The following is a 144179-nucleotide window of genomic DNA, read 5'->3' on the forward strand; positions in this document are numbered from 1 at the left end:
TTTCAATGTGTTCGTTTTCATTTCCTCTTTCTACAAAGCATGTTCTAGTTTTGTGAACAAATGGAACTCATTAGGGTAAATTTCCGATTAAATCGGGGTGTGATTGTGTCCCGTGTGCAAAAAAAAACATGCCTTGGGAGCGCAAAATGTAGAGTAAATATATGCTGATACGCGTAGAGATGAGCGAACGTACTCGGCCACGCCCCTTTTTCACCCGAATACTGCGATTTTCGAGTACTTCCGTACTCGGGCGAAAAGATTCGGGGGGCGCCGTGGGTGAGTGGGGGGTTGCAGCGGGGAGTGGGGGGGAGAGGGAGAGAGAGAGGGCTCCCCCCTGTTCCCCACTGCTACCCCCCGCGCCGCCACGCCTCCCTCCCCCCCCCCCCGGCGCCCCCCAAATCTTTTCACCCGAGTACTGAAGTACTCGAAAATCGCGGTGCTCGATCGAGTAATTACTCGAAACAAGTACGTTCGCTCATCTCTATTAACGCGTGTAAAAACTTATTAGCACAAATACGTTGCACCAAGTTGCGTGCAAAAACACCTGCGCCCGTGTAAAGCCGCCTTAAGATCTAATTGTTGGTCTGCACAGCAGGTGTAACCCAGCTTCTCTGGGCTGACTTCCATTGCAATGACACAATACCATGGAAATTTAGGTTTACTGCAGCCACATTACCCAGAAACAGAGGCGAAAAATGGCTGAGAACTTGAAGAGGACAAATCAAGAATTGAGGGGGATACACTCGGATGGGGGGCTCCTCCTCTGTATGTGAATGGAGCTGAGCCCCCCCTATGTATAATAATAGCTGCAGACGTCTGTACTGTATGGAGCAGGGAGCTTTACACTCCATATATATAATACAAACCGAGACACCAAACATTGTCCCGCGGAAATAACTCTTCGGTGCGCCGGGCTTTATCTTCATTACAGGCATATCATGTATACAGAGCCGTAGAGGCGCCAGCTGTATACATCTCAGCATCTTATATAAAGGGCTTATTACACGGCCCAATTATCAGGACGGAACATGCATCTGTACATACATTTGTCAAGCTACGTTAAAGGACAATCGAATAGCCGCAAAAGAGCAAATGGTTGTTCATTGGCTAATCATATCCTTTAACCCCTTAAAGACGCGGCCCTTTTATTTTTCAGTTTTTTTTCTCTTCGCTTTCAAAAAATCATAACGCTTTACTTTTTTCGTCCACATAAATGTTTAAGGGCTTGTCTTTTGTGGGGTGAGTTGTAATTTTCATTAATGTACCATATAATTTACTGAAAAACTTTAAAAAAATTCTAAGTGGAGTGAAATGGAAAAAAATGCAGTTTTGCCATCTTTTTGGAGTCTCGTTTTTAGGGCCTATTCACAGGAGCGAATATCGTTTTCACAGCCACCCGATCTATGCTATCATCTGAGCTGTCTTCCCCTTTCCCTCCCCCTTCCCGACTCTTTGCCTCTCTCCTCCCCTCCGGCTGTTTGCAATGGGAGGGGGCAGGATGGGGGCAGAGCTAAGCTCTGGCCTGCCCCACCCCTCCCTTTGCTGGCTGCGGAAAAGAGGCGGGGAGGGGGCGTGAGCTTAGCTCCGCCCCTGTCCCATCCCCTCACATTGAAAACAGCGGGAGGGTAGGAGAGAGGCAGAGAGCCGATGATGGGGAGGGAAGGGGGAAGACAGCTCAGATGGTAGCATACATCGGCCGGCTGTGAAACCTGTGGCCTATATACGCTCCTGTGGATAAGCCCTTACAGCGTACACACTGACCCAAAAAATAGCATGATAACTTTATTATACAGGTCAGTCCGATCACAATGATACCAAATGTATTTAGCTTTTTTAAGTACTAATTTTAAAAAATAAAATATCTTTAGAAAAATATATATATATTCTGTCGCCATCTTCCAACCGCCAAAACATATTTATCTTTTTGTCAATGCGGTTGTGTGGGGGCTCATTTTTTTCTGGACATCATATACCATATCACTTTTTATAAAATTTTCTCTTGGAGATGGGGGTGACCAATCCTGGCATTATGTATTTATTTTTTCTGATGCCATTCACCGTGCAGGATATATGTTAATTTGATATGTTAATTTCACTAACTTTAACGCCCTCTAAAGAGACTTGAACCTGCGATTGTTTGATCCCTTATTATACAGTCTAATGCAATACCATAGTCTTGGATAATACTGTGTTCTGACAGGCCCTTCACAGATATAGATTAAAATTAAATGCCTTTTATTAGTATATCTTAAAATTGTGGGCTCACATATAACACTTCTTAACGATACAAAAGAAAAGGACAAGTAACATATAAACAAAAAATAGGCCCTAGTAGAAATATGTAGGGTAACGTATCTCTCAGATAGATTTTTGGAGATCGATACCGCACATGAATATGGAAGAGGATAAAGGTCCAAATTTTTGGAAATCGATACCGCTCATGAATATGGAAAAGGATAAAGGTCCAGATGAAAGGTCCAGTATTATCCAAATCCAGAAAATATGCGTACCTGGATATAAATGCGGTACGAGGAGTAATACCTCTTTAGGGCACAATGTTGTAATGTATATTCATGTTGCTAAGACAATTTTTCATAACCTCTCATTAATAGCACAGTTGCCGCATATACGGGTGCTAATTATATGGGCTCATTACAGGTCAGTGGTACTGACCAGCACGTAAAACGGCTCGCTCGACGCGTTTCCCTGCCCTTGTAGGGGGCAGTTCCTCAGGAGCACGGGTAATGGTTGCCCGTAGATACGTGTTTCTAAAGTTGTCGCATAGAAATGATAGAGCAACAGGATTGATGCGTCAGGACATAGTCCTGCTATAATTTAGTCCTGCTAAGATGAACCTACTCGATATTTCCCGTTACCGCTCCTTACTAGTCACTTCCGGCGCGGCACTTGTATTAGTACCGCTGTCGGACTCTCTGAATATTTAAGAAAGAGGGCCTTTCACTTGATCTGGCGTACACTGTGATATATGTCAGTATATGACTATCTCAAACAGCGCCTCCAGATAACAAATGGCGACCGCTATTAGGCTTAGTTATCAGCCACTAGAGCGATGCCCGGGGGTGCCCTCTTGGAGGGTTCCTGCAATATCTATTAGGGTGTTCGCATTGGTCAGCGCATTGCAATGAATGATGTGGATTGATGCGACACCCAAATAGAGATAGCTCTGTCACTCGATATTAACAAAAGCGAGTGTTCTTCTATGGTCTCTGGCCGGCCCTTTTAACCCAGCTGGTAGACATCCCAGCTGTGTTATATCCAGGTCAGGTGCCTTCACAGGTGAAGCTCGATTAAATAGCAGTATGTGCCTCAGGTAGGTTAGCTTCAGAGGAAAGGCAGTAAACTCGGCTAGATTTGGGGGATAATACCCCATTCAGAGTTCTATCATGAAGACCAAGAAAGACAGAGCCCCTCTAATATCAATCCTAGCTGGATTGAACAGGGGTAAGAAGCAGGGACAGAGTAGGAGAGGTGGCGCCTGCGGCTCTGATGGTGAGCGGCCGGCTATGGGGTGTCAGAGCTACTGACAGCGTTTAAAAAGGAGTATAGCTCCTCCTCTTAGGGAGGAGTTATGTCATCCAGCCTATTGGGACTCCAAGGGGCGGTAGTAGTTATCCCTAGGAACACCCATCTTCACATTCTGCCTGGCCTATATACTTCCACACAGTAAGGCAATAGTATAGTGGGGCAGTGCTGTAAGGCCTTTCTTGATGATTCTGTCTACCCCATCCGATCATCAGAGGCCTCAATACGATGTCCTGTAACGGGCATCCGTTCCTGAGCTTCCGCGTTCCACCGTGGAACGCATGACGCGCTGCGCGATGACGTCATCGCGCAGCGTGCCTCCCTATTGGTCAGAATATCGGGACGGGTGGAGCATCATTCAGATGTACCTCCTATGTCAAATCTTGGTTGTTTCACCTCATCATCCGTCCCTAGCAGGTAAAAATGTGTCTTTACTTATATGATAGTGTCCAGCTGCCCGCAAGGTAAGCCGTGCAGCACATCGTTTAGTGAATAGATGTCTCAGACATAACTTCCCTATGTAGTCTGACAAGGTATCGCTCAGGAATGACAGTGAGGCGGGGAGGGGGCGTGGTTTACATTCAGAACTACCCTCACTAGATGCTGGCAGAACATTTAAGTGTAGTAAAGCTCCAGCAAAGAGAAGCATCCTGCCGCTATGTAGATTAACATATCAACCAGGCAAAACACCACATTAGTGTTTGATAGAAACTAGCAAAAATTGTTGTGGTTAAAAGTGCTGGATGGAGCAGATCTTTGGATAAAGTCTGCAGTTTATTCCTTTTTCTGTCATTATGCGCTCCATCGGAGTGTCATACGTAGATCATATGATGTCCCAGATATTAAATAGTGTTCACGGATAGATCAGATTATGCTAATTAGGTGCCGAGGAGATTGCATGATGTCTAGATTTATATCTATAGGGTAATGCCTAGAAAGGATTTAATACAATCATTCTGAAGAATCCTCATTCACATCAGAGGATAATCGTCTTTATATAGTTGTTGGAGAAGCCTCTCAGAAATTATAGAAAGCAATTGAAGCTTAGTGTCGCGTTGAGGCCTTCTGGTTTTACAGTATTTAACCTGAATATCCAGTTGGCCTCTTTTTGTAACAGCTTTTTGTCAATGTCACCTCGTCTTGCACTTGTCCGTAGGGTCTCTATACCCTGGAATTTGAGGTCATTCGGTTCACTCTGGTGACAATCTCGGAAGTGATCTGCTAATGGAGTGGACTCACCACGTCGGATATTGCCCACGTGCCCCAGGATACGACGCCGAAATTCCTGTATGGTCTTTCCGACGTAGTTCCTGGGGCACGGGCAGGAGGCCATATACACGACATTTCGAGTGCGACAGTTGATGAATCCGCGGTTGGAATATATTTTATTTGTGCTTGCACTCTTGAATGTGTTGCTTTTTAAGATGAACCCACAAGCTTCGCAGCCGTGGCAAGGGAATGTTCCTGATGGCTTACGGCTGTTTAGCCAGTTCTCATTGGTGTCGGGGTTCAGGTGACTTTTCACGAGATGGTCTCTAATATTGTGTCCTCTGCGGAAGGTTATCATTGGGGTGGATGGCAGAATTCCTGTAAGGTCTGGGTCGTTTGCAATTATACCCCAATAATGTTTTAATATGTTCCTTACTTCGCATGTGCCCGTATCAAAAGTTCCTATGATTCTAGAGATCTGGGTGTTCTCTCTATGTCGTGGAGTTAGGAGATCTCTTCTTTGTTGCTGTTCCGCGTGTTTAAATGCTTCTTCAATAATGTCACACGGGTAGTCCCTTTCTCGGAATCTCTGTTTAAGACCCACACTCTTTAGTTTGAAGTCCTGATTGTCGGAGCAGTTTCTTCTAACGCGAAGAAACTGTCCCTTCGGAATACCCATTTTTTTCTGGACATCATATACCATATCACTTTTTATAAAATTTTCTCTTGGAGATGGGGGTGACCAATCCTGGCATTATGTATTTATTTTTTCTGATGCCATTCACCGTGCAGGATATATGTTAATTTGATATGTTAATTTCACTAACTTTAACGCCCTCTAAAGAGACTTGAACCTGCGATTGTTTGATCCCTTATTATACAGTCTAATGCAATACCATAGTCTTGGATAATACTGTGTTCTGACAGGCCGTCTATCAAACCATGCCACAGTCACGCCTTGATAGGCAATCATGGCAGCCCAGGGAGCCTTCAGAAGGCTTCCTGCTGCCATGACAACTGAACAGCACACCGTGATCGAATCGCAAGGGGACGTTCGGGACCCCCAAACCCTGTTCAGTGCTTTAAATGCTGCTGCCAGAATTAATAGCAGTATTTAAGGGGTTAACAACTGCTATCAGCGTTAATGCTGATCACGGCTGTTGTGGGAGGGTGTCAACTATGAAAGACAGCCGACACCCGCTATATGGAGTGAGATAGGCTCCATACAAACCTGCACCCAAAGGGCACATATATATATATATATATATATATATATATATATAATTTTTTCTTTTTTTATGTCCCTTAGGGCTTATTAACACGAGCGAATATAAGCTGGTCGTGAAAATAGCCAGCCTATATACGGTACCGTGTGATGCATGGGGTGGCGTATACGCATCGGGCGGGGGAGACCGCCCTTCCCTCCCTCTTGCCGACTCTCTACAAGGTGAGGAGGCGGGACAGGGCGTGAGTTAATGTGCTGAGCTCCCGTCCCTCTCTGCTGTTTGCAATGGGAGGGGCGGGACGGGGTCAGTGATTACCTCTGCCCCCATCGCACTCCCCCATTGCAAACAGCAGCGAGAAGCGGAGAGGAGAAGAGAAGGGGGACGGACTTTAGTAACTGTCATTGGCTCCCATAAGAGTCAATATGGCTGCCAACGTAAAAGCGCCCAACCAAGTGCTTCTACGCTGCAAAGATACGCCCCTGTTCGCTGATGCATTGTAAACCAATGCGTCAGAGGGGCAGTGTATATATCGGCCGGGGCGTGAAAACACAGCCGATATACGCCCGTGTGAATAAGCCCTTAGAGTTAAGGGGTAGAACGAGGATAAAAATGTTTGCAGGCCAGCCGTATAACTCCTTGTGTAAACCGCCCAGTGTCAGCGCTGTGGGGACGAACGACCCTATGAGCGATTTTTCTCCCTCCTGACAGAGTCTGAATTGGCTTGTGTTGATCAGAGCTCGTCTAACGGAAACAAATCACTTGTGTGCAGCAAACAAAGATGCACCAAAATTAATTAGTTCCAGATGTGTTCCTTTTCCAGTGCAATTACACAGTGTTTTACGTATCTCCTTGCGTATTGCACGAGCATTTGCGCACCTCCCATTGGTGCACAAATATGCAGAAAAATTGAAGGGCACGGTCTTGTTTTTTTGCACGTACAAAATACGGTAATGTGAATGAACCCATTGGAAGCAGTGGCTTCTATTCTCTGTGTATCGCCTGAGGTCGGATTCACACGGACATATTTGCGTTCACATTTGAGCATGAATAATTTGCATTAAGGATGCACAGAGAATGAAAGCCATTGATTATATGCGTGTATTTGGCGTGTGCAATTTTGTCACGCAAAAAGGAAAGCAGCATGCTGTATACGCTGCAATACGGACAGCACCATCTGCCTCCAGCGCTGTCCACACTGACAGTGGGCTCGGGCATCAGCTGATCAGTAGGGGTCCAGAGCAGCAGATCCCGGCCAATCATCTATTGATGGCCTATCCTGAGGATACGTCACCAATAACTAAAGTCCTTGAGAACCTCTTTAACTCTATAGCTGGAGACAAGGGCCCCTCGTTCTCAGTAATGGTGGGGGCCATAGAGTTAGGCCCCCAATTTCTTATTTTTATGTTATGTCCAACTGAGAGACTAATATTTAAAGACTCAGCGATGGCATTTTCATACGTGTTTTGGGCTATATTCACACTGCCGTTTGGATATCATGATGCTTTGTCAGATGCTTCATTCAACGGATCCAAACGGCACTGATGGTCGTCATTGACCTATAATGGGGACCTTTGGGGCTCCCTCCGGCAGGGGCTCAGAATCAAAAAATCCATCAGAAAATCCATCATCTGGATTGACGCAGCATTCTCTCGTGAAATGAACATCCTTCCACATTTACAATTCCCTACAGTGAATCATCCGATCGCCCCGTGTACCGCACACATTTGCTGCTTTCTGTCCCACGTACAGTACGGCACATAATTACAGCATCATATTTAGTCCAAGCGCACATTTCTTCAGCCGCTGCTCCGGCACCAGCAGTATTCCAGGCCAGGGCATGTTGTAAGCCACTGTGGGGAATGTGCTATGTAACTGGAAATGATTCCTGCTGCTTTGTGCTTTTGCGCAGCTTGGGAGTGCCGTGATTGGCTGATTGCCCTGTTCTTTCGCAGAGAAACACTGATTTTACTTCTGAGAAACAGAAACAAGCTGTCAAGTGTCCTCCGCACCGAGACACAGAGCTTACTGTCCCAGCTGCCAGATGTAATCATATACATAACTGAGTCTAAAGGATATGCTGTTCCTCAGCTGTGAGCTGAACGTTGGGTGCTACACATTATGTATCTCATTGTTTGCAATACAGTACATTGTATATCTCATTATTGTCAGGATCAGCTGATGTAGATCTGCTATGCAACACAATGGTTTGGCTTTGGACCAAATTCAGAGGCGTACCTGAGGAACCTCAGTCTGCACCTTTTAACCCCACCAATTGGGATGCAGACTTCGCTTTGGGCGCCCAGGCCATTATATCGGAAGTAGTCCATGTAATGTAGCAGCCAGCGCTGCTTTAGCCCAAAGTGCGATGCTTAAGGGTGTGCAGTGTCCGAGCAGTGGGCCCACAGCTGAGGAGATGGGGGGATAGATAAGGATTTCTGTCACAGGGGCTCTAATATCTCCTCCCCTGAGGATAGCTCGGGACCCATTTAAGTTACTACTGGGGAAGGTCACAGGGAAAGGGTAACTAGCAGTTACCTTAAAGTCCGTTGTCACTCGTGACGTCACCATTACATTCTCTGCGGTGAATCCTGAGGTTGTAATTAAGTAGTCCACACAAGGAGAACTTTCTGAGCAAACCGGGAATGGTCGGTAATGCGTGTTTACCTAATTCCAATAAAGTTCCAACAAATAACAGCAACTGTTCGGAAACACTTTACACTCTCAGAAGGTGGTGCAACAGGGAGGACTTCTCGGTGTAATCCGGGCAATCCACAGTCCCAGTTATCTGTGGGATCCTGATCCCGGCAAACTCTCTCCTCCTTTCTTACTCTCTAATGGTCATCACTCACTCTTCTGGTCTTTCTCCGTCTCTCTCACTCTCATTGCGGATAGAGGCACTGGCACATCCTGGGTAGTGTAGGCCCAGGACAGGCTTCAGACCATCGCTCGGCCTCTTCCATTCTGAACCACACACACCAGACAGTGTCTGTGTGGCTCACTCACTCGCTAACTAGAAAAACCCTAAACCCTTTTTTTAACATCCTCACCAACATATATATCAAAAATAGTCACATGATATACAACAAGATACATTTCCCAGACATAACCCAGATGTTAACCCATTCAGTGCTGCAGAGGTGCAATGCACATCAAATGCATACAACATAGAAGACACTGACAATACCATTGCACAATACACACATTTAGCATTATGGAGGGGCCCTGTTAACTCTGGGTCACTACAGGTGTTTTTGCGACCAGTGTAGTAGGGAACAGGGCGGCTGTGCTGAAAGAGCAGCCGTTTAAGGATAATTTCACACAGGCAAGTGCAATATTGGGCTGTAAAACTCGGCTCGATATTGTGTTCGCCAACATCCGACTTCCCTGTGTTTTGTTGACAAAAAAAACTTGCAACACTTGAGAAAAATAGCGATCCCGTCAGCTGCGCCGGAGGATTGGCAAGTGTTTTCCACTGCTTTCAATGGAAAACCTCACATCGCATCGCACTCGCGTGGACCTCGTGTGTGGTGCGATGCTTTGGGGTTCATATTCGTGCGAGATTTGTGCATCTTGCAATGCACAAATCTTGTGCAATTTTCTTGTGCGTGAAAGTGGCCTAATGGTTGAGTATTGCTTTATTTTTTTCTACGGATTCCCTGTTTTTTTTAGCTCTCTGATAAACCCATTAGGCCTCATGTCCACATCAGGCAAATTCTTCATGCAGAATCCCGCAGCGGGTCCCTCCCTTCCCGCGGACATGAGGCCTAAAAAGAAGATTAACTTACCTGTCCTGACGCTGCAGATCTGCCCTCCGTCGCGGCCGGATCCTCTTTCTTCGGCCCGGCGGATGTGCTTTTTTTTTAAACTCCTGCTCTCCTGCGCTGGAGAGCAGAAATTCAGGTGCGGGTGTGCTGCGGATCTGGACGGCTTCCATAGGCTTCAATAGGAGCCTGCGGGAGGTGTCACCGCGGGAGACCCGCACTAAAAATGGAGCATGCCGCGGGTGTTTTCCCGCACACGCAATCCGCGTCTCAGGGGAAAATGACATCCGCAGGTATTTAACTACCTGCAGGTGTCCAATGCATCCCTATGGGGCGCGGATCACGCTGGGGGAGAAACGCTGTGGATTTTAAATTACATTTTAGCCTTGGACATGAGGCCTAAAGGTGTGATTGGGTGTCATTTTCATGGCCCCCACTTTTCAGTAGAGTAGGGGGGAGGCATGATAGCCCATTAAAGCGACCCTCCGGGTTTCAGTACAGAATTCTGTCCAGGGACAGTAGAGTGAGGGGGTACATTCCATGTTGTCAACTACCTAATGCACATTGTCCACTGCTGTCTGATTGGTGCTGATCACATGAGCAGCTCTGGCCAATCAGACAGCAGGTGAATTGCACTGTGGTGAAAAGATAGTCTCAAGATTGTGTCGGCCATCTTGGATGGATAGAAACGGGACTTTGAACCGGTGGATCGGAGGGGAAGATCCAGAGAAGAACTGCAAGTAATAACTTCCCACTAGAGATGAGCGAGCGTACTCGTTAAGGACAAATACTCGAGCGAGTATCGTCCTTACCGAGTACCTGCCTGCTCACCCGCAAAGATTCGGGTGCTGGCGGGGGTGAGCACTGTGTTGCGGGAGTGAGCAGGAGGGAGCGGGAGGGGGAGAGAGTGGTTTCACAAGAGGCCAAAACCTGAGGGGGCGAGTTAGGAGAAAAGCAGTGTGTATGCGTACCATCTTTTGGAGCATGCTGAGTGGTTAGGATAAGGGAGCCAAGGTTAGAGCTCTTACCTGTGTAATAGGAAGAGAGTTGGGCAGAAGGAAGAGCCAACTTCGATTATTGCCCTGATACTGCCAAGGACTCCTAAGAGAGCTCTACTGCCCGTTCGTCTCCATCACACTACTGGAAGCGATGATCCGCTACCATCCGGACGGCATCTCTTTATTTTACGGTAAGAGAGTAAACAGCTGAACTGTTTGTTCAAGAAAGCGAAAAAAACAATGTAGCTCCATAGCCCTCATCTACCGATCGGATGTTCGTGCCCCCAGAGCACCTGCAACAGGCGGGCGTCCCATGTATATCTGACCCTGCCTAAAGCAATGTGGTACACAGATGATACATAGGTACTATGAGCATTGCCGACTGGCCCATCCAAAGACATGAAGCAGTCTCTTTCCAATGCTGCACTTTACTATCCCGACACTTATGGGGGCGCTAATCCCTACACTGATCAGAATCTTTTTGGGAGCGTTAAATGTTAATCTGGTGCTAGCGTCCTGTGAACCGCTCTTCCCCGTTGAATCGGATTGTAGCTTTGACTTTATGAAGCCGACAGAGTATTATACTTTATCAGCGTGTGTTATAAATATCCTGTTCCCACACAACATAGCTGGGAACTATTAGTAAAGATTGGTAACCGGTAATAAGATCCAATAGACGTTGTGTAATAGTTCGCCGGCTCCCGGATCAGCTGTTACTATGGGCTGCGCCCCGCGTGGCGCTACACGTTACTAGCGAGTATTCCTGGACTTTCTAGCATGTGTATCTGCTCCTAGGCTATAATAAGAGCAGTGAGAGCGGCTTCCAACACATGTGCTGCTTGTATTATGTCCTGGGAGTAAAGATATTAAGCGTGAGACTCTTTGGTACTTGAGGGACTACAACACCCAGCATGTCATAATGGAGTTATCCGAAGATATAAACTTATCCTGTATAAGTGTCCGATTGACAGGGGTACAACTGCTAGGACCCCCACCAATCATATGAATATCCCTCATATGATTGGAATGCTGGTCGAGCATGCATGTTGTCACTCCAATCATCTCTATAAGATAGCTGAACGTCATACTTGGCTTGTCTTGGCAGTCCATGCAGATGAATGGATCAATGGTACAATGGTTTGCTCTTATAATTATATTCAAGGCCTCTTGAAAGGTTGAACATTGACTTTTAAGGAAGTCACCTTCCAATAGGTGGTGCTGTGGAGGTACTTTTCCATGCCTTATTTACATATTTTTTCCCAAAGAGCATTGCATGGCCTATATAAGACTCCCTAAACCAACTTGGCACTCTCCGTACTGAGAAATTAATCCCCCTCAAACTCTTATAAACTCCCAAAAATATTATTTAAAGGCGGTTGCTAAAAAGTGTGGAATCCCTTTAAGTGAGAATGGCATAATTCTGGCTCTCAATCTGGAGAGCCATGCACAACCCGATAATACATGGCCGCCATGTAATTCTGTTATTTGTTTAAAGAGATTAAAACATTGATGACCTATCCACAGGATAGGTTATCAGTATCAGATGGGTGGGGGAAAACTGACTTCTGGCACCTTCACCAATGAGCTGTTTCAGGAAGCTGCGGTGTTTAGTCTAGTGCCCCCACATCTTCTCCGGCCTGTGATGTCATGTCCATCGGTCATCTGGTCTATGTGCTGATTGGCTTTTCAAGAGCAGGCTTCACTGTGACAAAATGTACAGCACCGTGCCTGGTATACAATGAAGAGGCTGCGGCACTCATCTGCATGATGCAGACACTTCAGACAGCTGATCAGTGTCAGTGGGAGTTCTGGGAGTGGGACCCCTGATCTGATATTGATGGCCTATCATAAGGACAGTGTTACGTGTGCTGCTGGGATCTGTAGTTCTAAGCTTCCTAGCAACACAGACCCAGCCAGCTCAATCAATTAACCCTGTGAGGTCTGTGCTGCTAGGAAGCTTAGAGCTACAGATCCCAGCAGCACACGTAACAGACAGGTCTTCTATATTCTAGTCCTGGAAAATCCCTTTAAATGTTGACATGCTGATGGCTTTCCTTACCAACCCTCTCACAGTCAGATAGAACTGCCTCAAGAATGAGGCTTTATTTAGGTGGACAGTCCCTTTAGATCTCCCTTTATACAAGAAAATGGGTGAAATATATAATTTCAGTGTATTATAATCTTGGAGTATGTAACATTCGAACAGATATTCTGAATGATAAATCCCGGACTCCCTGTATTTATACACACTAGCAGTCATGAACCCAGGCTGACTTCCATGGGTTTTGCAACTTGTGTACAAAGTTTCATTTCTCAGCGCTTAAGCCAAAACCTCCTGGCTTCATAACGTCTAATGACACATCCTATTTTTACTTATTTTATCCTGATCCCACATCTTGAGGAGGAGGATGTTCTGCTAAATGTCTCAGGTTCTTCTATAGTTTGGGGTTTCCTTAAGGGAAAGAGAAGTGTGTTGATGACAGATGTCTAAATAAAGGCATCAGATACTGGAAGTCACTTTATATTACATGATCCTACCAAAAGTAATTGGACACCTGAAAAAGTGTCAAAAGTATTAATTTCCATATGTTAATACTTAGTGGGGCTCCTTTGGCCCTAATGACATCAGATATTCACATGACACACTTCAGGTGGTGTTTCCCTCCATTCACCCTGCAAACAGTTCTGAAACAAGATGGACGCTGTTCACATTTCCTGACCTGACTTGCCAGTTTGTCCCGGATATGATAAGTAGGGTTCAGGTTGTGCAGCCCAGTCCAATCGTGGAACATCCATATCCTCAAACAGTGTTGGATGTGTGACAAGGCGCGTTGTCTTGTTAGAAGTATGGCTGACCATTTCCAGAGTATTACCACATAGTCGGCAGCACATTATTGTCTCGAATGTCAGGGTACACCTCCGTGTTCATGTGTCAAGAATTATCCCAAAAAATGAAGAGGGTGTAGGGGTGTGTTTTGTGCACTAGGTACCAATGGCAGCTTAACAAAGCCTTCAAAATGCCTAACAATGTTTGGTAAACTTCCTGTCTGCAGTCACCACATGAAGAGCAGCTCTGAAGCACAAGCTGCTGCTCAGACAAGTAAAATACTATGCAGACAATAGAAGAGGAACCTTCCTAAGCCCATGGAGGCTTCATCATGTTGGTGGAGAGGCCCTGGAAGGGTTTGACTATATGGATTCTTGTATTGTTGCTGATAGTTTATGAACAACAGAACAAGTAAGTCCAGTTTCTCGTCTTCCACGTGGTGATCTCTGGCGCTGCTGACGGCGTTTATTTATTAGTAGTGAGAATGTCTCTGTGGACATGAAATAACCAGCAATGAGCGAGCGATTGTCCTCTGGCCAGGACTCCAGAACTCGCTGTTCTCTGCTTTTTGTTTGGGGAGATATTTCCACATCCCGAGTTGATCAATCTCCAGCCCAGTTCATTCTCTGTTTTCGTAGAAACCTCTGGACAAGGACTGATAACTTTTTGTGTTTTGTTTTTTTTTTTCTAATAGACATACATTTGCAAGAGAAAGTAAATGAACCCTGGTAATTTCCTGGATTTCTGCATTGGTCACTACTAATAAAATGCAGTCTGATTGTTGTATAAGAACCAATTCTAGGCAAACACAATGTAACTAATACCACAGAGAGTGCTTTACCTTTCATGTCTTTTATTGAGCACATTAAATAATCATTCACATTGCAGGAAGTAAAAGTAAGTGAATCCCTGAATGTAATAAACATAAGGTTCTCCTTTAGCAGCAATTGCCTCCACCAAACACTTCCTGTGGCTGCAAATAAGATTTGTAGAATGTTGAGGGAAATTTTGGGCCCCTCCTCTCTGCAAATGTGTTCTAGTTCATCAATATTTCTGGGATGCCTTGTGTACACAACCTTCTTCAGATCTCACCACAGCATCTCGATAGGGTTAAGGTCCGGACTATGACTTGACTATTCCAGCACACAAATCTTCTTTCTTTGATTGCTTGATTCATTGTCTTATTGTATCACCCTGAAGAGAACACATCCCTACATCCTCCTTTAAGAATGTTCTGATCTACCCTAAAGGGGTTGTTATTTTATGTTGAAACCCTTTCCTCGTGCAGTGATATAACTATTTGGCATATACCTATCTCTCCCCACTGTGTCCTCCACTCCCATTGTTTGTTTACAGGCTGCAGTTCTGCCTGTTTACAGGATGCCACAGGCTGCTGCAGCCAATGACAGAGCTCAGCAATCGATCACTGAGCTCTGTCATTGGCTGATGTTGAGTAAAGAGGCGGGACTGCAGCCTGTAAATGTGACATCATAGGGCAGCATAGGCCACAGCGGGGAACCGGGAGAGGTGAGTAAATGATCATTAGTTATGCTACTGCAGGGGGAACCAGGTTTTAACATCTAAAAACAACTCAGGGAACCCCTTAAAAATTCATTGTTCCTGCAATGATTATAAGATATCCAGGCTCTGAGGCAGCAAAGCAGCTGCAGACCAATTATATACTCCCACTGCCTATGCAGGGGTGTAGCTATAGGTGGTGCAGAGGTAATAGTGACACCTGGGCCTAAAGTGTCCCAAAATCCCTTCTATGATAGCATTATTCTAAATAGTACTTGGTATGTGGGGGCTGTGGCAGATTTTGCATTAGGGCTTAAATGCTTCCAGTTTTTCCTCTGGCTGTATGGATACATGCAGAGACATAATTTAAAGGGAAACTGTCAGCAGGTTTTCCCTATGTCATCTAAGCTATGCCTGTGATACTGTTGGTAATAATATTGGCATATGGCTATATACTGTTGTTATATGAGCCCCATTACCTTTACAATCTTTTTTTAAAATTTGGTCGGAATGAATTAAAATTAGGTGAAAAGAGTCAGATTTTCATAAAAGAGTCAGATTTTTTTCTGCACAGCCGCGCCAGTCATGCCCCCCCTTCCCCCATCTTGATGGACAGACATATTCATTTTCTATCCTCTGATGAAATCCGCTCAGCTTCCGCACAGCGTCTGATGTCAGGTGACACTGCAAGTAGTGGCCGAGAAAGTGCATTGAGCCCATGAAGTGAGAACAAGTAAAGGTGGACGTTCGTACGTAAGCATGGATATCCTTGGACACAGCGCCTGCGCAGGATTTTACCAGAGGATAGAAAATTAATAGGGCTGTCCATCAAAACCGGCAGACGTGCCTAATGTAGCTATGCAGGGAGAATCTGGCTTTTTTTACAAATGTAAAGGTACCGGGGTCCGTATAGCAACAGTATATAGCGATACCGCAATCTCATCAACACTATTACATGCATAGCTTGGATTGCATAGGAAAAACTGATGACAGGTTCCCTTCAAAACTCCTGAGTCCCGGTGCAAAATCCGTAAAGGGTTTCCATCTATGATGTATCATTTATAAGCGAGAATCTGATATGACGAATCAGTATCCAGCGAGAATCTAAACAATCATTCGGTGTAAATACATGCACGACTCAACGACGAATGAGAATTCATTCACCTCTTGTTCGTTATGCAGAAAACCAAACAGATCGGCCGTGTAAACAGGCAGTTATCACTTATGAACGACTGCCTGTTTACTGTGAATGGAAACGGATGGGCCTGAACGATCCCCGGGCCGCTCTGCCTTCATTCTTTAATGATCATTTCTGTGTAAAAGCACAGGAACGATTATTGCTGGGACGACCTGTCGGGTATCTGTGCCCAACAGATAGTCCCATGTAAAAGGAGCCTAATACTGATGTGTTTGAATATGGAGCAGAAGGACTTTTTGGTTCCGTACGCAGCTGCAAGCCCTGCACCCCCTATAGTTACCTCTTGATCACAATGTACCTGTAATGCAATCATCATACTATATACCCCCATGCAGGTCCAAATGTAACTACTGGGGCTATAGGCCTACTTGCAGCCCCCATAGTTACACCCTTGGTAGCTGCCTGTTTAGGGAGAACTTGCTTCCCCAACTATATTTAGAATACCCGGGAATACGTCCATAAATCCGCCTCTTCTAAGAATTCTTTTAATATATGATTGGGTCACTTCTAAGTTATCCCGACTCTTACATAAGCAACATTGAATGGCAGCCATTAGAGTTCCCAAAAAAGTTGTATCCAAGCTATCAACAGACCACATAAGACACACAAATTAGTATTTTTTACTTCTTCTTAATATGGGGCCTTTCGAACATGTCAGTCTGAAGTTCTTGAATGTTATTCCTGGACCAGGAGGCTCAGGATGAACACGTGTCTCATCCAGGTCCTACATGCAACTGTGGGAAGATTAAAGTTTTTGAGTGCACTTAAATGTTACTGTAATGTATGTGATGTCTATGAATACAAAGGGATATTAAGCTGTAAAAGGGGTTAAATGGTTAATTCAATACTTGTGTTACAATGTGCGATGCGCTGCATCGCCGCAGATTATCAGCTCAGCTTTATGAGGGACTATTTTGCGTTGTTAAAAATCGTTTCTGATTTGTAGTCAGAGGAATAATTAACAGGAGTCATGTTTTCCAAATAATCTACTTGTTCCTCAACACTGTCACAGATTAAGTCGCAGAGTTTAACCCTCTCCTCCCCACAGCAACAACGCAGCCTCTATGCAATACATAAAACGCGGCAACCCAGAATTCAAGCAAAATGTCTCCACCTAGTGGTCAAGAATATAGTAGCAAGGATGTGACTGGAAGTGAGGAGGATCACGAAACAACATGGCGGACTTAACAGCAGATGGTCTCTGTGCATAGCATTATTTGGGCCTGTTTCCAGTCATACAGCACCTCCTTATCATAGAGCTCCCTCTCAATATAGAGCATCCTATTATCATATAGCTCCCCATTATTATAGAGCTTCATTCTTATCATAAAACTCCCCCTTATCATAGAGCAACCATTATCATAGAACACTTCCCTAACATAGAGCACCCATTATCATAGAGCTCCCCCTTATCATAGAGCTTCATCCTTTTCACAGAGTACCTCCTTGTTATAGAGCTCCATATTATTATAGAGCTTCATCCTTATCATAAAACTCCCCCTCATCATAGAGCACCCAGTATCATAGAGCTCTCCATTATTATACAGCAAGCCTTAACTTAGAGCTCCGCCTTATCATAGAGCACCTTCTTATCATAGAGCTTCCGATTACCGTAGAGCTCCCCATTATCATAGAGCACCAATTATCATACAGCACCCCATTATTGTAGAGCACATCCTTATCATAGAGCTCTCCCTTATCATACAGCACCTCCTTATCATAGAACGTTTCCTTAATATAGAACACCCATTATGATAGAGCTCTCCATTATCATAGAACTCCCCTTATCATATAACTTCTCATTACCATAGAGCACCTCCTTATCATAGAGCTCCCCATTATCATAAAACACCCCATTATTGTAGAGCGCTTTCTTATTATAGAGCACTCCATTATCATAGAGCTTCCCCTTATCATAGAGAACCTCCTTCTCTTAGAGCTCCTTCTTATCATAGAGCTCTACCTTATTATGCAGCATTCTAATATCATACATCACCTCCTAATAATAGAGCAACCCATTATTGTAGAGTACCTCCTTATAATAGAACTCCCCCTTATCATAGATTACCCCATTATAATAGAGCACCCCATTATCATAGAGCACCTCCTTCTCTTCGAGAACCTTCTTAACATACAGGACCCCCTTATAATAGAGCAGCCCATTATTATAGAACACCTCCTTATCATAGAGCTCTACCTTATTATACAGCACCCTAATATCATACATCGCCTCTTTATAATATAGCACCCCATTATTATAGAACACCTACTTATCACAGAGCACCTCCTTATCATGCAGCATTCTAATATCATACAGCACCCCCATTATCATTTAGCTCCTCCTTATCATAGAGTTTTCCCTATCACAGAGGTCCCCAAGACGTCTGCACAAGTCATGTGATGGGGATTAAAAAAAAAGCGGATCGCCTACATATTGGTAAGTAAAGTACATAAATAAAAGTTATAATGTAGTAGAGAATGTAAAGTGAAAGCAGTCCTGAACTACCCCTTTAAAGTGGCCCTTTACGGCAAGATGTAAATACTCTCACTCAGGGGTGTAGTTATTTGGGGGTGCAAAGATTGCAGATGCACCTGGGTCCTAGTGCCTGGTGGGTGCAAGGGGCACCCTGCCACATAAGTAGACATCAGTATTACAACTGTCAGATGGTAAGTGGGGGTCCTTTTACCGAATTTGTTTTGGAGTCAAGAAGCTCCAAGTTCCACTTCTGCTTTAGGCCTCTGACACACTAGCATATTTGGATCCGTGCACTGTCCATGTTAATTTGCAGACAACACATGCACCCATTATAGCCTATGGGCTATACACATTGAGTTTTTTTTAATGTAGACTCTCGCCGCTCACCCCTGCCCCCTGATGCCCCCCGAGCATGCTCGGACCAGTAAGCAGTTGCTCGCTCGAGTAACTGCTGTATCCGAGCGTGCTCGCTCATCTCTAGTGTTTATTTGGTGCAAATACACACTGCAGGTGTGCACTCGGCCTTAATAGGGTTTTCAGAGGTTTTTTCAGTAAAACTAAGACCAAATTTTCCCAGGGTCAAAGTGGGAAGAAGGGGTGTGGTCAGCGGCGGGCTTTATAAGGCATATGATTTTACCTCCGTCATTATAAAAAGTACAGGGTCGTTTCAAAAAAGCAAGGAGCAAATTCTGCAGCATTTCCATATCCACAAAACAGCCAAAATCTGTACCATTGCTGCAGATTTAACTGGAAATCAGTCGTGTATCCGCAGCTGATTTTGTACTATGTGGAGCTTCCCGCAGTCAGCGCTCCCCAGCTTCCATTTCCCAGCGGCCTGTAGTGGCCTCACCTGACCAGAGGTGCCGCACCTGACCCGGCCACTGAAAATCGGACTGGGGAGCCCTGACAGCAGGAAGCCATCAGAGGAGTTGAGGGGCAGCGTCACATAGTATGAAGTCAGCTGCGGATACACGGCTGATTTCCAGTCAAAATACGCGGCAACAGTACCGAATTTGCTTGTTTTTTGGATGTGGAAATGCTGCGGAAGTTGCAGTGGAAAGCATTGCTGTGGACAATCCGCAGCATTTCCACCACATGTAAACATACCATAAGTAAGCTTGAGGTATGCTGCCACATGCAGAGCGGCCTCAGTAGTAATAGTGTCCCCCACAGTGGTTCCAGTAGTAATAGTGTCCCCTATATCGGCATCAGTAGTAATAGTGACCACCCCCCATCCCCCCCCCCCAAGGTGGCCTCAGTAGTAATAGTGTCCCCTATATTAGCCCCAGTAGTAATAGTGACCCCCACAGTAGCCTCAGTAGTAATACTATTAATACTGGGGCTGATATAGGGGACACTATTACTAATAGTGTCCCCTATATCGAACCCATCAGTTACAGTGACCCCCACAGTATCCCCAGTAGTAATAGAGCCCCCTCCCCTTCCCGAGACAGCTATACTTACCTCCTTCCTGTCTTCAGAAAGTCGCTGCTCCTTTGCTCGGCGCTACTGCAGGACACACACTGACGTCAGTGCACCTGGACTCTTCCTCCCTTCTCCTCTACTCCTGCAGAACCAAAGAGGAGAGGTCAGTGGAGGAAGATCCCGGGTGCACACACTAACATCAGTGTGTGCGCCCTGCAGCAGTACCAGTGAGTGATTACCTACCGGGGAGCTGCGAAAGCGGGACAATAGTGAGACAAACGTCACAAATGTGGGACAAACAGCTTGGGACCCTGGGGAAAGTGGGCACGATTTAGGTGGGACTCTCCCACCTAAATCGGGACGTCTGGTCACATTAGTAAAACACTAACAACCATTTATTAAATTCTCCTGACCCCACTGTGTTCTGCACCGCTGCTCAGGGTCTCACCACTGATGTCACGTTTATAGGAAATCACAGGTACTGCAACCAATGACAGAGATCAGCACTCAATTCCTGAGCTCTGTCATTGGCGGCAGTGCCTCTGATGTCCCGTAAACAGGAGGAATTGCAGCGTGTAAACGAACAATAGGAGCGGAGGACCGAGCAGCGCCACAGGACAGAGCCGGAGCGGGGAGTATATGGCTGTTAGGATGCTTTCAAATGGGACAGAATTAGTCCAAGCGCAAATTTCTGTGTTGAAATCAGGCTGGAATTCCGCACCTGTTAAAATCTGCGTCTTTACTTCAAAACTACAAGATTACATTCTGTAGCGGAAAAGCTTTCTACTGCGGAATTAAGGACGTCTTGTGGAATTGTTGTTGCGGATTTCTAACATACAGGAGATACTCTGCAGAAAAAGATGCATTAAATTCCACCAGACGTTCCGCAGAACGAATTCTGCAGCTAAAAACATAACAAAATCCATACTAATTGACAAAATCTGCATCTGTGCTGCGTCTTGTGGACCATACCATCCTTGGTGAAAGCACCCTTAGCTATTTTACTGCATGTAGTGTGTGACTAAAAAACGACTTGGAAAACTAGATAATTAAATGGGTTGTAATTTAAGTCCCCCCAAATGCAAATGAGCTGATGATAACAGGCATCTAGGGCAAAAATCAGCAGGTCTTCCCACTCGACTCTACGGGATTGCCACAACCTGACACTATATCATAGCTCAAGGACTTTCAAGTTGTCGCTCCCTTAAGACTCTGTGTGTACAAGACCAAGGACACCCGCTGCATCTATCCAATAAGGACGTCTACAAACAGCGACTGCACAACGAGGTATAGGGTTCTAGGTACAGATGTAGCAGTGCTGAGTTCATTAATAGTTGCATCATTGATAAGGGTAGAACAAGGACACAGTTTTTTCCAAATCCAACCTAGAAGGAAGGCATCATAGTAGGATGCTACTTCACACCGTGTTAGGATACAGAAGGTTAAAGGGGCATGCGCAGAAGACCTGTGCGGCGCAAGCACGCCGGAGCGGCCCCATTCAACAGAACAGAAGAGCAGACTGCGCAAGCGCGTCTAATCAAGGGAGAAGAAGGCTTCAGTCGGCGCCATGGAGACGGGGACGCCAAAACCGGAGGGGGTAAGTGTATAACTTCTGTATGGCCAATATTTAATGCACGATGTATATTACAAAGTGCATTAATATGGCCATACAGAAGTGCTTAACCCCACCTGCTTTCGCGGGTCAATCCCTTTAACAACCAATGGAAACTTTGTAATATAATAATAATCTTTATTTGTATAGCGTCAACTTATTCTGCAGCGCTTTCGAGGCACATGAAGAACACAAACAATATGGAAATTACAAAAGTTACATGTGGTATTCAATTATTTGGAAATAAAGGGGGTGGAGGTGGTATAGAAGGTACAGGGGCAGGTGGCAGAGCAAGGGGGAACACAGCAATGCAACAATATGTGATATACAGTTCATAGGGAGGGGTATGGGGCATATTTTTTGGGTGGAGGACTAGTTGAGGAGGTTTGGTATGCTTCTATGAAGAGGTGCGTCTTTAAGGCGCGTCTAAAGTTCCATGCATCGGGGATTGTCCGGATGTTTTGGGGGTCGAGCGTTCCAGTGGATTGATACTCCTCTAGAAAAATCCTGAAGGTGAGCATGTGGTTTGTATTAGAGGGGCGTTTAGTCTGAATGTGTTAGTGGATCGGAGTGAGCGGGCTGGGTGGCGTATGGACAGGAGGGAAGCAATCTACGGTGGCGTGGTGCCATGGAGAGCATTGTCTGGGAGGGTGAGGCGTTTGAATTAAGTTCTGTAGTGTATGGCAAGTGCAGCGACTGAGAGGTTAAGTTTGAGAAAAAGGGAGGACATGGTGTTAGAGACAGCAGACAGACAGTCGATGATGTTTTGGAGGAATGGTTCAGAGATGTCACGGGAAGAGGTGTATAACTGGGTGTCATCAGCATAGAGCTGGTACTGGAGGCTAAATCTGTGGATGTTTTTTCTAATTGTGGCTGTATAGATAGAGAAGAGAAGGGGGCCAAGGACCGATCCCTGGCGGACCCCAACAGCGAGGAAGAGCAGAGAGGAGGTAGAGCCAGCGAAGGAGACGCTGAAAGAGTGGTCAGAGAGGTAGGAGAACCAGGAGAGAGCAATGTTCTTTAGACCAATAGAGGGAAGCATAGTAAGGAGGAGGTCATGGTCGACAGTGTCAAACGCAGTGGAGAGATCAAGGAGGATCAGTAGGGAGTAGTCACCCCTCGATTTGGCCGTCATCAAATTTGATACTTTTGTGAGGGTGGTTTTGGTCGAATGTAGGGTGGCGGAAGCCAGACTGGAGGGGGTCAAGGAGAGAGTTAGCTGAGAGAAAGCGTGTGAGGTGGGTGTAGACTAGGCGTTTAAGTAGTTTGAAGACGAAGGGGAGGTTAGAGATGGGTCAGTAGTTGGCGGCATCAGTCAGGTCAAGGGTTGGTTTCTTTAACAAAGGGGATAAGATGGAGTGTTTGAATGAGGAGGGAAAGATGCCAGAGAGAGATTGAAAATGGTGGTGAGGTGGGTAATGACTGCTGTGGCAAGGGGTCAGAGGAGATGAGAGGTTTGCTAGCGCAGGTGGTGGGGCGAGCAGAGGACAGCAATCTGGAGACTTCTTCCTCTGTCATTGGTTCTAGTATAGATAGTGAGTAGAGATGAGCGAGCACCAAAATGCTCGGGTGCTCGTTACTCGGGACGAAAATTTTGCGATGCTCGAGGGTTCATTTCGAATAACGAACCCCATTGAAGTCAATGGGCGACCCGAGCAGTTTTGTATATCACCGATGCTCGCTAAGGTTTCCATTTGTGAAAATCTGGGCAATTCAAGAAAGTGATGGGAACGACACAGCAACGGATAGGGCAGGCGAGGGGCTACATGTTGGGCTGCATCTCAAGTTCCCAGGTCCCACTATTAAGCCACAATCCCAACAATTTTTACTTCTGAAAAGCCATAATTAGCAATGCATACCTTAGCTAAGCACCACACTACCTCCAACAAAGCACAATCACTTCCTGCATGACACTCCGCTGCCACTTCTCCTGGGTTACATGCTGCCCAACCCCCCCCCCCCCTCACGACCCAGTGTCCACAGCGCACACCAAATTGTCCCTGCGCAGCCTTCAGCTGCCCTCATGCCACGCCACCCTCATGTCTATTTATAAGTGCGTCTGCCATGAGGAGGAACCGCAGGCACACACTGCAGAGGGTTGGCACGGCTAGGCAGCGACCCTCTTTAAAAGGGGCAGGACGATAGCCCACAATGCTGTACAGAAGCAATGAGAAATATAATCCTGTGCCACCACCATCATGAGCTGCACACGTGGGCATAGCAACGGGGAACCTATGTGCCACACACTATTCATTCTGTCAAGGTGTCTGCATGCCCCAGTCAGACCGGGGTTTTTTATAAATAGTCACAGGCAGGTACAACTCCGCAATGGGAATTCCGTGTGCACCCACAGCATGGGTGGCTCCCTGGAACCCACTGGCTGTACATAAATGTATCCCATTGCAGTGCCCTGGACAGCAGAGCTAACGTCAGATTAAATGCAGGTGGGCTTCGGCCCACACTGCATGCCCCAGTCAGACTGGGTTTTTTTATAAGTAGACACAGGCAGGTACAACTCCCTATTGTGAAGTCCGTGTGGACGAACAGCATGGGAGGCTCCCTGGAACCCACCGGCGGTACATAAATATATCCCATTGCATTGCCCATCACAGCTGAGGTAATGTCATGTTTAATGCAGGTGGGCTTGGGCCCACACTGCATGCCCCAGTCAGACTGGTGTTCTTTAGAAGTGGACACATTCAGTTACAACTCCGTGTGGACCGACAGCATGGGTGGGTGCCAGGAAGCCACCAGCGGTACATAAATATATCCCATTGCAGTGCCCAGCACAGCTGAGGTAATGTCGTGCTTAATGCAGGTGGGCTTCGGCCCACACTGCATACCCCAGTCAGACTGGGGTTCTTTAGAAGTGGACACATGCAGTTACAACTCCGTGTGGACCGACAGCATGGGTGGGTCCCAGGAAGCCACCGGCGGTACATAAATATATCCCATTGCATTGCCCATCACAGCTGAGGTAATGTCATGTTTAATGCAGGTGGGCTTGGGCCCACACTGCATGCCCCAGTCAGACTGGGGTTCTTTAGAAGTGGACACATGCAGTTACAACTCCGTGTGGACTGACAGCATGGGTGGCTCCCTGGAACCCACCGGCGGTACATAAATATATCCCATTGCAGTGCCCAGCACAGCTGATGTAACGTCAGCTTTAATGCAGGTGGGCAAAAAATTAATTGGATTACACTGTAGGCGAGGGCCCAAAAAAATTGATGTACCAACAGTACTAATGTACCTCAGAAAAATTGCCCATGCCCAACCAAGAGGGCAGGTGAAACCCATTAATCGCTTTGGTTAATGTGGCTTAATTTGTAACTAGGCCTGGAGGCAGCCCAGTTAAAATAAAAATTGGTTCAGGTGCAAGTTTCAACGCTTTAATGAGCATTGAAACGTATAAAAATTGGTTACAAAAATTATATGACTGAGCCTTGTGGGCCTAAGAAAAATTGCCCGTTTGGCGTGATTACGTCAGGTTTCAGGAGGAGGAGCAGGAGGAGGAGGATGAATAGAATACACAGATTGATGAAGCTAAAAGGTCCCCGTTTTTGATGATGATAGAGAACGATGCTTCCATCCGCGGGTGCAGCCTACGTATTGCTTAGGTATCGCTGCTGTCCGCTGGTGGAGAAGAGAAGTCTGGGGAAATCCAGGCTTTGTTCATCTTGATGAGTGTAAGCCTGTCGGCACTGTCGGTTGACAGGCGGGTACGCTTATCCATGATGATTCCCCCAGCCGCACTAAACACCCTCTCTGACAAGACGCTAGCCGCAGGACAAGCAAGCACCTCCAGGGCATACAGCACAAGTTCAGGCCACGTGTCCAGCTTTGACACCCAGTAGTTGTAAGGGGCAGAGGCGTCACGGAGGACGGTCGTGCGATCAGCTACGTACTCCCTCACCATCCTTTTACAGTGCTCCCGCCAACTCAGCCTTGACTGGGGAGCGGTGACACAGTCTTGCTGGGGAGCCAGAAAGCTGTCAAAGGCCTTAGAGAGTGTTCCCCTGCCTGTGCTGTACATGCTGCCTGATCTCCGCGCCTCCCCTGCTACCTGGCCCTCGGAACTGCACCTTCTGCCACTAGCACTGTCGGATGGGAATTTTACCATCAGCTTGTCCGCCAGGGTCCTGTGGTATAGCATCACTCTCGAACCCCTTTCCTCTTTGGGTATGAGAGTGCAAAGGTTCTCCTTATACTGTGGGTCGAGCAGTGTGTACACCCAGTAATCCGTAGTTGCCAGAATGCGAGGGTCATGAGAAAGGCATCCTAACATGAAGTCAGCCATGTGTGCCAGGGTACCTGTACGCAACACATGGCTGTCCTCACTAGGAAGATCACTTTCAGGATCCTCTTCCTCCTCCTCCTCAGGCCATACACGCTGAAAGGATGACAGGCAAGCAGCATGGGTACCCTCAGCAGTGGGCCAAGCTGTCTCTTCCCCCTCCTCCTCATGCTCCTCCTCCTCCTCAACGCGCTGAGATATATACAGGAGGGTGCTCTGACTATCCAGTGACATACTGTCTTCCCCCGCCTCCGTTTCCGAGCGCAAAGCGTCTGCCTTTATGCTTTGCAGGGAACTTCTCAAGAGGCATAGCAGAGGAATGGTGACGCTAAGGATTGCAGCATCCCCGCTCACCATCTGGGTAGACTCCTCAAAGTTTCCAAGGACCTGGCAGATGTCTGCCAACCAGGCCTACTCTTCTGTAAAGAATTGAGGAGGCTGACTCCCACTGCGCCGCCCATGTTGGAGTTGGTATTCCACTATAGCTCTACGCTGCTCATAGAGCCTGGCCAACATGTGGAGCGTAGAGTTCCACCGTGTGGGCACGTCGCACAGCAGTCGGTGCACTGGCAGATTAAACCGATGTTGCAGGGTGCGCAGGGTGGCAGCGTCCGTGTGGGACTTGCGGAAATGTGCGCAGAGCCGGCGCACCTTTCCGAGCAGGTCTGACAAGCGTGGGTAGCTTTTCAGAAAGCGCTGAACCACCAAATTAAAGACGTGGGCCAGGCATGGCACGTGCGTGAGGCTGCCGAGCTGCAGAGCCGCCACCAGGTTACGGCCGTTGTCACACACGACCATGCCCGGTTGGAGGCTCAGTGGCGCAAGCCAGCGGTCGGTCTGCTCTGTCAGACCCTGCAGCAGTTCGTGGGCCGTGTGCCTCTTCTCTCCTAAGCTGAGTAGTTTCAGCACGGCCTGCTGACGCTTGCCCACCGCTGTGCTGCCACGCCGCGCGACACCGACTGCTGGCGACGTGCTGCTGCTGACACATCTTGATTGCGAGACAGAGGTTGCGTAGGAGGAGGAGGAGGGTGGTTTAGTGGAGGAAGCATACACCGCCGCAGATACCACCACCGTGCTGGGGCCCGCAATTCTGGGGGTGGGTAGGACGTGAGCGGTCCCAGGCTCTGACTCTGTCCCAGCCTCCACTAAATTCACCCAATGTGCCGTCAGGGAGATATAGTGGCCATGCCCGCCTGTGCTTGTCCACGTGTCCGTTGTTAAGTGGACCTTGGCAGTAACCGCGTTGGTAAGGGCGCGTACAATGTTGCGGGAGACGTGGTCGTGCAGGGCTGGGACGGCACATCGGGAAAAGTAGTGGTGACTGGGAACTGAGTAGCGCGGGGCCGCCGCCGCCATCATACCTTTGAAAGCCGCCGTTTCCACAACCCTATACGGCAGCATCTCCAGGCTGATAAATTTGGCTATGTGCACGTTTAACGCTTGAGCATGCGGGTGCGTGGCGGCGTACTTGCGCTTGCGCTCCAACACTTGCGCTAGCGACGGCTGGAGGGTGCGCTGAGAGACATTGGTGGATGGGGCCGAGGACAGCGGAGGTGAGGGTGTGGGTGCAGGCCAGGAGACGGTAGTGCCTGTGTCCTGAGAGGGGGGTTGGATCTCAGTGGCAGGTTGGGGCACAGGGGGAGAGGCAGCGGTGCAAACCGGAGGCGGTGAACGGCCTTCGTCCCACCTTGTGGGGTGCTTGGCCCTCATATGTCTGCGCATGCTGGTGGTGGTGAGGCTGGTGGTGGTGGCTCCCCGGCTGATCTTGGCGCGACAAAGATTGCACACCACTGTTCGTCGGTCGTCTGCACTCTCAGTGAAAAACTGCCAGACCTTTGAGCACCTCTGCCTCTGCAGGGTGGCATGGCGCGAGGGGGCGCTTTGGGAAACAGTTGGTGGATTATTCGGTCTGGCCCTGCCTCTACCCCTGGCCACCGCACTGCCTCTTCCAACCTGCCCTGCTGCTGCACTTGCCTCCCCCTCTGAAGACCTGTCCTCAGTAGGCGTTGCACACCAGGTGGGGTCAGTCACCTCATCGTCCTGCTGCTCTTCCTCCGAATCCTCTGTGCGCTCCTCCCTCGGACTTACTCCAATTACTACTACCTGAGTGATAGACAACTGTGTCTCATCGTCATCGTCCTCCTCACCCACTGAAAGCTCTTGAGACAGTTGCCAGAAGTCCCCAGCCTCATCCCCTGGACCCCGGGAACTTTCCAAAGGTTGGGCATCGGTCGCGACAAACTCCTCCAGTGGGAGAGGATTCGGAACCATTGCTGCCCATTCTGGGCAGGGGCCCGAGAACAGTTCCTGGGAGTCTGCCTGCTCCTCAGAATGTGTCATTGTAATGGAGTGAGGAGGCTGGGAGGAAGGAGGAGCAGCAGCCAGAGGATTCAGAGTTGCAGCAGTGGACGGCGCAGAATTCTGGGTGGTCGATAGATTGCTGGATGCACTTTCTGCCATCCACGACAGGACCTGCTCACACTGCTCATTTTCTAATAAAGGTCTACCGCGTGGACCCATTAATTGTGAGATGAATGTGGGGACGCCAGAAACATGCCTCTCTCCTAATCCCGCAGCAGTCGGCTGCGATACACCTGGATCAGGAGCTCGGCCAGTGCCCACACCCTGACTTGGGCCTCCGTGCCCTCACCCGCGTCCACGTCCACGTCCTCTAGGCCTACCCCTACCCCTCAGCATGGTGTATTACCAGTAGTGCAGAAACAGAATGCTGTAATTAAATGTGTCGCTTATTGGCCTGTGGTTGGAGGCTGACTTTGCTTACGGAACGCACAGCAGAGCCAGGAAAGAATTTTGCGCAAGCCTGCTGTAACACTTAGCTGGCTGCGTATTAATTAGGACTACTCCCCCCAGCAGAGACGCAGTACACTCAGGACGGTCACAGGCAGCCCAAATAGAATGTTTTTTCCCAAATTTTTTTGGAAAAGCCCACTGCCTATATACACAGTATATCTCTTTCACTGTCCCTGCCTCACCACTACTGGTCCTGGACTATGTAAAATTACTGCAGACTGTTTCCCTCTGGACAGGATGACAGCGGTGATGTGTAACGCACAGCAGAGCCAGGAAAGAATTTTGCGCAAGCCTGCTGTAACACTTAGCTGGCTGCGTATTAATTAGGACTACTACCCCCAGCAGAGACACAGTACACTCAGGACGGTCACAGGCAGCCTTAATAGAATGTTTTTTCCCGAATTTTTTTGGAAAAGCCCACTGCCTATATACACAGTATATCTCTTTCACTGTCCCTGGCTCACCACTACTGGCCCTGGACTATGTAAAATTACTGCAGACTGTTTCCCTCTGGACAGGATGACAGCGGTGATGTGCAAACGCACAGCAGAGCCAGGAAAGAATTTTGCGCAAGCCTGCTGTAACACTTAGCTCGCTGCGTATTAATTAGGACTACTACCCCCAGCAGAGACGCAGTACACTCAGGACGGTCACAGGCAGCCCAAATAGAATGTTTTTTCACAAATTTTTTTGGAAAAGCCCACTGCCTATATACACAGTATATCTCTTTCATTGTCCCTGCCTCACCACTACTGGCCCTGGACTATGTAAAATTACTGCAGACTCAGGACGCAATGCTCTGCACGGCCGATATACAAAAAAAAAAAGTGCAACACTGCAAAAAGCAGCCTCAACAGTACTGCACACAGTCAGATGTGGCCCTAAGAAGGACCTTTGGGGTTCTTGAAGCCTAAAATCACTCCTAACACTCTCCCTATAGCAGCACTTTCCCTGAGCTATGTCAGAATGCATCTGTGGCGAGCCGCGGGAGGGGCTGATCTATATACTCGGGTGACATCTGATCTCGACAGCCACTCACTGCAGGGGGGTGGTATAGGGCTTGAACATCGCAGGGGGAAGTTGTAATGCCTTCCCTGTCTTTCTATTGGCCAGAAAAGCGCGCTAACGTCTCAGAGATGAAAGTGAAAGTAACTCGAACATCGCGTGGTGCTCGCCTTTAGTAACGAGCATCTCGAACACGCTAATACTCGAACGAGTATCAAGCTCGGACGAGTACGTTCGCTCATCTCTAATAGTGAGTGAGTGAGTGAGTGATGGAGGTAGTGCTGAAGAGACCGGAATCAGGGCTAGTCATGTAATGTTTGGAGATTTCTGTGTGAATGCTTTCGATTTTTGTGGTATCATCATGAGTTTGCCATAGTAGAAATTCAACTCTGCTACATACGTCTATATAACTCCTCGATGACCACACACACTGCTGTTCATGTAAGCGCAGTCCTGGAAGTCTGCTCCCCTAATATAGCGCATGTGCTTAAGATTACTATACACTGTACATGTGTGTCAATATATGACCCTGGAGGCGCTGTCTCGTTGGCCCACGTGGATTTTAGCCCTGGAACACGTCTGTTTTCTCCGGTCACTGGGTTTGCAACTCTGCATGGAAGGCATGTTCCTATCTGTAACTTATCACTGTCAAGGCAAACAGTCTGATACTTGTGTTTGATCAGGCTGATTGATCTGAAAGTTTCAGCAACGTCAGTTATTTTCACACAAATCCTACATCTGGCTATGCAGTTCTAATCAATATTATTCACTGCAAATTCAGTTTATTTGCCCAATTTACAAGCTTTCAGCTATTTGCAAAAAAAAAACACAGAACAATTGAAAGAGCTCAATACAACTAACATAACAAGTGGTTTCTCCAAATTCACCACAAAATGTCACTTTATGGCTGCTATTACACAAGCACTAGCAGTTGCCACTACGTTTGCTGTTTCCTGACAACTGTTGGGCTGAACATGCAAGTGCAGATACAGCCAAGCAATTAACACTTTTGCACGGGCGTTAACCGTGCACGGGTAATAGCAGTCTTAATGACTACTGCGGTCTCAAAATTATTCCACCCCATGAATAGAATCCCATCATAAAAGCACAAATTTGCAAATCAGGTGTTGTCTCAAGTGCACCTGATGCTACGAATCAAGGGCTTCATTAGTTGCATCAGATGTGCTTGAGATAAAACACATCTAATACCTGTACTGGTGAGGGCTTTGTGATTGTGATGTTTGATTGCATATTATAAATATGACTAAGGCTGCCTGCAGACGGGCGGGTCGGATCCGGCGGTGAGGATTCTCGCCGCGGGACCCGACCAGAGCGCCTGCAGGGACCAGCGCGTACTCGCACGCGGCCCCGGCTGTTTGATGTGCCAGCATGCCCCGCACAGAAATAGAACATGCCACGGTTTGTTTGCCACACGAGATTTTGCACGGCCCAACCGCGGCTGTCTGCATAGGATTGCGTTTGTTAATGCAATCCTATGCAGGCTTCCAGCGGCGGAAATCCCGCCGCGGAATTTCCACTCGTGTGCAGGCGCCCTAAGTCAAGAGAGCGGTCCAAAAATGTATGTGAAGAGACCATTGCTTTGTATAGACAAGGATAAAGATACAAAAGAAAGCAAAGGCACTGACTGTTCCTAGAGGTACAGCTGGAACTAGTTCACAAGTTCAAAGTTAAAGGAACACTGGCTGCACCGCCTGGATGTGGCAGAAAAATGAAGTCATCACCGGCTGCCACTAGATTTCTGAGGAGGCAGCGGGTCAGAAACCCTCTAGTGACTGCAAAAGACCTGCAGAAAGATCTGGTGACAGCGGGTGAGTGAGGTTTCCATTTGCACAGTAAGGTGCCAAAAACACAGCCATGTGTTTTAGTCCTAACAGATATAACTAAAGGGGCTGTCTAGTTTAAAGGGTTTTTCTGGAACTCCAATATTGATCATCAATGAGGGTTCAGCATTTGGGTCTCCCACGATCAGCTTATTGAAGAGACTGAAATGCTTAGCCGGTTCTGACGTTGGCAGTCTTAGAATTCTTCCTCCACTTCATGACAAGTGTCTTTAGTACTTAGTAGAACTCCAAGACATACAACCGCTATTGACCCAAAAACAAAGGAAAAGTTGCCTTCAATACACTGAAAACCATATAAATAGCTGCAGGAGTTTTGGGATTGTGTTCTGTGGAGAAATGAAACAAAACTGGAACTTTTCAGCCCTATGGATCAGCGGTATGTCTGGTGGAGGAGGAATGAACCGTACGCTGAAAATAACCCCCTGCCTACATGAAGCATGGCGGTGGCTCGGTGATGCTCTGGGGCTGCTAGGCTACCTCTGGATATCTGCAGTGTGAGGACCACAAGATGCGTTCAATCACATATCAGGAAATCCTAGGAGAAAACATCATGTCTTCTGTGAGGAAGCTGAAGCTTGGGTATCATTGGACCTTCAAGCAGGACAATGATCTCAAGCAGACCTCAAAGTCCACCAAGGCTTGGTGACATAAGAAGTCCTGGAAGACTCTGGAGTGACCGTCGCAGTCGTCTCATCTGAACCCCATAGAGAATCTTTGGTGGGATGTGAAGAAGGCGGCTGCAGCACAGAAACCCCAGAATATTCATGACCTGGAGGCCATTGTCCATGAGGAACGAGGTAAGATTCCTCAGGAACGCTGCCAGAAACTGCTGCCTGGTGATGCATCACGTCTGCAGGAGGTCACAACAGCAAAAGGGGCTCCACTAAGTACTCAAGACACTTGTCATGAAGTGGAGGAAGAATTCTGAGACTGTTGCCATCAGGACCGGCTGAGCATTGCAGTCTCTTCAATAAGCTGATTGTGGGGGACCCAAATGGTGAACCCTCATTGATGAGATATTGATAATTTGTCCTCATCAATACTGGAGTCCTGGAAAAATCCTTTAAACTAGACAGCCCCTTTAGTTATATCTGTTAAGGCTAAAACACATGGTCTTGTTTTTGTCATGTTTTGTGACAAAAATGAAACAAAACTTTTGGTTCTGTCTTTCGGCTTTTCTTAAAATTGCGAATAACAGCGCGAAAGTGAAACTAAAAAAAAAAGCACATGCGCCCATGTCTTTAAGCCCTCAATTGGGAAAACTGTGAAAAAACCAACATGGTAGCCATTACAGCTTCTATAAGAATTGTCACCCAACTCACCTCAAATCACAAATAGAGAATTTGGCTGTACAGGAGCCGTCAATACATCACTGTAGGACTAGACAGAGTGTGGGAAGCGGGGTGATAAGCACTACCGGAAGTGAAAGGACACTACAAGTGGGCTGTTAACATTTAAAAGGGTTAAAAATCTGAGGTCCTGACATTATAATTAGAGGAGTCACCGTAATGCGGCTAAAGCTGAAACCAGAAATATCCGTTCTAAAAACACACAAAGCAGAATATTGTGCCGGGATTACAGCGGCGATTCCGAGCTAATCCTTGTTATATGACAGGGTGTATACAGAGACTGCCGCAGGTTGGGCGCGCAAAGAGCCGTTAATGTCCTGCTACAAAACACCTTGTTTGGAGGCCGCCAAATTCACTTCCTGTGGGAAGTCAATCATCTTGGGAAGGGAAACTGGTATGATGGGAACTAATAAGGAATATGCTAGAGGATAGACTACGCCCACGGGTACCCGTTCAGTCTAAAGGGAAATCCCAACTGTGACCAAAATGGGCATTGGCTATCGGCAGCCATATTTGACTCTCAGTGTTTAAGTCCTCCACCTAGAGGTATACACACCCAATGTATAGATTTGAGACAGACTCATGAAGGAAGCCATAGACTCCCATGTTAAAGCAACGTATATCGCGCATTATATGTTTTGTAATAGACTCCTGTGTAGGAGGGTGCATTAGCTGTGTCCCCCTATATAGTTGATAAAAAAAGTATCATGATGCATATCGGCCTGGCGGAGGCCAAAAGAACACTCTTTTTGCCTCCATCAGGGTGAATCATGGCCTATGGGTGCCTCTAACTTATACAGCAGGAGCCTTTTGCCAGCATATATATTAAGGGTGCGTTCACGTGTCGCGGAAACGCTACAGAGAGAACGCAGCAGAAACTTTTACTATTAAAGTGCGTAGGACTAAAGCAAATCCTGCTCACATATAGAGGAAAAAAGACGCGGCGGATTTCTGCTGTAACCACTGAAACTAATTTGCGGTCGTGTTGTGGATCTACTGCGGACATTCGACAACAAATCCACAGCATTTCCACACCCTGATTTTGCAGTGAGAAAATTGTGATAAAATCGCATCTTCTTTCCTGCGATTTTTGAGCGTCAGCATTATTTTTTCTCGCAAAATCATTGCTGATGCTCGCAATTTTCTCATGCGATTTTCCTACGATTTTTTTGTGAAAGTCAATAGGACTTTCGAATGTTAAAATCACATCACAATGAAAGTTTGTTGCATTGTGATGTGATTAAAAGGAGGCTCCTCAGGGAAATATGGGAGATTAAGAAAAAAAAAAACCTTGCCCATCTCAGAAAGATAGAGCATGCCGCGATTTTTTTATTCCCTCAACATCGCATCAGTGAAAACATCGCAGATGGAAATGAAACCATTGAAAATCATTGGTTTCATAATCTGCTTTTTTACTGACTCTCGCATCTCACAAAAATCACGCAATTTTCTCGGCCGTGTGAAGCTACCCGTAGGCTAACCTCACACAGGCGAGTGTGATATGGGGCCCATGAATCCCACCTCCATATTGCGCTTAACATCCCTGTGAAATTCCCATGGATGCGAGGCATTTTCATAGCAAAAAATCCTTGCATCACTTTGGGGATAGGAGGTACATGATGTGATGCTGCAGCCGCTCCCATAGAAAGCAAAGGTAGGACACGCCATGATTGGTTTCCCACATAACATCACGTGCCATGCGGGAAAACATCACTCATGTGTATGACCCCATTCAGAACGTGGTTCATATTTGTGCGTCTCACAGCGCACAAATCTCATGTTTTTGGCGCCCCTGTGAAGGCAGCCCTAAGGTTTGTTGTTTTTTTCAATTAATCTAATATACTATATCCCTTATATGCAGGATAGAGGATACATTTCTGATCGCTGCTGGTCTGACCACTGGGACCCCTAGCTATGCTGAGACCAGTGCACCTGAATGCCCTATGTAAATGGGCTGGGGGTGCGCATGTGTCCTCACCATTGCATTCACCTCTATAGGACGGGTGGAGATTGATGCTCTTGGAAATCTCTTTTCATCTCATAGAAGTGAATGGGACAGCGGTCAGGCATGTGCACTGCCGGTCCATTTACATAGGGCATTTGGATGCACCGGTCTCAGGATCTCTTGGGGTCCAAGAAATCAGACGCTCAGTAATCAGACATTTCTCTAGTGTTCAAACATTGTTTGTACTGAGCAGCCCCTCTGCCGTAAACTGAGGAGCATAGCTGGTTCCCCACAGGAGCGATGTCGTCCTTTCGTGGTGGCACCCATAGATGTCCTCCAGATACACCTGTATGAGCATTGTGTAGCACAGAACCTGCTACTCAGTTCTGTTACTGAATGTTATGACCTTGGTTCTAGTTTTGTATCTATGTACTATGCTTGGTCCTGGTGCTGTATTTATCTATTGAGCTCAGCTCTAGTGTTGTATTTATGTACTAGCTTGCTTCTGGTGCTGTATTTATGTACTGTGCTTGGTTCTGGGCTGTATTTATGTACTGAGCTCAGCTCTAGTGTTGTATTTATGTACTAGCTCGCTTCTGCTGCTGTATTTATGTATTGTTCTTGTTTCTGGGCTGTATTTATCTACTGAGCTCAGCTTTAGTGTTGTATTTATGTACTAGCTTGCTTCTGGTGCTGTATATATGTACCGTGCTTGGTTCTGGGCTGTATTTATGTACTAAGCTCAGCTCTAGTGTTGTATTTACGAACTATCTTCCTTCTGCTGCTGTATTTATGTATTGTGCTTGGTTTTGGACTGTATTTATGTATTGAGCTCAGCTCTAGTGCTGTATTTATGTTCTAGCTTGCTTCTGGTGCTGTATTTATGTACTGTGCTTGGTTTTGGGCTGTATTTATGTACTGTGCTTGGTTCTGGGCTGTATTTATGTACTGAGCTCAGCTCTAGTGTTGTATTTATGTGCTAGCTTGCTTCTGGTGCTGTATTTATGTTACAAGCTTGGTTCTGATACAGTATTTATTCACTATTTTGGTGTGGGTATGCTGCTATCTTACTGCTTTTTGCACAGTCAGATTACCTATCAGTGCAATATATGTATAGTTTTTTTTTTCTCCTTATGACAGGGAAAGGAGGGACCCTCAAAAAAACCCACACAGGGTGCCATCTAACCTCCAGCCGCAACGGGGTGGAGCCTGGTGAATTCCTAGAATAGAGAATATTTTCCTGGTGAATGTACAGTATACGCGCTGCTACACGGTGCCCCTGCCCGCACAGTAGGCGGTGAGCTCAGGACAGCTCTTTGTTTACAGAGACAACTGCTGTGGGATTGGCCCCACCCATTACCTAATGCTGCAGACCTCTCTCCAGGTGTCAGAGGTCACAATGGTCACCTGAAACTGACTTTTTAGTAAATCAGTAAATTAATTTAGTCTGGCGTCCAATAGTCTAGAAATCCTGATTGTTCAGCATTTGTTTTAAATAACAAAACTGCAAAATTACCAGACTAATGTAAACCAGTGTAAGAGAAGTAAGAGCAGCATGTGGGTTGTTTTCCTGGCGTTCTCCGCCACTACAGGTCATTTCATCTACTATGAAATGTGTGATATGGAGCACTACTCCCAATGGTTGCCAGATGTCCCTCGGTTCCCCTCTCTTAATTCTCTGAAAGAGGGTTTAAGAATATTAGTATTAAATGTAACACATGGATGATTATCTGAGATGTTGCAGCCAACAGAAGGATTTTTGTTCTCCTTCGTCCCACGTTAATAAATTCCTCCTTTTCTCCACATGGAGCCCATACCTAATAACCAATGCAGCAAGGAACACGCTACCAGTTCTTCTGTCCCCGCACCTGTCACTATGGGCTCCTACCCGTCAGGACAGAGGTTAAAGGGTGAAAGCAAATAAAACCTTCAGATGTTTGCACGGTCATGTGATAAGAGTGCGGGGTTAATGAATGTCGTCTGCAAATTTGCTTTAGGTTTCAAGCTATGTGAAGTGGTAATCGTTTTACACTGGTGCGTCCAAATGAGAAATTAGATCTTAAAGGAGCATAGATAAGATAAAAGAAAGATGCCCCCATCCCCCTCCCACCGGTGCTGGTCTATGGCACCACAACATGTAATCTACGCCAGGATAACAGGACCCAATACTTGTTCTCCCTTGTGGGAGAGAAGAGCTTACCGGCTCTCTAGGATGGTGAATAGGGCCCACATGAGCAGGGTCTCCTCTTCAAGGGCCCCAGAACTGCTGCATTTGCTGAAACATACACTCCTGGTTACATAAAATGCGATATACTGTTATTATACGACCCCCTTGTTATAATGTTCTAGTCACACTGACTTTCTATTATGTGGATTCTGCAACCTTATAGAATCACATTGCGTTCAATGGCCTCCACGCTACGGTTCATACGCCATGGATTTGAAATCCAAATTTTGGAGAAACGGATTAGCCCATTGCATGGATAAATTGTAGAGATCCACAGCAAAATCCGCAATTCAGCCACGGAGTTTTTGCTGTGGATTATATGGCGAATCTGCGTCTGATTTTTCCAACGTGGATTTTAAATCATGTGATCGAGACCTGAATGTAACTTCCGGATTATATAGAATGTGATATATGGATAATCAGCGGAATCATCACTGTTTTGAACTTCTTGTTCCATCTATGTGGTGTACGTGCCGGGCAGGAGAAGCTCCGCAGGGCGCTCTACTCTTCGGCCTTACTGGGTTCAGCCGCTGCTGTGATCAGTCATCACATACTATCCATGGGAAAGCCTAAACAACAAGCCGGGGGCCGCGGGAAGTGGCATTTGGATACTGATGAAAGTGAAAAAGTCATTCAATGGACTTTGAGCGGGTTTCACACCTAGCCCCCGAGTAACAGGAACCTTGTCAGAGCAGTTCTCCAAAACCAAAAAAAAAAGCAGACTTATTACTAAACTTTTCTAGGATCCTGAATGGCGATTGCTCCAAGTGATGCAGAGGGTCGTTTGCGGATCTATGGTGCTCTAAAGGGGGGTCCAGGTTTTACTTGTGGGATAGTTACATAGTGAGGCCCAGGAGGTGCAGCACAGGGTGCATTTCAGTGCTGCTGGAATCAGGGGTCTTCTTCCTGCGGCAGCGAAGCTGTTAGATGGTTCACATTGTGCAGGATGATCTAAGGGTCCTTTACATGGGACAACCTGTCATATGCAGATGCCCGACAGGTCGTTCCATAATCATTCCTGTACTTTTACCCAGGAGGGTCATCGCTAGTGAATGGAGGTGGAGCCTCCAGAGATCGTTCCAGACCGCCTGCCTCCATTCACAACCGTTCACCGATGAGTGACTGCCTGTTCACACGGCCGATCTGTCGGTACGTTTTTAGGCATGCAGTAACTGAGCGGTGTACCAGTTCTCTGTGCATGCTATTACACTGAAAGACAAATGTTCAGATTTCCATTGATCACAGGAATCTGAACAATTTGGCGGCCGTGTAAAAGGGCCTTTACAAGTGCGATGACGCACGGCATCAGTCAGCGAACACTACAGAGCTGGCAGATGACCCTTCTCAGCCAGGTGCGTCCTCAGAGACGGCAGGGAAAGTATCGCCCAGTCGTTGAGTGCATTCCACACCAGTGAATGAATGGAGAACAGAGCTACCCTATAGAGGAGATAAAAGGTCAGATCAACACAAGAACCCAACAACAGGCACCACTATAGGAATTGTGGATAAGGTATCAGTGAGGTCACCTGTAGGGGAGCTCATCCATCATTAACCCATTAGGATCACAGCCTATATTGGCCATAAGGAAGAGACCATTTTTAGGGGGATTTCATCTGCCCTTTTCAAAAGCCACAACTTTTTTAATCTTTCCATTCATATGGCCAGATGAGGGTTTGTTTTTTGCGTGGTGAGCTGTAGTTTTTATTGGTACGATTTTGGGGTACATAAACTACATTGTAAAACAATAATTCTGCCTTTTTTTTTTTGCAGCGTTAATCATCCAGCATAAATGGCATGCAGGTTGGTGCAATTGTGACAAAACGAAAATTATTCATTAGGCTTTTCTACTTTTGCACAATAAAAACCCTTTTTTGGAAGTTTTTTTAAATTGTTGCATTCAAAGTCCCATAACTTTTTTCATATTTCCATGGACGGAGCTTTGTGATGGCTTGTTTCTTGCGTGTCTAGCTATAGTTTTCATTAGTACCATTTTGGCGTACGTGTGACTTTAAATCGTTTTTATTGCGTTTTTTCATTTAGGCAAAATGAACAAAATAAGCTTTTTGCCTATTTTTTGGGGGGGTTTTTTCAAATGTTTTTTGCCATGCAGGATAAATAGTGTGTTCAGTTTATTGTACATTTTGTTACAGATATGATGATACTACATATGTGGCATTTTGTTGATTTTTTTACTTTTTTTTTATATAAACATGCAAAAATGTACAAAAATGTTTTTTTTTGTTTTTTTAAACATTCCTGCAGGGAACTTGAACTATAAAAGTTGTGATCACTAGAAGAATGCATATCAGGACTTCCGTACTACAATGGCTTATCGCGCACAATAGAGATCATACGCCATGGCAGGCAGGGACACCAGTGTCTGATGACCGATTGCTATGGCAACCCATTGGCCCTCTGTGATTACATCATGGAGTGCCGAGGACTTCACCGAGTGCGTACGCTCCTTCTGTGAATCTTTTACATGCAGTGATATACTTAGATCACGGGATATAGGTGGTTAACCGGGGTGATCGCTGTTTTTTTTTTTTAATTGATTTACGCTGTTGCAGTGGGAGGCCAGTCGTCAGTCACAGCTAGCTCCCGTTGCGTTATGGTTCGGGCTCACTTCTTAGTTTATGTTCTGTTGCGTTACCTACTACCCCAGCAGTAGGTCCTGCGGTTTTTAAGGAGTTACTGGTCCTTTTACATGGGACGATTGTCCAGCGCCCCTCAGATCCCAATAGTTGTCGCTCAGTGAATGGAGACGGAGCACGCTGGAGATCTCTTCCAACCTGCCTCCATCTACATTGAACAACCAGTCGGTAATAGATGAATGACTGCCTGTTTACACGGGGCGATCATTAGATTTTTATGCCTGCAATAAACTGAATGACATCATTCATCGGCTGTGTTTTCACGGAAAATCATCATTCAGATTCTCACAATCCAGCAATAAGCTGAACATTCATCGTCTCTTGTAAAATAGCCCTAAGCTGCAGCCAACCGTGGCAGATAAAAAACAGTGGGTCCGGAGGGGTATCGTTTCTCCTTAGTGACAGCATCTTGAAGATGTGAGGAGACTTATAAGGCCATGCAGGCTCCTCGGGGTAATATGCAAATTGGAAAATGGAACAATACCTCTACAGCGCCACCAATTGGAAGGCAGCATTCCTGCAAGTCAATGTCAGACCTTTTAAAAAGCCTTGTAACAACGACTGGGAATTATGAGACAAAGCCATCCTCCCATTTACAGATAAATACAAACGTGTAGGAATACTTGCCATGAAACTTCACGGCCAGAACTCCGGACTAAACCAAAAGAGCAGACTGATAAATGTGTGGCATGATATATTATACAGGGCTGTATCACAACTTGTGAACTGGCACTCTCTGGCAGGAAAGGATCAGGATGTGTGCATACTGCCCTCTAGTGTTCATAGATTGGTACTGTCAGTTGCAGAATAAGTGCTAACATCCTGATCTTTTACATTTGCCATTATCTCATAAACTCAGGGTAGACAATATTCACACGGCGCAGATCTTCGGGAAATATTCTGCCAGACACAATTTTCCCATTCAGTATAAGGGCTCATCCACACAAGCGTATTTGCCAAAAGTATTATGCACACAATGTGTGTGTGCGCAATACGTAGCGCATAAATACGATCTGTATTTATGTGAGCAAAAAGAGTGCCGATAGGCAACACTGTATTTCAGCTTGTGAATACGCTGCATATTCACAGACCGAAATATGCATACGCCGTGTGAATGCACCCTAAAGGAGTGTAAATATCTGCAGAATTCACCATAGATGGAGCAACCGTGACCGGAAGACCTGATGTGGTAGAAAGAGATGAAGTGAGAACAGATTATATGCAGCAGCTTTATGAGGTTGTCTATTAAAGTTTCACATAGCCAATGAGGTCCCAATATTCAAAAAGGGGTTTTAAAAAAAAAAAAAAGTGAAGCTGGAAACTACAGACCGGTAAGTCTAACTTCTATTGTGGGTAAAATGTTTGAAGAGTTTCTAAGAAATTCCGTCCTGCATGGGTGTATGAGATATCACTCCTGTTAAACCAAACTGATCAGCTTCTATGAGAAGGTAAGTCCCAGACTGCAGCGGGGAGAGTCATCGGATCTTGTGTATCTGGCCTTTTCCAAGGTGTTTGATACGGTGCTACATAAACGCTTGGTATATAAAATGAGAATGTTTGGTCTGGGATAGAATATGTGTAAGTGAGTAAGTAACTGGTCAGTGATAGAAAGCAGAGGGTGGTTACAAATGGTACATACTCTGATTGGGTCACCGTTACTAGTGGGGTACTACAGGGGGCAGTATTGGAGAGGTCAACGTTACTAGTGGGGTACCACAGGAGTCGGTTTTGGGCCCTATTTAATATAATTTATTAATAGCAGGATTGTGCAGTAAAATATCAATATTTGCAGAAGACACAAAGCTAAGTAAAGATATTAACACAAGAGGCGATGCAAGGAGATTGCAAGAGAATCTGGATACGTTGGGGTCTTGAGTTGAAAAGTGGCAAATGAGGTTTAACACTGATAAATGTGAAGTTGTGCACGTGGGAACAGGAAATACATGTGACCATTACACACTAAATGGGAAACCACTGGGTAACACTGACCTGGAAAAGGACTTGGGGATTTTAGTTAACTAATTTAGCTGGAACAACCAGTATCAGGCAGCTGCTGCCAAGGAAAATAGGATCATGGGGTGCGTCAAAAGAGGTCTAGGGGCACATGATGGGAACATTGTTCTTCCTCTTTACAAGTCACTGGTCAGACCACACATGGAATATTGTGGACAGTTTTGGGCACCGGTACTCAAGAAAGACATATCAGAGCTTGAGTGGGTACAAAGGCGGGCAACTAAAGTAATAAATGCATTGGGCGAACTACAATACCTAGAGAGGTTATCAAAGTTGGGGTTAGTTTAGAAAAAAAAACCATCTGAGGGGTGACCTAATAACCATGTATAAATATATCAGGGGACAATACAGAGATCTCTCCCATCATCAAAATACTAACAACTATTTGTCTGTGAGAGTTACATGTGATGTTAGTCATGTGATCAGTCATCAGGGCTTGGAGCTCCGCCCATGATCACATGACAGTGACATCATCAGTTTCTAGAAATGTACAGAGCCTGACAGCAGCCATGTGCTTACAGGACCTGTGATGTCACAGTCATGTGATTAGGGGCGGAGTTCAGAGCCCAAGTGACTAATCACAGGTCCTGTAAGCACACTACTACTATCCAACTCTGCTGGTTTAGGATATTATAGTATTAGGTCTCCACCACAAGTCTGGGTGGAGATATACTGAAGGCAGTATCCACCCATGTAACGCCCACAAAGTGTTGATTGGCTGCCTGCAGGAAGGTCCTGACAGCATGTAGATTCAGTGTTAGGCTGACATCATTAGCTAGTGATGTCAGCCTAACACTTAAAGGGGTTGTCTCGCGGCAGCAAGTGGGGTTATACACTTCTGTATGGCCATATTAATGCACTTTGTAATATACATCGTGCATTAAATATGAGCCATACAGAAGTTATTCACTTACCCACTCCGTTGCTGGCGTCCCCGTCTCCATGGCTCCGTCTAATTTCGGTGTCTTCTGGCTTTTTTAGACGCACTTGCGCAGTCCGTGCTTCTGCCTGGTGAATGGGGCCGCTCGCGCCGGAGAGCTGGTCTGCGCGTCGTCATCGTAGCTCCGCCTCCGTCACATGGTGCCGATCAGCCAATTAGGTGGCTGTATCGGCAGTGGAACGCAAGGAAGGAGAAGAAAATCCACGGTGCACCATGGGAGAAGACCCGCGGTGCACCGTTGGAGAAGACCAGCGGCGCCATCTTTAAAAGAAGAAAAGAAGAAGCTGCAGAACGCTGATGCAGGTAAGAGAAATGTTATTTTTAAAAACTAACCAATGCTTTCTTTTTAACAGCGCAGAATGCGGGGGTAAGTGGAAAAAAAAAATTTGATTTCGCCGCGGGACAACCCCTTTAAACTAACCCTAATGCTAACCCTCCATCCCATGCATAAGTACATCCCCACTTTACTAGGCTCCTCTCACTCACCCCCGTTATGGCTCCTGTTATTGTCCCTGCTCGCAACGCGGACCCGCTTGCTCCCAGGTCTGGCCTGCAGCCTACTGTCATTGTCATTGCCCCTGCCAGTGCTGTGGCTCCTCTCACTCACCCCCGTGGCGCCTCCTGTGACTGGCCCTGCCGGCAATGGCGAACCGCTTGCTCCCAGCTCTGCCCTGCCATCTTTGCTCCGTCCCGCAGTGTTATCTGCTGTGCAGGTCACTGCTCCATGCCGCCCGCCGTGTCAGTTCAGCTCCTCCCTGCTCCGTGCCAGACGCCGACTTGCCGCTCCGTCCACCACTGTGCTCTGTCACGCCAGGCGCCGCCTCACCCTGATAGTCGCTGTGTGCCTTCAACCAGAGTGTAAAGTGACAGCCCGACCACCAGAGGAGCCAGAAGGGACACCACATTAGTGAGTGCCAGGACCTGAGATTCCACCTCCATTCACAGTAAAAAGGCAGTTGTTCATAGAGGAGTACCTGCTTGTTCACACAAGCAGATTGTCAATTGTTCACTTATCTGCCATTCATTCAGTGGAAGCATTGACATTCATTCAGATTCCTGCAATCCAGCAAGAAACTGAAGAATTTAAAATTATATAAAAATATATAATTATATTAATTGTAATATAAAAAGACTAGAGATGAGCGAGCGTACTCGATAAGGCAAACTACTCGAGCGAGTAGCGCCTTATTCGAATACCTGCCCACTCGTCTCTAAAGATTCGGGTGCGGGGAGGAACAGAGGGGAGATCCCTCACTCTCTCCCCCCCTGCTCACCGCCGCAACGCACCTGTCACCCGCGCCAGCAGCCGAACCTTTAGAGACGAGCGGGCAGGTACTCAAATAAGGCACTACTCGCTTGAGTAGTTTGCCTTATCAAGTATGCTCGCTCATCTCTAAAAAAAGACCCTTGCACAGGAGGAGGAAGCAAAGTGCAGTTTAAAGGGACACTAACATGCCCCCTCACCCCCATCCAATTTAAGGTCATCTCCATTTCAGGTTGCCAGTGACAAGCGGGGCAGACTGTCCTTTACAGTTGAGGCCCCAAAGTCTTTATTTCAGGCCCCTCACAGTGATTCAGGTTACTTTTGGAGCCTGATACTAGTCCAATATCCAGTTGGTAGTATTTACATGTGTGAATCAAACCTCACATCAGCCACTGGCATGTGGCAGCAGAGACCACCCCAGACTCTGAAAGTCATAGGAGTCACTGCAAGGAGATGGGGTAGAAACAAAAATAAAAGTGGAGGAGGAAACATCAGGCACACAACTAGAAATGTCCACGCTTCTGTCAAGACGTGACGGCTCTCTTTTATGTGGCTCACAAAATACAAGATATTCAGGACCTGTTGGCACACAGAAGGTTCTCCCAGCAGGGGCTTTAAATGGATGCTTCTTTTCCTATTGAGCCCATGTACCTCCACAATTAGGGTTTAAAGTTATCCAGCATCATAACACAAATCAGCAGAGAAGCGTTACGCTGATTCATGGGCTGCTGAGCCAACACTTTCTATGGACAGCCAGCTTGTCACATCCCTGCTACACAGAAGGCAATATTTAGAGAAATGGGGTGCAGTTACCTGAGCAGTTCAATCAGCTGGACTCTTCTTGGCCAGATGACTCTTCTCTGCTCATTTGCATATGAAGCAGGATAACTCTGGAACCTAATTACAGAGGTACTCATTAGGACAAGAGAGGGCATTAGAAGTGATTGGCTTTTCATTCCCTGCCAGCTAGTAAGACCAAGTGTTCTCACATCAGTCATTCTACAGGAAGCGATCCCAGCACAGGGCAGAGGCGCCTCATGTATACAGCCATATTACAGTCCATGCAAACTCAGCATTGTATGGGACTCATTATTGGACATCCATAGACTTCTATGGGACTCTACTGCATCTCTGCATGCCTTAAATATACAAAGCCATGCAGTTCCTGGGCTCTGTAGTATGGAGCCACACTGGACCCCTATAGGCCAACATACTGCCTTCAGCTCTCCCTTGTGCCAATATACATCCCAAAATAGTGTACATGCAGCTTTGAAGAGGACCTGTCATAGGATTAAGTCAGCAGGCATAGCTCTGCAGCTACATACACACCGACTACCCTTGTTCTACCCCCCACCTACACAATCTTTCCACATGGATGGTCTCTTTATTAGGTCCCGCTCTCAAGGCTGTTGACCCTGTTAAGTGGGCAGTCCCCGCCAATGGGCGATGTTGGACCTGCCAGTGAGCCACCCAGTTGACACACTAGCAGATCATTTGAGTAAGGGGGAGTATGAAGGGACAAGGCTGGCCTCTTTAAGGGCAAACCTGTAAGATAAAGGTGGAACAGACACCCACAACAACTAATCACGACCTCAATAAGCAATAGGTTGTTCGCTGCACATTGTGTTGGTTTGGAGACGTCGCCACGATGTCCGGAGCTGTGAGTGAAAAGGGTTAAGAGGCGGAGGGATGAAGCACAAAACTCAATTGTCATCTTGCTTTATTTTAAATAATCAAACATTGCATACTCAAATGTGTCATAAAATGGCGGACAGCTATACACGGAGCCGAGCAATCTCACCGTATTCCCCCAAAATCCCCCAAAAGACAGAATATGTCGGACAGTGCAGTGTATCCAGATTGGAGCTGTGAATAGAAAAAGGATTAGAAGGAGCCGAATAAGACTATGTACAAGACGACTCAATAAGAATTTTGCCATTAGTAAAACGTAAAATCGCAGAAATCTCATGAAAAGGAGCGGGTCATGTGACGGCACAGGAAGTTCAATACTGATGGTTCTCGATAACTTCTCTCCTCTCTTGTAAATACTGCTGGAGTGCAAAAAAGGGCCAAAAAAAATCCAGGAACAGAAACGCTTTGTTTTTTTCAGGTGGATCTGTCAGACGTGAGAGGGGACAAGGTCAGCCAATTTGCTAAGACTCTGCAACAAATCACCAAGACAGACCCCATTTAAATTAGGACTGATGCCTTAAAGGGGTTGTCCAAGATTATAAAACTGTTCCCCATAAGAACCCTGCAATACACTGCCCGGGCCTTCCTCGGTCCTCTGTTCCGTGTTGGTGATGTGACAGCATGGAACAGCGGTGCTGAAATGTTATGCCCATGTGATCTACACACCACATTAAAGGGTTGTCCAACGAGATTTTATTTTAATTATAGGTATACATTAAAAAAAAACAAAAAACCCAAATCTTACCCGTCCTCTCACCCAGTGATCCAGCATTGCAGCCCTGTGTTCCTCCCAGTCTTTGTTTAGGAATGGCTACCACCCAACTGCTGCAGCCAATCAGAGGCCATAGCAGTCAAGCGCTGTTCTCCTGGCATCATAGCTCCCAGCATTTGAGTGGTGATGGCAAAAGAACAGCATGTGACTACTGCAGCGGTTATGTGTCAGCTGTTAATAAAAGACAGGCAGGATCAAAAGGGCTGCCGTGCCGGATCGCCGGGACTAAGGATGGGTAAGTATTACTGGTTATTCTTCTAAACATGTGCACCTATTAAAAAATAGGTCAGGCAACCAAACAACCCCTTTTAACATAAAGCAGAGACCTTTGGAGGAGAATTTCAAGTGGAAGCATACTAAAAAGTTTGTTAAAAAAAAACCTTTCCCATTAAACAGCCTGATGTAACGAGAGGCAGAGAGCAGTCACATCACCATACAGTCCTGTCTCTTTAAGGCTTCTTGCACACGGACCATATTATATGTCCAATTTTTGGGTGCAACTTTAAAGACATCCATGTGCAAGAAGCCTAAAAGACAGTTTCTTCTGCCTTCTTCATAGGCTGTTCAAGAGCGGTCTCCCACTTGCACCTCTCCAGAGGCCACAAAAGGACAATTCGACATGCCCCGACAGTCACGCTAGGAGTTGTCATTTTGTAATCACTGGACAGCAATCATTCAGGTTAGAGGAAGCCGCTTAGAAGAGGTTATACAGGATTAGGAAAACATGGCTGCCTTCTTCCAGAAAGACCGCTGCAAATATTAACATGTAGGCAGATGAGGCGCAGTTTGTCTAATCTTGTACAGCCCTGTTAAGTACAACACTTGCACCAACTCAGCTTACACAGAGCACTACACAGGGAGCCCACCTAGGAGACAAGACCCTCTAACGACCAAATACTGGTTCATTAAACAAAATGGCGGCCTCCATTACGATGTAATGACAGGTACGTTTCAACACAAAGATGACCAGTAGTGATGCGTGTGGGGTGCATTCACAGGTGAAAGAAATTTGCAAAGCACTTAACACCTTGAGGTAGCTTCTTTTAGGCAAAAAGTCAGTTGTGTGTTGGTTATAAGCAAAAAAGGGGTAAAAATAGAATAGTGCATTTTTTTCACCTTTTTCCTTAACGCACACTAGATTACGGAATGCGCGAGACTCCGGGAAGGGGACGGCCCATTCCAGGCATTCCTCAATATAGCCCTGTAGCGTGAGCTAAGAATGATCGCTAGAAGCCAAAAGGAAGGCCTCAAGGAAAAAAACATGTAGGTGACGACAACTAAAGAACATCCTGCAGCATAAAAATAGCGAAAACTGCGCTGCAAGACCCTGCGGGGCCAAATGGAATTTTAGCAAACTAAAGTTTAAAAATTTTTTTGGCAAAACCAGTTACATAAACGTCAATAAGGTAGAAACCAAAAAAAAAAAAAAATCAAAAAAAAAAAAAAAAATCACAAAGTTCATCTGGAAAAAGGAGAAGAAAGAAGGTGACATTCAGAGTTGTATTTTTTTTCTTTTTTCATAATTTTTTACTGTGCAGAACAGTTTTGTGTTTCAACAAGAGCAAACGGTATATAGTAAATTGTTAAAATGTGAAATCTGTGCTGTGATATAAAAACAGAACTACGGTCGGCCAGGACACTTGTGACCCTTTAGAAGGGCGAAGGGGATAAAAAAAGAACAAAAAAGCTCCTTTCACTGACAGCATAACTACAAGCAAGAACAGAATGGCCGATGCTTCCCCAGAGACACTTTGCTGCTGAGTTCTCCACTATAGACCTCTGGTGTTTCTGTAGCTGTCATGTCCCCTAATTACATCACACGTCTGCAAAGAAACAAGAAAAGCCGAGCGGAAAGTGACGCAAAACGTGAGCGCATTTATCACAGAGAAGGGCTGGCACAAGCGTTGAGGGGCACGAGGATAGTTCTAGGGATACTCTGTATTTGCATCATATACTTAGAGGGAACGTTAGTCATAAGGAGAGTTGTACTTGCCGGGTGCAGGACCGAGGAGACGTTAGAATAACTGCACTTTAAAAATGTTTGATATATCAGAGTGACGTGTCAAAAGTATTGATCAGTGGGGTTCCAGGTGCCGAGACCCTGTTGATTATTAAAATGAAGCGTCTGCAGCTCTCACCCAAGTGCTGTGCCTTTTTTGCTGTCTGACCTCTTTCTCGGGCAGGGGAAGGGTGTGTGTTCAGCTGCCGAGGAGAGCACACTGGCAACAAAAACAGATGGGGAAGGGCACAGCACTCAAGTGGGCGCTGCAGGCCCTTCCTTTCAGCATGTGTCAGCAGAGCCCTCACTAACCAAAACTTTTGACACCTCACTCTGATATGTCAAAAGCTTTCCAAGTGTGGTTACCCTTTAAACCAAAACCCTACAAACACACTCCACCCCTCAAGGTCCCACACCAGACAAAACACAGGGTATGAGTTTTACCTGGCCAGCTGCTTTAAAATAAATCCAAGTAGTGAGAAGGCTATAGACAGAAATGTTTTATCTTCAGCGTCAGGCTGCATTACAAAGCGGCGCTGCTCCTTATTAGGTTGTCTGTAAGTCCCAGTCTAATTAATATCTGTGGACCGATTTTATCTACAACTGTTGAACCTTTTATATGAGAAACATGGCCAGGCCAGGCCGGATTTAAAGTGCACGATTCCATTGTTTCCCCCTTAGACTGTGCAGCACAGCTCATTTTTGCTACGTTATCACAAAGTACAAAAGGGCGCTAAGCTCCCAGACTGTATTTTCAGTACTACATGCACTAGTCGGCTGGCTCTTAGTTGCCGTCCATGTTACATCCTGAAGAAGCTTTAACACAGGAATGGAAAAGGCTCCTAAGAGTCTGCATAAGGCACTAGGGGGAACTTCTAGAATGCAGTCCGGCAGCTTAGAAACACGAGGAGGGAGGAATCCCATCAGAGAAAAGATGAAAGACGTTGGAAAAGTTCTCCCTGTATTTTCCCATTATTGGATTGGCTCCAGTTTAGAAATATTAAAAAATATATAGACCCACACCACATTGATGAATCTAATGCACTGCCAACGTCTCGTCATAGCCATACGGCAAAAATCATCCATAGGAACCTTTTCACCTGGTTTTCAGTGGTCTGTAAAGTAGGGACTACTTGATATCAGTAGCTATAGTCTTACCAATGACTGTCCAACATAATCCACAGCTAACTACTACTAGTAAACTGGTGTTGATCAGCAGCTGAGAGGAGGAGGCGAATTTGCTACCTACACATAGTGCACAGCGGGAAGGCAAAGAACAGATGCCAGTTTGTATGAAAGAAAGTGTAATCATTAACCCAAAAGGGAGCAAAAAGAAGAAGAAAAAAAAAAGAATGCAGTGGAGACCCAATAAAGCCTGCCACATAAAATGCGTACCGTATATGAAGACAAGGAAAACTCTAAGGGGCGGAGGAGGGGAGTCATCATATAGGACTTTAATAAATATGTTAAATTTAAAAGTGTTCTAAAACTAGTACGCCAACTCCTGACGGACAAAGACAGTTGCCATTGTGCTCCGCTGGAATGCAGGATCCTCACCATGTATCAAAATCAAACAGCCACTCAAAGTCACATCAGTTGTGGCCGAAGAACAACATCCAGGCAGTGCTGGACAATTATATAAAAGCACCAGGTTGGTTTCTCTTACGTGAACATTTCTGGCCCCAGGGACGGGAATTTTGCTAAAATGCTGATTTGAAAAAGAATTTCAACACAAAGTGATAAGAGAAAACAAAAAGTGCGAACGTACAACGTGATTATTTCAGCATTTACCATTAAGGGACAGGCAGAAAGTCACATGGATTACTTCCATGGGCACTAGACAAATCAGAATCAAGGAGGCCAGGAGGGGGTGGAGGGACTGTGGAGGTCTTAGCTTTGTGGTTTTTCTAAGTTTCATGGGTTAAGTAAACCTTACTGCCACAGAGGGACACTGGAAAAGTGGAGAGCTGGGGACTCTCGGGGCAGTACTGTATGTAAAAGGCACATTTATAGACGGTCTAATAAAGGGATCTCAGCAGCAAAATGATCGCACAGATTGGATTTCTACCCCGGCCTCTGGTGCTGAATTCTTCCACTTGTAAATGGTTTCCTAAAAATAAAAAAAAAAAAGGAAAAAAAAAATGCCCAAGACGACAACAGCAGTGACTGCTCCATCAGGTGGCGCTCTTTGTCCTTTGTGTGTTGTATAGCTGACAGCAGGAGGCTTGTGTCTGTCTTGAACAGAGAAGGCACTGAGGTAACAAGGTGCCTACTTTCCTGGATCTCGAAGGTCCATGCTAGAACCAAATAATGCCACCAGCTGCTCCTCGTAATGTGTGATGTTTCTCTTCATAATGTCCATGCATGGGCCCAGCAATCGCTCAAAGGCTTGTACATCCATAACTGAAAAAAGGGGGAGTTTATAATCAGCAGATGCAAACATCCATGTATGCCATTCATTAAAAGGGGTTGTCCTACTTTGTCCCGTTTTGTAGCAGGAAACAGATGGCTCCATCCATTGTGCAGTGGCCAGGGATGGTACTTCAGGCTGAGTTCTACTGAAGTGAATGGGACCAATCCAGACTACTGCACAATGTACGGAGCAGTCTGCTGTAAGAAAATAGCTAGAAGCAGAACCACCCCTTTAACTACACAGCAAGCAAAGATGACAATATATTTGTTCCCTGGTTGCAGCCTGGATAGAGTCTGACTGTATATGCTGCGGAATAAGTTGGCGCTATACAAATAAGGTTATTAGTAGTGCTCTTCAAATGTCAGTAAGCACAGAAAGGCAAGAAACCTCTGTGGCTCCAGGATCAGTGCCGAGAGCCTTCAAAGAATTTATGATCCTGTATGTGACCAAAATCTGCTGCTTGTCAGATAAAACAGCTTTGATCCTTTTGCCCCGCTGCTCTCCATCAACTACCAGACTTGGACACTTAGAGTAAATGTTGCATTCCTTGGATTTTTAGTGTATATTAGGAAATGTGAAAATTGTTTTTATGTTGAGTTATGTGCAGACAATGAAGGGATCTGAATCTATTAAAGCACAATTCCAGTCCTGGACAAATCAAGATGAACGCACCACTTTGACCACTTGATGTACACTGTGCATTAGTATATAAATCGGTAGTCAGAGACACCCCCTCGACTCTGACTGGGCAGTACTGCTCACATGTACTGCAGTGGCCAATCAAAGTAGCCTATAGAGTCTTAGAATAAGTATATATATTAAAGGGGTTGTCCCGCGCCGAAACAGGTTTTTTTTTTTTTTTTAACCCCCCCCCCCCCCCCCCCCGTTCGGCGCGAGACAACCCCGATGCAGGGGTTAAAAAAACAACCCGCACAGCGCTTACCTGAATCCCGGCGGTCCGGCGTCTTCATACTTACCTGCTGAAGATGGCCGCCGGGATCCTCTGTCTCCGTGGACCGCAGGGCTTCTGTGCGGTCCATTGCCGATTCCAGCCTCCTGATTGGCTGGAATCGGCACGTGACGGGGCGGAGCTACACGGAGCCGGCATTCTACACGAGCGGCCCCATAGAAGACTGCAGAAGACCCGGACTGCGCAAGTGCGGCTAATTTGGCCATCGGAGGGCGAAAATTAGTCGGCACCATGGAGACGAGGACGCCAGCAACGGAGCAGGTAAGTATAACACTTTTTATAACTTCTGTATGGCTCATAATTAATGCACAATGTACATTACAAAGTGCATTATTATGGCCATACAGAAGTGTATAGACCCACTTGCTGCCGCGGGACAACCCCTTTAATGCACATCAGGTAGTCAGAGAAGTGGTAAGGCCATCTTTGTTTGACCAGGCCCAGAGGGTTGCTTTAATTCCCATGTGACAAGGCTGAAGACGGACAGGAGAAACTTTTATGTATAAGTTATCAGTCTGGAAGATACTGTAATGAAGACTTGCACATTTTATGTACAAAGGACTTTGGCTGTCGTGCAGGGAACAGATGATCACTAAGTACAGACATGGCATTGGGGAGAGTGAATGAACATGTGTGTCCTCCAGGACCTGGATGTGCATATCGTTATAGAACACTGGGGGGGGGGGGGGGGGGGGGGGGGGGGGGGTCATACTATTTGAGGGCTTGTGTTTTGCGCAACAAAGTTTTCATGGGTACCATTTTGGGGTACATACGGCTTTCTTGATCCCTTTTATGGCTTTTTTTGGGAGACAAAATAAAAAAACTAAAGCATTTTGCGAGTGTGTGAGGTCACGCTTTTTGCAGTGCAGGATAAAAAGTGTGTTCAATTTGTTGTGCGAGTCGTCACGGATATGGCAATACCAAATATGTAGGATTTTAATTTTTTTATACCAAAAAAGGTGGGTTTTTTTGTTTTTGTTTTTTTTACACACTATTTGTGTCCCTGTGGGGGACTTGCACTATATCTGTTATGATCACTATGATAAAGCATTATAGGACTGCTGTCCTTAAATGCTTTATTGCTCGTTATAGTGATCATAGGCACTGGCAATGCAGGATGCCTGTATCTGGCGTCTTGTTGCCATGGTAACCCGATTGCCCTTTGCGATTACATAGTGGCAGGTCCGATGAGGTCAGAGGGAGCGTGCTCCCTCTGAATCCTTTACATGCCACGCTCTACATAGATCATGGCAGGGAAGGGGTTAACAGCGGGGGCCGCTGTCCCAATGCACACCTGCTGTTGACCACCGGGTCCCGCTACCGGATAGCGCAGGATCTCTTCTGATCTCATGCTATCCTCAGGGTGTAACTGTGCATCCTGTGGCATTAAGGGGCTAAAGGACGCTTTCCCAGTGCTAAATTATTGATTACATCCTTAAGGATAGGTCATCAGTAGTTGATCGGTAGGGACCACTGCTCTGAATCCCCTCCAATCCACTGATTGAAGGGACCTACGGTATTCAGGAGAGCGCTGCAGCCTCCTCTCAGTCATGTGACGTCACATTCATCAGTCACATTGCTTGACAGCAGCTCAGTCCCATTCACGTGAATGAGACCGAGCTTCAGTACCAGGCACAACTGCTTTATGATGTACAGTGCTGTGCCTTGTATGGACTGAATTGGCTTCAATCAGATGAGTGGAGGACCCCCGCCAACCAGCTATAGATGGCCTATCCTGAGGATAGGTCATCAATAGTTTAGTGCTGGAAAGCCTATTTAACTGCTTATGTATGTATATACATATGGAAACTGCACCCTGGTGCAACAAAAAGAAAAAAAAAGTTTTGCTGAAGTGGCTCCAAATGTCGCCTTTTCTGATCACATAAATGAGACAATGTTAATTTTTGCGAACTATGCAATGAGTGATATTTATTGATGGAGGAGTCATTTAAGAATATGCAGATTGAACTTACTCCTCGGTTCTTACCTAAACACTTGACGTCGTTTACGGCATATGCAGAGGCCGCTCTAGGCTTGTTGGTAACAAGGGCGAGTTCACCAAAATACTGTCCTTTCTTACACCGAGTGATCTCCACCTCCTGGTTGCTTTCTTGGCCGGTCTTTGTCTACAAGAGAAGGACAGAACATTACAATCTGTTACAGCTCAGTTCTGGGAAAGAAATGAAGCATCTAATTGGGCATCAGCATCTGGCACAAAGTAGTCGGACATTCAGAGATTTGGCAAAACAAAACAAGGGGGGGGGGGGGGGGGGGATAAAAGACCTCAAATTACTACCACGTCCATCGAGTTAGATAATCTGCATCTGTCAAAACACATTGGTAGCAGATTAGAGTAGAGATTGGCTACAAGTCACGCAACAAAAAAGTGCACGACTGGTCTGACTCGCTGTCATGTGTGATTCGATTGAAAGTTGTTTGGAAAACTAAAAAAAAAGGGAAAAAAAATTACTGGCAGCAGGTTTGTATTTTTTGCACATGTCGCGCTGCAGTCACATAACTACACACAGGTTCTCATTAATTGTGAAGCTGCAACGTAGCCTGTGTGTGAACCTAGACTAATTCTACACTACTCAAGATGATCTAACCCCCCCCCCCAAGTTATAAAGAAATACAATGAGAAGAAACCTTACAAGGGGATGCCCAAATAGTGAAAGCAGGTGAAGGATGGCAGGGCAATGCCTGGAAGTGGCCCCCCAAGTCAAAAGGGCTTCCTACATAAGGTGATTACAGGAACTCCTGGAGATCAGCTGTAATCTGTGGAAAAACCTGGCAGCAATTCGCCTGCAGCGCCATCATAAGGGAAATGCTTTAATTGAATGAGTTGTTCATGCAATGCACAGACATGCCGTGTTCTCCACAGAGAGGAGTCTGCAGCCATGATAGTTTATTGAGTTCCTTAAGGCCCTTTTACACGCCAAGATAATCTTTCAAAGACTGAAAGATTTAGCGATGTATTTGCATAGAGTGTTAATGGCCATTAACACTATCACCTTCATTTGCATGTAAAAGGACATCCAGGAGTTATTTGCAGAGTTGAGCTTGTTTAAACAAATGCCCAGCTGTGTAAACAGCTTCTGCACATTCCATTGTTCTCCCTGCGGCTAGTGTAAACATGCCACAGGGAGAAGATAGTGCAGTCTTTTGAAAGATGAGTGAAATACATTCAAATGGAATGTATTTGCTTGGATTTTCAGTGAACTAAAATCCATCGTTCAGCCACTAAAAGACTAACGTCCCAACGAGAAGGCATGATGCCCGCGTTTACATGTAACGAATATAGCTCATTTTCAGCGATAATCGTTGCATGTAAAAGGGCCATTAGTGAGTACTTCTCAGACTCCTGGATGGAACAATGTCATTTTAAACCAGACAATGCCTTGAAAAGCCAAGATGAGAATACACCTTTTAAAACAGATGGGGAAACCCTGTCTGCTCCGTTCCAATCACGTGGCAGAAACAGCCGAGCACTTAGCACAGCACTGTTTCTCTAACTCTCATTAAAGTGAATGGGAGTTAGGGAAATTGTTTTCTAGAGGCTACAGGTGCCCAGTAGCCTTGGCACCAGTTTATGTATTTACGGTATGCATAAGAAAGCTGAAAGCATGGAAAAGCCCTCACATTTTTGGTCTAAAAGTTTTCAGAACATAACACTAAACAGAAAGAAAAAAAAAAACAAAGGCAAGAATTTTTTATTTTTGTTATCCCTTCTCCCAAATGGCTGTGATTGGTGCATTGAGTGCCAACTCCGATTGGCAGAGCCTGCTGACACTCAGCAACCTCAGCCAATCAGTGCAATCTCTTGTTGCAGACGGGGGGGGGGGGGGGGGATTTCAATTCCTGTCACTAGCAGCAGATGCTTTGTCGGCCATGACAAGTGTCCGGCAGCCTGCACGGAGGTCCGGAGAACAACGGCGGGAACCCAGACAGCACCAGCTTATAGAATATCAATTTTTTTTTTTGGTAGTGCAGCTAGTACTTGCGTTTAGCGCGGCCAAAACCGTGGTACCACAGCTACCCATTCCTTTCAATGAGCGACGCATGGCTAAAAACGGGCAAGGATAGAACATGTATCGCTGTCGAAGACGCTGCGTTTTGATGCTTGCGTGAACAGCCCCATTGAAATGACTGTACAGCATTTAGCGCGACTCTGAAAAGGCAGCGCTAAACACTGTATAAAAACATCTGTGTGAGGGAGGCCTAAAGCATTTAAAAACTATTGCACCAACTGAAGCTCCCCACCTTCAAACTCCGTAACAGTATGCTGTATGTAAACAGTTGGTTTCTCATGTGCGATTGGCTGAGGGAGATCATGGGACCTGCTCCACAAGTAGTTTATAAGGAGCCAATCGTGATCCCTCAAAATCATCTGGAGAGGACATGTAGACCTACATGCAGCTTTTGCCTTTTAACAGCCCAATTGCTCAGGAGTTTGCGGTCTGAAGTTGCACCCACCAGTTTATGCCATCACCTCCTTCCACCTCTCACCTTGCTTTTCATCATTATTTTTACTTCCCCTGACTCGACAATGTAGAAGCAGTCGGCCTTGTCACCCTGAAAAATAATAGACAATTGTAGAATTGAACATTAACCTAAATCATATAACCAGGAATGAGGAGAAGCGACGGGCAGCGCTCACCTGTGCGATAATGCGGTCTCCGTCCTTATAAATCTTCTCACCTATTACATCAACAATTTTCATACGCTCAGAAAGCTGAAAAGAATACAGTGGATATTAATGTAATTGATGCCGAAACAATCATGGAGAATACAGTCTGCAGGCAGCCAGGCCTCACCTCTAATGACTTCAGGATGGGGACAGATTCTATAAAAATCTCAAACGTCTTCCTCTTTTTAGCATTATTTTTCAGGATTATTCTTCTGAAGGTGACCCGATCCTGGAGAAGAAAAGAGATGCTGAACCTCACACCCGTTCACAACATTTATACTCCAATTATACGCAGCCACCTGTACCCCCGTTTATAAATCTAGACAAATCAGTCTACATGTTTTACGGTGACCTGTGGATCATTTTATTTACAAGAGTTTTCTGGACTAAAACGAGGGAACCTGTTAAGGGAAAAAAACAAACAGCAATTTATTTGTGTCCAGAAAGAATCATTCTCCACTGTCCGTCACTCTTGTATTCACTAAGTATAAAGTTTCAATTGGCATATGTAGTATGTCATTCATTAATCATCCACTAGGTGACACCAGTTAGTCACATATGGTGTAAGGGCTGCTTCCCATTAGCATTAGGGCTTTCCTTTCCTCCGTTTCATTTTTGGAGTGGAGTAACGATTGAAATGACATTTACCAGCTCATTTTTTTGCCTACCATTGATTTCAATGGGTTTAAACAAAAATTAAAATAAATGGATTGCATTTCATCGGATTCTGTTTTAGTTCCTTTAACTGCGCCATTTGTTCAGTTAAAAAAAAAAGAAAAACACAGAACCATAAAAAACGGAAGAGAAGCCAACAAAGCTTTCTATTAGCTTTGTTTTTTTAAAATCTGCATTAAAATCAATGATGGGAAAAACAGATCAGTTTAACTCAATTCCACCTCTCTGCTCCATAAAAAGAACAGAGCGCCAAAATGAAGATTAAACATTAGTGTGAATCCACCCAGAAGAGGTTCTGGCCTTTCAATAAAATGTTGCCTCTTTCCGTGTTTGTGCACCAGAAAACTCTGCCTATTAGGCATGGATCTGTGCTACAATTTCCACCAAATTCTGGAATAAAATTACAGTACGGCCCTCTGCACACGGCAGAGGTGGATTCTGCATGCGTAATCCGGCTCTGCCAGCAGTGTCTGCACGTACTTTACGACTCATCCATGCTGCGGATGGTCCGCAGGACAAGCTGTCGGACATGCGCAGTACAGATTTTAAGTGTCGCTTTTCCTGCGTCATTGCCTAGCGATGATGCGGAATCCCCAATCTTTCCGCAATGTGATTGCAGAAGGACCACGGATTGGAAGGCTTCCAATGACTTCAGTTTCTTCAGTTAGGACCAGAACCCTCAGCCACATCCACCTGAACATGCAGGCAGCTTAAACTAATAGTATTCAGAGTTTTGGGCATGTTCAGGTGTATGCACATGTGCGTAAAAGTATGCCACAAAAAAAATCAGCAAAAACAAACAGAATTAGTATGAAGAATTCTGCAGCATATTCTTAGAACCGTGAGTATTACAAGGCAAAAACAATAGACCTCTTTTGAAGTCGGATGAAATTCGCCAAAACTTTGAGGAAAGGATCTCCGCTGCGAAAATACTTTCTATGTAGATGTTGCAGATATTATTGCCATAGGAATAAATGTAAGTATAAGTAGTGGGAAGCATGCCACGTGTGAATCCACTCTTTATAATCCAGGTAGCGAGACACCGAATAGGGGCTTCTCTCTAAAACCACAAGCCCTCCTGGGGAGTTTTTTTTTTTTTAATTGACCAACAACTACAGGACGTGACCACCACCCTATATACTGCATCCATCAGCACAACTCTATCCTATACACCGAAGTGCCAGAAGTCATGGGACTCAAATATTGTGAAGTACAACTCGACATGGCATTGATTCCACAAGCGGACAGATGAGATCTGGAGGGATGTGGAGCCATCTGGATAGCCCCCACAGCTCTGGGGAATTTGTAGCTGCAGGATTTCAGGGGTGAATATGAACAGTTCTACCCAGACACCGACAGTCGTTATCATTAAGCACCCCTGGGCGGCCACTGCGCTACCCACTTTGGGTGGTAACGCCTTCTATGATGCATTCCCGGTACATACGGGATAATGTGCATCAGGGAATGATAAATACCCACACTTCAGAAATAGAATGTCTTACCCATCTGGCACCCACTATCACACCTCGCCATGAGCCCACTGGCCAGTGTTCAGCCTCACTCACAAGACAACACCTCACATCTTATACCATCACTTCATCAATTTACATACTGTCATCTCATGGCGTTTGGCACATCTGTGTATACTACAGACAGGAACAGAACCTTAGATACAAGCCCTATACAATTGCTTCCCCTTTTAAATACTGCAGATAATAGGCTGCTATTTACAACTGGGGAAACCCATAGTGTGAAGTCGTTTTTGCCTGCAGCAGTAGAACTAGAATATTGTAAGAACAGCAGCAGTAGATGATTCAGAGAGAATACAATGCATCATCAGTTCATATGCAAAACACAACCCGTTCCACTAGCAAAAAGTGCTAGGGAGGATAAGAGGTGAGGCTGTCACAAAATTCATTGCAACAAAATTGCCACTTCGGTAAACTTGTAACACAATTAGAATTTGTAGCGCATCTAGACTTTTGAAGGGTCATCGTGATGTCAGAAGTTTTGATCAGTGGGGGTCTGAGTGCTCACACCCCCATTAATTGCGAAAATGATAGAAGCACTCATCTGAATGCTGTGCTCACTTAGCTCTTAATTCCTGTTCAGAGCAGGGTGTGTGCTTAAAAGTTTTTTTGGCTGCTGCTCAGGACCCCCGTCCATCAGCTGATTGCCCAGTCCACTGTCATTCGAGCGGGGCAAACATTGTCATCAGCCATCAGCACACTTAGTGGGAGTGCCATCTTCACTCCCAAATCAATGGGAGCACTGTGCCGATATTCAACTTCCTGCTTTTGTCATGATCAGGATGTCACACCCAGTGCTAAACATGGGAGAAGCAGGAAGTGGTAGAGAAACATGGCACTTTCAATGGGAGGGATGCCAGCGTCTGCACTTCCTTACCTGTCCACTGAGGACGTGTCTGCCTGCTGCATTGGACAGTGGACTGAGCAATCAGCTGATGGACGGGGGTCCTGAGCAGCGGACCCCCATCAACTACTGATGACCTATCCAGAGGAAAGGTCAACAGTTGGAAAAAGGGCCAGAAAACCCCTTTAATATAATGTGTGCCCGTCTGGACACTGCTCACAGCGCTTCTGCCTATTTGTTTTAATGACCAGGGGGGGCTCAGCACCTGGACCACCATTAATTAAAACATCGGACGTACCAGAATTTTTCTAAAGTTTAGTTACCCTTTTAAAGGGCTATTTCACCACTTGATGATCTGTGAGGTCTCACTCCCATCAAGCCACCGTATGAAGAGGACACAGCACTGGCAGTACTGCACCACCTTGACAGTTTTTACCTGCACAATTGCACGCCTCAACCACAAACCGTGCAGAGGGCTGAAGCACGACCCTATTCGCCTGAATGCAGTTTACTGTATAGCATGGAGGGAGCACTGATATGCAGGGGAAAGCTACACCAATGCTGCATCCCCTTTATTTCCAGAGGTCAGACCCACCAAAGTGATGGCACATCTGAGCAACGTGTCATCCCTTTACAAGATGGCAATTAATAAACTGATAAAAATAAATGAACATTATGTCCACAGATGGGAACCAATATGGGCCTCTTGTGCTATTCCTGCCTTCACCACCCCGACCCTTCTCAGAGATCTGCACAGTAATTTCCTCTGAAGATTTATTCGCTTTCACTCTACATGGATAACACCGGCTGCCCAGAATACAGTCATAAAGACAAGACATGTGGTTAATACATCAGATAAGACCACCAAAGATTGCCGCTGGGGAGAATTCAGCAGCATTTGCTACTATCTGGTTACTTACCAATCCCCACAGTGCTCCATCAGTTGTGGCTACAATGGTGGCAGCCCTTGGAGTGTTATACATTAACGCCAGCTCACCAAAACTGCCATGATTATCGTATCTTCCAACGCAGCGGGACTGGCCGTCTCTAGCTACAAAAATGTCATACAGCCCCCTGCAAGACAGACAATGCAAGACAGAATCATCATCTGCCCTGACAAATCAGTCGATGCATTTTGTACATTTTTATATCCTGAAATACACAAGGGTAAAAACTAAACTATTAGCTTAGTGATATTGGCCCACACTTACTGAGGCACTTCATGCTAGATTTGCCATACACTGGACCGAAAAAAGTGGTGCACTGCTTAGTAAATGTGGGTCAGTGTCAATTTACTGAACCATTAAATACCACCATCACCAGTTCTGGCAGTTTCTGGGAAGTCTGGTTTATAGCCAATATGGCTGCCACTACAAATCCCACTGAACTTTCCCAGGCCCATGAATGGCCACGCTTTTCTGAGGCAGAGCTCTACATGTCCATATATTGTGCTGTGATCAATCTGTATACCTGGGCAAATATGCCATTAAAAGGGATTTTCTGGGACTAAAATATTGCTGACCTATCCTCAGGATAGGATGTCAATATTTGATTGCTATGGGTGCACTACTGCCCAGGACCCTCACCCAACAGTAATTGGAAGAGTCCAGTGACCTCTAGTTCGTGACGTGGGCTATGTGCAGTTCACTCCGATTTAAGTGAATAGGACTGAGCCGCTATACCAGGTACAGCTGCTACGAAATGAACAGCGCTGTGCCCAGTAAACAGTGAAAAGGTCTGAGCAGCGTACTCCCACCACTCAAATACTGATGACCTATTGTTTGAATGAACCGAACCACCAGCGCACTGATGTCGTAGCAAGCATAATTTCATCGTACTGCTGCAACGATTCATAACCTGTGGCTCTGCAGCTGAACTACAGACACCCAGCAATCCTGTCTCATGCCTCTAAGAAAATGGATTGCGCCTACAACCACTTTTTTCCTACTTTTTTTCTTTTTTAAAGAAAGCTGCTGTCTGGGCATGCTGGGAGTTGTAGTTTCCCAACAGCTGTAGAGTAACAGGTTGGACACCACTGGGTTAGAGAGATACTTACCGTTCAATAACATAGAAGTTATCCCCGTCATCTTCCTGGTCAATAACATGTTCCTGAGGTTCTACTCTCCGCTCAAACATTGCGTCCAGAACCTGAGAGAGCTGCTCCTAAAGAAAAAGGTCAAATTATGAGGCACAGACACATGAACCATCTATAGGACATTAAGCTGCGAGTCATCCTACTATCTGCAGCACACAGTGTTATGTAGGTACAGGACTCTCCAATCTCAAGTGACTTATGTGGGCCAAGGATGAGGCAAAGACATTCATAGCAATTTTTATTTGCCCAATCAGGTCACATGAAGGCACCACCAATTTCCTGGTGAACAAGCAAACTTTCATTCATCGGGTCATTGCATCTTTCATGTGGCACCAGTAATCCATCATTGCCTGCAGCATATTAACCCATGCAAATCAGGGTGTAGTGATCAAATAGTATGGGGTACAATTGTTATGATCATCCATTCCTCATACTGTCTGGACTGGCAGGCCAATCGAGCACAAATCTTGTAAATTAGTGCTTGTCATCTGGAACACAGCACCAAGCGTAAAAAGGACCGCTCACATGATGGAATTTTTTGCGCATATTTCTCCACATCTTTCTGTAGCGGATCCACATGTGAATGTAGCAGTCAGTCAATGTGGAATTCTGATGTGGAAAAATCACATTCCCACACTAAGTGACGCCACTTGACAAACACGAATTCCACATGCAGATTTTGCAACAGAACGATGTGGATTTTGCTAAAGGGATTTTGGAGACAGAATTCACAAAGAAAAGTTCAGGTCGAATTCAGCAGTGTGAACTTACCCTTAAGTTGCAACACCAGAGTGGATTTGGGGTAAGATTTTGTCACATGTTTTGAAATGGATCTTCAGCAGACTTCACATCTTCAATTGAAATTTGATGCAGATCTGTGTCAAAATCTACCCCAAATGGGGCAAATTTCAGTGCAAACCTGCACAGGCAGCAGAGCAACATATGCTTCAGATTTTAGCATGGACCAAAATCTGCTACATATGAACGCACCCTAAAGTGGTGTTACTTTATTTGACTCCTTTACTTGGTTATTGATTGTGGCACAGAAAACACCATGTATCATTATCCCCCCCAGTTTATGTTTAAGGCTGGCTGCACACGGCTGAATTTCAATCGCGGAATTTAAAGTGGGCATCCTCCTCTGGGTTCTGCAGCAAATTCTGTCCATAACATACTATGGAAAAGCGCCTTTTCTTGCACACAAGCAGAAATCAATTGTGATTCTCCCCTCACAGAGGTAAAAAAAAATTAAAATTAAAATCACAGCATGTTCTATTTTTGTGCGGGCTCCACAAGGACAGCTTCCATTGAAGTCAATGGGAGCCGTCCTACCCGTGGCCCTTCCACAGTTAACATTGTGGAAAGTTCACAGGATGACGTGAAAAAATCTGTACTGTGCAACCAACTGCAGTACAGGAGGAGGAAGAAAACGACAGGTACGCGGGGTCACCGGCATCCAAACCGGCCGTGTGCAACCGGCCAAAGGGATTATGACGAACATCTTTCCAATAGCAGTTTCCATGATCCTCCACCCCTGTAACGTGAACACTAACACGTGTAAAACATATGATAAAAGGCTAAATCTGACAAGACAGTTCACCTAAGAAAACACATCAGGAATGCCCAAATCAATTCACATGTCCATCTGTACATTTATTGATATCAAATCTTACCTGGTCAAGGTTTTTAAATATCAGAATATCTTTACAAGCATCCTGTAATCTACATCTCTGCTCATCTGTTTTTGGGTGAACTACCTAAAAATAAAAGTGTAAGAATTGTCAAGTACAAGAAAAACAACTGAGGTTTCCATTCTGTTATTAACCTCCTGCCTACAGGACGGGAAAAGAATGAAGCAGAGAATTACCCGAGGTTCTGTGTCCTCCTCATCTTCGTCTGGGTTAAAGGCTTCTGCACAAACTAGAAAGAAAGAAGAAAACTTGGTTTATTCCTGGTCTGATGAATTTACACCCATTTTTTCAGACACTACTGATCACTTATTAGCAGCTCTCACATATTACATCCCTGCAGATTTCATTGGTATCAGAAGATAACCCAATGTAGGGAAGGGGCCGTCAGACACAATTGGGCATCTGCTCACTGCAGGAAGATGGATTATCCAGGCTTTATTAGAGGGAACACACTGTCAGTCTGCTCATTATGTAGGTATGTAAATAGGAGATTCTAGAATGCCTCTACAGTGCCACCTATTGGAAGATAGGTTGGACATTAATTTTAGGGAAGCTAACAGGCCTTGTAATGTGAATTTAAGCCAAAACAGACACTTAAAGGGGTTGTCTCGCAACAGCAAGTGGGGTTAAGCACTTCTGTATGGCCATATTAATGCACTTTGTAATGTACATCGTGCATTAAATATGAGCCATACAGAAGTTATTCACTTACCTTCCCTGCGCTGGCGTCCCCGTCCCCATGGCTCCGTCTAACTTCAGCGTCTAATCGCCCAATTAGACACGCTTGCGCAGAAGGGTCTTCTGCCTTCGGCTCGGTCTGGCACAAGCGGCGTTCTGGCTCCGCCCCCTTCTACACGGCATCGCGTAGCTCCGTCCCGTCAGCCGATTCCAGCCAATCAGGAGGCTGGAATCGGCACACGTGACGGGGCGGAGCTATGCGATGACGCGTAGAAGGGGCGGAGCCAGAACGCCGCTGCTGCCGTACAGACCCGAAGGCAGAAGACCCTTCTGCGCAAGCGCATCTAATTGGGCAATTAGACGCTGAAGTTAGACGGAGCCATGGAGACGGGGAAGCCAGCGCAGGGAAGATAAGTGAATAACCTCTGTATGGCTCATATGTAATGCACGATATATATTACAAAGTGCATTAATATGGCCATACAGAAGTGCTTAACCCCACTTGATTTCGCGAGACAACCCCTTTAAGGATAGGATAACCAGTTTATGTCTATTGCCCCTCAATGTACAGTAAGGTGTATAAGGAAGCTACTTTCCAATAGATGGTGCTGCAGAGGCATTTTACTATATTTGCATACTGAATTTCCGAGAGGAGTATGCCCAGCCTGTAAAGCCCCATTTACACACACAGATGATTGCTCAAAAATCGTCAGAAACTAACTAGCTTCATTTGCATGTATTTAGAGAACAGCGGGGTGGTCTGTTCTCTAAATACATCAGAATTGTTCTCCAGCGGGACAGCAGCTGAAAGAATATCAGCGCTGCCCGAGGTGAACTTAGCATGTGGTCCCTTATCAGGGACGATGTAATTTAAGCTGAGCTGCATGGTAAGCGCATGATGGGCACACACTTACAAGCAACGATTATCGCTCAAAAGATGGCTTTTGAGCGATCGCTGTGTGTTAAAAGGCCCCAAGTCTTCGCACACCTACTTTGTGTTCTCCACAAGGAAAAACGAAACCACTCCTGACTGTGGGTGGCAAAAGTTTATGTGCAAAATGCAAGCTTACAAAAGCCAAACTGTACCGACGCCTATCCCATAACCAGTGGCTTCCCAGATGCTAAGCTGACGCTTCCTGCCATTGCACCACATGCTGGGTCCCGTGTGTGGAACAAGCTCTGCCATCCACTATTCATTAGAGTAACTCGTCATTAGCTGTGCATTTTATGGGGATGTAACACTAACTAGCTGCGCTCATTGAAAGCGCCTTTATCTTGGCATCAGAAATGCGATACCATTTTATCGGAGGCCTTGCAGGAATGGAAGGTCATGCTAGCTGTTATCACAACCTCAGGATTCAGCAGCTCCAGAACAAATTGACATTTTTCTTTTGTATTAGCCTTGGGAGCCAAGAAACTATTTCTTCAGCAAGGTCAGAATCAAAGCTGGAAGTTGCCAAGCCTCATAAAAAGGCTTTAACGCACCCAAACAATACCAGGCAAAAACCAAAACCACAGAAAAAGAAGCAGCGATGTCAGAAACCAGAAGCGATGACCCAATATAATGACACCTATATGGTAAAAGTTCAGGAGGTTTCCCTGCAATTCACAAGACAACAAGGAGCCTTGACGTTGGTGTGAGCTTGTGTGTTTTGATCAAAGCATTAACAAATACCTTGTACTTATCTGGCTTTAGATGCTGCTGGAGCCTGGGGTGTCACAGCCAGTGTACTTTACAACATCCCACCAGGATTTATAATATGTGACGTTAATAGGCTGTAAGCCTGCATGTTGCACTACAAGTATCAGTGGGGATGGCACCCTACACAATCATTATCTTTCTGCAAGAATATTAAGCCCCCTTAATAAGTTATTGGGGTGTGGGTGGTTGTTCATCAGTATCTTGCACTCCATATAGCAATTTGCCTATCTGTATGCCTCTCACCATTATTGCAGACATATCACAACCACCATGAAGTCACAGGTAGACTGTTAATGGACACTTGCATTCCTCAACATGCAAGACCGTGTACAGTAGTAAAACACATCCAGACATAGGGAAATGGGTGTATACACAGCACCACAGCATATAGCCAACACACCATTTAGTATGTACTATTAGTATATACTATTACTATTGACTATCAGGTTGCTATTTGCTGATAGGATATGTACTGTTTGTATGCACCCATTTCTCTGACCAAGTATAAACGCATTTTTACTACTGTATACAGCTTGAGAAAGGCTCTATGGCAGGGCCAAAATGTGGGTTTCTGTATATCTGGGCTTGTAATAAATCTTGCGATATTTGGATGAATTGGGTCTAATCATATGGGACAGTCTACTGCAGCCATGCACTTTAGAACATTGATGCCGCTCCCAACCTCTTGTTCTGCTACTATATCCTAAACATTGCCAATTTGGATGGCGTACTATTAGTGTCACATGTCACACTGAAATACCAGAAAGTGTTTGCCGTTTAACAATTTCTTGTTTCTCCACATTTGGGCTACAAGGGGACTTTGGACAGTCAACTCAAAAATGGAGGAATTTTTTTTTATGCTCGGACTACAAGGCCACAAACCGCATTATTGTCCTGCCACGTGTGAGTGAATGGAGTTGTGCTGCAAGTTGATGTGACCCAACAAATGAAACTAGATTTTTGTGATTGTCAGGTCACAACATGCAAGTCGCAATGCATTCACTTAACATAAAGGATGTGATGCAGAAGAGCCATAATGCGATATTTGGCTGCAAGACATGCAGTGGCTTAAGTCACTGTGTAGCTCCAGCCTCAAAAATTCTCTCCTCTGTTTTTGAGTAGAATGTAACCCCTTAACATCACTCAAAGTTCATTGGGGCTCAAGGTACAGGAGGTTGGGATCTCTGGTCTGGGGAATATGAAGTATTGGCTGGCGAAACACTTGCTAGAGAAACGAGGACCTGCTTTCATGCTGCATTTTGCTGTGTCCACTTACCATGTGCATTTACATCAACAATACCTACCTTTACTATAGTCCGTCTCGCATTCAGTGCATCACTCAGCCGTTTGGGGGACAGACAGATACGCGATTAGCACCACTGACATTTGCCATTTGTGCTTGAGGGATTGGTCACCGGTGAAAATGATACTTAGGACCCCTATCCACAGGCGCTGCGGTATCCTGCGGCAGATCTCTGCCGCGGGAGCCGCAGCCAGCAGACGAATTGCCGCGGTCAGCCATATCTGACAGACTGACCGCGGAGAAGCGCGGCAATTCGCAGCATGCTGCAAATTGCCGGCCGCGAGCAGAGAATTGCAATTGCAACGCTATGGAAAGCTTCAGATGACGTGATTTGCCGGCGATTTACCGCCGCGAAATCACGTCTGTGGACAGGGGGCTTCAATGCCTCCACCAGCTGCATTCTCTTTGTGAGAGACTATAACAAAAGCCAAAGGAACCCCCTAGAAATTTATTGCTGTATAAAACAGGTAGTTGGCCACAGTGTTTCAAAGAAAAGCATCCAAAACACTGTATTTAAAAAAAACACAAAAAAAAACAGGCAGTAGTTTATGGGTGACATGCTCTTGTATGAATAAAGGACATCCATCAGGAAATCCAGCTCAACCAACTGATGCATCTCCCATTATATGGATATAATCTGGTTAGCACGGAAGTAACTCACCTGACACTCTTCTATTGTATCGACTGATAACCGGAGCTGCAAGACAAAAACCAAAAATAAGGTAAGTGACAAAAGAACAAGTAAACCAACAAAACAAATAAAATAAATAGATACAGATCCATATAGTTAGATTATAACAGCTGAACTAGGAGTCACAAATTGCTGCCTAACCAAAACTTCCTTCTAAACTTATTATCCAGGGTAAGCATAAACATCTTATAGGTGGGGAAGGCGTTATCAGATAAAAACATGGCTGCTTTCTTCCAGTATCTGTACGTATCTAATACGGTAATGCAATGGACTTCTGCATGAAACCAGCAACCCACAACCAGTGTTTTCATCTTTATAGAGGTCGGTTCAGTTTCAGATGCCCAAGTAGCTGTCCAGAGATCCTTGTGCGCCCAACACATGTTCAGTATGAGGGGCTTCCCCTAGTACATAATAAGCACACAGCTAGGAGTGATGAGCGTATCTCTGCCCTCCAAGTGAAGGGGAACAGACCATCTAAGGCAAGCAAGACTGCAACCATGACCCTTCCCTTATATACTGAGCGAGGGGCCGTGCACTCATTTTGTATTTAAGATATCTCAGGATGACTTACAAAACATCCCACCAAGCCCAGGTCAGAGATCCCAGCAACATTACAACCATGTAAACTTGCTGCTGCAGCATGAACACCCACCACTTTTTTGGGGTGCTGCAGATACAGGTAACTAATACAGGTTCCCCTAATTTGAGTGGTGTATTAGGGAATCTTACTTTTTTTATGTTATGAATTAAACTTGGGGATCAAAACACTCAGACCCCGAAATACAAGGGTCATGTCCTGAATGACCGCTCTGCCATCAGTACAATGAGCTGGAGAGCTTTCCTCTTGCTACGAGAAACCGGAAGGATCCTTCTTACCGCTGGCAAAACGACAACCTACTATAAATGTTCCCGGAGAGATGACTAGTGCCTCTCATCATTATTGGGTCACCTTTTGAGCCCAACCTTCAAAATAGTGGGGGGTGCGATTCTCAGGATAGGTCATATTGATCAGCAGAGTCTACCACTCCAGATCCCGCCAATCAGTTGATCCTCTGGCTGCTGTCAGTGCAAGTGATGTAGACATCCAGCTCTGACCGCCGGCAACAGTGAAGCTTTGCATTACGCTTCCAGCAGCCGATCAGTGGGGGATCCTGAGCGGCAGACCCTGCCTATCAACTATTGATGACAAATCCTCAGGATAATTCATCAATAGTAAATGCCCAAAAAATCCCTTTAAGGGTACAGGCACATGCCAATTTTTAGCAGAAGTTCCACAGTATTTCAAGGCACCAGCAGCGGATGATGTTACAAGAGGTCTCACGCACACAAAACTCTGCACCATACTGTAACCAGCAGCGGATTTTCAAGATGCATTTGACCTGATGCAATTGCACAGCATGTGCACTGCAAGAGATGGCACAAGAACTGCAACATTTGGTGCAGATTTCGCTGCTGTGGATTTACTGCAGAATTTCCACAGTGGAAGATGCCCAATTGTCCTTCCCCTCTACAGTACAGATTCGCACCAGGCAGATTTGTTGCAGAACTTTCTGCAAAAGAAAACAAATTCCATGTATCTAAAGTCACATTCACACTTGCGCCAAGGCTCCGGTGTTTGGTTCTGTCCTCAAAGCTGAAGCGTGCCGGAACTGCCGGGTCAAGCAGTGCCGATGAACCCACCATTGAATAGAATGGTGCCCACCCAGCTTCCAGCATGCTACTGTATTTCGTCAAGAATTTTCTCCAAGATTTGTGCCAGATGCGGCATACAGAGAATCTGATGCAAACGTAGACCGAGTTGGGATGTTTCTGCGACAGGTACAGGGATTTCTCCAAGCCCAATTAGATAAATAGGGCAGTTGCACAAATGTCTGCAATGAGCTTAAGGTCACACGCTATAAGACTGGCTGTGGAAAATCCGCAGGAATACACAATACAGGCGTTCAGGTTTTAAGAAAACTCATCTAAGCACTATGGGAAAACGCTGCAGCATAAACTGACCCGCGGTGCGGATTTAATGTTTATGGCCTGTTAATTTATGCTCTGGGTTATCACTTTTTCAAACGAGGGGGTAAAATCCTCATGAGTGCATTAATTTTGATGTAGATCTGCACCAAAAGGTGTGACCATAACTGTATGCTGATATATGGAAACAGGTTCCAGCAACACAAAGGAAATACCACTCCTGTGGTGGGAACCTTTAAATTGCTGCAGCAGCCACATACGGACAAGACCAACTCAGTTTTGCAGTACGCAGATTGAAAAAAAGAATGTGGCAGCATCAGCGGGTGTAGAGAAAGCGGATCAAGACTTTTATTCTCCCATGGCGAAACAAGAGCGACGTTTCGATCCCCAATCGGATCTTTGTCAAGCTTAACAAAGATCCGATTGGGGATCGAAATGTCGCTCTTGTTTCACCATGGGAGAATAAAAGTCCTGATCTGCTTTCTCTACACCCGCTGATGCTGCCGCATCTTTTTAATCTGCATAACTGTATGCCATCATGCGCTATAAGCCCCTCTTCTCCACCCAAGCTATGCCTACCTCCTCGGAGAAGGTTCAGAAGTACCAGAAAGCAGTTTTCTGACAACATTGGTGGGCAGTGGGGGAATGAGATAGAATACACATGCCTCTTCAAAGGCAGCTTGTTTATGCTTTACCTACATGGGCGTTCTGGTGCCAGGGTAAGTACATGGCTCAAGCATACTTTGGGGGAGGGGACCCAAGATTTCTATGAAAAATAATTAGGACATTGCTTTAACTTTTGCTGCTGACATTGTAGTGTAACATATTCCCTGCAATGGACGTTTTTTAAGCCGGCATCCCTCATACTTCAGGGTCTGAGTGTTTTGATCCCCAAGTTTAATTCATAACAAAGAGTAAAAGATTTCCTAATACCCCACTCAAATTAGGGGAACACTACTAAGGGGCTACAGGTACCCCTCATGTACCAGTAGTGACACCAGGAGAACTAGAGCAGATTCAGTCAGGAAGGGGGAGAGAATAGTCTCCAGTCCATTTTTGCGGGTGTCTTGCTGTCGCCTCTCCGGGGCTCCTGGTGTCACTTTCACTTATATTAGAGCAGATGAAGTTTATTCCCAATCGCTGCTTCTTCCTAACTGGACAGATTGCCATCCCTGAAGTGACTTGGGGTTATGCGGTGATGCCTTAGGGTGCAAAAAGCAGGCAGAGATACACTGATTGCAGCCGGCACCAGGACTTCTAGGTTCAGTGACTGATGGGTCCAGGTGCCGGCTGCAACTAGCTCATCTACATCTGTGTTTCACCAGGGAGAAACGCACAGTTAAGGTCACACGGACATAAGCGCTTTTGAGCTGCAAGTGCGTGCAATGTATTTGCGTGCTTAGGCCTCATGTCCTCTAGCAAAATTGAATTGCGAATTCCGCGGGTAAAATTTTGCCCATAGGAATATCATTGGCCATCTTTAGTCAATTAAAATGAATTTTGCACCCGCAAATGGCATTTTAATCCGATTTGCTTTATTTTAGTGCAGATTCCACGCGGATCGGCCACATTGCTATCTATAGGTGGGGATATCCGCATACAAGAAAAAATACCATTTAAAGCAAATCCGCGTGGAATCTCCTGTAGAAATCTGCAGTAGATTCTGCGGGGAGTGTATTTTTCTAGTGGACATAAGGCCTTACTGTACTTTGCGCACATAAAAAACATGCAACCATGCTTCCATTCATTGAAATGGGCAAGTTAGTTTAATTTGCTATTTTTGTGTGCAAATGTGCAGGAAAATAGAGTGTCGATATATATATTTTGCAAACGAAATGCGCTTATGTGAATGAAGCCATCGAAATCAATGAGTTCTATTCACTGTGTATTGTGCGCAAAATGCCGCACAAATACATTCGCGTGACTGGCCTAAATGTTCCTGAAGTTGTTGGAGCAATGTAGAATCATTAGTGGAATGTCATTTGTAACCAAAGAGCCACCACACTGTCAGACACCTCCTCGCTGTACATTATATGACAGTGGAGGTTACAAGCAGGCTCTAGTACACTGCACGGCTCTGAACCTACTTGCACATGTTCGCCTCTTCTCTAGCCTTATAGCAGAATCCACCAATTCAATCAGAACAAGGGATCACGTGCGCCCTACTTCCTAGGATAGAAAACCCGACATATGCATCTGTAATACCGCCTGATCCATAACTCCAACACGTTACCCAGGTAACACGAGAACAAAACTCCTGGGTGAAGAATGATGAATGTACGTCACAAAAAAGGGGAAGACTTGAAAACCCAGTGAGCCGGGTGACCTCACACAAGACGGACGGAGCCGCCGTACTGCAGGTTTACTGGAGCGATCATTGTTTTACAGGTCAAAAATCAATGCCAAGTGTTTTGTTCCTCCGAGAATAACATGTCTGACACAACCGCGAGAAGGGAGGAATGAAGAGTGAAGATGTAATTGCACCATTTACTGCTAATGAGTCAGTCATTCACATGATGGGAAACCAGGAGACGGGACTGAAGTTTTCAGGATAGATGCCACCCGGGAAATACAGAAAATACCCGGCGGGCGCACAGTCTTCCCTTATTCTGGGCATCCAAATATGGTTCAAGTTTGTGGATAAAACGTTACATAAAAAAGGAGCAGCTCTATAAACGCACAAGCTGCGTACGGATCCTGATCTGCATCCTGCCGCAGTGACCGCTCACACTTCACTACAAACCACCCAGGCGGCTAAATGCAGTCAAGGCCCTTTTAGACAGCGATTATCGCTCGAAAGCCATCGTTTAGCAATAATCGTTGTCCATCTTGCGCCCGTCGTGCAGTTTTCGTTAGTCTTTCAGTCCGCTTAAAATCCATTGTTCAGCTGTTTGCTTTTCATTTGGTCAAAATGACATCATATTTGTCAGCATGATGAAAACTTTAAAACTGTCAGTTTGGGATCTCCCACCCAACGGGGCCTGGTGAGAGGAAGCATGCCATGTGGTAATGCTGCTGAAGTAACTACTATAACACCCAAGTAGTCTGACGCCAGAATGTGCTACCCGCATCCCTCCACACCCAGTATGGGAACTGTGCAAGTGCAATGAGTGAATGTAACCTGGTAGTGCAAACGGCCAAGCTCTGTGCAAGTATCTGCAGCAGTCCTATTCAGGTGAAAGGACCTGTTGTATTCCACGGGGGAGGAGAACTCCCAAAGGGATGCAATGGGTCCTCCATTGATCATACTGTAACTGCATACCTGGCGATATGCTATATTACCTGAAAATGCCCCCTTAGGCAGCGACACGCGGCTTATACTTATTTTTTACCACTATGTGACCTAGTAATGAGCGATGCATAAACAGAGCGTTCGCCCCGGCGGGAGGAAACACTGTACCCATTTTAAGGTCAATATTTGTCTTTATAGATTTCCATCCCAGCCTGAACAAATATCTGGTTGTCATGAGGAGGTGGATGCGATTAATCCGTCCTCATTTGTGCAGATTCTCTACTGTAACTATAGCTGCGAAGACCTTCGGCCCAATGACCATGGGTGGACTTAAATTGCAGAATCCACGGGGATGATCTGCAGTTCAAACCGCCCGTGGAGAAACACGGGCGTCCGCAGCTGAATTAAAGCATGTGGATTTGTTTTGCGGACCTTTTTGGTCCTGAAAACAAATTGCAGCATGTTCCTTTTCAGCGCGGTTCCTGCACGGACGGCTTTCACTGATGTAAATGAAAGCAGTCTCATTGAATTGGACAGGCAGCGGTTTCCCTGGGAAAGCAGGAGTTTTAAAAAAAAACCCAAAAAAACTAAAAACTCCACTGTGCATGTGAGGCGGCGCACCAGCTGGTACTTCCACACTGAAGAAAATAGAAGACCCGGGTGGGTAAGCAATGTCCTTGGCTGTGGGCAGGGTCTGATTCTGCTGTGGGCACCAGCATGCGGAATCCGGTCTGCCCGTGAACACGAGGCCTTACTGCAGAGCGCCAAGGCGATTAATCTGTTGGACCACGTAAAAACACCCTTAGACAGGCGAGACAATTGTGCGAGATTTGTGCGTTGCGACACAGAATTATGAACCCCATTCTTTTGAATGGGGTCATGCCCATGAGTGATTTCTTATGCATGGCACCGTGATGCAGGAAATAAATTGCAGCATGTTCTATCTTTCTGCATGCTGTCGCACCGCTAGGCACACGAGAGGTCTCCCATAGAAAACAATGGTAGCGGCGGTTCCCTTCATACCCGTAGTGATGCGAGGCTGTTTGGACATGAAACCGCCTCACATCCTTAGGGAATTCACAGGGCTGGCGAGGGCGTTATGGGGGCGGCATTCACAGCCCCACATCACACTTATCCGTGTGTTAGCCTAATGCTTTGCGCACTTAACTGGTGTGCATCCACACCAAAACCTATGTCAATGGTGCACATCTACTGCAGAATTCACCCCTTCGACTGAAAAGGGGAAATCAGCTGCAGATCCACATTAAAAGGAGCCGTACCAAAATCCACAGCACAATATAGTACAGATTTAGGTTCAGTTGTGCAGCAAAACCCGTAACATGTGAACACACTTTAAGGCCGCATATACATGTGCTCAGTTAGACGCCACTTGGGACTGCAGCATTTTATAGCGATTTCGACCTGCGTTTTTGAACGTGTCAGTGTTTGACGGCGCTTTTTAATTGCAGAAAAATGCAGTGTGAGAGCGGTCTGAAAGTACTTTTCCACGGGCCAGATATCAGCCAAAAAAATAAATAGAAATACATAGTCTCATGTAAAAGTGGAACGACACGATACGGAGCAAGAAGTCTCATTAGCGCACCGAAATGAAACGGCTAATCAGCAACTTCTTGCTCAGTGTAAACAGGCAGCTCATCTATGAATGGGTGGGGGGAGATCACTAGCTCGATTGAACGAGAATTGTGGTCTAAAATCACCTTTAGGCCCCCTTCAGACAGGTTTTTTTTTTTTTTTTTTTTACACGGCATTTAAAACCCGCTAAAACACTACACTAAGCCTCATTCATTTCAATGGGGCTTCTCAGATGAGCGATTTAGCAGAGCTTTTATAACACGTGCTAAAATGCACGCTGTATGTTCTATTCTCAGGCATCCTGCATCGCCCATTGAAATGAATGGGGTGCAATAACACTGTAAACAGCCATGTACGGCATTTTTAACGCTGCTTACTATGCCAACTGGGAAGGAGGGGCGATTTACACAGGCTAATCGTAGTATGATTCTCATACCTGGAAGATCCAAACGAGGGACGAATCATCATTCGGCATTCAGAACAAGAAGGCAATGACAGTGATAATCTGAATGATAATTGTACAATGGGAGAAGGCAAGGAAGCAGCAGGCAGCTACCTCTCCGCAGATGCGGTCAGGTCTACTGCTAGTCACCGCCATGCAGCATTCATGCAGTCATTGAGGGAAGTGAATGCAGATGTCTACAGCATAGGACCGCTGCTGGTTCAGAGCTTGTACACAGACAATGCCAGTAAACTCATCATCCCTTCTAATAAAGGCTTCATACACTTTCGATTGCTCCAGGCAGATGACAGGCTGTAATCCAAGGTCTGACCTGAAGCCCCCTCACATTCATGCTGATTTATGCACTGCTGTTCTCCCAACACTGGGGTTACCATGCCACAACCAGAAATCTGGGCATTACAAAACTAAATTGTCAAAGGTTGCCAGTGAGAAGCGGGTCGCGTATAATCAGCCTAAGGCCACATTCACACGGGTGAGCGTAATATCTGCTTGAGACTCGTCCCAATATTGCGCTTGCCAATGTGCGTTCTTCACGCTGATGCAAAGCATTTATTTAAAAATGGCTGGTATCCCTTTTATCAAATTGCAACCCTCAAGCGCGTGGTCCATGCGTGTCAGAGGATCGCAAGTGTTTCCCATTGACTTCAATGGGAAGCATTGCAATCACACGCATATCACACGGCATGCAAGTGCGATGGGAACGCCCCAAGATAGAACATGCTGCAAATGGTTTTTCTTGGAAGGAAATAAAACTGCTCATGTGATTTATGTCCATTCAAAAGAATGGATTTCATATCCGTGCGAGTTGTGTGCATCACTCAAACCCTCAGGAGATTATCACCGGTGTAAATAAGCCCTAGGACAGCACAGATCGGCGGCAGTGTACAACACCAGTCCGAAAGATCCAGCTGCAATGCACAAGGAAAACGTGCGCTCGTGTCCCGACCCTCGCTGCGCCACAGGATTATTTGTGCACCACTTCTCACTCACTCACATCATTTCCATGTAACAAATGTTATTGTCGTAAACCAGCGTTATAACTTTACCAACAGGTAGATTGTGTTCTTTTCCTTAAGCCAAACGACTGAGCTCCCATTACAGTACGACCTAGGAGTACCCCCCCCCCCCCCTTGCACGCAGTTGTGTAAAACTTCCTCAGAAGGGGGCGCTCATCGGGTCAGTAGCCTCAGTTATTTCAGAAACAAAGCAGCGACACCTCAATGTCACTAAACCCGCTTAGCAGTTACAGGGCAGCTCCAGCAAGGCACATTATCTGCCATTGTTATTCCTGTCTGCAGCGCTACACGGACACCCTGGAAAACAGGCCAGATAAGTGACAACCACTTGTGACAACTGCTTCAAGTTTCTGCTTCGCTTCCCTTCCCCCACACGTCCTGGCAGCTCAAACAGTGCATTACCCAGCATGGTCAACAATGAGGACTGAAGAAAGCCCTTCCTAGGGTACAGGGGAGTCCAGGAAGCTGGTTCATATTTGGTGGGTGCCCCAATCCTGCCCTTCGTCCCCACATACAGAGTGCCTTCTCAGGCGGCTCTGTGCGCACACTCTCATTCATCTCTATGAGACAGCATGTGCACAGGGCGGTCTGCAGTCACTGGGAGCGCACACAAACCTCAGGGAGACACAGCAAAGGAACGGGGCACCCAGTCAATACGAAACCGCTCCCTGGACTCCCTATTCCTCCCCTATTAAGCCCCATAATGTAAAACTATGTGGTTCAAAAGAGACGCCAGATTCCTTTAGGCTGGGTTCCCATGGCACGGAAATCTCACTGAATGTCCGCAATGGGATCGCACAGAAATTACACGAGATTTCGGCAACGGAAAGGCTGCTTCAAAACCCGCGCCATTTGGTGTGGGTTTGAAGCAGCTTTTCTGCCTGTATTCCGCTGCGGGAATCTCCTTAGAGATAAGAGTCCGCAGAGGAAACTGCGATACAACTAACCTGTCACAGATTGGAATTACACGCTGCATATCAGTTTTTGCGCGGCTTGTCCGCAGCATGTGGACAAGATTTTTTGGCAGCTCTAGTCCACTTCGCTGCTTAGTCTCAGGCTTAAGAAGGCATGCGGAAAGTCCCCCCCCCAATACTCCGTGTGAACACAGCCTCAGCCCCTTAACGCTCCAGGACATACATTTACGTCCTGCAGAATCGGGGTATGTATGAAGAGATTGCGGGGCAACCTCTCTTCATACAGCACGAGCAAATGAACAAAAAAAAAAAAAAAAGCTGCGCCCTTAAGGGGTTAAAGTATTGTCTCACAAAGACAACCCTCCTTGTGCCTGCTGCTTAGGACTAAGGGTCCTTTAAGACGAGCCAAGTCTTGTATGAACGAACGTCACCGCTAACTTACATTTCTGCTGCCCGATTAGACAAACGCATCGGTGGCTCATTCCAAACGAGAATCGTTGAGAATCGACGAGCCAACGATGATCTTTATGCCTGCAGTAACTAAGCAGCGAGTGAGAAGCGAACCGTTATCGTTCATTAGTCAGTCTTTGGCTCACGTTTAGATTTAACATTATCGTTCACCTTCGCTCATTTGAACAATAATCGTTCCATCTGGACGCAGGGTTACTCACATGGGCAATTTTAAAGGGCAGAGTTTTAAATTGAGAACTCAGACTGATAAGCATCTGTGTGTAATCACGTGTGATCACCCCCAACACAGACAAATGAAGATTGCCGCACATTCCATCTGATTCAAGTCCATGATTGCATTAAAAAAAAAAGTGCACTTGCTTAGCAAGCCAAGTTGCAGTAAACAGGCACTCAGATACACAACCGCCTGTTTACACAATGGCCATAAGAGTATTATTCTCTACAGAGCCAGAACTTATGGGAAAAAAATAAATAATTCCTATATTCTGACTGAAAGACTGCATGCATGTGACCAGCTGATCAATAGCATTTTGTATCCAATCCAGGCCAAAACAGCAGAAATAATCTCTACTAATGCAAATGCACACCAAGTTCTGGAGTCAACAGGTCTGAAACAGAGACGTGTAACATGTAGAAGATGCTGTGTAAACATACGGCCGGATATAGAAGGCTCGTTCAGTCTGACTTTATCCCTTCCCATTATTTCAGTAATCCATACTAATGTATAACATGGCATCACTGGGCGCCGTCTGTACCCAACAATGACTGCAGTGACGAGCACAGAGGTCTGACGGCTCCACAGCTCTTCTGCACAATCTCCTATAGCGCTGAGCGGTTTTGTTTTCAGCTGAATTGTTTTATTTTCTTTTTTTTAAAGAAATCAAACAAAAAAAACTTAACATAATTGCCAGTCCGGTTTTTGCTACGCTGGAAACAAACCCAGGGAGCCTGGTGCCAATGCTCCACGAAACTCGCTAATGCCGACACAACTTTTGGGCCATTTACCAAAGTTCATACAAGAGACCACTAATTTGGTCTTTGATACCATTACAAGTTTTAGCCAATCCAAACCACTTACCAGTCTATCTATAGGATAGGGGATTAATGTATGATCGCTGGAGAACCAACTGCTGAGACCCCCAGGGATCACAAGAACGGCATACCCAGAGTTTCCCAAGTGAATGGAGTGGAAGTGGACACTCGCCATCTATGTAGGCAGCTGCGTGCAGCGCTTGACTATCTTTATCAGTCTCAAAGTAGTAAGCAAAACGGTGGTCAAGCATGCTTTCCACGGCTCCATTAACTTGTGGAATGCAAGGTGCACCATTTTCATGAGCCTTGGAGACCAAGTGATCGGATCCCTAGTGATCAATCATTTATTATCTATCCTGTGGAAAAGCAAATTATTTTGTTGGAATAACACCCCTTAAGAGAGCTTGTGCCAAGCTTTAACGTATTGTTGATTGACAGGGGCCCGCTGCTCGGGATCCCCACCGATCAGCTGACCATTCCACCCGCTGCCAGTGGCTTGGCTTCTCACTGAGATCAGGACCAGACATCCAACTCGGACTGCAATCAAGGACCAGTAGTGTAATAGAAGGCATCACTCCTGTTTCCAATGGCAGTGAATCCAGCTATGACACTTCCAGCAACGATGACATCCGACTTGCTGCATTGACAACGGGTGGAATAAGCAGCTGATCGACAGTCAGGCAGACTGTCAGATCACCGGGCAGTGTGAAGCACCCAATCTGCTCTTTTGAACATTCAAGAAAAAAAATCCTCATTGTCAGCAGCACATCATGTGAACAGGGGGTGTGCTGCCAAGGTGAGGGGGTCATGAACAATCGTTCCTCCTGCATACATTCAGAATCAGCCTGTGTGAAGGCCAAATAGACTAGCACCAATTTCTAAACCATGTTCACGATCAGAAAGATATTGCGGAGGGTAAGAGGTACCTTCACGCGTGGTGAAATCAGGCGACAGTCAAGTCGCTTTTTGGACAGTGCCAGACACCCAGGGCTTTTCTATACAAATACGGTTTCTAGTTTCTGAGGCCATGCCGCTAGCTCCAGTTTGTCTACATTAGATTAGATGTATGAACTGTCAGTATTCCTATAGACCTAAACAGACGTCGGATGGCACCAGGAGGAACACGAGGAGTCTCACCAGTCACGTAGAGCAGCCAAACAATGAGGAATGAAAACACCATCTGTGCAAAAGTCACATGGAGTCCAACCACCACCCAAAGCCCAGGACCCCGATCTACTCCACTGCCTTTATAGATTCACTGTCAGGACCTGTATACAATTCAATAATGGGGCGAGCTGCCTGCGAAATGACATTTCCACCTCCCGGGAGAGCACTCTTTGCTTTGTACACAGAGAACTGGATAGGGAACTGGCGTGCGAGTCCCCTTTAAGACGTCAGACTTGCTTAGAAAACAAAGCCATCAGATTCCACGTCCTCTGGGGTTTACATGATGTACAGAACAGACACATTTATAAGTACACCCTGCCCTTCCCCTATAGGCCCCGTGTGGAATACGCAGCACACGTCCCTCCATTAACACAACACTGGCAGCCCCCTTCCAGCCTGCGACAGATTACAGATGGCGTTCTCAGAATGTCAGCGTGCTTTGTATGGTCAGTCCGTGGGCACGCCGTATGCCAGCTACCGGCCCCTATCTAGAAAACGTCATGTATCCTATGAGATGGGCTCATCAGCGCCTATGATGGGGTTCAGTGAGATGGTGAGTGGGGCACGTCAGGGTGCAAGCACTTCAAATCCAGTCATGAGACAGCGGGCACAAGAGCAGACCCCGATGAAGGATATACATTTGGCTCTATAAGCAGCCGTGCCCATGCAATCACCCACACAGCGCTGTGTGAGCCAACTACAAGGGTTAAGGCTGAGAAGTCACATTCCACTTTATCTCCAGGAATTATGAACATGGAAACAGGCAAATATAATTAACAATTACCATATGGCATTACGCTGCCAAGCCCTTTAATTATTAACATGCCAACGGAGTCTTTGGGGCTGGGAGAATGAGGTTACATCTCACAAAGAGGTGATGAGCAGAGGGCACGAGGCCCACAACAAAGGAAAGCTGTGCCCGCCAGCATAAAAGGAGCTGCCTGATCACCACATTAGAGCATAGGACAAACCTACAATTATCCCCATCTGGCAATACACCGAACTGCCTGGGAAACATCATGCCCCAGTCACCCGACAGGGTGCACCAAACCAAAGTCCTTTAAAAGGGTGTTTTCCAGGAAAATACTACTGATAAGGCATCCTCAGGATAGGTCATCCATAGTTGATCAGCTGGTGCTTGAAATTGCAGTTCCAATTGATTTTAAATGAGCTGTTCTGCAATTACCAGCACTGGCCACTACAGCAGCAGCTTTCACGTACCATTGTGTCGCAGCACTGGTAGCCGGCACCCGACCAGCCAGGATTCTGTGTGGCGGAACCCAGCTGATCAACTATGTATAACCCATACTGAAGATGGGTCATCAAAAGTATTTCCCTGGGAAACCCTTTTAAGTGTCCTTGACCTATAAGGCCCTTTACAGGGGCCTAGTGCGGCTGTTTGAGAAGCGCCAGTCATGGAGATCGACACTTCTTTTAATGACCTTTTACATGGGCTGACGTAGTCTGTATTGTGAGCCAACAGGAGCTAAAAAAGATAGCTGGGGCCCATTTATAATTTGGATGCGCTGCTGGCAACAAGGAATTACACAGGTTAAAGTGGTTGTCTCATGATGGGGGTTCAGGAAACCGCATTACCAGCTAGAATGGCATGCTGCTTGGCACAGTCACCATATGGGCACGGCATAATAATGCAGAACACATTCGGCAGCCATAGCCGCCCTTGGCGATCAGTTTATTTGAAACAGTTTCCGGCATCTGGAGCCACAATAATCAGCTGCGTCCAGACAAGTGACCCATTTACATGGACCAATGAAAGGGCACAGATATTAAAGGGTTGTGAGCCCCCCCCCCCCCCCACACCCCTAAAAACAATGTTCCTCCTGCAAGAACATAAGTCATACACTCACCTCCAGTGCCGAGCTCCGTCATTGGATGAAGCAGCCTGTAAACAAATTGGCACGGAGAACAAAGCAGCAGGGCGGGAGTTGCTAGTAAATTACTTATGTTCTGGGAAGGGGAACATAACTGAGAAAAATGGGGAGAAGAAACCAACAATTTTTTGGGTCTTTTGCTATGCCGATAAATCATTCCTCTGCTTTCCCCCCCAGGAAGCATAATTGACACATGACCCCCCCCCCCCCCCCAATACTATCACTAGACTAAAAGAAGTTATACGTTCATAGTCTCCTGCAGGGTCTTGTATCAATGCAAAAAATGAAAAACTTCTGACAAACTGTGCAGTCGGTTCAGCAACAAAAAAAAAAAAAAAAAACTAATGCCCCTTCTACATGAGCAGATTCTCGTTTGAACAAGTGAGTGACGTCACTGCTAACTCGGTCGCGCTCGTGCAGCCCGTTTAGACAGGCAGATCATTGACTTCTCGCTCAGTGCTTCACATCCTATGGGAAACACTGAGCGGGAAGGGTTTAAACGTTACGAGAAGTGAGCAAACCGCCGATGATTTTTATGTAGGCCGAAATAGAGCGGCAAATGAAAAGTGCACGATGGCTCCCATTTAGGCGTAACGATTACCATACACTTTTGGCCGTATTAATGAACTTTCAACGATGATCTGTACGTGGAAAAATCGGCCTTAAGACCACGGTCACATACTGAAGGTCACTGTGCATTTTCAAGTTCTTCTCCACTGCGAAAACCAAGAAAAGTAAAGTTTTTCTTTACATCCATTTTCAAATCTGGGGTGTCCAGAGTTCTGCAGCAATTATGTTGCATTTCTTTTGGGCCGGCAACAATTTGTGCATCTATCCTTTATAAAGTGCCTGTCGGTATAACAGTAGATCGCAGATAATAGTAATAGCGGCTTCAGTGAAAGAGCAGGCTACCATCATGAGTGGAGAGCACATTGCTAAGCGCCACCTTATGGTGCATTCTCATTCATAACCACTGACAGCAGATGACAGGAAGTAGTCACTGGTGATCTACAGATCCGCACTGTCACATTATACAAACCACGGAGCCGTAGATCAAACGTGAAACCAATATCATCCTCAACCCGTCCCATACAAGAACCACAAGTACGTGTTACCAGACGGCGGATGTGTAGTTACTGGTAGCACAGGTGCCTAACTTATAACTAGAATGGCGTGTTCAGGTCTTGTAACTAGCGAGAAAAAAAAAAAAAGTTTGAAATGCGCTAGAGGTAATCCAATGGAAAGAGGAGACTTATTGATCAGAAAGCATCATACGGTCACTACACACGTGTGACTTAGCAGCACGTTTGCTCGTTACCAGTCTTAAAGGAATGAACTTTGCTTCTATAGGTGAGCTAGGGGGCTGGCGGTTAATTAAAGCAGGTCCTAAACTAAGCAATAATTATCAAACACTGAAGGTAATCAGCCTCTTACGGAAAACCTGCGTGCTCATGGCGCCAAACAATCTGAAAAGTGTTAATGAATCCAGTAAGTATTCTACCGCACAGACTTAAAGAGGCATACCCATATTATATAGGGAAAGCATATTGTATGATTGGTGGTGGGGGTTCAGCTTTCAAGACCCCCACTGAGTCTGAAAACTAAGGCGATTGGCGTTGCTACAGTGCAGTATTCTCCAAGTTTCCCATGCACAGCAGCGCCCGGACACATTGCAAGGGAACAGCAGCCGGTCTTGTAGGGTTTGTGTTGTCATTCCCTGCAGAGGTGGGGACGCAGCGCTATACCAAAGTCGACCTTTAGTCTCAGAATTAGTGGGGGCTCTAAAGGTCAGACCCCCACCAATTTTAGCCAAACAGCAGCTCATAAGTTGTGAATACCCCACTTTAAAGGGTTTTTCTGAGACTAAGATACTGATGACTTGTCTTTATGATAAGCCATTAACATCTGATCAGTAATTGTCCGCTACCTGGAACTCCCGTTGATCAGCTTCACTCCATACCAGTCCCAGAGTAGTACATTTCATAGTGGTGGTGTCTGGTATTGCAGCGGAGTCCCATTCACATGACGTCAACGTCCTGGGAAAAAAAGCTGCAGCCTCTACTAACAACTGATCAATGAGGGTCCCGAGCTGTGGACCCCCACCAATCTGATATTAATTACCTTTCTTCAGAAGAGATCTTAGTCTCAGAAAACCCCATTCAAGAAATCCATTCTCAATGGGAGATTCACCACAGCGGAAAATACATACACGCTGGTGCCACTAATCACTGATGCCAGGAGAACGGACGGCGATACTCCAGCGGGCACCAGCACAGACCAGGAGCTGTCGCGCTACTTACCGGGTGGGGAGAGAGGTGGGTATTGCTTTTTTTGTTTTAGCTCAAGGCCAGTTGTTTAAAATACAAAGTGAAACAAACCCTTTAAGTGCATCTGAAGACCTGTAGACAATATAGTCATTCACGATCCAGTGTTATTCTTTTGTTAGTCGGTCCAGTCCCCAGATGATGCACATGACAGGGATTCCCTATTACTGGGACCTCCAACAATCAAACGTAATCTGGCAACCAAAGCTCAGTTTCCCTGCGGCACCCCCACAGGAGGGATTAAGTATTACACACATCTCCATTAAATGCAAAGAGTCATTTGCATGTGGTACGGACATTTCGGATCCTCCAGAAGCGCTCCTTGCAACTTCTCTCTGCTCTGGATAACGGAGGAGTACTGAAAACGGGACCCCTAAAATATGTATGTATAAAGTACATGATACACAATATGATTGCTGCACCATGCTAAAGCTTAATACTGCAGGGCACTGGAAGAGCCGAGTGAGGTTTGGAGCGCAGCACAGATATCCTATGCAGGGGGCACTGGAGGAGCCGGGTGAGGTTTAGGGTGCAGTACAGATAACTTGTGCAAGGGGCAGCAAAGGAGCCAAGTGACGTTTGAAGCGCAGTATAGATTACCTATGTAGGGAGAACCAAAGGAGTCGGGTGACGTTTGAGGCATAGTACAGATATCTTATGCAGGGGGCACCAGAAGAGCCGGGTGAAGTTTGGGGTGCAGTATAGATCCCCTTTGCATAGGCACTGCAGAAGCAGGTGAAATTTGAAGCGCAGTAGAGATATTCTACGCAAGGGGCACTAGAGAAGCTGGGCTGCAGGGGAAATTTGGATCACAGTAGACCCCCTATGCAGAGAGCACCAGAGGTGCTGGGAGGAATTTGGGGCACTGTACACATATCCTATGCAGGAGGCACCAGAGGAGCCGGGTGAAGTTTGGGCGTAGTACAGATCTCCTATACATGGGGCAGCGGAAGAGCCAGGAGAAATTTGGGCGCAGTACAGATCTCCTGTACATGGGGCAGCGGAGGAGCCAGATGAAGTTTGGGCGCAGTACAGATCTCCTACGCAGGGAGCAGCAGAGGAGTCGGGTGAAATTGGGCACACTACAGATAAGCTATGCATGGGGCAGCAGGGTGAAGTTTAGGCGCAGTACAGATCTCCTATGCAGGAGGCAGCGGAGATGACGGGTGAAGTTCGGGGACGGTACAGATCTCCTATGCCAGGGGCAGCGGAGGAGCCAGGTCAAGTTTGGGCGCAGTTCAGATCTCTTATGCAGGGGGCAACAGAGACGCCGGATGAAGTTTGGGCACAGTACAGATAAGCTATGCACGGGGCAGCAGAGTCATCGGGTGAAGTTTGGGCGCAATTCAGATCTTCTATGCAGGGGGCAACAGAGACGCTGGATGAAGTTTGGGCAAATTACAGATCTCCTATGCATGGGGCAGCGGAGGAGCCGGGTTAAGTTTGGGCGCAGTACAGCTCTCCTAGGCAGGGGCCAACAGAGACGCCGGATGTAGTTTAGGCGCAGTACAGATCTGCTATGCAGGGGGCAACGTAGATGACGGGTGAAGTTGGGGCACAGTACAGATCTCCTATGCAGGGGGCAACAGAGGAGTCAGGTAAAGTTTGGGCACAGTACAGATAAGCTATGCAGGGGGCAGCAGAGGAGCCGGATTAAGTTTGGGCGCAGTACAGATATCCTATGCAGGGGGCAGCGGAGGAGCCGGGTGAAGTTTGGGCGCAGTACAGATATCCTATGCAGGGGGCAGCGGAGGAGCCAGGTGAAGTTTGGGCGCAGTACAGATATACTTTGCAGGGGGCAGCGGAGGAGTCGGGTGAAGTTTGGGCACAGTACAGATATCCTATGCAGGGGGGGAAGTTTGGGCACAGTACATATACCTTCTTCAGGGAGCACCAGAGTCATCAGGTGAAGTTTGGGGTGAAGGACTGAAGACCCCTCGCCACCATGATTAACTGCAAGATAAATATAAGTAGGATATATCAGGTTTGTCACCTGATTGGTCTTAAAGGGGACATGCAAATAATTTCCAACAAGTCGCCAAACGTGTTGCACAGCTCCAAGATCCAATCCGTCTACAGGGGGTGGGAGAAGGGGGGGAATTTCAAGGTCTGACCTGGCTTCCAACAGGACAGATCTCACTTTATGACAGGCCAGAAATTAGGGCACGTCCCCTTTAAGAGTAATCTACTACTAAACAGACCACCGGAGTGACAGCTGTGAGGTTCTGCAGCAGCTCTGCCCGGGCCTATTTACGGGCCTCTTACGTTCAAAGTCGGAGTCGTCCTCCTCGTCGTCGTCATCGTTCTCCTCTTCCTCGTCCCCGTTGGACTCGGTCTGCATCGGCTCCCCGTCAAAGTTGACCCCGCGGCCGTGAGGCCGTTGAGCAGCGGCCGCCCCGGCGCCATCCTGCAGCCGCTTCTCCTGGAGCCGAGTGAAGTACTGCACGGCGAAGTCCACCAGGTCGCACGGTCTCTGGCGCAGAACCTCCACCGTGTAACCCTGCAGCAACTCGGTCAGGCCGGGCGGGATCTCGATGCTCATCGTCCCCCGGGGGGCTGCACTGTCACCGGTACAGACTTGTAACCTCCACGGACCGGAGGAGTCGTCCCCTCCTCTGGTGAACCCCCCTCCCTCCCCCCGTCACACACGCACGTTGGCGGCCGCTGGGGGGCTGAGGCGGCGGCGACTCCGGGCTTCACCTCACACACAGCCTAAAAGGACCGGCGAGCGCGGCGCGCACTGATCCTGCTAAACCAGAAGAGGAGGTGGAGGGGCTGCGGGTGTGCGCACAGCAGGAGGGCGGGAAAAAGGGGGCTGGTCTATTGGAGGAGAGGGAGGGACGCAGCACTGACGTCACCAACAGATCTTCCGCTGGGACTCATTTTTTTTTTAGAGGGGCCGGGTACCACAGGGTTCATTTGCATGAAAGGACTCCGCCCCCTGAACCAATCAGGACGTGTCTTCTCTTGTCTGGCCGCGCCCCTTTGACGTCAGCAGTTGCTTTTTGGCCTTGAAAGATGTGCAGTCAGTCAGTGTGGGAGGAGGGGGTACCGAGCACTACAAGTCACAGCTTGCCTGGCATGTAATGCTATACAAATATAAAAACCCTGATATTGTGTAGTGTTGGCTTGTCCACAAGGGACGATAACCAAAAGTCACAGCATGATAGGGTATTATTGCTTGGGTATAATGTGAGAGAAAAGAAGGCTTGCCCCAGTTCTAGAAAATGGGCGATGGCGATGTAATTTGTGGGTATCGCGCGCCTCCCAACTTAGGTGCGAGAAAATCCTGCAAGATTTGTGGTTGTGAGACCTAGCAAACTTGTATGACAATACAAGCCGTTATCTGTCGTGGGTGTATTCACACGGGCGATTCTCTGCGCAGCGATGCCGAGAGACGGAAAAATGTCAGCATGTTCTATATTTGTGCAAATCTTGCAGGAGGATGTAGCATGCAGATGTGCGCTCTCCAGCACATGGACCGAGTGCCCGTGCGATGCCAGTCGCGCCCAAGAATGCACACTGTGGCAACATTTCTTCATGTTAGGCCCCTTCCCCTTTTACATTAAGCAACGTCCTTTGTGTCCGCTCATAGTAATATCCAATAAGTAATAATTTATCCACATATCTCCCTCAGTAACAATGCCCCTGCTCACTAATAATACCCCACGTGCCATGTCTGTAATAATGCCCCCACTTGTCCGCCTTAGTAATAATGTTCCCACATATCCCCCTCAGTAATAATGCTTCATCATGCTCCTGCACAGTAAAAATGCCCCTCAGGATTAATGCCCCCTTTAGAAATAAATGCACCCACATGTTCACCTCATTAATAATGCCACCGTATGCCCCTAATCTCAATAATAATGCCCCCATATATCCCCCTGCCTCAGTAATAATGCCCCCATATACTCCTCTGCCTCAGTAATAATACCCCCATATATCCCCCTACCTCAGTAATAATGCCCCCATATATCCCCCTACCTCAGTAATAATAATAATCTTTGTATAGCGCCAATGTATTCCGCATCGCTTGCCACTGTATGCCCCGAGTCAGTAATAATGCCCTCATACATCCCCATACCTCAGTAATAATGCCCCAATATATCCCCATACCTCAGTAATAATGCCCCTATATATCCCCCTGCCTCAGTAATAATGCCTTCATATCCGCCTACCTCAGTAATAAGGCCCTCATATCCCCCTACCTCAGTAAATATGCCCCCACATATCCCCATACCTCAGTAATACTGCCCCTATATATCCTCCTGCCTCAGTAATAATGCCCTCATATCCCCTTACCCCAGTAATTATGCCCCTACATATCCCCCTACCTCAGTAATAATGCCCCCACATATTGCCCTACCTCAGTAATAATGCCCTCACATATCCCCCTACCTCAGTAATATTGCCCCCACATATCCCCCTACCTCAGTAATAATGCCCTCACATATCCCCCTACCTCAGTAATATTGCCCCCACATATCCCCCTACCTCAGTAATAATAATAATTTTTCTATAGTGCCAACCTATTCCGTAGCGCTTGCCACTGTATGCCCCGAGTCAGTAACAATGCCCCACATATCCCCCTGCCTCAGTAATAATGCCCTCATATCCCCCTACCCCAGTAATTATGCCCCTACATATCCCCCTACCTCAGTAATAATGCCCCCACATATCGCCCTACCTCTGTAATAATGCCCTCACATATCCCCCTACCTCAGTAATATTGCCCCCACATATCCCCCTACCTCAGTAATAATGCCCTCACATATCCCCCTACCTCAGTAATATTGCCCCCACATATCCCCCTACCTCAGTAATAATAATAATCTTTCTATAGCGCCAACTTATTCCGTAGTGCTTGCCACTGTATGCCCCGAGTCAGTAACAATGCCCCACATATCCCCCTACCTCAGTAATAATGCCCCCACACATCCCTATACCTCAGTAATAATGCTCCCATATGGCCCCCTTAGTAATAATGTACCTGCATGCCCCATCAGTAATAATGCCCCCACACATCCCTATACCTCAGTAATAATGCTCCCATATGGCCCCCTTAGTAATAATGTACCTGCATGCCCCATCAGTAATAATGCCCCCACACATCCCTATACCTCAGTAATAATGCTCCTACATGGCCCCCTTAGTAATAATGTACCTGCATGCCCCATCAGTAATAATGCCCCCACATATCCCCCTACCTCAGTAATAATAATAATCTTTCTATAGCGCCAACTTATTCCGTAGCGCTTGCCACTGTATGCCCCGAGTCAGTAACAATGCCCCACATATCCCCCTACCTCAGTAATAATGCCCCCACACATCCCTATACCTCAGTAATAATGCCCCCACACATCCCTATACCTCAGTAATAATGCTCCTACATGGCCCCCTTAGTAATAATGTACCCGCATGCCCCATCAGTAATAATGCCCCCACTCAGCAATAATGCTTCCACATACTTTCGCTCAGTAATAATGCACACGCATGGTCTGTAATCTACTATCCTACACAGTCCGCTACTGTAAGGCCGCTTTGGCACGACTGAAAAAAAATTTGAACGAGATATGTGCGTTGCAAGAAGGACATTTCTTGCACAAATATGAACCCTATTCTTTTGAATGGGGTCATATACACGAGTGATTTCTTTTCCCTGCATCGCGGTGTGGGGAAGAAAATCGCAGCATGTCCTGTCTGTGGGCGTTCCCTCGGAACGTCTTGCGCATTGTTTTAGATGAGGCCAGCAAAAGCATTGCAAGACGTGCGAGGTGCACGAGAGTGCGATGCAATGTGAGGTTTCCCAATGAAAACAATGGGAAACAATAGACAATTCTCCTGCGCGGCTTTCAGCTGTGCCTGAGGATCGCCACTTACCCGAAGTGATGTGAGGCATTTTTGACACAAAAACTCCTCGCATCTGCAGGGAATTCGCACGTTCCGGAGTGCGATGTTCGGCCACGTTTCACAGCCCAATATCGCACTCACCCGTGTAAAATTAGCTTAAACAGTAGTCTGTAATCTGCTACCCTGAACAGTGGTCTGTAATCTGGTACGCTACACTGCAGTTTGTAACCTGCTGCCCTACAAGGAAATTCGTCTCCTCTACCCTAAACAGTCTATCATCTGCCATGCTACACAGCAGTCTGTAATCTAGTGCCCAACATGTCAGGGCTCCTTCACATGAGCATATGCGTTTTGACAGTCGCCTGCACCTGCCTTGAAATCGCGTGAATGAACAAAAGACGCGATCGAGTCCTGAGCTTAATCAGCATTTCCTCATCCATTCACAGGACCCGGTGCGACACATTAGCGAAAAAATGCGCCGCAGACTGGAAATCCCTCACTCTGCATAAATCCTCGGAATGACGTCAAATGCCTGAAGAGAGGCACCTGCAAGCTGCCTCCCCTTCCCTTTTTTCCAGCTCCCATAAGAGTCTATGGGAGCCAGCAGCATATATCGGTCGCGTATGTCCTATTTTTTCTGGCACAATGCTTTTACACGGCTTAACATCACTCATCTGAACGAATACTTCAGATGGTTGCGATTTGCGGCAGACGTAAAAACGCTCGTGTGAATAAAGCCTCAGTTTGTAATCTGCCAATGCTGCTTGGTAGTCTGAAATCTGCTGCCCTAAACAGTCTGTAATCTGCTGGCTACACAGCAGTCTGTAAACTACTATCCTACACGCAAATCTGAAGTCTGCTCCGCTAAACAGCAGTCTGCAATCTGTCATTTTAAACAGCAGCCTGCAAACTACCACCCTAAGGCCCCCTGTCCACGACAGTGATTTCACCGACGGTAAACTGCCGGCGAATCACGCCAGCCGACGCTTCCCATAGCATTGCTGTGGAAAGCGCCGGAACCTGTCCACAAGCGGAGAAACATTGCGATTCTCCGCTCGCGGCGGGCAATTCGCAGCATGCTGCAAATTGCCCCCATTCTCCACGGTCAGCCTATCTATTAGATAGGGCTGACCGGCGGTGGCGGCTCCCGCGGCGGAACATCGCCGCGGGATACCGCATCGCCCGTGGACAGCCGGCCTAACTAACAGTCTGTAATCTGAGACTTTAAGGGTGTTTTCATATGGGCATTGTCATTGCGTGAATTTCATGCGTTGTGAGATGCGCTAAGCTCACACGAAAGTAGAACCCATCATTTACATTGGGTATATTTCCATGAGGGATTTTTCACTTGCAGCGTTGCTATTTTTGTGTGATCTTGCCCATTATTGTCTATGAGAGAAAAAAAGAATCACATCGCACCCGCATGCAGATGTGATTTTCATGTGAAGGCAATGTGCTTCTTTATTTTTCCTATGGAAATAGCATGCGATTTTAATGCGCCTGAAAATCGCATGTACAGCGATGCAATGCATTTTTCTCACAAGAGGCATCACAATTGCATCAAAAATCGCATGTTGAGAAGAGTGAGATATTGGTCCGAGGTTGTCAGGCCGATATTGCACTTGCCGGTGTGAATCCAGCCTAAACTGCAGTCTGTAATCTGCTGAGAGGTCTACACAACAAGTGGAATAATTTGATACCCGCCATCACCGCATCTATGGGCTGCTTGGTGCACTATTTTACAGTAAGCTACCAGCCATGATATGTAAGTATCACGGCGCACTACCGCCGCCACTTACCTGTCGTTGGGCCGCCCACTGTGTTAGGGCCCTTTTACATGGGCTGATAAATCATTCAGATTGCAGGATCCAGCAGGAATCGGAACAATTCTCATTCAGTGTAAATGCCCCAACTGAACAACAAATGAGAATTTGTCTGCTTCTCGTTCGACGTTCAATTTCTGTATGCAGAAAACTGAACCACGGATCCCAGCTCCACCTCCGTTCGCTAACGATGATCGTGCCTTGTGTAAGAGCACAGGAACGATTCTCTCTGGGACAAGCTGTCTTGCATTTACGCCCAACAAGTCATCCCGTATAAAAGCACCCTTAGGCCTCATGTCCACTAGCTAAATGGAATTGTGGAATCCGCAGCAGATTTTGCCCATACGGAATCATTGGCCATCTGCGGTCCATTAAATTGATTTTTGCATCCGCGGATGGCAATTTAAAAGAATTGCGTTTTTCACGCGCAGGAGAAAAAACACGGCATGCTCCATTCTGCCGCGGATTCCGCGCGGATCGGCAACATTCCTATCACATTAATAGCAATGTGTGCAGATATCTGCATGCAAAAAAAATACCATTTAAAGCAAATCTGTTGCGGGAATCCGCGGCAGATTCTGCGTGGACTGTATTTTCCAAGTGGACATGAAGCCTTAGGCCTCATGTCCACTAGGAAATTCGGGCCCGCACAGATTCTCCATGCAGAATCCCGCAGCGGGTCCCTCCTTTCCCGCGGAGATAAGGCCTGAAAATTGATTTCTCTTACCTGTCCGGATGCAGCAGATCTTCCCTCCGTCGCGGCCGGATCTTCTTTCTTCGGCCTGGCGGATATGCTCGGCATGCACTCCCGCGCCGGAGAGCAGAAATTCAACTGCGGGTGTGCCGCGGATACGGACGGCTTCCATAGGCTTCTATGGAAACCTGCGGGACCCGCAGAAAATGGAGCATGCTGCAGATGATTTCCCGCACGTGCGATCCGCGCGGCAGGGAAAAAGGACATCCGCAGGTATTTACTTACATGCGGGTGTCCAATGCATCCCTATGGGCGTGGAAAACACATGCGGGTCACCTGCGTGGATTTTGTAATTATAATTGTCCAGTGGACATGAGACCTTAAAGGACCAGCACAAACTCCCTAATCTGGTCCCCCACCAACCACAATCCACATCTTACTATATTAGGCATCTACCGTACGTTACAGGCAACCACTAAATTTGAGGAACCTTATAATCAGGAGTGCATTGCCCTCTGACACACAAAAAGGAACTTACCCCTGTCATGTAGGGCTCTTTCACACAAGTGTGGTTTTCACGCTCAAATAGCTGCACCAAAAAAATCACATAATGCTTGGGAGAAAATAGTATGAACGGGCGATTTCCAACTATTAAGTCTCAAGCTTAATTAGCAGTGAAATTGCCCATTTACGCGATGAGAAGCTGCGTGGTGCGTGTTATCCAGCTCCCATAGGAAGCGATGGAAACTCCTGCGCAGCACGCATCAAAGATAGGTCAGGTTCTATCTCTTCTCGCAGCACAGACCTTAGATGCGAGCTTTGCAGTCGCATGTTCTATATTTGATAGGTGCAAGCTTTTTGCACGTGTAAAATTCCTTCATCTGATTGTTTCTATTAGATGCGATCTTTTCACGTGCCTATAAGGCGCAAAAACACGCTTGTGAGAAAGAGCTAGTAAGGAGCTGCAAGACCTGCTCACATGTACTGACGACAGACAGGATACAAATCCTAAACACACAGCAGGACTATAAGATCCCGGGGACATTCACGTTGTCAGGACCGGCGGCTCGTGGGGCCTCTGTGCCCACACTGCCGGCCCAATCACCCGGGTTGCAGCTGTGCGGCGCAGGGGAGCCCCGGTTCTGGTAACCTGCCCTGGCCGCTGTAAACCTGTTTGCTGCCGGGTTGCTAAGGACGCGGCGGGTGCCGCCCCGCGTTGCCATGACAACCAGGCGTGCGTCCCTGGTCTACGTCTGCCCAGCAGGGCGGGGGGCAGGTTCCCCAGCGCCTCCGTGATTGAACTCTGCTGCTGTCAGGCTCCCCACCTCAATCAGCTGCTGGGGCGGGAGCTCTGACAGCATTTAAACACCTCTGTTCCTTCCAGCATTTGCCAGTGTTAGTTAGGTCTTCTGCTGCACTCGCGGTTTTTGGATTTGCCTGTCTCCCTGTTTGACTATTTACTTGACCCTGACTTCGCCTTCGCTTGACCCCTTGTACCGTGTACCTTCCTGTTGCCAACCCGGATTGTCTGCCTTTCCTCAGTGTTTGTTTGTCTCAGTATCTGTAGTCTGACCTCTTGCCCCACTTCCCTAGAGAGTCTAGGGACCGTCGGCCAGTTGTCACCCTGCGGCTTAGCCCAGGGGGGTAAGTAGGTAGGGACAGGGGTTTAGGGCAGTTTCAGGGACTTCCAGTACCCGGACCCTAGTTCCCTGACACACATGTTCCACATCTGATGTTGAGTACCTGATCCTGTTCAGTAAATGTCCTGTTGGAGGCCTTTATGTTAGGGAAACAGGACAAAAACTTAGAACGAAAATAAGATCTCATCGCCATGCAAAGAGAGAAGGACAGAATTACCTGTGGTGGAGCATTTTTCTACGTACACAACATAGAAAATATGAAAGTTATTATATTAACAGGCAATTTTAAATCCCAACGTCACAGAAGAATTTTGGGAGCACACATTTATAACAACCTTTCACACTGTCAGGACTGGAATGAATCTTGGAGGGGGCTTCTTGCATCAGTGGAGAATATAATAAATCTGGAGCAGAGATAATACGCTGGCCTGGTTACCCCCTAATACAAATACAGAGACCACAAAAACACATTCCTATCAGTGGACTAAATATGTATCTACTCCTTTGCTCATCCTGTTCTGGCAGCGTTTTAAGTGCAAATTAATCACACCATTTCTGTGCCTTGTCAAATGTGTTAGGTTGTGCTTCTTGGATCTGTAGTACTATGGGTTCTAGGAGCACATTTTTGCTGGTGTTTGCATTCATGCTTGTTGCTCTGTGGGTGTGAGCTGGTTGCCAGACATGTGGTGTGTTCCGTTGTGTTTGGGTTCCAGGCTGTGTAGGTGTGAACTGTGTCCTGTCCTCCTAGATTGTGTATCATCTCTTGGCTGGTGGTGTGGCCCTTAGGTTCCAGTGCCGGGCCGCCCTTATCGGAGTGATCGCCCTGCTTGCAGGCAGGTTTCTTGAGGATGTTGTTGTGATAGTGTAGGGACCCACATGACAACAAGGAGCCTTGTAGTGGCTTGCGGGCTTAAGTATTTTGGCCAATATATGAACCAATACCTCATAATTTTATAGCTATAACATCTGCTTATATGTGCGGGGAAGTTTGGTGAGTGTTTTAGGTGTTGTCAGTCTCTGGTTTGTGTTATGTCTGTCTATGCCCTGCGCCTAGCCACCTGTATTCCTAGTTTTGGCATCCGTTCTGGCTGCCCCCCGTTCCTGTTGGCAGTCCAGGACGAACGTAACAGTATGTATATATATATATATATATATATATATATATCTTCTGATCTATTTCATTTAAGCTTGAGGAAGAGTAGGTTCGAAAGCTCGCAATAACATCACATATTTTTGTTAGCCATTAAAAGGTATAATGTCTACAAGATTACTTGGTTTCTCTTACTGAGAACAATCACATTTTGCTCTACTGGCTAACATGGTACCAAACATTTTTCTTTGTTCCGGTTCTGATGATTCTGATTTATGTGATCACTGATCTTGGCTTTGATTATTGAACTGCTGACTGCCCTGACCTTTTGCCTGGACGTTGTTGCTGCATCTGTGCAGCCAGCCCTGACCATTGTCTGCTCGACCCCTACACCATAGTTTGCACCATCAGCTCCTGCTACTCGGCTCTGTGCAACATCAGTAGCCACACTATCGGGGCTATCTGTGCATGTAACGGCTTGGGGACCCCGCGGCAAAGACTGTATCCTACTTGGAAGAGTCAAGGGTGAAAACCAGGGTAACACTAGGTGCAGCGTCCCCAGTTAGCTCTAAGCCAAGGCAGATCCACATCCACCCGCCTGACTATAGGCTATGTTCACTTGAACACTTGTTTTGTGTCTTTTTTTTATTCACATGTCACTCGTGACCCCAAGTGAACCCGAGTTAATGTATTTTATCTTACAGGCAATCACACTGGAGCTGCAGATACTGATCTCATAAAACACATAGCCTCCTGCATAATGCCTCTGACTTGCGTGCTGCGGGTAACGAATAGCTCCATCTATTCAAATATTGTGCAGCACATAGGCATAAAGTGTGAAAGACGAGCGTCTAAGAGCAGCTGGTTACCATAAGCAATTATCGGGTTGAGAGTGAATGCAATTTGCCTATTACACCCAGTGTTATCTGCACGGTGACATCATGCAGAAAAAAAATTATGCTTTACTGAAAATCCATCTCGGAGAACTAAGTGGTGAGCAGCGCTGAGGAGGCCGCATGTGTGAAGCATTACAATTTCAGTCTTCAACCCAAATATTAATCCGATAGCTCTGAAAATAAGAAGCGAAATGGCAAGATTAAGTCGCATAATGCCTTGGATGTTCCAGTGACTGACTTAATGCAGATGCTGAGCAGCCACACTGTCTGAGTTGGTACCTAAAATATAATTTACACCCAGTGCCTCATTATTACAGACCCCCATCTAGTAGCCCATCGGACCTCCTTTAGCCTTCAGAACTGCTACAATTCGCCTTGGTGTCCATCCACAGGTATCAGAGGAGCCAGGGTGTGCCCAGAAAACCTTCACTGCACCATTACTCCACCTCCAAGGGGTCATTGATTCATGCTGCTTGCGTCAAATTCTGACCTCCCATCAGCACGGAGCGACAGAAATCTGGATCTGACCAGGCAATGTTTTTCTACTGCTCAGTAATCCAGTTTTGCCTCATTGAGTCTCACATTTCTATTTCTCTTAGACACAATGGTGCTTGAACTGTTCGTCTGCTGTTTGTGCTAAGAAACGCTGAAATGTGCGTTCAGACACCTTAGTTGGAGCACCAGTGTTGTATTTGGCTGCTCTTGACTGTGCTGCGTCTGTTGGTAAGAACATTCCTGGCATCCTCCTCTGACCCCTTTCAGTGACAAGTGGTTTCCATCAACAGGATCCCCTTTCACTGGATGTTTTTCCTTGATCACGCTATTCTCAGTATATTGTCTACACCGTTACATGAGAAACCCCCCCACGGTTGGCAGTGAAATCCTGGCCCTGGCTAGTCTAGCACTGATGACCAGGCCTTGTTGGAAGTCGCTCAGATCACTGGAGTTTCCCATCTAATATGGATTCCCATATTTCCCATCTAATATGAAATTGTTCCATGGAAAACTTGTCATGTGATTTCATGCTGTACTCCGGGGTCACGGCTACAGGGAAGCTCTAATCACAAAAGTGTTGGGGTTCTAATAAAGAGGCCATTTAGTCCATATTCTCCTCCTGTTTAGAGTGAGTTCACACAGTGGAATTGATCGAAATGCGAGCTGAAATTCCACATCAATGTATAATACAATGTAAGGTAAAGGGATTTTAAAAGGGGTTAATTTTTATCACCTATCTATAAGATAGGTGATAAAAGTCTGATTGGTGTGTATCTCAACCGCTGAGACCTCCACCGATCCCAAGAATGAGTGTCCCGTGTTCCCCTTTTCTTATCATCATGGGGAGGCTTCTCCCACCAGCAATTACATCACATTGAATGGAGCAATTGCCACGCATGGATGGTAATAATAATAATAAACTTTATTTGTATAGCACCAACATATTCCGCAGCGCTTACATAGACAGGGGGATACAGAAAGACAAAAGTACAAACATTACAGAACCACGGTTACATAGTAATCAGTTGATTGATACAATAGGGGTGAGGGTCCTGCTCCAACGAGCTTACATACTACAAGTATTGGGGTGATACAGAAGGTAAAGGGGCTGGAGATGTGCACGGCATGGCGAGGTGGAGAGTGAGGGATGCTATACACAGACAATGGTCAGACGTTTAGCCGTGTGACGGCAGAAACAGTATGACAATACTGTTGGTAATCACTCTATTAATTTCAATGGGGCTGACGGAAAGAGCTGAGAGCCTGTACTCAGCTATCTCTGGCAGTCCTATTGAAAATGAATGCAGCGGCACCGCATGCATGCACAGTCATCACTGCATTTCATTTCCACCTGGTTGCGGTAAGCGCATACTGAGGAGGAGAGGGGGACACAAATCCCCCATTCTCAGGATCACTGGGGGTCTCAGCAGGCCCCCAGTGATTAGACTATAATCACCAACCTGTGTATGGGTGATAAACGTTAATTCTGGTAAACCCCTTTAACAAACCCTATTTGCATGTAGTGGAAAAAAATCAGCAATGGCAGACAATCATGCTGCAGATTTTCAATACGGAAATCATTTATTGCAATGCAATGAGATAATTCTGCAATGAAAATCTGCTGCATGTGGATTTTGGCACACATTTGCTCCATGAGGTGTGATTGTACCTATAGTCGAATTTCCTCCTTCTAGTTTGATCTCATCCCACATTCCAAGAATATGCATGAATTGGAATAAGGGTCTGACCATGACTTGGGGCAGCACACAGCCCCGCCTTTGTGTGCCGCCATGCGGTGCCACATTGAGGTAGTGTTTTGAGGGCAGACTACCTTGCCACAATTTTCTTCTTGCAGACTCCCTGGGACAAAAACCTCAGTGTAAGATCAGAGGCACAGGGAGGACTTTTCCACCCACCTGTTTATGACACCAGCGTCATACATCGTTGTTGTGAAAAGAAAATAAGCAGAACATATAATAAGAGAACACGGCGAACCGGGCGTGAGCGGGCTGGATTTAAATCACTGCTTCGTGACATTTAATGGCCTAATCATAAACCCTTCATCTGCTTGCCCAGATCTAACCTCTCTAGGCTGCTGCAGAGCAGAATGTAGTGACGCTTCCCTGCAGACCTTCCTTCTTTCTGCATAAATCATATTGTCCATGGACTTCCCGACAGCCATCGTTTGTCAGCTTAACGTGCATCTCTACAGCAATAAAACCACAAGCTGAGCTGCGCTGAGAACTCTTCTTTATCACTGACAGCTGAATCGATGACCCCGTCTTATCAGGCTGGTGAAAGTGCAGTGATGGTATTGGGAAGGTTATCTTGGCGCACCCTGGGTCGTCTGATACCTGTGGATGGACGTCACAATGAATTGCGGTTCTGAGGGTCCGATGCACTACTAGATGGGATAATAAAGAGTCCATTCAGTGTATATACTCCATATGGAAACTCAACTGGTAGAACCCATGGCCCAAGTGCTAGCCAGCGAACCACCATACTGTTTCGATCACATTAATTTTTTATTGTTCCAATCCACGTAAAATGAAAAATAAAAAAGCTTTTCATGGTCTTCATTAACAGAGAAACTACTGGACATTCCTAACTTCCTAACACGGCTGCAGAGATGAAAATATCCCATTGGTAATGAGACATGTCTAAGGCCAGCTACTTGTCTTTTTTCTGTAAAAGATGGGTGTTTTTTGCATGGAAGAGACCATCTGATCAGGGCCTCTACCTCACCATAGAAACATCAAGACAGGTTTGATGAAAATTATAACAAGATCCAACAACTAATTGATAAGAAAAGGAAAGCCTTCCAAATATGGCAAAGAGACACCAACTGTGTTGCTAAGAAAAAGATCTGCACTAGTGCAAAAGCTGAGGTCCAAAGATGGACCAGAGAACTCAAGAACATCTGGTGGACAAAAAAGGCTCAAGAAATCCATCATTTTGCAGATATCCATGATGCACAGTTTCTTTTAAAGCCACAAAGGTCATCTATGGCCCAACAAATTATGGCATACTCCCCCTACGTTCATCAGTTGGAACTAAGCTTCTAAGGCCTCCCTCACACAGACGTTGAGAAAACCAAAGTGCTCTATCAGCAGGCACCAACTAATCCTTCTGCAATGCCAGAAATACAGCTTAATGGTATAACGTTGAAAGTGTTGACCATTTCCGCTACCTTGACAGCTACCACTCCACAAAAGCTAACATCGACGCCAAAATACAACACTGTCTGAGCTCTGTGAGTGCAGCATTTTTTGGAATGAAGCAAAGAGTGTTTGAGGACCCTGACATTGGTAGGGAAACCAAGATGCTTGTTTATAAAACTAATCTTCTACCAACCCTGTCATATGCCTACAAAATGTGGACAATCTACAAACGTCACTCTCAACTTCTGGAACAATTCCATTAGCATTGCCTTTGAGGAAGGCAGACGGACAAATGTCAGCGTTTTGGAAGAAGCAAAGACCACCAGCATTGAAGCGATCATCCTTGACCATCAACTTCGATAGACTTGCCACATTGTGCGGATGCCCGATTACCGTCTCACAAAGCAATTACTATACTCTCAACTCAAGCATGGAAAACGGAACGTTGGTGGACAACAAAAGAGATTTAAGGATGGACTTAAAGCTAACCTTAAAAACTGTGGCATAGACATCGAGAACTGGGAAGCTCTGGCCCTCGACCAGTCAATTTGGGGTCATTCATTAACAACAGCACTGTGAATTTCAAAGCGGCTTAAATGGAGGACGAAAGAGAGAAACGATAAAGGGGAAAGCACGTCAAGCCAACCCTTGTCTGGACCATCTTCCCTTGGAAACAGATGTCCCCAATGCAAGAGATCCTGCAGATCAAGAATAGTTCTCTATAGTCATCTACAAACTTACTCCAAAGCCCCCATGCTTGAAAGTCAATCGTGCTCGGCCACGAGTGATAGCCCATGATGATGATTTTATACGGTGTTTAAAAATCATTGGTGAAGTAAGGTGGTTTTTAATTCATTCTCGGGGTTGCAAGAGGAGTGCAATTTGTGTAACCTCCTTAGAACACGAAATCACCTTGACCTAGTCATGCCTCAGATGATCAAATAACATTTCTTTATTATGTACACATGAAGCACAGTCACCTCAGAAAGTTACAGTGTACATCTTCATCTTGAGCATCATCATTAGCATGACTGGCGTCATCTCCGGCTACATCCTGGTCATCATTGCCATCTAGCAGAATACCGAGCATAGCAGCTACAGCAGCACCACAAAGACTCATGGCAGGACCATCTGTAGCCCCTCTTCTAGCCCCTCAACTACATTGACATCCTCTGGACAAGGTGACACCTGCAAGGAAGTGAAAGGGAAATTTGCTATAGACCGAAACCTGTTATCGCGACCAAGAATGGTAAAATAAAGACATCTAATTAGAGATGAGCGAGTATACTCGGTAAAGGCAATTGCTCGAGCGAGCATTGCCTTCATCGAGTACCTGCCCGCTCGAGATGAAAGGTTTGGGTGCCGGCGCGGGGGAGCGGTGAGTAGCGGCTGTCAGCAGGAGGGAGCGGGGGGAGAGAGGGAGAGAGAGATCTCCCCTCCGTTCCTCCCCGCTCTCCCCCGCAGCTCCCTGCCCGCCGCCGGCACCCGAACCTTTCGTCTCGAGCGGGCAGGTACTCGCTAAAGGCAATGCTCGCTCGAGCAATTGCCTTTAGCGAGTATACTCGCTCATCTCTACATCTAATCGACCAAATTTTTTTTTTACTATTTACCCTTTCCATGACCACACAACGGTGGAGGGTCATCAGGACCCTCGGTGTCACTCTCCCCCATGTCATCTGAAAGCTTCTTACGTTGAAAAAACAAGTGCGAAAAGTCAAATACTACTTGGATATTTCAAAACCCTCACACATAAATAAAATCCCTCACACTAAATAGTGATGTATTTGGACTATGTAAAAGATCTGCAAAATCAGCGAAAATAGGCAAATGTGGGTAAGAAGTTGACATAAAGCTCATCAGTCATGTTCTTTGTATGAGTGATGGACAAAACCAATGTATAATAACCAACAGCGCTGAGGTTCTATATGGGATACAAATGTCTCTTTGGCGGTTTTAGGTATTTTTACTCTTTCTTCCAAAAATAGGTGTTTGAGAGTGATGATTTTTTTTAATGGACTGTCCTAAAGGATCTTATAAGTCAGAAACCCTCACCTTCCCTTCAAAATAATTAGGTGTTTAATTCCTTCCTGCCGTATGATGTACATGTAAGTCATGGGTGAGAAGAGTTTCAGACGAAATGCCTTATATTTACGGCATGTAGATGGCACAAGCCCAAGAGTGCCCTCTGTGATATCATCAACCCAATGCCATGTAATTTTGGAGGGCTAGTGGGCTGCCATGCCAAACGGTAGTCACTTTATGACCTGCGGATCTGCCATGGCTTTTACTTTGAATGAAGAGAGATAATAGACCACAGGAGAGAAGTACTGCAGTGTATTATCTAAGCTATCATAAGATTGCGGGTTCAAATCCCCTACAAGGAAATCAAAAGTGAAAAAAAAGACAAAAAAAAAACATATATATACTGTAAAAAATGAATTCTAAAAATATTTTTGGTATCGCCACACCCATAACCACCTGTACAATAAACTGAGCATTCTTTTTATCCTGTAAGGCAAATGCTATAGAAAAAACAGAGCCAACATGGTTTTTTTTGTTCATTTCGCCCCCAAAAAGCACACAAAAAGGGATAAAAAAAAAGTCATATGTAACTTAGGGTGCATTCAGACGACCGTATATCGGCTGGGTATTCACGCCGGCCGATATACTGCGTCTTTCTCTGCAGGGGGAGGAGGCTGGAAGAGCCGGGAGCAGTGCTCTGAGCTCCCGCCCCTTCTCCACCCCCTCTCCGCCCCTCTGCACTATTTGCAATGAGAGGAGACGGGACAGGGGCGGGGCTAAGTTCTGGGAATTAGCTCCGCCCCTGCCCCACCTCTGGGAGACCAATATCATGTGATGTAATATGCATATGATGTATAAATAAGGGTGGTTTCACACGGGCAAGAAAATTGTGTGATTTTTGCCTGCTGTGATAGTAGAAAGCCGAATATGAAGCCAGTGATTTACAATGGTTTCATTCCCATTTGCGATTTATTCCTATGGCCTTTTACACGATTTTATTGCGGGTGGCAGTGATGCAATATTATTCTTAAAAAAATCGCTGACGGTAAAGTCGCGATCGCCTGTGTGGATTTAGCCGAAAGGTGATTATTATATATATGGAGTAAAAAGGCTGCGTATTTCATGGACCAAAATTGCATATTCCCGTGTGAATGAGCCCTAAATCAGATGTGTCAAGAGTTGAGACAGGCCCCTTTAAGAAGTGTACCACCAGGACGCGGGGACAGGAAGTGACTAATATTGTGCTATTTTGTGGTCTTTTGGGTGGGTGGAGGTAGCCTGCAATCAGAAGTGCGGAGCGTCTCCCCTGACACGCTGTAGGACATAACAGGATCTAGTTGTATTTGATGAAAGGCATGCAATCTATCCACACAGGAAATGGCCATTCAGTATCAGCATGCCAGCTTAGTGAGCCGCTGGGAATAGTCTCTCTGGGCTAAATTACATTTTCTGTGCTGAGCCGGAAGCCAGGATATTTATCAGCCGCTCGTCATGTTCAGCTCCATGTCTTCCCTGCTCGTTTCATCATACCGTAATAATAACTTACTAAGTAAAATTATAGTTTCGGAGTCGGCTTGGCACTGAGTAACAAGAATTTCAGCATGGAAAGTTTTCAAGCAAGGTAACATGAGAGGTCATGGAGTCCTGAAGGTGCCAGATTACCCAGTATTCTGGATTATCGGACTGTCATAGAAAAGTACTCCTAGTGATAAAATTATAATTAACTAAAAAGGAGTTGCTGGAATCGAATGAAGCTTCATGTGTGTGAATGTAATGATGATATGTGTAAGTGATTACAATATTAGGCTGGACATGTGTGTGAGCCCGGCCTTATAATGAAAGGATATGTTCATTGGAGAAAACTGTGCACTTCATAGGAGCTCTAATACCCCATCAGGCCGCCTGGATACATGATGAGAAACGGTTGAGCATGGAAGCATACAGGTTCCGTATGTTATCTACTTATCTACATATGTTGCAACTGGGCCTTTAGATCCTGCACACTAAGGCTGCCGAAGCTGGTGTCCTGGATGATCCAATAAATGCCCCCTCAGTGCCACCCTCATAGTAAGGATGACCACTCTTAGATTCCACCTGATACTGCGCTTCGCACCTCCTAGGACACAAGCTCGTTTCTTTTGTCTGATCTCTTCTCTCCGATCCTGTGTGGAACTCCTCCTCGCTCCGTGACACTTGGCTGGCCTCTGACTTCTGCTGCCACTGGAGACGACCTGCTTGGTTGCTCATCCTTCTCGTCATCCTAAGAACAAATACACAAATGCTGAATCTGGAACAGTTGGGAGGTGTGCTCTGAGCGCACAATGTTGTGCTGCTTAGGGGGGATTAAGTCTGTAAGAGGGCACTATCAGTATGTGGGGCGCTAAGGGGTCACTATCAGTATGTGGGGCACTAAGGGGAAACCTTGAATATGTGGGGTACTAAGCATGTACTTTTAGCATGTGAAGGACTATGAGTGTTTGGGGCACTAATTGGGCACTATAAGGGTATGGGGCACTAAAGCGCCATTTTTAGCATATGGGGCACTATGAGGACACTTAGTATATGGGGAACTAAGGAAGCACTATCAGCGTGTGGAGTACTAGGGCTGAAAGTCAATAAGACAAAAAGTGCTTCCATAGCGCACACATCAGCAAAACTAATGATTGCTAGAATAGCGCTATGTAGAGGATAAGATGAGACTGCTGTAGATCTTCTCCAGCCAGGACTCCGGGAAACGGGTCCAGCAAACCAAACAATGAATGTATGAAAGAAGAGGAGAACTGGCGCTGCTGTCTTTGAAGAGTGGAGCTAGAATTAATCAGGAATTAATTTTACATGTGATTAAAAATTCTGGCTCCACTCTTCAAAGACCGTAGCGCCAATGATACATTTGCTTTCATAATTCATTGTTTGGGGCCCTCAGGCCTTTCACACGGGCTACAAAATCTCACTACAAAACACATGTATGTGAAGCCCATGGTTTCCAATGGGTTCTTTCAGGCTACAAAACATCTCTTATGTGGATGAACCCATTGGAAACCACGAGCTTCACATACATGCGTTTTGTAGTGATGATTTTGTAGCCTGTGTGAAAGGCCTGATTGTAACATAAAAAATTTGCATGCTGCTGCTGTCCCTCTTTCCATTCTTTGTAAATTAATAGGTATGCTCTAAGGCCGGCTGAACATGACCTGGTCTGGTTCTGGATGCGGGATCCCGCAGCGGTATTTGACCCTGTGCCCTGCCGGCATCCACGCATATCTGTCATTTTGGCCACCTCTTCTGTACTGCGGATGTTCAGCAGAGCTCGTCTTTGGACATGTGCAGTACAGAATTTTTTTATTTAAACCCCTGCTTTTCCCATGTCATCACGCAGCGATGACGCGGAATCCGTGGCCTTTCCACAAGGCAATTGCGGAAGGGCAGTGGATCGGACGGCTTACATTGACTTTAATGGAAACCATCTGCACGGAATCCACTCAAAAATAGGACATGCGGCGATTTTTCCTCCTAGAGCAGAAAATTGCAATTGATTTCCGCTTGTGTGTACAAAAAAGCACTTTTCCATAGCATGCTATTAAAGGTATTGGCTGCGGAACCCGGAGGCAGACGCCCACTCTGGATTCCGCAATGCAAAACCGGTTATTTGCAGCCAGCCTAAGTGTTAGAGACAAAGGAGTAAGGCCTCCTGCAAACGGCAGTGCTGGATTCCGCATGCGGAATCCCGCAGCGGAACCATGCTCTGGCAGCAGCGTCCACTCGTACCTGCTCTGTTGCCATCTTTTCTATATTGCAGATGGACCCGTCGCACATGCGCAGTACAGATTTTTTTTTTTTCTTAATTCCCGCGCCATAGCCTAGTGGCAACATGGAATCTGCGGCCAATCTTCAATGTTTATGCCCGCATGAAGATGGAGCATGCTGCAATTTTTTCCCCCACGAGTGGAAATTGCAATTGATTTCCGCTTGTGTGTAGGAAGCAGCGAATCTTCATAGGAAGTAACGGGCGGTATTGGCTGCAGATTCGCGCTGCGGACACTGACCACGGATTCCGCAGCAAATATCTGCCCGTGTGCAGGAGGCCTTACTTGAAGTTCATGGGCTGCAATGCAGAATCCGTAACAGCCCCTCTTCCCCAAACTATTTAATGTCATTTTCAGCACTGGCCTCCTCATATGAAACAGAGGAACCATTAGGGCCCATTTATGTTCCAGGACCTAAGAGCGACCTGTGCAACTTAAAGAGACACACATAATGGGAATATCAGATCCGTTAACAGCAACATGTTGACAGTTACCAATTAGCTGTGTTGTGGCCCAGTACATACTTTCCTGGCCCCTTCCATAATATCATACAGATGCTCTGTGCAAAACTGTCCTGTCATTCTGTTATGTGTATTGCACAGCTGCAGCAAATAAGAGGTTGATGTCTGCAAAATGCCAGCTGACTGTTTGTAAATGTATCAATTTTTTTTTAAACTCTTTTTTTACTGACATTTTTAGGAAAACATGCATGGGCAAAGTGTAATTGTTACACAGAGTTATTATCAAATAACACACAATTCCATTATAGAGGCGTTTTCGCCTAAGGTTTTCATCATATATTATCCATCTTGGTGTTTAGTGTTTATAACACAATGTCATACTCACACATATGGTAAATGTATCAATTTATGTCCTGTGACGTGGTATGAGTGAGGCTATAAAAGTGAGTGCTTGAGAGCGGGAAAGGAGTTCAGAGTTCCATCTTGGCTTTCATCGTGTGTCCATCTTCTGGAGCTGATAGAGCAAAGCACAGAGGCACATGAGGGCACCTTCAGTCCTCATGTGTTGAAGATGGAAGAGAGGGAGAGATTTCCCAAATGCAAGGATCAGCATGAGCAGTGAGTGAGCCCCCAGAGAGAGAGAATGTGAGCCAGTCCTATGGCTTTTCTACACAAGGCCCAGTGCAGAGGTACTCTTCTACTCAATTGTTCACGCCCAAGTGTCCTGAAGTCTGGGACCGCTGGGTGGAGATACGCGTCTACAATTGTCACACACACAGGCATCCTGAAGTCTGGGATCGCTGTGTGGAGGTACTCATTTTCAAGTCTGTCTGTATATATTTATAACGCTACCTGCACTTGGAGCACTGTCTAAATTTATCTTGATTTCTTGGAGTGTTTATTCACGTAAAAGTTATTCCAGGCCCTGAGGTACTATATTGCTGTCTCTGGCTCATTTATTCTCCGCCGATGTTCATGCCGGGCGGTACCGGAATGGTGGCGTCACCCGTGACAACCACAATCCCTGTTCTGCCATCTATTGGGCATCGCTAGCTTAGGGGTGCCCGAAAGAGGCCCAGTGCTGCCCTGGCCTTGGCTGTGTGCGTCCTTCCGGGATGGAGCGTGGTAGGTGCCACCACAGAACAAGCCAGCATCTTGCCCTCCCAGCTCTTCAGTGTATGCCATGTGTCCGAGGTCACCCTACGGAACGCTGCAGCTGCAATAGATTTATGTTATTTCCTGCTTTGCGCTGGTTAAACATAAGTGAAAATAACAAAAAGGGTGATGAACGTTTATCACTAAGATGCTGTCATTTACATTTACTATTTCACAACTGCTGGAGAGCCGCGGGCTGCAGACTGTCGCCTCTCAGTATCAGCTTTGTGACCTTGTAGAATTCTTTCTGTTATGTTTTGACAATAACCTCTGCCTCTTCTTTGTTTTACCAGCTCTTGCAGATTTCCAGTAAGTTTCACCTTTTGGACAACGGCTTGATGTATTTTTAGAAGCTGTTAGTTTATAGAAGGATATAAATCTGCGCGCCCGCACACGGCATCGCTCGGTATGACTGTTGGAGGCTATTTTCATTGCAAGATACCAGTGTGGTGACTCAAGCTTGAAGGGGTTTTTCAAGCCCCCAAATGTTTTTTAAATCTGCTTAGGGTGGTAGCAAATCATAAAAGAAACCTACTCACTTCCCCCAATCCTCTGCCGCTCACATTCCACTGGTGCCCGATTCTAAACTACTCTCTACTTCCTGTTGGAGCAGCAATGATGTCCTGACAATGGGACATGTGATCGCTGCAACCAATCTCTAACCGCAGTGAGCTGTGGATTTGCTGCAGCAGTCACATGTCCCTGATTTCAGTGACATCATTGCTGCAGCTGGAAGTACAGCAGTGGGAGACCAGGACCAGGCACTGCCAGAACAGAGGCGGCAGGGCTTTAGGTGAGGCAAGTATGGTTTCTGTAATGTTTTCCTAAGTAGGTTTCAAAATATTTTAGGTGGGTTGGATAACCCCTTTCACTCCTTAGTCATATGGCCTATTCTGGATCTAAGGACGCAATAAAAAAAAAACACAGAAAAAAGCAATATACTTAATAAGATGCAACAATTTGAAAAAAAAATTTTTTTTTGAGGGCTGGGAGAAAAAACATCAATTTTGGCGTAGTTTTTTTTTGCGCTAATCATGCAGCATTTTTTTTCTTGCGCTGGTACAATTACGAAAATATCAAAATTATGTTTTGGGGTTTTTTTTCCACTTTTGCACAATAAAACCCCTTTTTTAAAAAAATATTTTTCATTTTTGCATAGCAGTCTTCAAAGTTCCATAACTTTTCTTTTCAGTTGATGGAGCTCTATGAGGCCTTGCTTTTTGCATGGCGAGCTGTAGTTTTTATTATTACCATTTTGGGGAAGATATGGCCTTGATCACTTTCATTGGGAGGTGAAATGAGTAAAAAAAAGGATATTGGCTCTTTTTTTAATATAGTGATTCCCGTGTCGTGTTCATTTTATTGTACATGCCATTATAGATGCAACACTAACAAATGTTTTTTTTTAATTTTTTTTAGAGGGAAAAGTGTACAAAAAATGTTTTTTTTTTTACATTTTTAAATCTCTGTAGAGGATTGGAACCTGTGATGTTATGATCGCACTGATAATACATTGCACTACTTCTGTACTGCAACGCATTATTGCTTCTCATAGCAATCACAGACCATGACAGACTTAGATGCCATTGTCTGGCAGCCATTACATGGCTGAGGAAAGGCTGATTTACGTTACAGAGGGAGTGCCTTCCCTCTGTGAATCATAGATTTGTAGAGTTGGAAGGGACCCCCAGGGTCATCGGGTCCAACCCCCTGCTAAGTGCAGGATTCACTACATCATCCAGACTGATGTCTATCCAGCCTTTAAACACTTCCATTGAAAGAGAACTCACCACTTCCCGTGGTAACCTGTTTCACTCATTGATCCCCCTCACCATCAGAAAGTTTTTTTCTAATATCTAATCTGTGTCTCCTGCCTTTCAGTTTCATCCCATTGCTTCTAGTCTTTCCTTGTCGAAATGTGAATAGGGCTGATGCCTCTGCACTGTGACAGCCCTTCAGATATTAGTAGACAGCTATTATATCTCCTCTTAGCTTACGTTTTTCCAAGCTAAACATTTTCATTCCCAGATCCTTTATTTGTTCCTCATAGGACATGATTTGCAGACCACTTACCATCCTGGTATCTTCTCTCTGAAGTTGTTCCAGATTGTTAATGTCTTTTTTAAATCAAGGTGCTCAGAACTGGACACAGTATTCCAGATGAGGTCTGACTAAGAAAGAGTAGAGGAGTATAATTACCTCACGTGATCTAGACTCTATGCTTCTCTTAATACATCCCAGAATTCTGTTTGCCTTTTCTTTGCATCACACTGTTGGCTCATGTTCACTCTGGATCTATTAGTATACCTTTTTCACATATGGTGCTGCTGAGCTCAATTCCTTCCATTCTGTATGTTCTTTTTTCATTTTTCTTGCTCAGATGTAAGACTTTGCATTTCTCCTTGTTATATACCATTCTGTAAGTTGCCGCCCGCTGTTCAAGCTTTTCTAGATATTTTTGAATCCTCTCTCTCTTCTCTAGTGTTAGTTATGGCTCCTACCTTTGTGTTGTCAGCAAATTTAATGTTTCCTCTCAATTCCCCTCATTTAAAAAATGTTGAACAACACTGGGCCATGGACAGAGCCTTGTGGTACTCCAATTGACACAATCTTCCAATTGGATGTGCAGCCACTCATACGATCACTCAGCCAGTTGTGAATCTAAAAGTTGCCTTGTCAATCCCATATTTGGTCATTTTTTCAATAAGAATGGTATGAGATACTTTGTCAAATGCTTTACTAAAGTCAAGATATACTATATCTACTGTATTTCCCTGATCGATGCAGTGATTCTGTCATAGAAGGAAATTAGATTCGTCTGGCATGACTTGTTTGTTACAAATCCATGCGGGCTCTGGTTAATTACTCCATTCTCATCTAAGTATATGCATACATGCTGTTTTATAAGTTCTTCAAAGATTTTTCCCGCTATAGAAGTGTTACGGCACTCTGACCCCCCGAGCGCCAGATGGGGTGCCCTGAACTTCCCGCACCCCACTGTCCCTGCCTACTTGCTTCAGCCCTGGCTAACCCCAGGCGGACAACTGGACGGCGGTCCCTGCGCTGGCTAGGGACCTGGCGACTGACAAGATGAACTACCTAATGGGGGGACAGAGTGCCGACAGAGGAGGCAGATGGAAAAAAACCAACAGGAACAAGACTGAGCAATAGGTAACTAGAAGGAAGCTGACAGACAACTAGGGACTGGCTGAGAGTAACTGCAGACAGACTGACCAGATGCAAACAGAACCAATAACTGGCAGTGAGCTCAAATCACCGAAGTGACAACAGGTTTCGATAACGACTTATGGAACACCCTGCGAACCCTCCTTTTGCGATTTCCAGAGGGCTGGTACACCTTCTGTCCCACCCTGTACGGCTCAGATACAGACAGACTCTTCCCGCTACGCAACTGCGTACGAGACCCCACCACTTCCAGATTCTTTTGCACTTCCTTCCATCCCCCCTGCAGCACATCGGTGGCGACATCAACAGCAGGACAGGCAGACGGGGTAGGAAGGGAAGTCAGACCACAGGGACTGAGCGCGGTATCAACTGAGCAGAGAGGAAGGGGAGCAAGATGGCTATGGCAGGATGGTCCCCACTGGGTCAGCTCCCCAGTGGCCCAATCAAATTGGGGGCCAGCCATGGCATCCCTAGTACCATGTCTATCGACATTTTCTCCATCACCAGGAATGATAGTTCTTCCGAGTGGGAACTCCCCGCCGTGAACTGTAACACTGGGGTCCTCCATCGTACCAAGCCCGTAGTAAGAGGGGTAGCATCAATGCTAGTAAAACGAATTGCGTCTTCAGCGCCACAAATTCAGCCATCAGGGGTCTAACGAAACGCATGCTTATCAGGTTAGCAGCTGCTCCGGAATCAATAAACGCCTGCCCTGGGCGGGAAAAGTTCCGGAATCTAACCTGACAAGGTACCATAAGTTTAGGAAGTACCTGCCGTCCTAGGCGATCCTCCCTGCAATCGCCTAGGACTTGGAGCTCTTCCGCCGGTTCAGACTGTGATCGCTGAGGCCTCAGGGGGCAGGTTATCACCCGATGTCCAGCTTTCCCGCAGTAGAGGCAGAGACGATGCAATACACGAATCCGGCGTCGCTCCTTGGGGTCCAGCGGGTTCACCTCCATAGGCACGGGAACAGAGACTGGTACGGAAGAGGAGGGAACAGGACAAACGACCTCCCTGACCCTACGGGCCTGTCTATCTTGCTTCCCAGCCCTGAGCCTCCTATCTGCCTTCACCGCTAGTTCCATAGCCTCCTTTAAGGACCCGGGAATGGGATGGGAAATCAGCAGTTCTTTAACCACGTCCGAGAGGCCCTGCAGAAAAACGTCTTTCAGAGCGCTATCGTTCCATGCAGTATCACCCGCATAGCGTCTGAAATTGGAGCAATAATCCTCCACACAAAGCGACCCCTGATGCAACGCCAACAGCTGAGAAACCGCCAACCCCACACGGTCCGGTTCATCGAAGATGCCCCCGAGTTCCTGGAAAAAGGAGTCCACCGACTGCAGGGCGGGGGAACCCTCGGGAATGGAAAAAGCCCAGGTCTGAGCAGAGCCCCGCAGCAGGGACATTATAAGCCTGACCCTCTGGGCCTCCGACCCGGAAGAACAGGGACGCATCCGAAAAAACAACCGACACGCCTGTTAAAAAACAAAAAACTTGTTCCTCTCCCCAGAGAACACCTCGGGAAGAGGGCACTTGGGTTCGAGACTTGTTGAGGCGTCCCGCCCCTACGACAACGCCCACTGCTCCTGGGCCACCATGCGAGCTGATAAATCCTGGATCACAGGCACCAGGGCTTGCAGTTGGGTTGTGAGGGAGCTGATCGCCTCCATGGAAAAAAAAACAGTTTAAAGGGCCAGTTATTATGTTACGGCACTCTGACCCCCCGAGCGCCAGATGGGGTGCCCTGAACTTCCCGCACCCCACTGTCCCTGCCTACTTGCTTCAGCCCTGGCTAACCCCAGGCGGACAACTGGACGGCGGTCCCTGCGCTGGCTAGGGACCTGGCGACTGACAAGATGAACTACCTAATGGGGGGACAGAGTGCCGACAGAGGAGGCAGATGGAAAAAAACCAACAGGAACAAGACTGAGCAATAGGTAACTAGAAGGAAGCTGACAGACAACTAGGGATACAGACAGACTCTTCCCGCTACGCAACTGCATACGAGACCCCACCACTTCCAGATTCTTTTGCACTTCCTTCCATCCCCCCTGCAGCACATCGGTGGCGACATCAACAGCAGGACAGGCAGACGGGGTAGGAAGGGAAGTCACACCACGGGGACTGAGCGCGGTATCAAGTGAGCAGAGAGGAAGGGGAGCAAGATGGCTATGGCAGGTCAGCTCCCCAGTGGGCCAATCAAATTGGGGGCCAGCCATGGCATCCCTAGTACCATGTCTATCGACATTTTCTCCATCACCAGGAATGATAGTTCTTCCGAGTGGGAACTCCCCACCGTGAACTGTAACACTGGGGTCCTCCATCGTACCAAGCCCGTAGTAAGAGGGGTAGCATCAATGCCAGTCTTTTAACCACAAGCCTCCGCCCAGGGGCGGAGAGTGGGAGGAGGCAACTCCTCCCACTGCTGTATAAGGAGGATGGAGGACTGCGGGCGGCACCCTACGGGCAAATACGCCCACGCCGCCGCCCACCGGCCACCCCAAGCCGCTGGGAGAGCCCCGACACAGAGCTCCAGGACGCCGGAGCGACGCGCGCCGACCACGGGACCCCATGCCGCCCTGCATGGTAACAAGAAGTCAGGCTTACAGGCCTGTAGTTTCCTGGGTCCACCTTCTTCGCTGTTTATGAAGATAGGGACATTTACCCTTTTCCAATTTTCTTGGACTTCTGCTCTCCAGGAATTTTCAAAGATTATGGAAACTTGAATTCATTTATGTTAGCTATCTTTTGGAAGATAAAGTTGTTAGCAAGAGCGGATAAGAATTAGTTGAATCCATTACCTTTACCTGAGAGAGATTCCCAACAAATGTCTGGATAGTTAAAATCTCCCATGATCACAATGACATGCTTTTTTGAGAGCTTGGCCATCTGATGTAGAAATAGTTCCCCCATATCTTCTGCTTCTCCAGGCTGCCTATAGTAAATGCCTACAATGGTGTCCTTTCTGTTGTTCTCCCCTTGACCCCTGTGAATTATTTACATACCGTGATCAACATTGATCGCAGCATCTAAAAAGTTAACATCGGCATCAGTGTTCCACAACCGACTCCTGCTGCAGATGGGACGGACTGTATCATTCATAGGACGTAAATCTATGTCCATTTGTGGTAACCGCTTCCCAGCCAGGACGTGCATTTATACCTTGGAGCAGGAAAGGGTTAAAGGGGTATTCAGGGGGGAGACAAAAAAGTATGCCATCAACCAAAAAAAAAAACTGAAATTCTCACTAATATGCATCTGCATTTCAAAAAAACCTCACTGTCTTGTTTTTCCAACAACAGTAGCAGCTCTCCTGCTCTTCTGCGCTGCCGCCCCTTTCTGTGATTGAGTCCATGTGGTATCTGAAGGCTCGGCTTGGTTCATGCTTTATATTCTCACTGCAGTTATGTGACTACCACATCTACCACATGACTGCTTAGCCTATCACCTGTGCATTAGCAGCATGGGACTGCCGCAGTCACTTCCATGATCAGATTGGCGGAGACCCCCCTTTTTCATCACTGTATAATCATGAATTCTGACATTTTCTTATATACCCTGTGTTTCAGTTCCACCCTATTTTTGCAATCTCAGCTTGCTTTCAACGAATAGGAACATTGTTCTAGATATATATCAAAAGGCTGAAAACCAGGTCCTGCTGACACAGGTGTAGGGCTCGTTACAGTGGATCAGGACTCTTTCTTCTAGCCAGCCTTACACCTGTGTCAGCTGGACATCACCAGGATAGTCTCTAGATATAAGCACACGTATTCCCATTCACTGACAGGAGGCACAGGTTTAGGACTCCTTCTCATTGCGTATTTTCTGTCTGTATTATGTCTGCATTTTTTGAGGACGTAATAGGGACAACATATAACACCTCTGATTTGCATTGGTGTATTCAAATGACTTATTTTTTTCGCTGACCAATCATTTGCGTAAAAAAATACAGCATGTCCTATTTTTGCCCGTAATTACATCCCCAAATTGCCCATTAAAGTCTATGGGATTGTGTAAAAATGCAGCATGCATATTCACTGCGTTTTTTTATACACGCTACCAGGAAACAGTCTAAAAAAGTGACATCCATAGGGTTTTCCTGAAGTTTTCCTTTTTTGTGTGTGAAAAACATAATGAATAAAGATGGAATATGGACAGAAAAAAATGGGGACACGCATTAAAAATGCATGCAACACGCACATACACACGCAGCGAAAACGGTGCACTTTTTTCACTAACTAAAATTGATTGCATAGATATGCCTGAGTGAATAGTGAAAAACTGCAACACAGAAGGGGATATTCAAAAAAGTCACATTTAGTGCAAGGCTTGTTTGCTCAAAAATTTTATGGCTTGTGGTGGTCTGTGCCACTCTCTGCCATTTTCCTGGAAAAGGGGAAGTGGCTTGTCAGGCGGGGCGGGGCCACCAAGACTGACATATTTACATACGTATAATTAACACCAGAAACTGGCATAAATTATACTAGAAATGTTCAGATCGGACGAGGCGTACATTTCTGTGTAAGCGCATGGAGGCACCTGTCTTAATGTTATTTTTTCCCCCGCGAGTTTATTATAAAGTTGCAGAACATTTCTTTCTACAATGCATCAACTTTATTTGTATTAAACCCAAGAAGCAATTTAAATGGTACTTAGAGTCAGTGGCATAATGTCAATGGTGGCAGGCCACACAGTTGCTAGGAGACCTGTGGGACAGTGAGGCCCAGGATCGAATTACCTCATCCCTTCTCCTGATGATTCACCAGGGCTTCTTAACCCAAAGTACTGCTAGACGCTGCATAGCTCCTTGCAGTATAAAGCCCGACTCCTCACTCATCTCCGGAGCTTAATTCTACTTAGAGAAGGAGACAAGGGAGTAGTCACGCTACCGTATACACTGCATGGAGCTGTATGGTGTCCAGAAGTACTATATAGAGTGAGGCTGCTGTTGCTGGCCAGAGCCGGGGGTGGGGGTCTATGGACACCATGGGGGATTCTATAACTTTGAGGAGCACAGAGGGGACACTATAACTTTGAGGAAGTAAAGAGGGGGCACTAAAGTTTGAGGGGCATAAAGAGCACACAATACCTTTAGTACCTAAACTATAACTTTAAAGGGTGAAGAGGTGGTAACTATAACTTTGAGAAAGTGAAGAGGGGCATAACTAACTTTGAGTGATAAAGAGGGACCACTAAATTTGAGGGGCAGAGAGTGGAACACTATACCTTTAGGAGCAAAGAGAGGAATACAATAACTGAGAAACAAAGAGGGAGATGCTATATCTTCGACGGTGCAAAGAAGAGGACACTAATTTTTAGGGGGCAATGATGGGGACACTATAACTTTGAGAGGTACAGAAGAGCACAATAACTTGGAGGGGCACAAAGAAAGCACAATAATTCAGAGGGACACAGAGGGGGCACTAATAATTTGTGGGTCCATTACATGAATGGGACATTCATAGGAAATTCTGCAACAAACCTATGTGAGAATATATAAGGGCTAAGTGTCCATATGGCTAACGTTGGGTATTATAGGGTACAATTTTTGCAGTTGTTTGGATCTTCACTATTTCCCAACTTTGTACTTGCAACAAAACTGCAATTATCAGTGTCGAATAATGTTTACTGGCCAGACCTTGTAACCACAAACCACAGAGGCCTCTCTGTACTGTACAGATAAGTACTTGTATCAGTAGTCACATTAATTAGAAAGTAGATACTGTCCTGCACAACATTTACAGGATCGTCATCCGGTTTCTCTTACTGAGTCAATATAGCGAAATGTTCGCAATCAGTAATTTCTGATAGTGGATGGAATAGGTTATATAATTAACACATGATAGTACCGGGGTGGGGGCAGGGTGGTGAAGATCCACGTGCAGTTACTTCTTTGGTCTATGCTACAATCCAGTTGTGCCTAGAAGCTTCTATTAGGCAAATTTCACACAAAGTCATTCTTGTAAATGTAACGGGCGGGTGGTACTTGCCCCGTGGCAGATTATGTGATGGCGCGGCAATGACAAATGAAGGCGGAGGCGGCGTATTTTTTTCAAAAGTAACTCTACTGAAGACCAACTAAATATATTTATGCTCCATAGGAGGGTTTGTGCACCTAAATGTCTTCGGATCGCTCAGCGTAAACTCTCTTAAAGCGACATATCTACTACGATCCAAAATGTAATCTTTCATCACCGGTGCATACATCCCCCTCAGATTTTCCTGGCTGCAGGAAGGCACATGACTTTTCACATGATTATGTGGCATCTTTTGAACTGTTACATACATCATCTTTAGCTGTAGGCCTCGACCTCAAACACTAGGACACAATACGTCGTAGACATCATTTCTACAGAGAGTTCGTACTACTGCTCTTCCTGATGTGCCTTACTGCACCATTACATCCTATGTCATAACAGTTTACAGGACATCATATACATTATGTCCCAGAAAAAAATAGAATATGCAGCAGCACCCCTCAAAAGCCCGTAATACGGGGTGGGAGAAAAAAAGCAGCAATAGTAGCGTGCACGCTGGGTCTGAGCCCAGACTTTTCAATGAGCCCAATGGATATCAAAATATACAAACGACAAAGGGGCCAGCAGCACGTACAAAAGATGTGCTTGATGTAAGGAGGAGATCCACCGCGTAGTAGAGAGGTAGAAGAAAACATACCTTTATTAGATATCCCAGATAAAACACAGACAGCAGCAACGTTTCGGCTTTTGGTTAGCCTTTGTCAAGCTACAATTTTACATTACGTTGTCTTTTCATACACCTTTGACCATTTGCTTCCAAGTCTTTCTTCATCTGCTCTGTCTCCATGTCACAGACCTCTCGAAGGCCCTGTTGCATATTTTTAGTACCGCTGCCATGGTGTCCGACACTACAAGGCGGGAGACTCTTTCTCCTCCCATTTGTCTGGCTCCTTCCCACTCCTTCACCCCAATTGTCTGGCTGGTGCATACTTCTTCAGCCCCCAGTTGTCAGGGCCCTTGGTGGTCTCTAAGCACGGCCACCGCCACATTAAAGCAGACCTCTCTGTGCTGTTGGACTGTGATGCTGCTTCTCTCTTGTGCTGCGCCCCACAGGCACTTGTGATGTAGCTTCTTTTTCTTTTATATCTGGACAAGATGGCCACGGCCCTCATTCTCCTATGATATGCTGGCAGCAACACCCAGTGGGTAGGGCTTATCCCAGAGGCGTAACTTGAAGGGCCCCAATGCAAAATGTGTAACAGGGCCCCCAACTATAATGTACATTATGGAACATTAAGATCCTCGGGTTGCATGGAATCTGGAGCAGTGAGGTGGTTAATAAGGTTAGGTAGGGGTTTTTAATGGTATCTTTGAGGTTAGTTGCAGGATCTATGGACTCTTCCAGAAAGGTTGGTGAAGATTTTACTGAGCCCTGGTGACAGGAGCTGATTCGGCAGTGGTGTTTCAGCGGGAACAGCTGGAATCTGGCAGCTGTGTGATGTCATGGATACAGGACATGGATTGGCCAGGTGAACGAAGAGGAGGTTTTATAAAGGGGTGACACCTGGACGGGACCTTCAGTCTGAGGAGAAAACCAAGTTGTCCTGCCCTCTCGCCTGGTTGTGTGGAGTTATGGATGCTGTCGCGGGCATTGTTTCAAAAGGGGGTTTGCTGCCTGCCTTCGGCAGGTAGGCATCAGCGGTTGAGTTTATATTTGTCAGCGCCATCATCCTAGGAGGCTGGCTGTTCAGTTCATTTCACTAACTAAGCCAGACCCCTATTCTTCTATTTTGGCTGTCACAGTGAAGGAGGCTGGCTAAGTTATTGAAATGAGCCAAACAGCGAGCCAGCAGAGGGAGGAGACAAGAGGCCTAATATTGGATCCAAGCCGGAAGTGGAGGTGCGGATACCACTAAATCCAAACTCGATCGGATAAATATTTAACTCCCTACATACTCCCATAAACAGCAGTCTGGCAGAGAGAACTGGGGGCTAAAATGACCTTAAAATAAGAGCCACATGAAGATGATGTCTCAGGCTGGGTTCACACCAGTGTTCAGCGCCATCACTGGAGCAGGAAAACAAGATGCTGAATACATCCAATGAAGGAAAGAAGTGGTGCCGGACAGACCCCATTGACTACACTATCTTACCAGAATGGTGCCAAAAGTAATTAGACACTTGAGTAAGAATGACGAGAACCATGAACACAGAGGTATACCTTGATATTCTAGACAATAATGTGTTGCCAACAATGTGACAATACTCTGGGAATGGTCAGCCATACTTCCAATAAGACAACGCGCCTTGTCACAAATCCAACACTGTTTTATGCTGGTTTGAGGATAAGGATATTCCATGATTGGAGTGGCTGCACAGAGTCCCAACCTGAATCCTACTGAACATCTTTGGGACTAAATGGAACATCGGGTCAGGAAATTTGAACTGCTCACTGGGCATTTGCAGGATGAATGGAGGGAAATACCAACTGAAGTGTATGAGACACTAATAGAAGGTATGCCTCAGAGAATATCATATATCATTAGAGACAAAGGAGCTCCACTAAGTATTAACATATGGAAATAAATACTACTTTTGATTCTTGCTCAAGTGTCCAATTAATTTTGCTAGGATAGTGTATAATGGTGTCCATCCGGTTTCTATCCTGCCATCTGGCACTTTCCTGGACAAATTGGTTCAGCAGCTGTGCTATTCCATCCAGGATTTTAATGAAGTTCTGCGACAGAGACTCTGATGCAGATGTATCCTAGAGTTACTGTCATTTACATAAGGATCATTTAATTATCAGTTGCAACCAAGTTAAATAAAGACAGCAAATAGTAATCAGTACCGCGGTCACTCCCTGGTCTCTTCCTACTTGTTATGGAAACATCTCTAATCCTCCTTCAGTTTTGTGTTTTGGTTATGGCTTCATAAAAAGGAGAACTATGAAAAACACATTCCTATAGGGGTCATTAAAATAGCTGTGCACCAAGTACTTGGGATGAATAATCAGCTGCAGATTGTAGATGTGCAAGAGTCCTGTCCGGAGGAGATGCGGTTTGTTTTTAGAGCAGAGCAGCTGGGAACAATGTGACAAAACTGTCTTATTTCCACATGACCCATCAATGGGGATCTTCAAGAGCAAATCGGAGTAGACTTGAGGCTGCAGGAGCTCATGCTGAAGCATTACTGGCCTTACGTTAGATGGCACCCTGTGCAGAATATTTTTTGGTGCGTTCCCCATAAGAAAAAAATATATATACAAGGGGGTGCTGATAAGTCTTTGGCTTTGTGTTCTTTTTTTGTTTCTATGGTAACGAATGTTACATCACATGAAAGCCTTATGTGCCTAATATATGTTTTCAAAATGTTGTGTTTGTAGCTTATGGCAACAGTGATCTCGGCACGCGGGAAAACAAAATGGCGGAGTCTAAGGCGATATTCACAGCAAATGAGAGCAGAGGAGTGATACAATTCTTGTTTCTGCAAGGAAAGTCCGCGTAGGATATTCATGGTGATATGTCGCAGACATTGGGGGATCAATGCCCTTCATATTCTACAGTTAAGAACTGGGTTGCCAAATTTAAAACGGGCCACTTCAGCACCAATGATGAGGAACGTCCTGGACGACCGAGAGAGGTTGTTGTTCTGGAGATCGTCGATGCTGTGCACAACCTCATACTGGAGAATCGGCCAATTTCAGCTAAAGGAATAGCAGACATCATGGGGGTTTCTGGTGAACGTGTTTGTGTCATTATCCATGAACATTTGAACATGAAGAAGCGATCTGCAAAGTGGGTCCCCAAATGTTTGACAACAGATCAGAAAAGCATGCGAGTGAAACCTTCCCGGTCCATTTGTCAGCGTTTCTGGACTGATAAGAACTTCCTGGATCAACTGGTCACTATGGATGAGACCTGGATTTATTTGTATGACCCTGAAACCAAGGAGCAATCAAAAGAGTGGAGGCACAGTGGTTCTCCTCGCCCAAAGAAGTACAGGGTGCAAAAATCAGCCACTAAGGTGATGGCATCTGTGTTCTTGGGATAAGGAGGGCGTGCTGCTAGTAGACTACCTTCAAAATGGTTCCACCATCAATGCAAGGCATTACATTGGCAGAGGCAGCTCTGAAGGCCAAAAGGTGCAGCAAACTGTCCAAAGAAATCTTGTTCCTGCAAGACAACGCCTCCGCTCACACTGCACCACGGCAAAACTGGTGGAGCTAGGCTTCCAGCTGGTTGACCACCTACCTTATTCACCAGATCTAGCTCCCTCCGACTATCATCTGTTTCCAAACCTGAAGAAACACCTCAAGGGTACCAAATTTCACACCATTTCTGATGCCATGGCTACGGATGACTGGTTTGAGGCACAACCGAAATTCTTCTTTTTGCAAGGCTTACAGAACTTGGAATACCGATGTAAGAAGTGTGTTGACATCAGTGGAGAGGATGTGGAATAAATGTAAAGTTTCATCTTCCTATCTCATTTCTTTATGGGTAAAGCCAAAGACTTATCAGCAGCCCCTCGTATAATGCACTGATCAGTCTGCCTGTATTCCATTTGTGCAGAAAGCAATAAGATAGCAGCTTATCCACACCAGAACAGTTCAATGAATACTAGGGATGAGCGAGCACCAAAATGCTCGGGTGCTCGTTACTCGAGCAGAACTTTTTCTAATGCTTGAGAGCTCTTTTCGAGTAACAATGGTCTGCCAGCACCCCTGCATTGTTTTTCATGGAAGGGCTTTACATATAAGCCCTATCCTGAAAAACAATGATTTTAGTGTAAAAAAACAAAACGTACCTATCCGCCGCTGCCGTGTCCCCCGCGGGGACGAGGAACACATCTGCCACATGCGGCAGATGTTTTCTTCATCCCTGCTAGTAAAAAGAATTCCCTGCTGCTACATCTGCCACATCTGTGACAGATGCAGCAGAGTAATTCTTCAATTCCCTACCGCAACTGTCACACATGACAGCTGCGGTAGAGGATCCTGCTGCCGGCACCCCCGTCAATGGATTTCAGGAAAGGACTTTATTTATAAGCCCTTTTCACAGAACACAATTGCATACGCCCGTGTGAATGAGCCCATAGGCGCAACTCTAGCCTCCGTGTAACTGACACAGAAATCTATATCAGCATTAAGCTGGTGTACACTTCCGCTATAATTTATGCCAATTTCATGTGCAATTTATAGTAGATCTTTTTGGCCACACCCCTTTCTAAGCCCCACCTCTTCATTCAACACTTTTCAAAAGTAGCAAGAAAAGACAAAAGTTCATGCAAATACATTGTCCTCCAAAATGTGTAACCTTTATATGTTACTGGCATGAAGAGTCTGATAAATGTGCCCTGTTGTGCCATTTAACGTACATTTCACAACTTCTGCGGTCGCTGGAAAACTCGCTTCTCCACAGAACACAAACACCATTATTTACTACAAAACATGGATTACCTGTTGCATCATCCTGTGTTTTTCCCTAAGCAACAAAGATATAAATGCCTGGTTTACGCGATAGCTCCACCTGTCCCTGCTGATTGTAGGACACATTCCTGATGCCTCTGTTTTTAATTAAAGCGTACAGTACGTGCTCAATTAAAGGGGTTGCGCACTTTGGGCACTTGTTTTATTTTGCTAGGAAAGTCTTCCCAAAATTAGTTGATCACTGGGAACCTCGCCAATCAACTGTAATCTTTGCGGCAAGTGTTCGGCTACCCTGCAGCACCTCCGCAGGTGACATGAAGTATTACACAGCTACCCATTAAAATTAATGGGCTGCCCATGTAACGCATGAACATGTTAGGTCTTCCAGAGTGAGAGATGCTCTTCATAGATGCTCACCACACTTGCTAAATGGTTCTGAATGCAGAGTCCCCATATTTGTAATTCTGATTTCTCCAATAGGAAATTCAATAATGGCTTTCCAGACCCAAAATCATTATATAGTCAGAGGCTCTGCAATGTTCTAATATACTAATACCTTTTTCAAGACCTCTCTGCTTGCTCATATTGAATAGAAACACTTGTCTATATCCATAAGCTGCAAAAAAAAACCTGTCATGATGATGCAGTACGTCAGAGCTCCCTCTTGTAAGGAACCTTTCTCAAGGGGCGGAATTAGCCACAAGCCATAGTAAATTCAGCATCAAAATCTGCATGGCTCCATGAAGATTTTGATGCTGAATTGAAAATGGCTTAATTCTGCCGGCAATCCCACATCAAAATCCACAATGAGATCTGTGGGTTTTGTGCAGAATCGACAGCATGGCATTAAAGGCTTATTCACAGGAGTGTATATCGGCCGCCGTATTCACGGCTGGCCGATATACTCTACCATCTGAGCTGTTTGCAATGGGAGAGGAGGAGAGAGGCAGAGAGCCGGCGATGAGGAGGGAAAAGGAAAGACAGCTCAGATGGTAGTGTATATCAGCCAGCCAAGACAATTGCGGCCGATATACACTCGTGTGAATAAGCCCTAAAGTGCAGATTTGGGTGTGTAATGCGGGCTAATACCAGCCCATGTGAAAGCACCCTTAAGGGGGCACAAACTTTTCAGACAATTTCTGTTCATTGTGTTAATCTCGTCATTTCTGTAATGTATTTACATTTAAAAATGTTATTGCTTTCCCACAGTAAATCATATTTGAAGTGGCTGCCAGTAGGGGTCTCCCTTCTAGTTTTTCTACAATCCACTGTCTGTCATTAGGTACAGAGCTTCTGTAGTAACTGTTAGGACCGACGGCTCTCGGGGTCTCCGTGTCCGCACCACCGGTTCTATCATCCGAGCTGATCGGGTGCGGCGCAGGGGAGCTCCAGTCTTGGTGACCTCCCCTGGCCGTCGGGGTCCCGGACACTGGCTCCGGACGCATGCTCCTGTGCTCAGGGGGCGGCGCCTGGGTAATTGAGTTGCTGGGGATGCAGCGGATGCTGTCCCCGTTGCCATGACATCCTGATTAGCATGATCTGCAGTTGCTGCTGGATGTCTGGGTCTCCGCACTCGCTGCCTTATGTCTGGGTCTGGTTGCTGGCAGGCCCCCGCCCTAATTAGCTGCTGGGGCGGGAGTTCTGACAGCATTTAAACGTGCCTGTTTCCTTCCAGCATTGCCAGTGTATGTTTGTCTCCAGGCTACACCCGCATATTTGGATTGCGCTCCCGGCTCTTGACCCTCGGACTTCGGACCTGACCTGACCTGACCTTGCTTTGCCTGACCCCTTTGTACCGCGTACCCTCCAGTTGCCGACTCGGACTGTCTGACTCTTCTCTGTGTTCGTTTGTTTCCAGTGTTTCTCTGTATTGGTCCCTGTGCCCCGCTTCCCTAGTGAGTGTTGGGACCGTCGCCCAGTTGTCCCCCTGGGGCTTAGCCCAGGGGGGCAAGTAGGTAGGGACAGGGGTAGTGGGTTGTTTTCAGGGAATCCCATACCCGGACCCCAGGTCCCTGACAGTAGCAAGGACAAAAGGACGTTTCCTCAGCAATTGCCCTGCACTCCAAGTGTCACGATCTTCTTGTGCAGGACTGGAGTCACCTGCTGTAGACACTACTGGAAGGAAGCATAGTCAAGGAGTAACCAAGGTCTGGTACACAAGGTAGCAATCTTCTCTTGCAGGGAGCAGGTATAGCAAGAGGTTTACTGGGTGAGAGTTCAGAGCACAATGAACATGCACTAAAGGAGTGGCAGGGTCAGGCTTTCATAGTGAACGTAATCAAGAATTGGATAGAGCTAAGACATGGGCTCGGTTAGCAGGATCCGGGAACAATGCAACAGGTATGCAGAGGAACTGTCCAAAGTGCTGATGGCTCAATAAGAAAGGCTACTGCTTTGAGTGCAGGAGGTTCCAGGTTCGAGTCCTGACACAGAGGCTGCAGTCCGACAGATCTATAGACACAGTGATAACAATCTTCGCCACTCCTGGGTGTGTATGTGTCTACACATGTTATATTAGGTTTACTCATCAGAATCGTCCTGGGAGAGCAGAGGGGCGAATTTTCAGATACTGCCCCCTTGCTGATTGGACCACAGATTGTGCAATCCAGAATGGGAAGTCAGGGCAGTATAAAATCACATGACAAGTTTTTTTGTAGATCAGTTTCAGTAGGAATCCGCATAGGAAAATCCAGCGATCTGAGTGACTTCCAACATGGCCTGGTCATTGGTGCTAGACTAGCCGGGGCCAAGATTTCACTGTCAACCTTGTAGAGTTTTTTTGTGTAGTGATGTTGAGAGTATATGGAAAATGGTGTAAACAAACAAAAACATCCACTGAAAGAGGATCTTGTGGACAACACATCACTGAAAGGAGTCAGAGGAGGATGCCAGGAATCGTTCTGATAAACAGTAAGGAGCAGTCGAATACAATGCTGGTGATTCAACTAACATGTTTGAACTGGCCATTCCTTAGTACAGATGGGCTACTTTAACAGCAAACGACCAGTTCCAGTACCATTGTGTCTAAGAGAAAAAGAAAGGTGAGATTCCAGGGGGCAAAAGATTGCAAAAATTAAGTCACTGAGCAGCAGAAAAACATCGCTGTGTCAGGCAGATCCAGATTTCTGTTGCACTGTGGTGATGGGAGGTCACAATTTGGCACAAGCAGCATGAATCGATGACCCTTTCCTGTCAGATGGTAAGAACATGTCAGCACCTTCATGTAAGAAGCTTCCTGTCCGCAGGTGCTGATATTCCTGCAGAATGATTTAGTCATGTAGTGGAATCCACGCACCAATGAATTGTTGCGGTTTTGATGGTCTAGTAAAGGGGCCACTCAGTGTGTATATAAGATTGATGCCTCCTAACGCAGAGGTGCCAGATCCTGGAGCAGTCCCGGGCACTGCCACGGTTAGCTGTGAGGTTGTAGCGTTACATAGTAGTATGATATTCCACGATCACCTGAACCTTCCTGGGTCCCACCCTCTCCCATTCAGGGCTTATTCACACCTGTGATGTCCTCGCGCCAGTTTATTCACACCTGTGATGTCCTCGCGCCAGTTTATTCACACCTGTGATGTTCTCGCGCACGTTTTGTACGATGCAATGTGGACAACATTTGTGTAAATATGAAGTCCATTCTTTTAAATGAATTCAGTCACACAAGCAATTTTTATGTGATGCTGCGTGGAAAAAGAATCACAGCATGTTATATCTTTGGGCGTGCCCTCGGAACCCTCGCCCATTGTTTTCAATGAGACCTTGAGGCTAGTTTCACATGGGCGAGGGCGATATCGAGCTGTGATTCGCAGCCCGATATCGTACTTTCCACCATGTGAAAGCCCAGTGGATGCGAGGCATTTTCATGGGAAAACAGCCTCACATCACAGCAGCACCAGCCCCATTGAAAGCAATGGGAGAACTCCACGATCCTCTGGGAGAGCTGTGGTAGGGGATTCCTTCATCCCCACGGGGAATCCCTTCAGCCCCGCCACGTCTGAAGGAATTTCCCAGCCGGGTCTGAAGGGATTCCCCTGCTTCTGCAGTCACAGGGGATTGTGGACTTCTCCTGTTGCTTTCAACAGGGTCGCTGCTGCCGACCCCTTTGAAAGCAATGGGTGATATCACAGGAAGTTAGAACATGCTGCGATGTGTTTCTTGCATAGCATCGCATCGGGGTGGCATGTGGAAAACATCGCTCGTGTGTATGAATCTATTCAAAACAATGAGGTTCATATTTGTGCGTCTCGCAACCCACAAATTTTGCGCGATCTTATCGCCCCTCTGAGATCGGCCTAAAGCACTCTCATCCCGTGTGATTTGCGTGCGGTGTGATGTGATGTTTCCCACTGAAGTCAATGGGAATCACTTGTGCTCCTTTCACGCGCCTGAGGATCGAAATTCCACAGAAGTTATGCAAAGTGTTTTGTAATCAAAAATGCTTCGCATTGCTGTGAAAAATGCCCGCTGACAAGCGCGATATTGGGAAGAGTTTCTCGGCCCTATATGACGTTCGTCTGTGTGAATCTGCCCCACAGTGCCCGCCGCCATATGCTAGCATTTTTAACATCTGACCGGCCGCTGTGAGGGATTATGGGAGGACATTAGAAAACATAAAAAATGTATTTCCACCGATGTATTATTAATAAAAGAGCATCATACATGTTTGATGCAAAAATCAGACGCTTTATAGTGAATGGATTCGTTCTGGAGCTGTAGGCTGTAATTCACTTGTCTAATCCAATTGTGATCAAACAAGAGGAGAAAAGAGTTGCTGTATTTACATCCGGGTGACAAAAGAGGGCGAGTAATCAAATCTGACCACTGCCATTATATACAGGGTGTGCCAAGGGAACACTGCCTGGCACCACACTGTTATGAACGCTAACAGAAAAATGTCTTTCTTGTCATAGCAACCAATCACAGCGCAGCTTTAATTTTACCTCAGCAGTATAAGCAATAGCAACCAATCACAGTACAGCTTTCATTTTACCTCAGCAGTTTAAACAACAGCAACCAATCACAGCGCAGCTTTCATTTTACCTTAGCAGTATAAGAAATAGCAACCAATCACAGCGCAGCTTTCATTTTACCTCAGCAGTTTAAACAATAGCAACCAATCATAGCGCAGCTTTCATTTTACCTTAGCAGTATAAGAAATAGCAACCAATCACAGCGCAGCTTTCATTTTACTTCAGCAGTGTGAAAAATGAAAGCTGCACTGTGATTGGTTGCTATGGGCAACAAAGAGAGACTTTCTGTTAGGCAGCTGTCATACGAGTGTGGTGCCGGCCTACTGTTCCATGGTGCATCCTGTACAATGTGATGGACTATAATAGACATTTAGGACAATTTGGCTCTTTGTGTTTCCATTAAAAGGATCCAAAATTACATGTAGATTAAAATGATTGTTTTTAGCTAAATGATACACCCGGCTGCCATATACGCAGACGCCACAAGTAGGCGCGGTGCCTGGTGTGGCAGCTCATACCTCTTTACTTGTATGGGACGGAGCTGCTCCCAAACCCCCCTGGTCCTTAAGGGGTTAAGGGTGCATTCAGACATTGTGGAAATGCTGTGGTTCCGCTGTAGAGTCTCTGCAGCAAAACTGCAGGTTAGCGTTAGGACTCCTGCACAATTGCGCCTTTCTTGCAGGTTTTTTTAATGCGATTTTTCTACATTTTCTTAACACGAAAGTCCTATTGACTTTCGTGTTAAAAAAAGCAGCAGAATCACGTGAAAAAAATGCGCGAGAAAAACGCAAGTGTGCAGGAACCCTTAGGCTGGCTTCACATGGGCGGACGCGATATGAAGAGAATATAAGCCATTGATTTCAATGGATTTGTTTACATTTCAGCATTTTGCGTACACATTTTGGCGCATTTGCACACTACAGGTCCCCATAGAAGTCAATGGGGGGTCAGCAAATGCGCGCGCAATATGCAAGGAGATGTGTGAAACACTGTGTAATTGCGCGGGAAAAAGAACACATGTGGAACACATTAGCCATTTCAATTGGTGCAAATGAACATGCCTTGCGGGCGCAAAAAGTACAATAAATTATGCCAATGCACGTGCAAAACAGCATAGTACAAGCCGCAAAAATGCTGCGCTCAGGCGTGCGCTATTGCACTTATGTTCGTGTTAAGCCGGCCTTATGGTACAGTTACAGCAAAAAATCTGCGGAGTCCCCCCCCCACCACCACCACCACCATGTGAACAGGATTTGCTTTAGTCCTGTTCATTTTAATAGTAAGCGATTCCGCTGCGCTTTTCTGCATCGTTTCCGCAACGTGTGAATGCACATTGGCGCAGATTGTGATGCAGATCTTCAGCAAACTTCACCCCTTCAGTCTAAACAATGATATCAGCTGCAGCCACATCACAAATGCACCCTAGGGCTGGCAGATTTGCCGCAGAAATCTCAGTTTTGCCGCAGTGAAAAACCAAGAGATTTCCGCGGGATAGGCAAAGCTTCAAAACCCGTGGCTCTAAGCCACGGGTTTTAAACTGGCTTCGCCACATGCTTTTCCGATGCGGACGGATCTCCCATAGAGAGGTGCGAGATCGCAACGGAAAAAAACAAGAACTGACATACTGCGTCCCAGGAATCCGCCCCGCAGCACCAGCTAATGCTGGCTTTTCCGCGACGGATTGTTTGCGCCATGTGGACGAGATTATTGACGATTTTGGGCAGGGAAATTCCATGGCAAATCCGCCCTGTGTGAACCCAGCTTAAGGGCTCCCACACACTTGCGTTTTCTTAACGCTGCCTTTTTTTAACATGAATGTCAATGGGACTTTCTAATGTTAAAAACACATTGCAAGTTTGTGCTTTGCGATTTTTGTACGATGCGTTTTTAACATTAGAAAGTCCCATTGACATTCGCGTTTAAGAAAACGCAGCGTTAAAAAAACGCACAGCTTAAAGTGGCATTTACAAGCTTGACTTTTATCACATATCCACACAAAAAGTCTGATCAGTGCGGGTCTCACCATTGAGACCTCCGTCGATCTCAAGAATGAGGGTGCCGTTTCCTCCTCACTGCAGGCTAACGGCACCCTCCACAGTGAAGAGTAACTTGAATGGAGTGGTGACGGAGCATTCGCAGTCCGCTTCATTGTCAATGGAACTGCTGGAAATAGGTGATTACAGGCAGTTGGCTAATTCCTTCAGCAGCACTGAAATGAATGGAGTGGCACTGCACATACACCACCACTCTAATCAAGCTCCTTGTTAAAGGAGGAGCAGTGAGCCCATAGTGAGGAGGAAAGAGGAACACGGGATGCCATTCTCAGGATCAATGGGGATCTTAGTGGTGAGACCCCTAACAATCAGACCTTTCCAGTGGAAAGGTGATAAGTCAGTCTTTAAAGATAACATGCTGGCTACCTGCAGCCACCACTAGAGGGAACTCGGGAGCTTATCATCCCGTACACAGTGTTAAAATTGAGCTGAATGTAGGAACAGTATACAGCAATCTCCTCAGCTCCCTCTAGTGTTGGATGCAAGTAGAGAGAATTTTATCATTTAGCTCTATGCAGGATGATTTGGAGCTCTGTCTAAAATTTGGCTTACACAATCTCTTAAAGGGGTTGGCCAATTGTTGGACAATTATTTAAGTATAGCTGCAGATGTGTTAAAATAACAAAAGCAGAGGTACTTAGCCGTCCTTTGCCCTGACGATCCAGTGCAGCAGCCTCGCCGTCCTCCCCATATAGGAACAGCTTCCACCTGACCACTGGAGCCAGAGTTTGCAGTGACAGCTTCCATTCTCCTAGCATCTTGGCTCCCTCGCGACTACTACAGCCTCTGATTACCTGCAATGGTCAGGTGGTAGCCGTTCCTAAACAAGGACCGGGAGCACCATGGGGCTGTAGGGCTGGATCACTAGGGGAGAAGATGAATAAGTACCGCTAGTTTCGTTATTTTAACACATATGTAGCTATACTTAAAATATTGTCCAACAACCCCTTTTAAGCCCCTCATTTTTTCCAAACTTGTTGCTTCACATGCACTAGAAGAAGGGGACAAAATGGTTTCCTCCTTTGGCCTTGTTTTGGTTTTATGATTCTATGGAAAACCCCTTTAAATGAAATCGTAAATAGAGGCAGACACGGATCCATAGGACATAAATGTGGTAGTCATGGTCGCATCAGAAGCCCCTCTTACATCATAGGTTCTCCAACACATCAAATGTAGAAGGTTGGAATATCCTGCTAGGAAAAAAATGGCTTCCACATCATACCCAAAGCCTTTCACCACACATAAAAGTATAATCTCATTTGTCCCTTTGGTTTTTTCGCTGCCAGAACTTTTTGAAGCTTCGGAGTCTTTTAAGGACAACTCTCAAATCTGGCAAGCTTATTAGAACAATAAAATGTTTTTCTGTTGTCTTCGTCATATTGGAGTTATTCCAGGAAGCACCCACAGATTGCTGCGCTCAGATGCAGCGCTGCTGTCAAATGATGACAATCACTAAGAAGGCTGCTTTCACACCTGCGCTACAGCTCAGTTCTGAGCTTCCGTCTCTCTGCTCCCTTTTTGAGGCAGAGAAACTGAAATAAACAGGAAAAAAACGGATCTGCTTTCTCTACATTGATTTCAATGGAGTGTCAAAACACAGAAAAGATTCTGTTTGCTTCTATTCTGTCAGGTTTTGTTTTTTTGGACTGAAAAATAGCGCAGTCTGTAGAGTTACTTTTCCGTCCAAAAGAACCTCCAGACACCTGACAGAATGGATGCAAACGGAAGCCCTTTCTGTTTGCTTTCTGTTTTTTTGAAACACCATTGAAATCAATGGAGAAAAAAAACGGATCAATTTTTTCAGTTTTATACTAGTTTCTCTTCTTCAAAAATGGAGCTGAGATACAGAAACCCTGAACTGACCCGAACGCACGTGTGAAAACAGCCAAAGACGTCTTGAATTCTGCTTGCCTGGAATTCCACATATTAGAGAATGGATTCAGAAGCGCTGCGCAGCAGGGAAGACTGAAACTTACAGCGTCGCAGAGGTTAAAGAGAATATGACTGTAGATGGAACACTTCATTTGGGACTCCCATTTAGTAGTGTATTGGACCTTCTTTGGCCTTCAAAACCTGTGCAATTAGTTGTGACATCCACCCACAGGTATCGGAGGACCCAGGGTGCGCCAAAGAGACCTTCCCCCACCATTACTCCAACAGAATGACAGGAAGGGGTTGTCGATTCATGCTACTTGTGCCAAATTCTGACCTCCCATCTGTGCGGTGTGACAGAAATCTAGATGCATCTGACCAGGTGATGTTTATCTGTTGCTCAGTGATACAATTTTTGTGCTTTTTTGCCCACCGGAATCCCACCTTTCCATTTCTCAAAATACTGTTGGAACTAGTCGTCTGCTGTTATAGCCCATCCGTGCTAAGGAACGGCTAGTTGTGCATTTGAACACATTAGTTGGAGCACCAGCGCTTTATTCGACAGCAGTTTTCTAGACTGCGCCTGTTCATCAGTGTGATTCCTGACATCCTCCTCTGACCCCTTTTGGCAACAAGTTATTTCTATCCACAGGATCCCCTTTCGTTGGATGTTTTCCTCAATCTTCAGTATCCTCTCTACACCGTTACACAAGAAAACCCCATGGGTTTGGCAGTGAAATCCCGGCCCTGACTTGCATTATCCAGTTGTATTTTGACTTTGACCTGGACTTCCTCTAATCACTCCGAGTAAAACTTCCAAGCCGTGGAGGCATGGAGGGATGCCAGACAGACTGTGCGGAGAGAGAACAGCTCAGGCTTCGGGTAAGCCAGCACACCGAGTATAAATATCATCATTTGTGTTCATAAAACAAAGCAGGAAATGATTATCTCCCAGATTGTTTCCAAAGAACCCTTGGCAGCGACAGAAAAAATAACACATGAGCAGCACACTTGGCTGAGGACGGGACTTTACGGGAAAAAAAAACATATATCAATGACTCTATGGCCTGAGCCTTATTGCGGATGTGCAAGTCCCATCATTGAGCATTAGGAAAGAGGAACCAAAGTGATAGTACGTGGGGCAAGGAGCCAAGGGGAAATGAAAATAAGTTGCCCACTCCCAACCATGGCAGCACACGGGACCTTTCACATGGGACGGAATAGGCAGCACGACACACCGCAAGCCGAGGTAAATTCCCCAACAATGCAGAATTGACAATGGCTTAAAACCTGCCTGCAATTCTGCATCAAAATCCTTAGTTAGACCTGCAGATTCTGGTGTAGAATTCCACAGCTACAGATTTGGCCACACTACGTTCTCAGGGTATTTCTGAGAAGGGGTTAACTAATTCTTCTGTCTATTCCAGTCTATCAGATTTGGGATCCCAATTATTTCGGCACCGTATGGCAGTATTATTCAGCTGCTATATGATATCCTATTAGTGATTTACGCCGATATAAGTGGGGCTCAAGGAAACCATCCGGTGAGACAGGATCCTGTGGATGGAAACAACATATCACTGAAAGGGGTCAGTAGAGGATGTCAGGAATCATTCTGACCAATAGGCACTGCACAGTTAGGAGCAGCTGAATACAATGCTGGTGCTTTAACCCCTTACCTCCATATGATGTAAGGGTACGTCCTGGAGGCAGGGGAACTTCCCGCAACTGGACATACCCTTACGTCATAGGGATTGAGCAAGATCATAAGAGATCTCGTGCTATCCAGTAGCGGGAGTCGGCTGCCAGTGATAGCTGGCCCCCCGCTGCAACAGCGGGGGTGCATCAGAGATGCACTTCCGCTGTTAACCCATTCCCTGCCGAAATCTATGTGGATCGCAGCATGGGGAGGGTTCCCAGAGGGAGCGCGCTCCCTCTGTGACATTGCCAGGCTCCCGCAATATAATCACAGAGAGCCCGGCTGGTTGCCATGGCAACGGGACGCTAGATACTGGCATCCTGTATTGTCAGTGCCTCTGATCGTTGTAATAAGCGATAAGGCATTGCAGGACACTGCCTTATCTTAGCGATCAGAGCTGGTATGGTGCAAATCCCCCAGAGGAACAGAAAGGTGTAAAAAAAAAATATATATATATATATATATACATATATATAAATGTACAAAAAAAACTTTTTGGGGGCTTTTTCTCATATTAGCATAAAAAAATCCCACATATTTAGAAGCATCGTGTCCATAACGACACGCATAATAGGTTGAACATTTATTATCCTGCACGGCAAAAAGCGTTTAAAAAAATGCTAAAAAACTGAGGCAAAATATTAATTTTTAGCCCTTTGCCTCCCAAAAAATGCAATAAAAGGGATCAAAAAATCTGTATGTACCCCAAAATGGTACCAATAAAAACTACAGCTTGTCTCGCAAAAAATAAGCCCTCACAGAGCTTCGCCCATGAAAAAAAAGTTATAGGACTTTGAATGCAGGGATTTAGAAAAAAAAAGATTTCCAAAAAAAAGTGGAAAAACCTAAAAAAAACATAAGAATTTTGGTATCATTGTAATCGTACCGACCCGCAGAAAAAAATGTATTGTGTCATTTATGCTGTATAATTAACCCATTCCCGCTGCAGGGCGTAAGTTTACGTCCTGGGAGCGGGGTACTTCCCGCAACAGGGCGTAAACTTACGTCCTGGAGATAGCGCGGGATCACATATGATCCAGCGCTATCCCGCAGCGGGAGCCGGCTGTCAGTCACAGCCGGCGTCTCGCTGCAGCAGCGGGGGGACATCGGAGATGCGCCCGCCACTTTTAACCCCTTCCCTGCCGCGATCTAAGTAGATCGCGGCAGGGGAAGAGTTCACAGCGGGAGCGCGGCTCCCTCTGTGTCTCCGGCCGGAACTCGCGATGTCATCGCGAGAGCCCGGCCTGTCACCATGGCAACAGGACGCCAGACACTGGCGTCCTGTATTGCCTATGCCTGAGATCGCTGTATGAGCGATAAGGCATGGGAGAGCAGTAGCTCTGCCATGCCTTATGACAGCGATCATCAGGGCAGTGATTAAAGTCCCTCAGAGGGACACAAACAGTGTAAAAAAAAGAAAGATTTAAAAAATGAATTAAAAAAAATGTAAAAAAAAAGAGTAAAAAAAACATTTTTTATGCTTTTTCTCAGATTAGCATAAAAAAAGGAAAAAAAAAAAATAAAACCCCACATATTTGGTATTGTCGCGTCTGTAACGATGCGTACAATAAGTTGCACATGCTTTTGACTGTGCACCGAAAAAAACGCTAAAAAAAACCCTAAAAAACTGCAATAAAAGTGATCAAAAAAGTCGTATGTACGCCAAAATGGTACCAATAAAATCTACAGCTCGTCTCGCAAAAAATAAGCCCTCATAGAGCTCCGTACATCAAAAAATAAAAAAGTTACGTGACTTTGAATGCAGCAATTTAGAATAGAAAAAAGATTTCCAAAAAAAAAGGGTTTTTATTGCAGAAAAGTGGGAAAACCTAAAAAAAATGTTAGAATTTTGGTATCGTTGTAACCGTACCGGTCTGCAGAAAAATTGGAAAGTCTCATTTATGCTGCATGATTAACGGTGTAAAAAAAAAATAAAAAAATATATGGCAGAATTGATGCGTTTTCTCTCTCTGCTATCATTAAAAAAATAAATAAAATTTTACAATATAGTCTATGTACCCAAAATTGGCATCGATAAAAACTACAGTTCGCCACGCAAAAAACAAGCCCTTATACGGCCGCGTCCACGGAAAAATAAAAAAGTTATGGCTTTTGAAAAATGGAGATGGAAAAATACCAAAAAATCGCTTGGTCCTCAACGCCAAAATAGGCCATGTCATGAAGGGGTTAACGCTTTTAAAAAAAAAAATCTATGGCAGAATTGATGCGTTTTCTCTCCTTGCGGTCATGAAAAAAAAAAAAAAAATGGCACAGATAAAAACTACAGTTCGTCACGCAAAAAACAAGCCCTTATACGGCCATGTTGCCGAAAAAATTAAAAAGTTATGGCTTTTGAAAAATGGAGATGAAAATCCGCCAAAAATCGTTGCGTCCTTATGCCCAAAATATGCCATGTCCGTAAACAGTTAACTAACATGTCTGAGCACACAATTCACTGTTCCTTACCACAGATGGACTATAACAGCAGACGACCAGTTCCAGCGGCATTGTGTCTAAAAGAAACAGAAAGGTTAGACTCCAGTAGACAAAAGAGCACAAAAAATTGTATCCCTGAGCAGTGAAAAAACATCGCCTGGTCAGATGAATCCAGATTTCTGTTGCACCGTGCTGATAGGAGGTCAGAATTTGCCGCAAGCAGCATGAATAACTGACCCCTTGCTGTCAGAGAATGTCAGCAACTCCAACTAATTTGTGGCAACTACAAGAAGTTTCCTGATCGCAGGGGCCGATATTCCTACAGAACCATTTCAACACCTAGTGGAATCTAAACTATGAAGAATTGCAGCAGTTCTGAAGGCCAAAAGAGTCCAAGATGTTAATAGATGGGGGTCTCTAATAAAGTGGCCATTTAGTGTATGTACTGAGGAAAGAGGCCATAAAAAGGGGCATTGTGATAAATCTTACATGTGGATGATTGTCCGGTGGTAACATACACACAAGGACCATTGATACAAGTGCACAGCATAGGTCACACTGGAGGCAATAGATAACATGGCTTTGGAAGATCTGCAGGTTTTAGCATCTTAACGCCTCATGCACACAGGCACGCACGGATTATGAGTCTGAATCCCGCAGCGGAATCCACCCGTGCCGCAGATATGAGCATAAAAACACAGGTTCTTACTAGGGATGAGCGAGTATAATCGCTAAAGCACTACTCGCTCGAGTAATGTGCTTTAGCCGAGTATCTCCCTGCTCGTCCCTGGAGATTCGGGGGCCGGCGCGAGGCAGGGAGCTGCGGGGGAGAGCGGGGAGGAACAGAGGGGAGTTCTCTCTCTTCCGCTCTCCCCTGCTCCCCGCCGCGACTCACCTGTCAGCTGCAGCCGCTCCCGAATCTTCAGGGACGAGCAGGGAGATACTCGACTAAAGCACATTACTCGAACGAGTAGTGCTTTAGCGAGTATACTCGCTTATCCCTAGTTCTTACCTCTCCGGATCTTCTTTATTCAGCACGGCGGATGTGTCTGGGCACGCCAACCAATGCGTCTGGCGCATGCACAGTGCCTTTTTGAAATTTTTAATGCTTTCCCGCATATCCGCAGCACGTCCACAGTGACAGCTGCAGGTGTGCCACAGATTGCTTCCATTGACTTCAATCGAAGACGTCCCTGCAGGATCCGCAGGTAAATAGAGCATGCTGCGATTTCTTCACGCGCGTGCGATCCGCCCCCCACCCCGGGAAAAAAAATTACATCTGCATGTATCCATATGGGCGGCTTGACTTATGGATCTTCCGCACCGTGGGTTCTGCAAATCAAATGCGCCCATGTGAATTGGGCCTTAGACAACTTCCAATTACACTCTGTCCAATCCACTCCAAGAAGCTGTTGTTGTTTTGCTGCAAAACCAAGCATGCAGTTACATCTCAGGCAGATATACAAATGATTACAGTTGTGGTGATTAGATGAACGGTCTTGTCACCTGAGGCCTTAAAAGTGGTTCCCCCCTTGGCCTATAAAGGCTCTCACAGGCTCCTTGTGTGTAGTGACCTCTTCTTCTGCTTGTATAGAGCTTGTTGGCCACTAGACACCTCTACGACGCAGAGTCCCGGTAGTAATATTAACCCCACAGTGGCCCCAGTAGTAATAATAACCCAACAGTGGCCCCAGTAATAATAATAACCCCTACAGTAGCCCCAGTAGTAATATAGACCCCCACAGAAGCCCCAGTAGTAATATTAACCCCACAGTGGCCCCAGTAGTAATAATAACCCAACAGTGGCCCCAGTAATAATAATAACTAGAGATGAGCGAGCATACTCGTCCGAGCTTGATGCTCGTTCGAGTATTAGGGTGCTTGAGATGCTCGTTACTCGAGACGAGCACCACGCGGTACTCGTCTCGATTAAACGAGCACTGACCATTGAATTCAATGGAGCCGGCAATACAGCCAGCTCCATTGAAAGCAATGGGCTGCCGGCGAGCAAATATATAAGCCCTTCCCTGCAATTCATCCAGAAATGTGTAAAAATAAAAAATATATATACTCACCTTGTCCCGGCAGAACGATGTTAGCCCACTGAATTCAATGGAGCCGGCAATACAGCCGGCTCCATTGAAAGCAATGGGCTGCCGGCGATCGCGGGATGAATTGTCGGGAAGGGGTTAAATATATAAGCCCTTCCCTGCAATTCATCCAGAAATGTGTAAAAATAAAAAAATATATATACTCACCTGGTCCCGGCAGACGGAGTTCAGCGCGGCCGGCGGCAGTCCTCCTGAACTGCTCTGAACAGCTGTGAGTAGTATTCAGCAGCTGGGGATTTAAAATCCCCGCCTGCTGAATGAGCTGCCTCTGATTGGTCACAGCCTGACCAATCAGAGGCAGATCTCACTCACACACCCATTCATGAATTCATGAATGGGTGAGTGACTGCTGCCTCTCATTGGCTCAGTGCAGGACCAATCTGATTGGTTCAGAACAGTTCAGGAGGACTGCCGCCGGCCGCGCTGAACTCTGTCTGCCGGGACTAGGTGAGTATATATTTTTTATTTTTTTAACAGATTTCTGGATGAATTGCAGGGAAGGGCTTATATATTTAACCCCTTCCCGACAATTCATCCCGCGATCGCCGGCAGCCCATTGCTTTCAATGGAGCCGGCTGTATTGCCGGCTCCATTGAATTCAATGGGCTAACATCGTTCTGCCGGGACAAGGTGAGTATATATTTTTTTTATTTTTACACATTTCTGGATGAATTGCAGGGAAGGGCTTATATATTTAACCCCTTCCCGACAATTCATCCCGCGATCGCCGGCAGCCCATTGCTTTCAATGGAGCCGGCTGTATTGCCGGCTCCATTGAATTCAATGGGCTAACATCGTTCTGCCTGGACAAGGTGAGTATATATATATATTTTTTTTACACATTTCTGGATGAATTGCAGGGAAGGGCTTATATATTTAAGCCCTTCCCGACAATTCATCCCGCAATCGCCGGCAGCCCATTGCTTTCAATGGAGCCGGCTGTATTGCCGGCTCCATTGAATTCAACGGGCTAACATCATTCTTCTCTGCCACTGCTGTTACAGCTGTGGCAGAGCAGAACGATCTTTATGCTGACAGTGCAGGGGGGGGGGTCTCACTCTTGCCACTATTGTGGCTTAATAGTGGGACCTGGGAACTTGAGATGCAGCCCAACATGTAGCCCCTCACCTGCCCTATACGTTTCTGTGTCATTCCCATCACTTTCTTGAATTTCCCAGGTTTTCAAAAATGAAAACCTTAGCGAGCATCGGTGATATACAAAAATGCTCGAGTCGCCGATTGACTTCAATGGGGTTCGCTACTCGAAATGAACTCTCGAGCATCACTGAAAGTTCGACTCGAGTAACGAGCACCCCAGCATTTTGGTGCTCGCTCATCTCTAATAATAACCCCACAGTAGCCCCTGTAATAATAATAACCCCACAGTAACCCCTGTAATCATATTAACCTCACAATAGCCCCAGTTATAATAACCTCACAGTAGCCCCAGTAATAATAATAACCCCATAGTAGTCCCAGTAGTAATAGCCCCCAACCCATACACTTACCTCCTCCTTGTAGTCAGCACCGCTCCTCGTCTTCTCAGGTCTGATCCTGGGTGCAAACACTGCCAGCAGTGTGTGAGTCCGGAACGCTTCCTCTCTTCTCCTCTCCTGTGGAACTAAGGAGGAGAGGTCAGGGTAGGAGGATCTCCAATGCGCACACTGACATCAGATTGTGCATCGGGGATCAGCATCGCTGAGTGATTACTGGCTGGGGAGCCGCAGCACCCCAGCTGGTAATCACTACCATGGTGAGCAGTTGTCAGCGCACGTACCAGCAGAAAGGGCTCTGCGTACCCTCCATGGCATGCATGCCATATGTTCACCACCACAGATCCATAGGCTCACTTACAGCAAATGTGGAGAGGTATGCTGCAGGATACCATATGAAACCTGTATGTCTCCATGCCCGCCCGTATCACATCTTGTATCCAAGCTAGAGATGGCCCAACAGGGTACTAAAGCTTCCACATCCACCCATATCACATCTTGTATCCAAACTAGAGACAGCCCCACCACTGTACTAGAGTCTCCATCCCCATCCATATCGAATCAAGTATCCAAGCTAAAGGTGGTACAACAGAGTACTAGAGCCTCAATTCCCCTCCAGTATCTTATCTTGTATTCAAGCTAGAGGCGGCCCAACAGGGTACTCGAACCTCCATGGCCGCATCACATCTTGTATCCAAGCTAGAGATGGTACAAAAGGATTCTAGAGCCGTCATGCCCGCCCATATCACATCTTGTATCTAAACTAGAGGCGGTACAACAGGGTACTAGAGCCTCCATGCCTGTATCACATCTTGTATCCAAGCTAAAGGCGTATCACAGGGTACTAGAGCCTCCATTCCCACCCGTATCATATCTTGTATCCAAGCCAGAGGTGGTACAACAGGCTACTAGAGCCTCCCTTCAAGGGGTCAGTTTTCACAATAAATTCTGCTTTTGCTCTGATATTGTAATCACTTACTTATATCGTTACCATCGCACAAAGAAAGTTTAATTCTATTCCGAGAACTCCATCTAGGGAAGGGATCTTTTTTTACAATGAGTGTATCTTTCCAAATGTTTCACAATGAAGAACACTCCTGCCCCTGCAGCTAAACTGCACACACGGCTGCCAAGTGGTGATGCCAACACACACAACAAACAGCAGAGGTTTCAGTTTGATGCACATAAACTCTATATTTGCATTCTTGGAGTGTCTTATAGCGACTACTCTGCCAAACTAATAAAAAATAACTGCATGACAACCAATATGGCTGCCTATACAAGTCCTAAAAAGATTGTCACCAGCTTTCCCTTATATCACTCATATTTGCCAACTCTGTCAGAATGTGTGGGAGTCTAAAAGAAAAAGGGGCAGTGTAGCGTCCCCAAACAACATCCTGGTCCTCTCCATAATTGTCATACATGTATTGTCTTATGTGGATGCACTGTGCAAAACCGTCATGTCAATTTTCTATATATATGTTGCACCGCTGTGGCATCTGAAGGGTTAACTCTCTTAAAATCATTGCCTGTCAGCTCTGCTGCTGAATGTATCTTTCCTACTGTGTCATGTGGTACAAGTGAGGTTACAAAAGTGAGTGTCTGAGAGACGGAAAGGTTGTTGATGATCTTTCATCTTCCTATGCTGTTGGAGGACCCACAATTAAGCAGGGAATCACCTTTAGCTTCCCTGCATTGAAAATGGAGAAGAAGGAGAGGCTCCCTATGGAGGAGCTCAGGATTTTCCCTCTTCCCCAATCAGTTGGAGAAACCGCAGGGGTGCAGGGAGACATCTCTTGCTTTCTTGTGTCTTATATGGAGGAGACAGAGAGACAGCTTTAACGCATGTGAAACGCATAAGAGAACGAGTGAGTCACCAAATCCCCAAGAGTTAGAGCAACCCCCAAGTAATTCTGTATAGAGAAACCCATCAAACCAGGTACCCGTTCACACTACAGGCATCATTTTTCCTGTGTGGCCGTCCGCCAATAGGATCACCACACAGAGGTACGTGATTGTGACACCCACGCGGAGAATGTGCAGGGTGCTTCTAGGCTGAGCCTTCTTCTAAGTGATTTCTTGCCAGAGAGTATGTGGGGAGGTTCTTGTCTTTTTACCTCCTCCGGAGTATATTTTGTGTCCAGGACCGGTGACATATAGATAACGTGAACTATAGGGCCGCATTGTCCCTGTGTATTTTTTCCTCCCAACCTCTGAACTTCTGCCTGTAAATGCTGCCTGTAATTGCTTGCTTGCAACGTTTATTCAAGTAAAGTTTTACCAGGCCCCAACCGTTCCTGAGGACGCAAGGTACGATACACTTGTCCAGTGTTTTATTACTCCGCCGCATAGAATAACGGTGTGGGAATAGTGGCGTCACAACGTGATATATATATACTTCCACAAACATTCCCCCTCAGTTTCCCCACTCGGCTACACCGTGACAGGTATTAGGCCTCTGGCTATACCCACGGTGTTCATTTCTCCGTGACACTACAAAAAGTTGGTGTCTCTAATAGGGCACCACAAGCAGACTCCTGGAGAAGCTGTGACATCTGCTGTGCACCACGTACCAGCGGCCTTCTTCAGTCTCCCAATTCTCCAGTGTTGTCTGTGGCTTTGCAAGTTGCAGCTATGTAGGGAGGTAAGTAGCTGCAGAATTTGATCTGGGGTCTGTATTTATCTAGGAGTTCTAGTGGTCTGTATTTATTTATGAGAGCTAGTCTGGGGTCTGTAGTTAGGGATCTATTCTGGGTCTGTATTTATTTACTGGGTCTGGCCTGTATTTATTTACGGGGGCTGGTCTGCGGTCTGTATTAGTTTTGGGGTCTGGTCTGGGGTCTGTTTTTATGGGATCTGGTCTGGGTCTATATTTATTTAGGGTGTCTGGTCTGAGGTCTGCATTAGTTCGATGGTCTAGCCTGGGGTATGATTTTGTTTAATGGGTCTAGTATGGGGTCTGGCCTGGAGTCTGTATATAGGTGGTCTGATCTGGGTCTGTATTTAGAGGGTCTTGTCTGGTATCTGTATTTATTTATGGGGTCTGGTCTAAATCTGTATTTATTTAGGCGGTCTAGTGTCTGTATTTATTAACAGGGGCTGGTCTGGGGTCTGTATTTATTTATGGGATCTGGTCTGGAGCTATATTTATTTCTGGGGTCTGGTCTGTGATCTGTATTTATTTATGGGGTCTGGTCTGGGTCTGTATTTATTTAGGGGGTCTAGTCTGTGGTCTGCATTAGTTCGATGGTCTAGTCTGTGGTATGAGTTTGTTTAATGGGTCTAGTAGGGGGCCTGTTTATGTAGAGGGTCTGGCCTAGAGTCTGTATTTAGAGGGTTTTGTCTGGTGTCTGTATTTATTTATGGGGTCTGGTCTGGATCTGTATTTATTCAGAGGGCCTGGTCTGGGGTCTGAATTTGTTTAAGGAGTATGGTCTGGGGTTTATTTATGTAGGGGGTCTGGTCTAGTATCTAAATTAATTTAGGGGGTCTGGGCTGTATTAGCTTTGGGACGTCTGGGTCTGTATTAGAGGGTCTTGTTTGGGGTCTGTATTTGTTAAGGGCTTCTGGTCTGTGGACGGAATTAGTTTATAGGGCCGGTATAGGGTCTGTATTTATTTAAGGGATCCAGTGTCTGTACTAGTTTAGGGGGTCTAGGTCTGTATTTAGGGAATCTGGTTTCTGTATTAGTTTAGGGTGTCTAGTCTGGGTCTGTACTTATTTAGGGGATCCGGGCTGGGGTCTGTATTAGTTTAGAGGGTCTGGTGGTCGGTATTTATGTAGGGGTTCTGGTCTAGGGTCTGAATTAGTTTAGGGGTTCTGGTCTGGGCTCTGAACTTATGTAAGAGGTTTGTTGGTCTGCATTCATTTAGGGAGTCTGGTCTGTGGTCTCTATTAGTATAGGGGGTCTGGTATGAGGTCATTATTAGTTGAGGTGGTCTGGATGTATATTAGTTCATCTGGGTCTGTATTAGTTTAGGGGGTCTGGTCTGGATCTGTATTCATTTAGGGTGTCTGTATTAGTTTAAGGGGATGGTCTGGCATCTGTGTTTATTTAAGAGATCTGGTCTGAGGTCTGTATTAGCTTAGAGGGTCTGGTCTGGATCTGTGTTCATTTAGGAGATATGGTCTAAGGTCTGTATTACTTTATGGTGTTTGGTATGGGTCTGTATTAGCTTAGGGGGTCTGGTCTTGGTCTGTATTTATTTAGAGGCGCTGGTCTGAGGTCTGTATTAGTTTAGAGGACCGGTCTGGGGTCTTTATTAGTTCAGGGGGTCTGGATGTGTATTAGTTTATCTGAGTCTGTATTTATTTAGGGGATCTGGTCTGAGGTCTGTATTACTTTAGGGGGTCGGGTCTGGGGTCTGTGTTTATTTAGGAGATCTGGTCTGCGGTTTGTATTACTTTAGGGCGTTTGGTATGGGTCCGTATTAGCTTGGGGGTCTGGTCTTGGTCTGTATTTATTTAGAGGGGCTGGTCTAGGGTCTGTTTTAGTTTCGGGGGCTGGTCTGAGGTCTGTGTTTATTAAAGGAATTTGATCCGGGGTCTCTATCAGTTTAGGGAATTCTGGTCTGGGGTGTTTATTACTTTAAGGGGTCTATATTTATGTTGGGGTTCTGGTCTGAAGGCGTCTCCTATATAAATGGGCAGGCTACGTTAGAAAATATTGCTTTCCTACACTTTCCTGAATCCCCTCTTTTCAGCAGTTGGTAAGTCTACCTATTTGCTGTCACTAATCTTTCCCAATTGTAGATAAAGATAAGAAACGTCTAAAAATGAATTTTTGTTTCTTTGCTGGCAGCACGGTCTCCCAGATTTTCCACCTGTGGCCCTGAATATTCTTCCTCTTATGTCTGGATGGAACACAGAGACCTGTGCACTTGCCCTCTTTTATACAAGATGCGGCTCTGGAGCTGTTGCTACATTTGGTTTTCCGTTTCAGCGTGGTAATGAAACGCTTCCTTACTTTGATGATTGGCTCTTTGATGTATCTTGCTGGTTTGCTCGCTTTTTCCCCTGGCTGTTCTTAAAAATTGGATTTAACAAGGTGCAGTTTTCAAGTGTTTCTCGCTTTTGCTTTTCTGTAACCCGGTCAGAGGAAAATGTTAAAATCTTATGATTTAAATCTGTGTTTCTGATGGAATAAAAAGTTTTCCATTTAAACTTATCAAACTAAAAAAACTGTGAAATGAAAATTATGGGGCAACTCCAGCTTAAGAAACATATTAAAGGGACACTCCGAGCAAAACTGATACACTATGATACACTTATTTTTATGAATTCTAACTAGGGCTTATTTTTGGGGCATGTTATATTTCAAGCCTCCTTGAATATACTGAAAAATCGCACTAGGGCTTATTTTTGGGTTAGGCCTTATTTTTGGGAAACAGGGTACTACTACTGGGGGCAGTATGGCTTGTTATTCATTACTAGGGGGCGCTGTGAGTTGCTATGCAATACTTTGGAGAAGCCATATGTGGCATTATTTAAAGTTTATCTTAACACTGGAGTTACGAAGCAAAGAGTCAAAGACATCCGTGTGGCAACCTCTGAAGAGATAAGTTGTGTTCAGGAGAAACTGTCCTGTCGATTTGGAATAGATCAAGAAGAAAACTACAAACAATTAGAGATACAGATTCTTCATCCAGTTCTTATAAAAGGGGTTATCCCACGACATTTATTTATACTCTGCCTGCAGAATCACGGATAACTAGGAGAACGAGAATACTGAGGGTCCCCGCGTAAACAAAGGGGTGGTCACACATACTAACCCTTCTTTATTTAGGCCAAGTAATTTGAAAAGGAGTTGAAGAACCCTTTTTGGGTTTCCTTGTAAAAAAAACGCACCAACTCACGGTAAAATTGGACATTGACTTGGTGTTC

The 144179-nt window shown here is 46.0% G+C and overlaps 1 protein-coding gene across 1 annotated transcript; it reads right to left on the reverse strand.

Annotated features, from left to right (window-relative positions):
* Positions 1–45863: 45863 nt before the first annotated feature.
* On the reverse strand, positions 45864–86740 carry PRKAR2A (protein kinase cAMP-dependent type II regulatory subunit alpha). The gene is made up of 11 exons (XM_066596807.1): positions 86236–86740; positions 67872–67907; positions 63704–63756; positions 63510–63593; positions 61798–61904; positions 60662–60815; positions 56821–56922; positions 56664–56738; positions 56513–56578; positions 53994–54132; positions 45864–51026 (listed from the first exon to the last, which is right to left on the reverse strand). Exons 1-11 carry the CDS (start codon positions 86510–86512, stop codon positions 50893–50895), a joined length of 1227 nt encoding a protein of 408 aa, XP_066452904.1. The 5' UTR covers positions 86513–86740; the 3' UTR covers positions 45864–50892.
* Positions 86741–144179: the final 57439 nt, after the last annotated feature.

This window comes from Eleutherodactylus coqui, chromosome 3 (assembly GCF_035609145.1).
Source record: "Eleutherodactylus coqui strain aEleCoq1 chromosome 3, aEleCoq1.hap1, whole genome shotgun sequence".
In the NCBI taxonomy this organism is placed as follows: Eukaryota; Metazoa; Chordata; class Amphibia; order Anura; family Eleutherodactylidae; genus Eleutherodactylus; species Eleutherodactylus coqui.

Excerpts from the sequence above, each read along its gene's own strand:
- PRKAR2A (XM_066596807.1), bottom strand. The coding sequence starts at position 86,512 with ATGAGCATCGAGATCCCGCCCGGCCTGACCGAGTTGCTGCAGGGTTAC. Across the intron at positions 63,757-67,871 it reads ATACAATAGAAGAGTGTCAG|TTTGTGCAGAAGCCTTTAAC; the intron begins GTGAGTTACTTC and ends CTTTCTTTCTAG. Across the intron at positions 54,133-56,512 it reads AAATAATGATGAAAAGCAAG|ACAAAGACCGGCCAAGAAAG; the intron begins GTGAGAGGTGGA and ends CTTCTCTTGTAG.